Source organism: Staurois parvus, unplaced genomic scaffold (assembly GCF_062004578.1).
Source record: "Staurois parvus isolate SC_StPar_1 unplaced genomic scaffold, SC_StPar_1.0 ptg000155l, whole genome shotgun sequence".
In the NCBI taxonomy this organism is placed as follows: Eukaryota; Metazoa; Chordata; class Amphibia; order Anura; family Ranidae; genus Staurois; species Staurois parvus.
The window spans coordinates 14,353,272-14,484,611 of record NW_028317951.1 but is presented as its reverse complement, the minus strand read 5'-3'; the positions used below and the strand labels follow the sequence as shown (position 1 = coordinate 14,484,611).

At 41.1% G+C, this 131,340-nt stretch overlaps 3 protein-coding genes across 3 annotated transcripts; 2 read left to right on the top strand and 1 right to left on the bottom strand.

Moving 5' to 3' along the window:
- Window positions 1–22,458: 22,458 nt before the first annotated feature.
- Window positions 22,459–64,195, top strand: LRRC31 (leucine rich repeat containing 31). The gene is made up of 10 exons (XM_089675476.1): window positions 22,459–22,733; window positions 25,358–25,600; window positions 27,750–27,878; window positions 35,351–35,518; window positions 42,303–42,470; window positions 45,389–45,556; window positions 56,589–56,756; window positions 59,340–59,507; window positions 61,081–61,248; window positions 63,522–64,195. The coding sequence occupies exons 1-10, from the start codon at window positions 22,721–22,723 to the stop codon at window positions 63,836–63,838; spliced, it is 1,710 nt and encodes a 569-aa protein (XP_089531602.1). The 5' UTR covers window positions 22,459–22,720; the 3' UTR covers window positions 63,839–64,195.
- LRRIQ4 (leucine rich repeats and IQ motif containing 4) lies at window positions 64,057–90,440 on the bottom strand. The gene is made up of 6 exons (XM_089675475.1): window positions 90,361–90,440; window positions 82,306–83,431; window positions 78,754–78,927; window positions 75,365–75,503; window positions 72,803–72,999; window positions 64,057–64,592 (listed from the first exon to the last, which is right to left on the bottom strand). The coding sequence occupies exons 2-6, from the start codon at window positions 83,398–83,400 to the stop codon at window positions 64,443–64,445; spliced, it is 1,755 nt and encodes a 584-aa protein (XP_089531601.1). The 5' UTR covers window positions 83,401–83,431; window positions 90,361–90,440; the 3' UTR covers window positions 64,057–64,442.
- A 59-nt stretch (window positions 90,441–90,499) lies between these two features.
- On the top strand, window positions 90,500–119,379 carry LRRC34 (leucine rich repeat containing 34). Its single transcript, XM_089675474.1, has 11 exons — window positions 90,500–90,552; window positions 98,913–99,018; window positions 99,825–99,943; window positions 101,983–102,047; window positions 102,125–102,208; window positions 105,244–105,372; window positions 109,488–109,583; window positions 109,687–109,841; window positions 112,187–112,342; window positions 113,486–113,612; window positions 119,095–119,379. The coding sequence occupies exons 2-11, from the start codon at window positions 98,915–98,917 to the stop codon at window positions 119,284–119,286; spliced, it is 1,227 nt and encodes a 408-aa protein (XP_089531600.1). The 5' UTR covers window positions 90,500–90,552; window positions 98,913–98,914; the 3' UTR covers window positions 119,287–119,379.
- The last annotated feature ends 11,961 nt before the right edge of the window (window positions 119,380–131,340 follow it).

Sequence of the window (131,340 nt, the reverse complement as noted above, 5' to 3'; positions counted from 1 at the left end):
GCTACAATGTTTAGCTACAATGTTTAGTCTGTGTAACTGGAAATAAATTTGGTATGAAATATTTAGCAAACAAGTAAATATGTAGGTGGATTATGCACCAATATATTTTACATTGCTTGGTATAGACTGAAAGCATTCCCTGCATGACAGGTTGGTTTCGCAACATTTTATTTTGTTATCATTATCACATCGGTATATCAGTAAATGGGACCTGAAAACATCACACTATCTACATTCTAGTCCATGTAGGCCTAAAAAATCAACTGCATACATAGATTTATACTGCCATCTGCTGGATTTCTGTTGGAATGAGGATCTACATGACCTGTCCATTCCCAGGCAGCATGTTCCTTCCAGTGCAGTGTAGTAAAACATATTTAATTCCAATAATTATTATCACTACCCCTGCTCTAGTATGTAACCAGGAATAAGACATTGGACGTTTTTAACACAGGTGATTTGTTTTGTCTCTGAGGTTCCCCTTGAAGGGAATCTGTCCTGACCCAAATATAACTGTGTGAAAAACCTGTGATGGAGGAGGGTATTTTTCTGATTCCAGTTCTTGATTGCAGAAGCTCCATTCTATCAGCTTCACTGTGAGTAACATGAATGCCTCAGGAAATTCAGAGTAGAATATAGTCAGAATGCTTATCTACTTTGTAATATAGATGGTGAGTTGGAAGAAAATAATGTCCCTAAAGTTTCAGGCTTAAAAGGGGAATATAAAACTGTGACAACATTTATAACACATAACCTCGCCATAATTCTTATGAAGTCTCAACAAAGAGAGAACTCATCTGCATTCACAGAAATGCTTGATTGGATGATTGCACTCATCTGTAGGGGTCTGATGGGTTACCTTACTAAGAGCTAACCATAAATGACCATTGTAATAATCACAATCTCCACTCTTGAAATGCTGTAACAGTACAGCCGTAAAGTATATGTGAACACTCACCTTGTAAAACAGCCCATTCAGTTTACAATAGAAATGCAATGCAAAATGCTTTTGTACATACACTGCTCAAAAAAATTAAAGGAACACTTTGAAAACACAGCAGATCTCAATGGGGAAAATATCATGCTGGATATCTATACTGATAGGGACTGGATAATGTGTTAGGAATGTAAGGATGCCCCATCGTTTGATGGAAATGAAAATTATTAACCTACAGAGAACTGAATTCAAAGACACCCTGGAAATCAAAGTGGAAAAATGATGCACCAGGCTAGTCCATTTTGCTGAAATGTTATTGCAGCAACTCAAAATGGTATTCAGTAGTTTGTATGGCCCCCACATGCTTGTATGCATGCCTGACAACATCGGGACATGCTCCTAATGAGACAACGGATGGTGTCCTGGGGTATTACCTCCCAGATCTGGACCAGGGCATCACTGAGCTCATGGACAGTCTGAGGTGCAACCTGGCAGCATCAGATGGACTGAAACATGATATCCCAGAGGTGTTCTATTGGATTTAGGTCAGACGAGCATGGGGGTCATTCAATGTTATCAATTCCTTCATCCTCCAGGAACTGCCTGCATACTCTCACCACATGAGGCCAGACATTATCGTGCACCAGGAGGAACCGAGGACCCACTGCACCAGTGTAGGTTCTGACAATGGGTCCAAGGATTTCATCCCAATACTTAATGGCAATCAGGGTGCCATTGTCTAGCCTGTAGAGGTCTGTGGGTCCCTCCATGGATATGCCTTCCCAGACCATCACTGACCCACCAACAAAACGTTCATGCTGAATGATGTTACATGCAGCATAATGTTCTCCACAGCTTCTCCAGACCCTTTCATGTCTATCACATGTGCTCAGGGTGAACCTGCTCTCATCTGTGAAAAGCACAGGGCACCAGTGGTGGACCTGCCAATTCTGGTGTTCAATGGCAAATGCCAATCGAGCTCTATAGTGCCAGGCAGTGAGCACAGGACCCACTAGAGGATGTTGGGACCTCAGACCACCCTCATGAAGTCTGTTTCTGATTGTTTGGTCAAAGACATTCACACCAGTGGCCTGCTGGAGGTCAATTTGTAGGGCTCTGGCAGTACTCATCCTGTTTCTCCTTGCACAAAGGAGCAGATACCGGTGCTGCTGATGGGATAAGGACCTTCTATGGTCCTGTCCAGCTCTCCTAGGGTAACTTCCTGACTTCTGGAATCTCCTCCATGCTCTTGAGACTGTGCTGGGAGACACAACAAACCTTCTGGCAATGGCACATGTTGATGTGCTATCATGGAGGAGTTGATCTGCCTGTGCACCTCTATAGGGTCCAGGTATCACCTCATGCTACTAGTAGTGACACTAACCCTAGCCAAATGCAAAACTAGTGAGAAACAGTCAGAAAAGATGAGTAGGGAAAAAATGTCAGTGGCCTCTACCTGTAAAACCATTCCTGTTTTTGGGAGTTGTTTCATTGTTGTCCATCTAGTGCACCTGTTGTCAATTTCATTAACATAAAAGCAGCTGAAACTGATTAGCAACCCCCTCTGCTATTTAACTGAGATCAATATCCCAGGAGTTTAATTGACTTGATGCTATACTCTGAATAAAAAGTGTTAATTTGATTTTTTTGAGCAGTGTATATTAAAAAATTATAAATACCTTTTTTTATGTTTTTATAAGTGATCACATGACTTCAGCTCAGTTCTCAGCTGCATAAGAGGTGAGGGTGGAGACTAAAAGGGGATGTGTCAGCAGTAGGCAAAGAAGAGCTGTATAGGGGAGAAGGGACCAGCACAGTTATTGGTCACTGCAGGACAAGCAGTCTGTGCTGCCAGCACAGCCAGAAAACTGGCCATGCTGGGAAGGATGGGCTGCTATGCCTACTATGGTCAGTTTGAAATAGGAAAGCAGAGGGACTGGCAGGAACATTAGGGATTACACACAAGTGAAAAAATACAAAGAGAACTGGATACTATTTAATACATGTACATGGTACAACACACTCATATCAGGAATACGAAATTTTGAGGGTAACAAACACTTTAAATATCAGGGATTACTTGCTAGAATCTGATTTAAAGTGGAATTAAACTTCACTTTTTTTTTTAAATGGGCCCCCAGGCAGTTTATGCTATAACGTGCTAGTATGTATGTCAGACTTACCTGTCAAACAAAGCCCTCTGGTGCTGCACTGTGCAGCTGGTCCTGGTTTGGCTGCTTGAATGGGCAGGCTACAACAGTGTCACTCCCGCACATGCGCATGGATGTCAGCATGGCACAGAGTGGTGCAATAAATGTACTCCGAGCTGCACATGCGTGTCTCAGTATACATTACCACTGACAGGCAGGGGGAAGCATTTTTTCTAATGGGAGTTTAGTTTCTCTTTAATTACTATTCTTAAACAGGCCAGAAACCACAAAAAACCAGTAAGAGAGCCACATGCAGGCCAAAGAACCTGTAGCATGACATGCATGTACTAATTTTACAATAAGATAATATACCTTATTTCTTATACAATACGATAAAATACCTTTATATCAGATGTTCCCCCCTGTGTGCTCTAAGAGGCCCTGTGTAGTAACAATTTTGGAAAATCAGGAAACTCCGGACACAGGCTTGAGAAAAACAAGTGATTTATTAAAACAGTGCTGAGTGACCCAGCCAGGCTCATGCCTGCAAAGCTGAGTAACTTGTATCTACGTCTTACAAGCGTATATACCAATGATTACGTCACAATGCATACATTCCTTCTTTCACTTTCTATACACTCAAAAGGCTTTCTAAATTCTGCAAAATATAACCTTGAAAAATATTACCTTGAACAGCAGCTGTAGATAAGGGTACTAGCTACAAGCTGGTACATATTATTTTCAGGAAATAAGGGGGGGGGAGAGTGAAAACTTTGCTTTGTAAATAGAGGCTGTTAGAAGTGTTAGAGTTTAACCTCCCTGGCGGTATTCCCGAGTTTAACTCGGGGTAGAGTTTCAGTGCCAAAAGCGGTAACCTCAAGCTACACTCGGGCTTACCATGTGGCGTTGCTCAGGGATTCCCTGCAGTGCTTACCTTGCCCTTCGCTCCCGCGATGTCCCTCCTGCAGCGTCCCCGGCCATCTCCTCCGGCCGATGCCGGCATCCGGCTTCCATGTTCTGGTCCCTGTGATATCGGGACGTACGGGGGCCGGAACCAGCGGCAAATGTAAAAATTTTAAAAACTGTCTTTTTTTTGTAAACGAATATTACATAGCAAAACATTGCTGTTTCAAAGCATTTCACATACATTCTGTCCCTACTGCTTTGTCCTGTGCCCTCCCTGCATTTTGACTGTTCTTTCTGCCTGGAAACTTAGAAAAGTCCATGGCGTCCAAAAAGCATCCTTTTAGGTCAAAAGCGGTTTTAGACCAGCTAGAGAACAGCGATAGTAAATCAGAACCACTTGTAGAATTGAGTGATAATGATTTGTGGGGAAATTCGTCATTAGACACTGAAAACGATTCTGCGACTTTGCTCAGCGACGTGCGAACTTGGCGCTCTATTTCAAATTTCTGTGTTTTTGGTTTGATTATATTATTGAATTAAATTTATTATATTATTATTTTTTATGATTATTTATTAAATTATAATTTCTGATTTCGTGCTTCAAGTTTTATCATATCCAGAATGTTTACTAGACTCTTGTTCGGACAGATTTCAGTGAGGTATTCCTAAAAATTACAGGCCTACAATAAAAAAAATACATATTTCCATGCAAAATAATGGTACCACTTTCAGCACCAAAAATCTGAAATAATCATACCGCCAGGGAGGTTAAAGGGGAACTCTGCCATATCTGGGTGCTACCACACCTGGACATAGGTGTGCTTGGTATGAAATTAATAAAAAACCCTTTTGCATCAAGATGGAGGCCTGCCATACCCCCTACCTTGCCTCTACAGTGTAAAATTCATGGTTCTGTATAAGTCAGTATGGTGGGTGCACTGCATTGAGAGGTGGGGGGCAGAGGAGATGTCTGAACCAGAGCTCCATAATCAAATCTAGAACTCCTTTGTGTTACCTCAGATGTGATTTAAGGTACTTTGGATAAATTACTCTAGCCATGTTTCTGTGCTTTCTATTATTTAGCTTTTGTGCTTAGACAAATGACTACAGTGCTCTACATTCCCCACTCTGACCTATTGGGTGGTGGGTGCATTGGCATTCTATGATATGTCACACCATCTGCTCAGCATTAGTTTGGGAACACCTGAGTCTTTTCAGATCCCGCTTTGTAAACCCCGTGTTGTTTAGTATTTGGCAGGGATGAGAACATTAATCTCTTCTTTCAGAGACTTAGCCTCAGCGAACCTTTGTAGCCAGAAGCCAAAGATCTCACTCACAGTTCAAATCTGTTATTATTCCTTAACAGAAAGTGACAGGCAACAGACACAGCCAACATGTCTTCTTACATCACCTGCCACTTCTGTGTAAATTGATATTTGTTACAACAGTAAGAAATAACTGAAACATTGTTAAGAATGCGAAACCACAGTAGATTATATACAGAGCTGCATAGTGCTTTTTTTCAAGTTAATTATGTTTCTGCTGTTTATGTACCAATATTAATTTGTTAGTATACCAAGGACCCTGCATTCACTATATCTGGTCAATTATTATAGTAAATGTAAACTGCTAAATACCTTTTCTCATCAGCAGTATATAGCAGTCTTGTGATTTCAGCTGAGCACTGGTTAAAGCTTGTAGGAGGAGTTTTATTTCTGCTGTAGGAAGATGCAAAACCCCGACCTCTGTCTGGACAGTGCTGATTGGCCCTGTGCTGATCACATGCACTCTCCTAAGAAAAAAAACAACTCTCTAGCAATACACACTAAACTGAGCATGTGCAGAAGGGATACGGGTTCAGTCTGTCTGATCAGCATTTGAACAAGAGGAGGGGCAGAGAAGTCAGGATCAAACAGCCTTTTTACACAATGCAGAGGTTTAACCCCTTAGGTTCCACAGTGAGTATAACAAGCATACTTTACAGCAGATACAGATTTTACTGTTGTGAGTTTACTGTTTAAAGTGTTACTAAACCCACAGCAGTAAAATCAGTCTGTATATGCAGTAAATCATGCTTGTTATACTCACTGTGGAACCTAAGGGTCTCTGCATTGTGTAAAAAGGCTGTTTGAGCCTGTGTTCTCTGCTCCTCTTCTTGTTCAAATGTTCACATCTTATCTCCTGATAAGACAGACTGAACCCGTAGCCATTCTGCACATGCTCAGTTTAATGTGTATTGCTAGAGAGGTTTTTTTTTTTCTTGGGAGAGTGCATGTGATCAGCACAGGGCCAATCAGCACTGTCCAGACAGAGGTCAGGGGTTTTGCATCCTCCCAGAGCAGACAGAAAACTCCTCCTACAAGCTTTAACTAGCTCTGCTGAACGCTGATAGAAGTCACAAGACTGCTCTAGCTGATAATGAGAAAAGGTATTTAACAGTTTAAATATACTAAACTAATTGCATTTCCATGTTCTGTGTACTGTGGGAGACTAGATATAGTGAATACAGGGTCCAGGGTTTAGTAACACTTTAAGAAAATATATATAATACATTTGAGCTGTTTGACCTATGAAAAATGTATAAATCTGTTCAGCCAGTTTTGTCATTCATACACTGCTGGCTCACCACATAGGCAGATAGATGACATTCATATTTTTAGCGCATTTCTCATAATTTAAGATCTGTGTGACATGACTTACAATTCAAGAGTTCTTGTGCAAGATTACCCATTCTTTTCACCTTGCAACCATCAGTAGAATGCAAACGAAGATCGGGGAGAATGGACTGAAACCCAAAATGCAGGTCAATTCTGTCTCTCTAATAAACTTTTTACCACCAGGTACCCCATCTAGAGCTTTTATGTGCTCCCTTACCCTCCTGTCATATCTTGTGCTGGTGTTGCAAGACTAAACAGGCTTCAATTAGACCCATATTCCCCTGTTGGGGCCTGCTCTGTCTCTTTGCCCCTGTGTATCGTGCATTCCATTTATAGTTGCCAGGGAAAATGAACAAGTAGTTTTGCACAAGAATACTTGAGCTGTATAACATGTCACACAGATATTCAATTATATTAAAATATATGATACAATTTATAATGTGGTATATTCTTTGATAATTCATATATTTTATGTATCAATACTGGTACAACCTCTTTACTCTGCTTCTATAATTTCCTGAAAAAGCGGTCCTTGTATAATGAAACACATTAAAATAAGAAAAATATAGCAACAAATTTTCCATTGTGCCTAAAAGAGATAATATTTGATCTAAAACTTAATAATATGCTTGATTTGAGTTATGACATACACTGTATATAAAATACATCTATGCAATATACAATGACAGGTAATGAGCATAGGCAACATGATTTGAGGGTAATAACAAAAACGTTTTCATTAAAAATGACTTTGTTTCATTAAAAAATACAGTACTTTTATTGATGTTCTAATGAAAACAATAAAGAAATGAAATAGTGATAAAAAAAGGTTTTGATATTGACTTATTTTTGTAATGTCTATGTCCTTTAACATAGGTTGAATATGAATATTCTTTTACTGACTCGTGTAAAAAATGACATAAAAGGATCACTGCTTTAGTGGGACCCTTCCATTTGACAATTTACTTAAAAGAAGCAAGCGTTCACAAAAGACTTTCTGAGTTATCACTCACTGTAAGCAAGAGAGCCCAGCAGCCCCCTTTTATCACTGTAGAAATACATCAGGGATAGTAAAGCTGGCCATAGACGATGCGATCTTCTTTCCTGCAACCATGGGTTGCATTAAAGAAAATTGCTCAATACCCCTATCAACACAGTGTTGATAGGGAAATCCCTCCCATGGAGATGTTCTGTTTTCCTTGAAGGTCTCTACTGAACCGGCCTGGATTCGAACGAAATGTGGCCGGCTTAAAAGTTGTCTGTGCAGCAGTACATACCTGATTTTACCACCATGGGAGTTTCATTGAACTCTTTAGTGGGGGAAGACAAAGTCAAGACATCTGGCTTGCTTGTGTCACAGTTCATAGTAAAGGGAATATTTATTGTTGGTTCTGTAAGTATTTACCACTGTTTCAGGCCAACAAGCCTAACCCAGTTGTGTTGTATGTAGTTTGGGATAAATGGCTGTACCTGTACTATAAAACAGAGTTTCTACATGTACAGCTACCAAAGGACAGGGGATGACTGGAAATATTTGGCCTGGGAGGAAACACAACCAACTAACTAGTTTTTTAATAGTGAGAATAGATTTGTGTAAGCTAAAGAATGTGTGTCATGGTGCCACGTTGGTTTCAAATGTTTCATGGTGCCACGTTGGTCACAAGTGTCTCATGATGCCACGTTGGTCACAAATGTCTCATGGTGCCACGTTGGTCACAAGTGTCTCACATTGTGTGGCATGGGGGAAAGATGAGTATGCCTAAAGCACAAAGTTTATTGTGACACACAATTAAAAAAAAAATTCTCAAGTTTTCAGCATCAGCTTCCTTTGTGTCTCTCAGCATTAATTCACTTCAGTCATCAATGACGTTAGTGCTGAAAGACCTTTCTCAGCCAGATGCTGTGATCGTGGGTTTGTTATAATGCCTGATATACTAATGAGTTTTAGAGAATGTTAACACAATAAAGTGTGAAGATTTGCTTCAATTCAGCAATAATGTAAAAAGAAAACCTGTTTGTTTATTTTATCTGCAAATGATTGAATAGTTAACGATAAACTCCAGGTATGATTGTTATTACATACTTACATTGGTCCAGATCGTTGTGTATACTTTGTGTGTACACTTGCATTAGTAAGCATTTTCGATTTAAACAGTCACAGCTCCATATTTCTGATAAGTTCACTTTAAAATAATTTGGAATAATATTTGTGGTCACACACACACACAGTTTTGGTTCAAATTTCAGTAAAGTCAGGGCCATAGGAACAGGGGTTTGAGCAATTGCAGGATGTACTCTACTGACCATAAGCAATATTAAAAGTGTTTGCAAAGTAATATTTTTCTTTTAAAATAACAAACATGTTATACCAGGAGTGGACTGACAACTCATGGGGCCCCCGGGCAATAGGGGATCATGGGGCCCCTGTGTCCTTGCCCAAACTCAAAAAAGCCTATGAAAAAGGTACCAGGGGCATCTCATGCGGCCCCCTACTGACCCCGGGCCCTCAGGCAGTGCCCGAGTTTCCAAATGGTCAGTCCGCCCCTGTGTTATATTTACCTACTCTGTGCAATGCTATTGCACAGAACAGCCCCAAACCTCCTCTTCTGGGGTCTCCTGCAGGTACTCCTGGCTGCTATTCTTCTCGGAATTCCACCATAGGAAGTCTTCCTATTGTGGAACACCTGCAGGCTCAATTCCGAGTTGCGCTGCCTGCATCTATAGACATGGATAGCGAGGCTGTCTGCTGCCCCTCATCACAGGATTTTACTGCTGTTGGCTCCTGCTCCTCTCAGAAAAGCCTGTGAAAGTGGGGAGAAGAGGGGAGAGAGCTGCTGCTCCCAGGTACAGCTCTGGATCAAATGAGGACTCAGGTAAGTATAAGGGGTGGGGGGGCATTACATATACTGAAACATACTTACCTTGATGCAGGGAATGCATTAAGGTAAGAAATGTTTAGGCTTTACAACCACTTTAAAGTTAAAGCATATCTAAAACCCCAAACAAAAATTAAAAATATTGCAGTTTATCAGTCATTGAAGTACTACTAAAGCCTTAGACATTTTCTAACAATCAGCTCCAAACAGGAGCAAATGCATGTTAATGTACAAAAGTGCAGGTTGACTTACAATCAGCTGCATTTACCAGCATAACCTCTGGCTTGTACTGTGCTGCTTCCCTGAACTTCTGGTCAGGGATTGCACAATGGTATCAGAACAGATCATTTCCTGATCACTTCCTTGTGAATTCATGTCACATGATTTGAAGCATTAAGCACTACTGCCCCTTCATACCCCGTGTTAGTCTTCTCACTTCACCAACATGCAGAGGCAGTGTCCAAGGACAGCTTGTTTGTCTCCCAGGAGCACACCCATAAGGGTGGCTCTAGAAGACCTCACAATAGGAATGGAGCCACCCAAGAAGAGGAAACTTGCTGCAGCGAATTTATGACCAGCTCAAAAAAAAACAAAAAGCTTTTAAAGAATAAAAAAACAGCAGACAAGCTAATTACCTAGGTAAGCTGCTATAATTGTTATGTTTAATAACATTTTAAATAAGATGGCAGCATGTTTTCAGGATTTCTACCTTTTCTTTTCCTGGTGATCCTGCCAGTAACACTCTTCCTGGCCTAGACTGACAATACTCACTGCATTATCACCCTAGGCGTTTCTCCTAATTTGGACTACAAACTCTTCTTCCTATCTTAACTCTCAAGTATAAAGGAGGTGGGGTTGCTGGAACTCAGATTAACAGGTATTGTTCTGTACTTACAGAAAATGTACTTTAGGTTAACAGTAAAGAAAATGAATGCAGCCACTACATTTAAGGACAAGTAAGATATTCTTGGGTTTAGAAATCCTTTAAACAGAGTGTGTGGGAGCAGGGGTGGACTGACAACTCATGGGGCCCCCGGGCAATAGGGGATCATGGGGCCCCTGTGTCCTTGCCTAAATTCAAAAAAGCCTATGAAAAAGGTAGCAGGGGCATCTCATGGGGCCCCCTACTGACCCCGGGCCCTCGGGCAGTGCCCGAGTTTCCAAATGGTCAGTCCGCCCCTGTGTGGGAGTGAACTGCTGTGACAAAAAGATCCCCAACAGAACATCTGCTGACAGCATGAATAGCAAAAACATGTATCACCAACTTGGAAAACCATATTGAAAAATAAACAGCATATTATAACATGCAGTAATATATATGATAGATTATAAGGCTATAAGTACAGTATGTATTAACCATGTAATAAATCATCTGAAAGAAAGAAGTAAAACAAATATTTGTATTTATCAGTCTATAGGTTTTCTAACAAAAGACTATTACATTAATATCAACACTTTGAACACTTTGAATGTTAGCAGTGATATACAGTGGATCCATACACAATATAATTAATTAATAATTCAGTAAACTAAGTAAATAGTATGACTAACCTTTAGTTCTGGACACTTTAAATTTCCATTGTCAAGAAGAAAGCAAATAATACCAAGGCAGAATAATCCTACATGAAGGCAAATGTGTTATTAAATGTTTCCTTGATAGACTGTAATTCTGAATTAATGTTTTTAATTACTTACATTATCATGGGACTCTTTCCACGAGAGTGAGAAACAAGTTATTGCTGTTCCTCTGCGATTGCTCTTTCAGACTGTTGAGTCCACTCTTTGGATCAAACGTACATGAGCAGATTAAAAGGTTTGTCATATTGGGATTAACAGTCAGAAACCAGCTTCCAGATTGCAGTACTTTTCTTTTGAAAGAAATTGACTTCCAGCAGAAGTTTTCTGCCAAGATATAAAGACGACTAATATCAGCCGATCATTATCAAATATTATAATGTTTATTAATGTAAATAGAAGAAAGTAACTTGTGCAAAATCAGCAGTCAATACCTGTTGTAGCCGCATGAAAATCACATTGCTCAGTCCCAGATGGTCAAGTAAAAGATTGCTTACATCCACATTAACTAGTTAGAATATATATTAATAACCCAGTTTATATAAAAATTTGCACACAGGGGCAGACTGACAACTCATGGGGCCCCCAGGCAATAGGAGATCATGGGGCTCCCTGTGTCCCCACCCACACTCAAGGCACACCCACACAATGTCCATTTACATATTGCAGCTCAGCTGCATAGAAGAGACATTTAAATATCTACTGCAGCAAAGCCTACATGAATGTTGAGAATGGCAAAAGAGAGAGAGAGAGAGAGAGAGAGAGAGAGAGAGAAAGGGAAGGTGAGATAGAGGGAGGAGGGTTAGAGAGATGGGGGGAGGGAGAGGAGGGGGTGAGAAAGAGAAAGGGGAGATGACAGAGGGAGCGCAGTGAGAGCAAGAGGAGGAGAAAGAGAGAGAGTCAAGGGTTGAGAGAGAGGGGATGAGAGAGAGAGGAAGGGGAGTGAGAGAGGAGGAGCTGAGAGAGAGAGGAGGTTAGGGGGGTGAGATAGAGGGAGGGCAGTTAGAGAGATGTGGAAAACTGAAAAAGTCGTCACTCAGGATAATCCAACCGCAAACTTCTTTATTAAATAACAGCATGTTTAAAGCTATAAATTACAGCCATGACTAAGGACTGATTGTCTGAAATGCGTTGGATATTTTTAGCTTTGTACATGCGGTTAATAAAGACCTCTATGGTTGGATATTATCCTTGGTGCTGATGTTGCCTACTTTCCACATTTGGGGGGCATCGGCTGCTTCCAGGTCTGAGCACCGGGTGGAGTAGTAATTGAGGGAGGTTTTCAGCATCCTTACACCTGTTTTTCCCAGTTAGAGATATGGGGGGGTGAGAGAGAGAAAGGGCAGATGACAGAGGAAGGGCAGTGAGAACAAAAGGGGGGAAGGGGGGAGAGAGAGAGAGCCAGGGGTTGAGAGGGAGGGGGTGAGAGAGAGAAAAGGGGTGAGAGAGAAGGGGGTGTGAGAGAGTGGAGGGTGTGAGGGAAGGGGGCAAAAGAGAGGGGGTATGAGAGAAAAAGAGAGAGGGGGGGTTGAGAGAGAGGAGGTGAGAGAGAGGGGATAAGAGAGAGAGAGTGGGGGGGGGGTAAAAGAGAGAGGGGAGATGAGAGGTGTAGTGAGATAGAGGGAGGGCGGTTAGAGAGAGAGGGAAGAGAAAGAGTGGGGGAGAGGAGGGGGTGAGAGAAAAATGAGAGATGACAGAGGGAGGGTAGTGAGAGAGAGGGAGGGAGGTGAGAGGGAGGAGGTGAGAGAGAGAAAAGGTGTGAGAGAGGGGGTGAGAGATTGAGGGATGAGAGAGAGGGAGGGGGCGAGAGAGAGGGGGGTGAGAGAGAGGAAGGGGGTGAGAAAGAGGAAGAGAGTGACAGAGATGGGAAAGAGATAGTGGGGGATGTGGGAGAGAAAAGAGGTGAGAAAAAGAGAGGGGGGGGTGAGAGAAAGAGAGTGAGGTGAGAGACAGAGAGGGGTGAAAGGGAGGTAAGTGAGAGAGGGGGGATGAGTGAGAGTGAGAGAGGGAGGGGGGTGAGAAAGAAGGAGGGAAGTGAGTGAGGGTGAGAGAGAGGGAAGGGACTAAGAGGGTGAGTGAGAGAGAGGTGGGCTCCCTTATCCCCCCATACTACAACTGGAGACCCCACCATCCCCCAAAATACACCAGGTGAACATCTCCTCCCCACCTCAAATTTTATACTGTAGTCTGTAAATTGCTATTAGCAGGGTTCCCTGATCATCAGCCTTGGCAAAGGAGTCAGTGTCAGTCATTGTACCAATAATATTATGGATTCCTCTCACCTTCCCGCTCCCCACCGGCTACATCACCAGCAGCGTGTAACAAGGCACTACCACAGCCCAGGACCCCGACTTGCTCTGCCACTACATGAAAAGAAAGGTGAGCTACTTCTGGGATCTGAGGTTGCTGCTGTGTTCTACTCCACTGTCACCAGCAGTCCCCTGCTCATTGGGTATTATTATTATACAGGATTTATATAGCGCCAACGGTTTGCTCAGCACTTTACAATATAAGTTATATGTTGAGTACACGTTTCTCCCGCCTCCACATCCATTTCCATCCTGCCAGTTCCCGCTCAAAGTCACATTGTTGTCTGAATAATGTGTCCATTATTGAGGCAGATGAAAATATGCTGTCCCTGTATCACATCTGTGGAGCCTCTCATGGGGCCCACTACTGACCCCGAGACCTCATGCAATGTCCAAATAGTCAGTCCGCCCTTATTTGCCCATAATGGTTGCCCAGTGGCTCAAAGTCCACCAAGTCCATACAATAAGGCAGGCCACACATGGGTCAAATTCTGAACAATTCTTTTTTTAGAAAATCAGAAGTTTTGTGTGTTTTGTAATTCGATGGTGCCACCATTGATTTCAAAATTCGCCAAACCAAGCCTTTAATATCACCTCATGTTACTACAGAAAATAATTTTCGTGGCTGGGATTATTCTTTTCTTTCCAGGTCACTGCTCATGCTCATTTCTTTTCGATTATATTTCTCGCACGATTCTCTCACTGATTAGAAATTAGTTATCTTTTTTTTCATTTCCAACATGCCCAATTACTCAAGTTCAATGACTGCATGAAAATTGGTCCATGATGCGGCCCACTTATGGTGCAAAATTTTAATGAAAATTCTTAGTTATGATTTTTGAAGAAAAATGATTTCAGAATTTGACCCATGTATGGCCGGCTTAACACTGTGGAGATGATTTGCTACAACTGCAGAGTGCAAAATCTGGTGCAGCTGCTCATAGTAGCCAATCAGCTTCTAACTTCAGCTTTTTCAATTAAGCTTTGACAAAAAAACCTGGAAGCTGCACCGGATTTTGCACTCTCAAGTTTTAGTAATTCAACCCCAATATATTAATGCACCACTCCAGCTATCCAAAAGTGTGACAGCCAAAATGACATTCTATAAAAATGGAATGTGCCTCCCTCCCAATCCGATCAATGAGAATCTACAATGTATAGATGTCAGGGTATATATACATGTGTGTGTATACATATATAAAGAGAGAGGAGAGAGTCGTTGTAGTATCCTTTATATGGCAGTGACAGACTGGAGGTCTAGCATGGTACATGGTAGCATATGTCTGCAGCAATGTTAACTATAATGGCTCATTGCAATCAAAAACTCTGTTGCTATGATAAAACAAAAATTGTTTTTGGCTGTCAATATTGATTAAAGTGTATCTAAAGTCAAAACCTTTTTTTTACTGTTGGACAGAGGTGGTTAAAACCCCTGTTTAGTTTTTGTTTGTGTAATAGTTACGGAGATTCACTTTATTTGTTCTGTTTGTTCTGAGGACCATTGCCTTTGAGATTGAAAATATGGGAAAATTCGTTTAGGACACATGTTCCAGTAACAGAGGGAATTTATTCACTTTGTAGAGATTTTCTCCTTTCCTGACAGCTCTTATCTTTTCCATGCTATATCCAAAATTAAAAATTAAAAAAAAGGCTTTACATATACTTTAAGGGTAACATATATATATATATATATATATATATATATATATATATATATACAGTTGTGGCCAAAATTATTCAACCCCCACTGAAATTGAGTGTTTTGGCCAGTTTGACATTGCTTTTGATCATTCAGTCATCTTGCTTACATTTACATTAAAGAGGCACTTGTAGGTCAGACAAATATAACATAACAGTTATAATGAAATAACCACAAATGTCTTTTCTGTGCTCACAGCATTATCAGTTTTATTCAACCCCCAAGTGACATTCAATCTTAGTACTTAGTACAGCATCCTTTTACAGTTATAACAGCTTTTAAACGTGAAGCATAGCTTGACACAAGTGTCTTGCAGCGATCTACGGGTATCTTCGCCCATTCTTCATGGGCAAAGGCCTCCAGTTCAGTCACATTCTTAGGCTTGCGCACTGCAACTGCTTTCTTTAAGTCCCACCAGAGGTTCTCAATCGGATTTAAGTCTGGTGACTGCGATGGCCACTCCAAAATGTTCCAGCCTTTCCTCTGCAACCATGCTCTAGTGGACTTGGAGGTATGCTTGGGATCATTGTCCTGTTGAAAGGTCCAACGTCTCCCAAGCCTCAGGTGTGTGACGGACTGCATCACGTTTCCATCCAATATCTCCTGGTACTGAAGAGAATTCATGGTACCTTGCACACGCTGAAGCTTCCCTGTACCTGCAGAAGCAAAACAGCCCCAAAGCATGATTGACCCTCCACCATGCTTCACAGTAGGCAAGGTGTTCTTTTCATCATAGGCCTTGTTCTTCCTCCTCCAAACATAGCGTTGATCCATGGGCCCAAACAGTTCTAATTTTGTTTCATCAGTCCACAGAACACTATCCCACAACTTTTGTGGTTTGTCCACATGGCTTTTGGCATACTGCAGTCGACTCTTCTTATTCTTTGGAGACAGCAAGGGGGTACGCCTGGGAGTTCTGGCACGGAGGCCTTCATTACGCAGTGTGCGTCTTATTGTCTGGGCTGAAACTTCTGTACCCACATCTGACAAATCTTTTCTCAGTTCCTCAGCAGTCACACGGGGACTTCTCTCCACTCTACGCTTCAGGTAGCGCACAGCAGTCGAAGTCAGCATCTTCTTTCTGCCACGACCAGGTAGCGTTTCAACAGTGCCCTTTGCCTTGAATTTGCGAATGATGCTTCCTAAGGTGTCTCTTGGTATGTTTAACATCTTTGCAATCTTCTTATAGCCATTGCCCTTCCTGTGAAGAGAAATCACCTCTTCTCTTGTCTTCCTGGACCATTCTCTTGCCTTCACCATGTTTGTAACCACACCAGTAAATGTCTAGAAGGAGCTGAGTATCACAGTCATTTTAAAGCTGCCTAATTGGTGCTTATTATGCTTGATTGCTGCTCGGTGACATCCACAGGTGTTTTCAATACCTGATGGAAAGCACCTGTATGAACCTCTGTTCTTCAGAGTGGTAGTCTTTAAGGGGTTGAATAATTGTGGCAATGAAGAAACCACATAAGAACCATTTACTACTGTATTACATAAACAATTGATGTCATTTTAGTTGCATTTGGGTAGTTACAACGTCCTTGTAGGATTTGATTCTGAATACAATTCCAAATGTACACTATAGTCCCTAAACCCCTTTACAGCATTGGGGGTTGAATAATTTTGGCCACAACTGTATATATGAGATATTATTAATGTAACAATAAACTGCTGTAAAAAAAACCGCTTTGGAACACATTACTTTTTATTTGGTAAAGGGCAATTTTTAGGTGTGTGATTATACAATTAATAGCACAGTAAGTAAAAGGCAGTAGCACAATGCTCCAGGCGGTAGTGATTGTTTTCTTCCACAAAACTGCACACAGTCACTTAGCAATTGGTCACATAGACAACAATAGCAGAAAATTGTTCATGATGGCTCAGTACTTCTATTATGGTTTTTTTTTTTTTTTAGTTGCTTAATCAAAAATCCCATGTACAGCTCTAGCTTGATGCTGGTGAAAACTGCTACAAAGTCAGGGATTACTGTAAATTGTTATTTCACAATATTTTGTCACTGATGCATACATTTTGAATAAGGTATTACTGAAATTTGATCTGGTGCATCTCTGTCTGCATAGCAGATTTTGGTTGGTATTTAGGATTCTCCTGCCAATTCCTTCCAGTTAAACCATTTTGCTGAACTAATCGTTCTAATGGTTTTAATACCTCACAAAGCATGTCATATTAAAGAGTCACAGTGAGGCAAAGTACCAAAATCCAAGTTAATCTTTGAATAGTAAATACAAGACAAGCTAATTATTTAACTTTGCTTTTAATAGGATTGTTTAACCAACTTGGAGCTGTGTAGTGTTGAAGGACCTGTGTCTATGGACATATGCTGAGCAGGTACATTTATATTGTACAGGCAGAATGGATGAAATGGAAAATAACAACCTAAAACAACAAACTACACCCATACAGATGTAGTAAATGTGTATTAATACTTGTGCTCAGGGGCGGACTGACCATTTGGAAACTCAGGCACTGCCTGGGGTCAGTAGGGGGCACCATGAGATGCCTCTGGTACCTTTTTCATAGGCTTTTTTGAGTTTGGGCAAGGACACAGGGCCCCATGATCCCCTATTGCCCAGGGGCCCAATGAGTTGTCAGTCCGCCCTTGCTTGTGTGTTCACCTGCAATTATTGTATGTATTATTAACATGCTTTGATATGCTGTATATTGGTATACATCAGTGTTTCTCAATTCCAGTCCTCATGGACCCCCAACAGGTCATGTTTTCAGGATTTCCATTATTTTGCACAGGTGATTTGATCAGTTTCACTGCCTTAGTAATTACCACAGCTGTTTCATCTGAGGGAAATCCTGAAAACATGACCTGTCGGGGGTCCATGAGGACTGGAGTTGAGAAACACTGGTATACATTAACACACCTATTTTGCTCTTGAAACATTCAGGACCCATTCAGACTTAAAGTGCTACAAAACCCCGGACCCTGCTTTCACTATATCTGGTCTCTCACAGTACACACAACATGGAAAAGCAATTATTTTAGTAAATGCAAACTGCTAAATACCTTTTCTCATCAGAAGTTAGAGCAGTCTTGTGACTTATTTCAGTGTCCAGCAGAGCACTGGTTAAAGCTTGTAGGAGGAGTTTTCATTCACCCCTGATTGTCCTATGAGGCTGCAGGACCCCTGACCCTCTCTCTGGACAGTGCTGATTGACCCTGTGCTGATCACATGCACAAAGAAACAGCAAATCAATACACCAAACCAGGGGCTGACTGACCATTTGGAAACTTGGGCACTGCCGGAGGGCCCTGGGTCAGTAGGGGGCCCCATGAGATGCCCCTGGTACCTTTTTCATAGGCTTTTTTTGAGTTTGGGCAAGGACACAGGGGCCCCATAATCCCCTATTGCCTGGGGGCCCCATGAGTTGTCAGTCTGCCCCTGCACCAAACTGAACATGTGCAGCTTGCAGATGGATTGGGGACTGTGGGAGAAGGGGAGACAAGATCAAACATCCTTTTTACAAAAGGCAGAGGATTAACCTGTTCCCCAGAGAGTATAACAAGCATGCTTTACTGCATATACAGACTGATTTTACTGTTGTGGGTTAAGTAACACTTTAACCACTTGCCCTCCTGAGGATTTACCCCCTCCCTTCCTGACCAGGCCATTTTTTGTGTTACGGCGCTGCATTACTTTAACTGACAATTGCACGGTCATGCAACTTTGCACCCAAATTAAATTTATGTCCTTTTTTCCCACTAATTGAGCTTTCTTTTGGTGGTATCTGATCGCCTGTGCGTTTTTTTATTTTTTGTGCTATAAAACAAAAAAAAAGACTGACAATTTTGAGAAAAAAAACCCAATATATTTGACTTTTATTTATTAAACATGTCCAGTAACAGAATTTTAAAAATCAAATTTCATTATAAATTTTGGCCAAAATGTATTCTGCTACATGTCTTTGCTAAAAAAAAAATACCCAATATGTGTAAATTAATGGGTTTATTTGAAAGTTCTAGTGTTTACAAATGGCGATATAGATACTGGAATTTTTTTTTTGTTTACTAATCATGGTGGCGATCAGCAACTTATAGCGGGACTGCGGTGGGCATTCTGACACTGGAGGGAACTGACTTGGTGTCACTGACATCCTCAGTGACACCAATACAGTGATCAGTGCTAAAAAAAAGCACTGACACTGTACTAATGGCACGGGGCACGAAGCGGTTACCATGATGGGCGATTAAAGGGTTAACTGTGTGCTGGGAGTGTTTTACTGGGGGGTGGTGTATTGGTGCTTTACTGTAAGCACCCTGGTCTGGATGGCTGTGCACAGGCATCCAAAGCAGTGTGCCCGAGCCGACAGGGAGGAGGACTGTTAGTAAACAAAGTAGCCCTCCTCCCTGTTGGAGATCCTTGGAAATCACCAGGCGCCGGCAGGTAATCACTGGCTGGGACCCGATAACTGCCAGCCGTTGCGGCGAACGGCGGTGTGGGTAGGGCGCGCCCCCTACCCGCACCTCCCTACCCACACGTATATATACGTGATTTTGCACACCAATCCCGCCATGTAGCAGTATATCTGCTATAGGGCAGCAGGGATGTGGTTAAAATGTATGTTACCCCAACATTTCATATTCCTGATATGCTAATGAAAAGCAAGTAATCACTGAAATTTAAAGTGTTACCCCAAAATATCATATGCTTGATATGTGCCTGTTGTACTATGTACGTGTGTTAAAAAGTATCCTGTTCTCTTTGTATTGTTTCCTTGCACACCCCGAAGGAACAGTTAAGTTCCTAGTGTCCTCTATTGCATTTCTGCTAGTTTTGGCGTATCCCAAGGCCCACCCTCACCCCATCCATGCTGAAACAGCATTGATTCTTCTAGATACACTTGCACATATATTTTGAAGGAACTCAGCAGGTAGGTTGTTTAACCACTTGCCTACTGGGCACTTATACCCCCTTCCTGTCCAGGCCAATTTTCAGCTTTCAGCGCTGTTGCACTTTGAATGACAATTGTGCGGTCATGCAACACTGTACCCATATTAAATGTTTATCATTTTTTTCACACAAATAGAGCTTTCTTTTGGTGGTATTTAATCACCACTGAGTTTTTTTTTTGCTAAATAAAACAAAACACAGATTGTAAGCTCCAAGGAGCAGGGCCCTCCTTTCCCTCTTGTTTTGAACTGTATTGTTGCTGTATTGTCTCCCTTTTTATTGTAAAGCGCTGAGCAAACTGTTGGCGCTATATAAATCCTGTATTTTATATATATCTATATATATATATATATATATGTGTGTGTGTGTGTGATTTTGCACTTATGCCACACGAGGTTGTGCGTGCGCCTCCGGAGGATCCCTTCTGCTGTGAAATGTCACAGCACAAACCAGTCTACAAGCCTGGGTCAGCAGTTGCTCACCAGCACCTGCAGATCATTGATCAGGGAGGAAGAACAAAGCTATATCTATGTTCACATAGATACAGTGACAGGGGGGAGTCATGAATTTTGGGTTTCTGCAGAGCAGAGAACAAGATCCATCACTTCCCATAGTAAAAGCACCATCTAGTGTACACCAAGCACATAGCTAGGCACACACTTAACCCTTTGATCACCCTAGATGTTAACCCCTTCCCAACTAGTGTCATTAGTACAGTGATTAGTGTATATTTTTAGCATTGTATTAGTGTCACTGGTTCCCACAAAGTGTCATTTAGTGTCAGTTAGTGTAAAAATGTCCGCCGCAATATCACAGTCCCGCTATAAGTTGCTGATCGACGCCATTACTAGTATAAATAAATAAAATTCCAGTATATGTATCATAGTTTGTAGACGCTATAACTTTTGCACAGACTAATCAATATACAATTACTGGAATTTATTTTACCAAACATATGTAGCAGAATACATTTTGGCCTAATTTTATAAAGAAATTAGATTTTTAAATTTTTTTTTATTGGATGTGTTTTATAGCAGAAAATAAAAAATATTGTTTTTTTCAAAATTTTTTATTATTTTTTTGTTTATAGTGCAAAAAGTAAAGGTGATCAAATACCACCAAAAAAGCTCTATTTGTGTAGGAAAAAAGGACATAAATTTAATTTGGGTACAGCGTTGAAAGACTGCAATTGTCATTTAAAGTAATGCAGCGCCGTATTGCAAAAAATGGCTAGGTCAGGAAAAGGGCTAAATCTTTTGGAGGGCAAGTGGTTAAAGTAAAAGTTAGCATCTGCCTATCTAGAAATATTTTCCCTAAGTGGACTATCTGACTAGTTCGTATGGTTAAAGCCAATTTGCTCTGATATCATCATTTGTCAGCCGCACAACAAAAATTTCCAATAAACTAACTGCTTCCTTATACCTTGTCCTGTAGAACAGGTATGTAAACTGGCATTCTAAGTCCTCATGAACACTGGATGTTTTTGCAGCAGGGGCAGACTGACCATTTGGGAACTTGGGCACCCGAGGGCCCAGGGTCAGTAGGGGGCCCCATGAGATGCCCCTGGTACCTTTTCATAGGCTTTTTTGGGTGTGGTTTGTGTGTGGGCGAGGGCACAGGGGCCCCATGATCCCTTGTTGCCCGGGGGCCCCTTGTGTTGTCAGTCCACCCCTTTTGCAGCTGCTGTTTTTGGCTTTTGACATTTTTTTCTACAGCCAGTAAACTCCCCAGCATGTTATCCTATGTGTCCATGCACACATAGACTGTAATCAATGTATTTTGGCTGGAACAAAAACCCCAGGACTAGTGGGTTTCTAGAGGAGTTTTTTAGCTGTAAAAATGCTCTAACGCTGAAAAATGCTGAAAAACGTGGCAAAATGCGTTAAAACTCTGCAAACCGGTATTTTTGGATTTTATTTTACCAAAAAAAACCTGCTAAAAAACACAAACGCGGGAAAGCGCCGCTAAACGCAGCAAAACACTAATTCCTCCTAGATTGTAAGCTCTAACGAGCAGGGTCCTCTGTTTCCTCTTGTACCAAATTGTATTGTAACTGTAATGTCTACCTGCATTTTGTAAAGCGCAGCGAAAACTGTTGGCACAATATAAATCCTGTATAATAATAATAATAATGCAAACACGCTAAAAAACTCAAATGTTTAACGTGACTTTACACAGCTAACGTTACCAGCGTTATCAAAACGTCCCGTGTGCATGAGGACGTAAGCTCACAGGGTAATACTTTTTTTATTTCTCAATACATAACCTGAGCTATTCTGTGACTAAACCTATCAAATCTTTTGCAAGAATTTTTCCTGGCAACCCAGAACTAAAGGAGGTTCCCAATCAAAGTCCACCTGCTGCACATTTCCTGGGTAGTTGTGTATTGTGCAGATACGCTGCTTCCTCTGTCATTGTAGGCATGACTGTTCAGAGCAGAGGAGCTGGTTTGGCTACATTATCTGCCCATTTCACAGCAGTACTGCACTGAGAGCAGGAATGCAACATGTTCTATGCAAGAGCATTCATTTTATGAGTACAAACTCTTATTTTTCACTTACAAACATGAAAACTCTGCAGGAAACAGCAGAAACCCACTTATAACAGTAGCCCAAACAGCTCTGAAAAGAATTCAACTGCCACTCCAACGTCTTGGACTACGGAACTTTCAAAAAGAGTAGAGGGAAACATGGACATGAAAGGTATGTTAACATATGCACTGTCTGTTCAGATTACTGGGGTATTGTGTCTTTAATCTTGATAATACTGAGAATGGATTTAGGGAGTGGCAGTGACATTTAGTTTCTGATTTCAGCTGAGGCTTGTGCAATAGGCTCTAGAGCTTTTAAAAAGGTTCAAAATGGGTCTTGTTACAAAAAAAAAAGGATTATGTCCCTCTGTTTTATCTTCAGGTTTTATTGTATACTTTTGCTCAATAATCGCATAATTTTATTAATAAAAGTGAAGTAGGGGATGGGGATGTAGGTCGCTCAGTGAAAGTGTTACTAAACCCACGACAGTAAAATCAGTCTGTATATGCAGTAAAGCATGCTTGTTATAATCACTGTGGAACCTAAGGGGTTAATACTTTGCATTGTGTAAAAATGCTGTTTGATCCTGACTTCTCAGATCCTCCCCTTCTTATCTCCTGATAAGACATATTGTGTGGAGACACTCTGCACATGCTCAGTTTAGTGTGTATTGCTAGAGAGGTTGTTTTTTTTCTTGGGAGAGTGCATGTGATCAGCACAGGGCCAATCAGCACTGTCCAGACAGAGGTCAGGGGTTCTGCATCCTCCTAGAGCAGAAAGAACTCCTCCTACAAGCTTTAACCAGTGCTCTGCTGGACACTGATAGAAATAATAAGACTTTTCTAACTGCTGATGAATAAAGTTATTTAGCAGTTTATATTTACTAAAATAATTGCATTTCCATGTTGTGTGTACCGTGGGAAACCAGATATAGTATATGCAGGGTCCAGGGTTTAGTAACACTTTAACTATTAAAGTGATACTAAACTTTAAACCTTTTTTTTACCTTAATGCATTGCTTGCATTAAGGTAAACGTTTACAGTTATTCTGTGCTTCTCCTTCCCTGTGTTAAGGGGAAGAGGGGGGGAAATAGGTCCAGTGCTGTGCACAGCTGCTTCTCTTCTTCTCTCTTCCTCTTCACACAGGGACTTGAACAGCAGCAGCAGCCATTGGCTCTTGCTGCTGTCAATCAAATACAGTGAAGAGGAAGTGGGGTCGGGGCTAGGTTCCGCTGTGTGTGTCTATAGAGTGCAGCTCCATGGACACAAAGGTCAGGAGCAAGCATGCATGGCTTGCTATGGGGATACACAAAGAAGAGGAGGAGCCAGGATTGCCGGTGGGGGTCCTGAGAAGAGGAGGATGGGGGCCACTCTGTGCAATACCACTGCACACAGCAGGTGAGTATAACATGATTATTTTAATTTAAAAAAATATCAGACTTTAGCAATACTTTAAAGCTGGGTACATATGGTCCGAATATCAGCAGGTTCAGCAGGAACCGGCTGACATTTGGACCATGTGTACAGATGTCCTTCCGACAGAAGCTGGTCTAAGGACCAGCTTTTGTCAAAAAGACATGCCAGAAAACCAGCATCCAATGGCTGTGAGTGCTGATTAGTGTAATCTGGCAGGGAGTCCCCTGTCAGAACACAAAGGCAGAGATCGCTGCACAAACATCGCTTGTGTTAGTACAGCGATCACTCTGTTTTTTTGACAGGTAAAAGACAGTCTGCTGGATTGAACAAAAAAAAAAACTGAATGTGTGTACCAGGCATAAGGCTACATTTACATGGTTGTTAACAATTAAAGCAAAGTTCCACCAAAAAAAAAAATGTTAAAATTCAGCAGTTACAAAAACTGTAGCTGCTGACTTTTAAAATACAGACACTTACCTGTCCCTCAGTCCAGTGGTGTCTTCACAATCGCTGGTTTCACTGGCCATCTTCCCCCCGGCGCCGGCATCTTCAGTGTGGGCACTCGACTGTGACAGCTTGCAGCTTCACAGCCTGGTGCCCACTGTGCATGTGCGAGAAGCGCTGCCTTTTATGAATGGCCCCATAGTCTTCTGGGACCTGTCACGTGTCCCAGAAGACTGGGGGGGGGGGGGGACAGCTTCCAATTGCCTAGTCGATCACAGAGGAAGTAGGAGTGGGTACCTGTCAAATTCTGGTACCCGCTCCCCAAAGGTGCCAATCCTTAATGGGGAGCGGGGGACAGAGGCTTAAAGCAGAATTTCCCCTTTTGGGTGGAGCTCCGCTTTAAGTGTGTTTGTGGAATGGGAAGCACTTTCTTGCACATGATTTTCAACATTACATACACTATTGGTGCTCACAGTACATGCTATTTGTAATCAAGCAAGATCCCAGTTAGTATTTTGCTTAGATGGCCATAAGAGTCCAGTTATGCTCATTAACTACACTGAGTAACATAGTGTATATGTTATATACACGGCTAGAAAATAAAACAAAATTCAGAGTTTAAAGAGATGTCCCAAAGCTGTCTCTATGTTATCAGTGAGATTCCTGCCTTTAGGACGTCTCTAAATATCATGACCACAACATATTCCATGAGTGCACAAACAAAGCTACTGGCACTTCACCTGCCCCAGAAACTGGAGATTAATGGAGTTTACTTCCTCAATAAATAAGTACAGTACTCTAAATTATGGGGGCTATTTTGTTATCACTGCTTTGAGGCCTCTGCTGTTCTTTATCATTGCTGTATGGATAGGAAAACCATAAGGTAATGCTATTAATAAATGTAAAGTATCCATGCTTTTCTTTACAATAACTAGGGTCAGAGAAGAAGAAGGAGGAAGGAGGACCTAAAAAGTCTCCATTCGATCTGATCTTTAGCCAAATACAAAGGAAAAAGTCAGACAAAGGAAAAAGCAGTATATTCCAAGTGAAGAGTTTATTCAGAGCATTTGATAAGAATGCAGCAAAGACAGATAACGAGAAGAATGAAAAGGGACCTCACCACAAATCAACATCTGAAGATCAAAAGTCAGACAAAGTGGTCGATGGCCCCAAAGAAGGTGAGAATCCGCCAGAAATCTGTATTTAAATGGTACTGCGCAATGGAATGTGTGATGGAATAGAATATAAGGGTGTGGAGCTGTTCCCAAATTTAGGTAATGCTGACACCTCTTCGAAGTAGTGTGAACCTACAATGCACTATGAAATGAATTCCGATCCCTAGATTGTGAAATTCATATCATTCTACAGGACACCTTCCCCCTTTCTCTAAAATGGTCAGATTGAGGTGTGAGTGGAATGAAAAGAAGGTAACCCGAGGGAGTCCTACAGGGCACTCTAACGTGATGAGTGGACCAGGTGTGTGAGTGGAAACCAAAAAAATAACAAACTAAACCAAAATCCCCCAACTAAGTGGAAGAGCACTTTTGTCCTCCTAAGGATGGCGCACCCAGATGCAATATTAGGTGCACCCTCCCCAAGCGGGATACCATATATAAATGCACACTGTGAAATAAGTAAAAAGTAAATGTGTGTGTGGTGCTATAAAACACCTAGTTATTGTCTAGTTATGCACAGTTTATGGAGGTGTTCAGTGCCAGCCAGGGGCGGACTGACAACTCATGGGGCCCCTGGGCAATAGGGGATCATGGGGCCCCTGTGTCCTTGCCCAAACTCAAAAAAGCCTATGCCAAAGTTACCGGGGGCATCTCATGGGGCCCCCTACTGACCCCGGGCCAAAGCTGCAAATGGCCCAGTTCTACCCCCCCTTCCCCCCCCCCCCCCCCCCATTTTTTCTTTTCCTTGTTAGGGAGATTGACCCTCTCTATCTGTCCTGTTTTAACGTTATAGTGGACAGTGAAAGTAAAAGAAAATCACAAATTTTGGGCTGATGCACCAGTAATAGAGGGGATAACTTCCAACAGAGACACTCTCTCTGGTGACCCTCTTGACACCCTAGGATACCTTCACTTTGGAGGGATTTCCTCTCACTTCCTGTTTTGACTATGGAACAGGAGGTGAAGTTACATCTCCCTAATAGGTCACAGAAAAAAACCTTGAAATGAAGAAAAAAAGTTTTTGTGTTTTGGTTCTATTTTTAGTGAATGTTGCTCACACTTTTTTTTTTTTTTTTTTTTAAATTTTAGATAGAGAAGGGAATGATTATGACCCTTATCAGTTTTTTGTTGCTGTCAGAGAGATCTCTCTTCACTTGTTTTAAAAAAATAGAACAGGAAGTAAGAGAAGTTCTCTCCAAAGTGATGGGATATCCCCTCTTAGACAGTAGTGACCAGAATAGGTGTCTCATTGGACGATTTCTCATCACATCCTGTTCCTGTGACAGCCCAAACATGTTGGATTTCCCATACCGTTCTGTACTGAAGACAATGGTTACCAGGATCAACTGTGAGGATGGCTCTTTCCAAAATGGCTACAGGTAGTAACAGCAACTCAGCTGAAGTTCTAACCCTTCTCTACTCTGTTCAAAATGAAAAGAAGTTTTGATTTACATTGTATGAGTTTGATTATATGATGGTTGACATGAAATGGTTATCGCTGTGCTAACGCTATTACTTTGGAGTGATGCGTGGGTTATCACAACATATGTTAAATGTGTTAGTACAATGCAGTGCCATTCATTCTAATTAGCACCTCCATGTACCTTGCTGATAAATACACTAATGTGCAGTGTGGTGTGCTACCTGAAATACTGCAGGAATGATTTCTGGTCCATTGTGCTGTGATGGACTTCCCTAACACAATGCACATTAACACACAACACAATGGGGTTGATTTACTGAAGAAAAATAATCTGTGAAATACAAGTGTACTGTTTCTCTAGATCCGAGGGGAATCTGAAATGAAGGGAGGCTGTGCTGATTTCTATCATCCAATCATGTGCAAGCAAAAATGCTTTTTTTTTTTTTTTTTTTTTATTATTTCCTTTCATTTGATTTGGGTATTCTTTGCAAAGTGAAGCTTTACCTTATTTACTAAGCCAACTTACTGGAGCAACTGCACTTTGTAGCGCACAGTATATTTGACTTTAGTAAATCAACCCCAATGTGTGTTAATAAGCATCCCTTTAACACAATACAGCAGACCAGGCTGGTGTGAATGGTCCCTAATGGAATACTTGGCCATTTCATTTTATATCACAAATATATTTACATAATTACAAACTTTTTTTTTTTTTCTTTTATTTCACAGAAGAAGATTCAGACACCACTGGATGGTGGAAAGTGACACATTTTATGGAAAAGTTTGGGAAGAAAGCAGATATTCACTATATAAACCTTAATAACTGTGATTTGACAGCTGTTGACATAAAAGAGCTTGGTAAGCAGAAAACTGTGCAATTCTAAAGTTATACAAGCACAAGAGTATATGCTTTCATGAAAGTAAGGCAACCCAAAGATTATTTATTTATTTTTTTTAAATTTAGCCAGAGGGTTGAATATTCGATGTAGATTTGGGAATTCCTCCCACTGCGCTATTCGACCGTGGGGAGACTTCCCCCACAATGATCTGTGCTGCTGGCAATAGCTGGTGACACTGATCAATCAGGAAAAACTCATCAGGGTGGTCGTACGGTAGATTGCCTGTATAACCAGGGTGCCTATACTTGGATTCAGGGGCGGACTGACAACTCATGGGGCCCCCGGGCAGTAGGGGATCATGGGGCCCCTGTGTCCTTGCCCAAACTCAAAAAGCCTATGAAAAAGGTACCAGGGGCATCTCATGGGGCCCCCTACTGACCCTGGGCCCTTGGGCAGTGCCCGAGTTTCCAAATGGTCAATCCGCCACTGCTTGGATTGCAACTCCCCCGTTCAGCAGGGACCATCCAAAGTTCAAACAATGTATGAACAGCTTTAAAGGGTCTTGCCGCTGAAGTCCACAAAAATGTATTCTTTAACCACTTCCTGACCACCATATAGCAGATATATACAGGGCAGCACAGGTGCGCAAAATCACGTGTGTATGTGTGTGTATATGTATGTGATTTTGCATTTCCGGGTAGGGGGCTCCCATTCTACCCACGCTGCCATTCGTGGCTGACCGGGTCCCGGCCGGTGATTACTCGCCAGCACCTGGTGATTGATGAGCATCTCTGGGGAGGAGAACTGTATGTAAACAATACAGTAATCCAACCTGTCAGCTCATGCACACTGCTTTTTGGAAGGCTTTGCACAGCACAACACGAAAGCACATAATAAAACAGCACACCGTTAAGCCTTTGATTGCCCCACATGTTAATCTCTCATGTTAACCTCTTCCTGTCCAGTGCCATTAGTAGTGTCAGTGCTCTTCTTCTTTTTTTTTTTTTTTTTTTTTTTTTTTATAACGCAAAGAAAAAATGCACAGGTGATCAAATACCACTGAAAGAGAGCTAAATTTGTGGGGAAAAAAAAGGGACGCATTTAAAACCAGATCTAATGTCTATGGGTCTTCTAGCTAATACTAAGGCCTGGTTCACACCAATACATTGTGTTTTTTTTTTTGTCCGCTTTGCAGTGAGTTTTTGCACGCACGTTTTTGCCGTATTTTTACCACATTTTACTTTTTTTTTTTTTTTTTACTGCTTTAGCTCCGCCCCATAGCAGAAATACTGCTACAGCGTGGCAGCTCTGTGCAAAAACACGTGTGTATATATATACTTGATTTTGCATTTTCTGATAGGGGGCGAGGTATTTGAGACTGTCAATCACCAGGTCCCGGCCGGTGATTACTCACCAGCGCCTGGTGATTGTTGGGAATGCAACAGCATGTACTATAATGTACTATATACAGTATTCTGTGGTAATAGCACTTGACCAGTAGATGTGTGTGTGTGTGTGTGTGTGTGTATATATATATATATATTCTATATATATATGTGTGTGGTGTGTGTGTGTGTGTGTGTGTGTGTGTGTGTGTGTGTGTGTGTGTGTGTGTATAGATATGTGTGTGGTAGATATATATATGTGTGTGTGTGTGTGTGTGTGTGTATATATACCGCCATTTGTAAACTCTATAACTTTCACATAAACCAATTAATTTACACATATTGGGATTTTTTTTTTGTAGCAAAGACATGAAGCGGAATACATATTTGGCCTAAATTTATGACTAAATGTTGATTTTTTTTTTTTTTTTTTTCTTTTTTTTTCTGGACATGTTTAATGGCAAAAAGTCAAAAACATATTTTTTTTTCTCAATTTTCGGTCCTTAATTTTTTTTATTACAGCACAAAACATAAAAAATGCGCAGGTGATCAGTAAAGCTCAATTCGTGGGAAAAACAGGACATGCATTTGATTTGCAGCGTTGCATGACTGCGCAATTGTCAATTTAAAGTAACACAGCGCCATAATGCAAAAAATGGCCTGGTCAGGAAGGGGGGTAAATCCACAGGAGGGCAAGTGGTTAAAGTGGAACTTTTTATCCTGTGGGAAGTGGAAATTTTTATCCTGCTCTGGGCAGTGGGGGCATATTACAATTTATGACCTGCTGCAATAGCTTTCTGTGTCACTGCTGTGGAGACTTTGGGGTTAATTTACTAAAGACAAATAAACTGTGCACTTCACAAGTGCAATGGAAATCTGCATGGGAATTTGCCCTAAAGGTTAGCAAATGTTGGGAAGCGCTGCCGACTTCCATCATCCAATCATATGCAAACAAAACTGCAGTTTTTCTTCCTTGCATGTGATTGGATATTCTTTGCAATGTAAAGTTTCACCTAACTTACTAAGCTCTGGAGCAAACTCCCTTGCAGAGTGCACAATCTGTTTGCCTTTAGTAAATCAACTCCTAGTGAGGGAACTTTAAATTTTACTGTTGTCACCAGTATAGAACCAGCATAAATTCCTGCTGGGTTTCTGTCAGAAGAAGGGAGAGAAGTCCGTACAAAGCAAACAAGAACCCCCCCCCCCCCCCCAGATATAATCCTTCCACATTTTGACCAAAGCTAGTAAAACAAGTTTCTGAAGTTCCACTTTAAGTAGAACTGACCTAACCAAAGTCATTGGTGTGATTGGTAAAGTAATATTAAACCCTCCAGTTTTTTTTTTTAGTTTAACACATTGAGCACAAAAAAATAAACATTCACCAGTAAACTATTTGATAATAGTCTTACTTATATTGTAAAGCGCTGAGCAAACTGTTGGCGCTATATAAATCCTGTATAATAATACTCCAGCACTTGCAGTTTAATTGCTCTCTTAGTGTTGCTTTCCCTGAATTTCCTGCCTTCATAGGAAAGAGTTGATGCAATTCCCAGTCAGTCTGTTAGTCTGGAGAAGGAAGGGGGAGGACCAGGGGAGTGTTTGCCATCTTAGCCTATGGGGCTGCGTGTTTCTATTGATGCGCACAGCGATGGAAGACACAACTCTTGTCCCTGCATCATACCTAGGCTAAGGAAGATCGATTGGACACACACCATGCCATGTCTCTCTCCCCTGCCTTACACACCCTCGCACATGCAGCTCAGATGGACATAGATCGGGGTGCTGGTGCCAGGGGTGGACTGGGCTCTCTGGGCACTGCCCAAAAGCCCGGGGTCAGAAGCCACCCTGAAACATTAAACCTGGGGCTGTGAGCATGGTGCCAGGGTAAACCGGAAAATAGGAAAGGATTAAAGGATAAAGATGCTGCATACGAAGTAAATCAGCTGCTAAAAGTGCAAAAAGGCATGTTTAAAGCACCCGCAAATACAAAATATATATGTACATGTCTCCTATGACATCTTTAATGATAAAATGTTTCCAGGGATGATACCAAGGAGCTGCCTGAGAATATCTGACTGTAAAACTGGACAGTTATATCACAAAGGATTGGCAATAACCGTTCAATATGTGCAATGCATACAAACAGAATAGGCAGGAAACCGTTTCTGAAGCATCCGAGTAAATTATAATATATGGCGGTGTACTGTGGAAGGATATTATGCATTCTTTTAAATCATGCATAAAAAGGTCAATGAATAGTTCTTCTAAACAAAAAGCTAAGATTTCCCCAATGCTGTATTCGTTCCTTTCCTTTTTTTCCAAATTATTTAAACAACTTCTCCTGTTTATTATCTCTTGAGGTCCAGAAGAAAATGAGCTACTATCATTTGCATATCAAAGAATTTCTCTAAAGATCCAACAACACTGCTTGCTTTTCTTTAGATGTCAATTTTCCAGAAATATCTGAACTACATTGCTAGATTATCACTGCATACTTGAAGTGGTTGCCAATCTCTGACAAGAAAAATGAACAAAGCCTATAATTTCTGACAGGTTGTGCTAACTCCAAGGGTTCGAGGGGGTTGGGGGAGGAAACTACAGGATACAGTTTGACAGCATCAGCTTTGCATGTTCCCCTTTGAGTTTTTGTAGATGGAGTGTGTCTATTCCTTTCACTCAGGTCCCAGATTACACTCAGGTCTCCTCTCTAAACTGTGTCATCAAATACCCACCTCCTGAGTTTGGAAGCTTAGAAAAATGGTTTGAAATGTGTGCTTTAGAAGGCTGTGGAGAAGATATTGCAACAGGTACAACTTTTATAGGAGGATTTTTCATCTGTCACCTGAGGCTTGTCACTTCACTGAGTATTTATAAGAGTTTACAACCACTTTAACCACTTTGCCTCTCACACCAGTTCACCCCCTATGGACCAGAACAACTTTTACATTTATGCTATAGGCTTGTTTATTTGGTGATAAATTCTTCATTACTTATGAAAAACAATACATCTACTGTTTAAGGACAAACAAAACTTTCTTTTCAGGAATATTGTCTTGATACAGTTTGGTTTTTTTTTGCAAACCTTAAACAATTTTTTGAGCAGTGTTAGTTTATAAAATGAATAGTGTTACTACACCTTTTTATTATTTAAAATAACACTAAAATTATGATTCTGGTACAAATTAATGCAAAGTTTATTACAAATAAAGTAAAGTGCGTTTTTGTTTTTTGTTTTTTTCCAAATTTGCACTTTAACCGCCTCCCACCCACCATAAGGTAATGACAGAAGGGCGGTGGTTCTGTCATTCTGGGAGGACGTCATGTGACGTCCTCCCACTCTAACTGTGCATGTGCGCCCTTGCTGAGACGCGGTGGATCACAGATTACTGGAAAGAGATCTGTCATGTGATCACCTTTTTATTATTTAAAATAACACTAAAATTATGATTCTGGTACAAATTAATGCAAAGTTAATTACAAATAAAGTAAAGTGCGTTTTTGTTTTTTGTTTTTTTGTTTTTTTCCAAATTTGCACTTTAACCGCCTCCCACCCACCATAAGGTAATGATGACAGAAGGGCGGTGGTTCTGTCATTCTGGGAGGACGTCATGTGACGTCCTCCCACTCTAACTGTGCATGTGCGCCCTTGCTGAGACGCGGTGGATCACAGATTACTGGAAAGAGATCTGTCATGTGATCAGCTGTAACCAATCACAGATGATCACATGTAAATAGGAAATTCTGGTTATCGGCACTCCTCTTCTCCCGCTGTCAGCTCAGCATTTCTCGGAGGGGACATCTACACTGATGATCAGTGCCCTGATGATCAGTGTAGCCACATCAGTGTTACCTGCCAGTGCCCATCAATGCCACATACCAGTGCACATCAATGCCACATATCAGTGCCTACCAGTGGACATCAATGCCACATATCCGTGCCCAAAATTACTTCTTTACAAAATTTTATAACAAACTGAGGAACTTTTTTTTCAAAAATTTAACTTTTTTTTTTTTTTTTTTTTACTTTGTTTAGCAAAAAATAAAAACCACAGTGGTGATTAAATACCACCAAAAGAAAGCTCTATCTGTCTCAAAAAAATGATAAAAATGTCATATGGGTACAGTGTTGCATGACTGCGCAGTTTGTTATTCAAAGTGCGAGAGAGCTGTAATCTGAAATTTGGCCTGGGCAGGAAGGGGGTAAAAGTGCCCAGTAGGCAAGTGGTTAAACATGAAATGTGTAAATAAATGTTAAAGGTGTAAAAATATTAACAAAACCACAAAAAAAGTTTAAGCATTATTAGTTAAAATAGAAACTAACAAAATAAGCGGGAAAATAATAATTGAATGGAAAAGGAGAATGCGTTAATTAGTGCTGATTAGAGTAAACAATGGGTTATTAAGGGCTTAAACAGAGGAATATTTAATTAAAAAAAGCAAAACAAAACGTTTTCTTACTTGCCAGATTGCTTTAAAGTGTAACTAAACCCAGGACCCTGCATTCATGCTATCTGGTCTCCCACAGTGCACACAACATGGAAATGCAATTATTTTAGTAAATTATAAACTGCTAAATACCTTTTCTCATCAGCAGTATTAGCAATCTTGTGACTTCTATCTGTGTTCAGCCCAGCACTGGCTAAAGCTTGTAGGAGGAGTCCTTTTTCTGCTCCAGGAGGATGGAAATCCCCTGACCTTTGCTGATTGGCCCTGTGCTGATCACATGCACTCTCCCAAGAAAGAAAAAAAAAAAACCTCTCTAGCAGTATACACCAAACTGAGCATGTGCATGCCTATGGTTCAGTCTGGAGATAAGTAATAGTCACTTGATAAAGGGAAGGAATGGAGAAGAAAGGATCAAACCGCCTTTTTACACAATGCAAAGTATTAACCCCTTAGGTTCCTCAGTGAGTATAACAAGCATACTTTACTGCATACACAGACTGATTTTACTGTTGTGGGTTTAGTAACTCTTTAACTGACTTAATCTGCAGATCAAAGTTCATCCCTTTTGATTTGTAGATGAATAAACAGAAAGATGCAAAATGAAACCATGAATGTTTCTGTATTCACAGGTGAACAATGTTGATAAACATTGCCAGACTGCTTTTTTTTTTTTTTTTTTTTTTTTTTTTTTTTTTTTTTCTTGACAGCTCCAGCTGTTGGAACTTTCTTACACTTTCTGTGTACTCGGCAGTGTTGCTTTGGTTTAATCAGAGCTGAATTGCTGAGTACTGGGACAAGGGAGGTCCTGGCAGCAGAGCAGAAGGACTGGATGTGTTATACAATGTGTGTACAATGATGACATTTATTTGGATGAGTGTAGCATGCCTAGTGTGTGCAACTGGTAAAAGGATAAGTTCACTTTTTAGAAATAAATAGTAAATGCACATATTTTTTCAGGTGAAAAATTTGCATTTATTATTATTTTTTTTTTTTTTAGTCTCAGCCTGCAAAGCATTGCAACTGCAATCAGCAGATCTTGGGTGCCATGCAAGACTTCTGCAGACTTGTCAGTGTATCTGTCCACTTGTACCTTGTACGGGCAAGCAGATGCACACAAACCGGAAGAGACCATGAACTACCAGAGTGCCCAACAGCGCCATGATTGTTAATTGAGAACTACAAGCCAACAGCTGCAAAGGCTGTCGATACTTGTCGTTTCCCATTTGCAGAACTCTGAATAATTGAAGCAGCCATGCGGGCAAAGCCCTGCATGGACGCGTGTGTTTTTTTTTTTTTTTTTTTTTTTTAATAGAAGATCCCCCACTTGCTGTCACTAGAGACAGTGGAGTGGGTAGCGGCTGCAGCAGTAGGAACATGTTACATGTTCTACCCTAAGAACGAGTGAAACCTGTAACATGTTCCCAAAGGTGAACTTATCCTTTAGTGGAAAGTACTGGGAATGAAGCAAGAATTTCTAATCCGCTGATGATAATATTCAGTCTTCTGTACTAGATATCTTTCTAGTTCTGTATGAACACAATCATAAACTTTGGCTTTAATTTAACTTACCGTATGGATTACTTCGGAGAGATCATTGTTGTTTGATTATTCAAAGTAATCTAAGCCATACGTCACTAATATGTTTGGTGTTCTTCTCCAGGTTCACTGATGCCATTTCTCCTTGACATTGAAGAAATTGATCTTTCTTGGAATGATTTGATTGGTGGGTCTTTAAAATTGATGACTCCACACTTTAATCATGTAAGCAGACTAAGGATTCTTAACTTAAGCAACTGTGGTCTCACCAGAGACGATACAGCTGTTTTAGGTAAGTTGTGTTTTAAGCGACGATTTGCATTTTAGTATTTATTACCCAAAGTTGTATATAATAAGGATATTGCAATGTCAAAAAATATAAACCAGACTATATGTATGATGAAAAAATACTTTCTGCAGCATGGACTGCATAACCACTCCTGAGCTCCTTGAGAGATGATTTCTACTTATGGAAATTTTGTAGTGATAGCAACTGTTGCTTGATTATAGTTTCCTATAACCATGTCTTTGATTGTGTTCCCTGTATGTCATTCTGGAATAATGAAGAGAAAAGACAATCTATTTTCCAAGTGGGTAGAAAAGTATTATCTCCTCCACTGGATATGTGGCTATAGCAGTTTGCTTTTGGGTATAATACCGCTTCAATTGGTCTAGGCAAAAATTAAAGTATGCATTTCTTCTTCTTCTTCTCCTCCTTCTCCTTCTCCTCCTTCTCCTTCTCCTCCTTCCTCTTCCTCCTTCCTCTTCCTCCTTCCTCTTCCTCCTTCCTCTTCCTCCTTCTTCTTCTTCCTCCTTTTTTTTTTTTTTTTTTTTTTTTTTTTTTTTTTAGGAAAAAAATATATAAAAATTATTCTCCTTTGGAAGGTGACTGGCAAAACTGGCATTGGTTGTGGTAAACTATGAACGAGACAAGGATCTACAAGTCCTAGAAAGGTTCTAACCTGACTATGGCCATCTTTTGTTTCAATTTTGTCCTTCTTAGAAGATCCCTGCCTAATGCTGTAGTTCAAATTAGCAGTTTTCTTTCAAATCTATTTTATTTATTTTGATTGTCTGTATACATGGCCTTACCAAGAGAATCTAAAACTGCCAAGGGCTTCTTTAGATAGGAATCCAAGTCAAAATAAGCAATAAGAGCATCATCTAGACATTCTTGAGGCTTAAAAATGTGGTCCATCATTCTTTAGAATGAGGCGGGGGCCTTTTGGTCACATCTCGTGGTAGATGCGTCTGTACAGTGAGTCCACAGAAGACAGGAACTATAGTTAAGGGCCTGGTAGCCCACCTTTATTAAAGGAAAAACAAAAACAACAGTCAAACACGTGGATTGCCCACACAGGCGTTCTTTTCCAGCAAATACAAAATAATGGAAAATGCTTAGCAACTTGAGTCTTAACCACACTCCGCTTTAATTGCAGCGCCTTGTGGCTCGGGCCCACTCCTGGCCTCAAAATATGGTTCTCCAGTCCCCTGTGTGTGCTCGCTCCATTGGAGACTTCTGGACTTCCTTCACCCTCCCCGGACCCGTTAGCCACCCCAGGTTTCTCGTCCTCCCAGTCCTTATCTTGGTTTCCTAGGCCTGCGTAGCTGTCTCGACCTTCCCAGTCTTTTGGGCAAAAAGTCCCCCTCATAAGGATTGCAGTCTCTGATAGAAACCGTTCTCAAAACTGCAACAACTCCAACTGCCCTGAACTATGCTCAGATCTACCTTCTTCTCCCTTCTCCCTTTTTCCTTGATCCTACACATTTGTGCACTCACATGGGCTGCAAGAGTCCAGCAAAGCTTGGATACTGGATTGAAGATTCTGCCCCACCCAAGACACTTTGGATCCTTCAAGCCACCTGGCCCTGATCGAGAACTACCAAATCTAGAGAAATATAGAACACTGCTCCATTTACAATTAACCTGCCAGAGCTCAAACTGCAGCTTTGAGAATCCAGTGTTTATATGTCAATTTAAATTGGCAGGGTCTCACACTGCCACAGTCAAAAACTAGGACCATGTACTAGTACATCCCATCTAGTGTCACAGAAGCCAGTGCTAGATTACAAAAAAGGCCGAGTAGGCATCAGCTTATGGGCCCCATGTCGTTTAAGGGCTGCGCAACAGCGGATCAAAATAATATTTATTTAATCTTGAAAATTACAATAAAGCTTTCTTAAATTGTTTACAGAAGATAGAAAAAATGAATCAACTCAAAGAAACAAATTTACATTAAAGACTCTATAGAGAGAATACTGTATTAATGTAATATACCCAATAACAACTTACAGTACATAAACCATAGACATCAGGTTCACATTACAGTTTCTCTTTCAGCTGTAAGTTTATAAAAAAAAAAAAAAAAAAAATGTTGGCGCAACCTGCGTATGTGTAATGTACAGTAGTGATGGTCATCACCATCTAGCGGCCGATGTGTACACTACTTCAATGTTATCCCCCTAAAGTGCACACGAGAATCCTCTAGAAACCTGCAAGGGGGTGACCCCCAAGGTTTCAACTGCCTAGGGGCCTCCACAGAGTTTAATCTGGGATAAGCTGTCTTTGCCTTGTCTGTTAAGAGAACCTGCCAATGCCCTTAAGTAAGATTATCAACTCATCGACTGTAGGGTAGTCATGAAGTCTGGATTTTGCATATATTTTTCTGAAGTCATTGTGGAACCTCGGGCTGCTATATGGCTTAGAGATGAGCTCCAGGAGACCACTAGCTAATAGATTCCTCTTTGACACCCCTTCTTCTCAAATGGCTTTTCTCTGAGCTTCAGGTATTTGTTAAGGTGCTACTTTGACATGTGGTTCAGTCACAATGTCATTGCAAATAATTGGTAATTTTGAAAACACTTCTCGATTTGAAAGAATTCTTACCTCTTGCATCTGTATAGCAGACAGGGTGTCTGATACCCTTAATTCAGGTATACCTTTCAGTAGTGATACTTGAGGTATTGACTTGGCCTTCACATTCTCCATATCCCAATCTAATTGAGCATCTGTGGGATGTGCTGGAAAATCAAATCTGATCCGTGGAGGCCCCACGTCAGAACATACAGGACTTAAAGTAACTTCTACTGAATGCTTGGTGCCAGATACCACAGCATACCTTCAGAGGTCTAGTAGCATCCATGCCTCAACAAGTCAGAGGTGTTTTGACAGCAAATGGGTTTGGTTTTGGTGGCAAAATTGGGACCTACTTAGCATTAATTGGGTGGTCATAAAGTTATGGCTGATTGCTGTATTTGGTATATTCTCTCTAAGCTCATCTCTCTGGTTTCATAGGGGACCTGCTGTTTTGCCAGAAATTAACTCTCTAAAGTAGGCATCAAACTAAGTATTAGCATAACCTTAAGAATTCTATTGAGCCATTCTATCAACCCAATGATTTAAGGGGTGGTACACTGAGGTGTGTGAAGAGTAGTTTTCAATATCCAACACAGCTCTTTGGTTACATTTTGACATGAAACGGATTCCTCTTAATTTTTAGGAATACCGGTATGGGAAAATGAGGAACAGCAGTTTCAGTATAACCTTCAGTTGTGTTTATAAGAAGGATTGCTTCTAAATGCCTAGTGACATAGTCAAGAAATACCAATATGTGCTGGCTCCCCCTGGTGGATTTAGGCAGTGGCCCAACCAGATCTTTAGCAACACTCTCAAAAGAGGGACTTCAATTATAAGCAAAGGTGCCAGTTGAAAATGTAATTGGGGTTGCGTGGAAAGATTTGCAATATTCCTTGAAGTTGTTAACCCATAAATATATATCCCCACTGATGTGACTAGCCTCAGGTGATACACAGGGATTAAACAAATCCTTCTAGCTAAGTTTTTTTTTTTTTTTTTTTTTATCTTCAGCCCTCTCTTTTCTACAGCCGTTCAAAGTCCAGAATTTGTACAGCTCATCTGAGCTTTCAGAAAGCAGAGGGCGAAGATGCACTTTGCAGAGCTCAGTGAGAAGAGCTCTGAGAGATGATTGGAGGGAAGGGACACACCCCTCTTCACACAGCACAAAGGAACAGAGCTGAGGCTGTCAATCACAGGCTATCTACTAGAGCTCCCTCCTCTGTCACCTTTTTTAGCTTTTGGTGTCAGGAAAACTTGTCAGAAGTGACTCGTACAGATAGCAAAAGAACAGAGCAGACAGAAATGACACTTAATGCTCTAGATAGAGACAAGCACACAGTATAGAGTGATATGCTTTGTTCATGTTTCATGCCAGAGGTTCACAACCACTTTAATTGGTTTGTAAATATCTGGCCAGAAAAAAACAATGATCAATACATTTTATTTTGCCCTTAAATGAACATCCAACACATGAGAATGTACCTGATCCAACATAATCCTTGTGTGAGACTAAGGAACCACCATCTGCTCCACTTCTTGCTCCCATTCCCATCCCATCTGGTGAAGATGCTAGGCTAACTTCTGGCTCTTGGGGCACCACATTTATCATCTTTTTATGATCCGTCAGTGGTGTGGCCCCAAAATGTTCACTGGCTGTGGTATATCTGTTATTTATGGCTGTTTCTTCTAAATCCCAACCATAACCACTAGTGGGATGTTGCCAGTTACCTCTGACGTAGGATTGCCAACATTCTTCTCATGTTCATGCTAAATTCTGACATTCATTTCAGATTTCAGTCAAAACTGGAGGAAAATCGCAGCCTATAATAAAACTAGTTTTACACCAGTTCCTTTCCTTTGAAAGAATTGGTAAAATTTTCTTATAGTTAATTGGAACAAATTCATAATCATTTTCAACTGTAATGACAAGGAAAATGGAAAGAGAAGAAAATCAAATTTTAAAAGTGAAACACTGGTATAACAATCAAACTACATTTTTCAGGGATTTCATATGAAATTTGTTGAGTCTATAAGAATATTAATGAATACCTGATGAATGTTTTTTTGTGTTTTTTTTTTTTTGTTTTTTTTTAAATTTATGTAAGACCTACTGATGTATGGTCCGCTTTATACTAGGCAGCAGGTTCCTAACCACACCCATGCTTTACAGTTCCATTAGGTGACCCCTTTGAGTCTTTAGTCTGTATACCATGTACAGGAGTTAGACAAAAAAAAGAAAGAAAAATGGAAACACTACATGATTTGCAGGTATGACCGTGACATGTTTCGGGTTTAAAAACGGAAGTGATGTAATATTATTTTGCTTCTGCTGTGTGATGTGACACCTAGCCAACAGATGGGAAGCCTCCCTTTCATCATTCACTGCATGCACTGCTAGTTTTACAGAGAGCTTCAAAGATGGCAAATTGTTGGTGTCCGCCTAGCTGGCGCCTCTGTGACTGAGGTTGTCAATTTATTTGTCGTGTCGTGGGATACTGTATCAAAGGTTATGTCGGCTACAGTGCCGGGACAAGACCAGTCAGTGGCCAGGGCAAAGATGCCAAAATGCATCCTGTTCTCTATGTATTGCTTCCATTTATGTGAAATCCCTGGTGTTCCTGCTAGCCCCCCTGATCTCCTATTAAAAACTAACCACACTAGGCATGAAAGCACAGTGGTCAGGTTGCTAGCTGTGCTGGGAACTCAGCCTGCTCTCCCCAATGATCAGACTTGTCCTGACACACCTCCACCCCAACCCCCCCTGCACAGCCATTCACTTGGAAGACCAATGTGCTGCTGTTTCTTCTCCCCCACCTCTTTATGCTGCAGAGAACAGAGGGTATGTGATTACTTATAAAAAAAATTATAAATACATTTTCTTCCCTCCTTTTTTTATATCTATGCACAAATGTTTTACAGTTAATTTCTATTTTAAACTGTATGGGTTGTTTTACAAGGTGAGAGTTTACATGTATTTTTAATTTGGTTAGTTCCGGACTCATAAGGTGTTTCTTAATGGGTTCCCTAAACCAAAAAATGTTTGTACCTTTTTTTAGTGTTCTGTTAGAAGTCAGTCTTTTCACGCAGCAGCAGTCTTCCACATCAGAGAGGACCTATTCCTGACACTACTCCTGAATTTACGGGTATTTAAAACAGGATCTAATGTTTATGGGCGCTTCTACATAATACTAAGGCCTGGTTCACAGCAATACATTGTGCTTTTTGTCTGCTTTTACCGGAGTTTAGGGGCAGCTAAATGTTCCTCTCCTGAATGTGATTCTTCTGCGTTCAGGAGAGGAACAATGCATGTAAATGTGCCTATACACTGTCCGCATTTAGCGCTTGGGGGTTTATTCATGTCAATTGACATTTATTCATTTGATTGGCCACAGTATTTTCAAAGTTCTAATCGTGGCTAAATGTGGGTAAACGCAGGACCGCATTTACATGTTTTTGCCATGTTTAGCATTTTTCTGCTGCCAGGAGAACTAAATGTCTAGGGGAGGTCATGTGTACGAGGCCTAAAACTCTCTAGTTTCATCAAGATTGTATTTAAGAAAAAAAAAAAAAAGTAGTAACTTGATGATGATGCATGGTTTTTAATGACCGTACTTTGTTGTATGGTAACCGTTCTCCAAAAGTACATACATGACAATTCAACCTGCAGATAGATACTTAGATACTTTATTGCCTTACTCTCCATGTACATATATTTATTTTCAAGGTGTGCGAGAGTCATAATATTCATTGCTGGAGAAACTTCTCTCCAACCAACTCCCTGAAAATAAATATAGGACTGGATTATACTGAAATGTGCTTTCCTAGGCCATTTACATTGGCTGAATATGGATATCCAGGAGGACAGCCAGTGTCAAGCACAAATCATTTGACATTGTGTAATGATTATTATACAGTATTTATATAGCGCCAAAAGGTTGCTCAGTGCTGTACATTATAGTGGGGATTTATGATTAGTGTAATGAAAGTTTACTTTTATATAAAGATGAACATACCAAAATGTTCAATCTCCGGTCTGACCCAGACTGATTCACATGTACACAGAAAATTGTACATTTGGGCTATTCGGCAAATTTGTCCAATCTGTTTTTTTCTCTTTTAACCATTTACCGTATATTTATGTATTTTATTACAGGTACTTATATAGCACTGTCCATTTCAATGTATGATAATGTAACATATATTTTCTTATTTTATTTAGGTGAAGCACTCCAGTACATACCTAAATTGCAAATTCTTGATTTGTCATGGAACAATAACTTAGGCGGGACCCTGTCCAGACTATCACAGAATTTAGTAGATAATGGAGAATTAAAGAGTTTGAGTTTAACAGAGTGTAGCCTTACAGCAGAAGATATTCAATCATTAGGTAAGAAAAGTAATTTCTATGTTGACATGGACAGTAGAGTGCAGTGGCGGACTGACCATTTGGAAACTTGGGCACTGCCTGAGGGCCCGCGGTCAGTAGGGGGCCCCATGAGATGCCCCTGGTACTTTTTTCATAGGCTTTCTTGACTTTGGGCAATGACACAGGGGCCCCATGATCCCCTATTGCCCGGGGGCCCCATGAGTTGTCAGTCTGCCCCTGGTAGAGTGTGCGACTGGTTTCATTATGAATCAAGATACAGATGAAATTTGCATGTTTTTGAGATTCAGATATATTCGAATCTCCAAATCACGATAGTAACACATTTTAACTAATTAGAAATCGTAACAAAAACGATTAATTAATTTGTTTCATAGTTTTGGATGACATGATGCAATAGTTTGAGCTTTTTGCTAATGTTTAAAGCATCCAAAATAAAATAACAAAACGAATGATCCTAATTGATTCAGATACATTTGTTTTTTATTCTAGCTAGTGTAGCATGAATATTCTAATAAGATTCTTTATGTATTGGGGTTGAACTTGAGACCATTTGTTTAATTTGTATGTGCATGGCACAACAAACAAATTCAGTTAGGAATGAAGAAATTAATTCAACTTAATATAACGAATATGTACCAATTTAAGTACATTAAAATGAATATAGCCAATCTTCCAAAATAACAAAAGAATAACAGAACGTCCGAAAATACGAATCGATTCAGAACAACGAATATATACTCTCCTGAAGTAAGGAATCATTCTAAAAATGTATTGTTCTAACAGAACGATTATGACAAAACAAGGTATGAAACTGAAATGAAACTAATTTTTCCATTGTGCCCATCTTTAATGTACAGTGAATTACTGTTGCTGAAACCGTAAAAGGTAACCTATAATGCTTCTGTTTCGTTATTATGGCCAGGAATGTTTATTTTTTTGTCAGGAAAATATGAAATATTGAATATTAACGAAATCACACATTTTTCCGTGGTGCACATCTGTATTGTACAGTATATCACTGTTGCAGAAACCGTGAAAGGTAACCTATAATGGTTTTGTTACTTTATTATGGTCAGGAATGTTTTTTATTTTTAATGTATTTGTCAGGAAAATATGAAATCTTGAATATTATTATTTCTTATTTTCTCTGAAGCCAGCCGATGGAGCTCTAGTGTCCATTTTGCATGGTTTCAAAAGAAGGTTTAGTGGTCTGTTTTTAAAAAAAAAAAAAAAAAAGTTTACAAAGCTCTGTAGCGCAAGCTAATGTTTAAACAGAGACCTGGAACGCATCCCTTGTCATTTTTAAGTTTAATCAAAACAAAACCTGCCACAAGGGAGACTGCTTCTACTGGAATAATAAGGAAAAATAGTAATACTCTGTCCTGCATTAAAGAGAGGTTCATATATTTAAAAAAAAAAAAAGAAGAAAAAAAATAAATAAATATATATATATATATATATATATATATATATATATATCTCCCTTTAAGGTAGTGTACATCTTTATACACTGTAGTCATAAACGCACAGACATGTCCCAGAGGAGATAATGAAAACTGTCATCAGTAATGAAAAACCACTGCTGCCATAGTAAATCACATAAGTGACTCCAGGAATACTGACAAGAGCCATGCGCTGTGGAGTTTATAATCATATAAAAACACCTTTTATGGAGGTGTGCCTTTTAATAGAAGAACGGAACATAACAGGGTAAAATACAGTAAATGCACAAGCCTGTGGCTTTAAAGACGCCAGGTATCCTGAAGGATGGCCTGTCCGCTCAGAGCGGACGGGCCGTCCTTCAGGATACCTGGCGTCTTTAAAGCCACAGGCTTGTGCATTTACCATATTTTACCTTGTTATGCTCCATTCTTCTACTAAAGGCACACCTCCATAAAAGGTGTTTTTATATGATTATAAACGCCACAGCACGTGGCCCTTGTCAGTACATCTTTATACATATTTAACATCCATGAAGAAGGAGAAAGTTCTAGGATGTATCCCTACTAATCTCAGTCCGCACAAATTTTATCTTTTATATTTTAACTAAATCACACTGCAATGCTCATAGATGTCTGGGGGTCAGTTACTTTATCTCCCTGGCATTAACCCTGAGTGTTACTAGGGCTTCTACTTCAATGAAAAAATTGTTATCCTCAAGTATTGCTCAGGATAACTGTTTGGGTTTTTTTTTTACCATTCAATTCTTGGCCCAAGTAATGCTTGGGATAATGCCAGGGAGGTGACACAACTGACCCCCAGAGCTTTATGGACATCATAGAGTTAAAACCAGGAGTCCAGTGACATTCAGGATGGTCAAGCACAGGAAAATCATCTGTTTATCAATCCCCCCTTTATTTGGTGCATTTGCATTGGGCTGGAACACTAGCACTGGATTGTTAATAGCTGGGAAAATTATTGTCAGGTCCAATAAACAGGAGTTCCAAGTGTTAAGGCCACAGTAGATTCAAGGTGTGACATAGTGACTTTGGTATGAAGTGAAACCCATCCATACAATGAAGCTTACACCCAGGGGTGCACTGACCATTTAGAAACTCCGGCACTGCCCAAGGGACCAGGGTCAGTGGGGGGCCCCATGAGATGCCCCTGGTACCTTTTTCATAGGCTTTTTTGAGTTTGGGCAAGGTCACAGGGGCCCAATGATTCCTTATTGCCTGGAGGCCCCATGAGTTGTCAGTCCACCCCTGCTTACACATTAGCTTTTCACACAATGATGATACAGGCCCCTGTGAAGTCACACGCAACGTGATAAAAAAACTGCTTTTTTTTATGAATTTTGTTCCCAAAAACTCAAATCAAAGCACTGAAAAAATGCAGCTGTCGGTATGTCAGAGAAAAACGTTTTGTGATTAGCTACAAAAGAAAACATGTAATGCATTGTACTTTTCTATTTTCAGCCCCTGTTGTTGGAAAAATGTCAAGGCTAGAAATTTTGGACCTTTCAGAGAACAAAGAAGTTGGAAGTAAAATAAAAAATCTTACTGAAGAACTCAAACACTGCCCTTGCTTGAGTGTGTTAAAACTGCGCTCTACTGGTTTGCATCGGGACAGTGTACAGTATCTGAGTGAGTTATTAATTCTTAGACTACATTACTGTGTCTCTTGGGGTTCTGTTAAAAACCCAACTCCACCTTTTTGTTATTCAAGTGTATGTAAAGCCGTATCAATAAGCTTCTGTTGTTTGCTACTATTTGTTCTATTGAATGTACCCTCAAAAGCACTTTGCACATAAGTGCAAAATAAAAAATACCCACTGATCCTGCAATACACTATATTGCCAAAAGTATTGGGACGCCTGCCTTCACACGCACATAAACTTTAATGGCATCCCAGTCTTAGTCCGTAGGGTTCAATATTGAGTTGGCCCACCCTTTGCAGCTATAACAGCTTCAACTCTTCTGGGAAGGCTGTCCACAAGGTTTAGGAGTGTGTCTATGGGAATGTTTGACCATTCTTCCAGAAACGCATTTGTGAGGTCAGGCACTGATGTCAGATGAGAAGGCCTGGCTCGCAGTCTCTACTCTAATTCATCTCAAAGGTGTTCTATCGGGTTGAAGTCAAGACTCTGTGCAGGCCAGTCAAGTTCCTCCATCCCAAACTCGCTCATCCATATCTTTATGGACCTTGATTTGTGCACTTTTGCGCAGTCCTGTTGGAACAGGAAGGGGCCATCCCCAAACTGTTCCCACAAAGTTGGGAGCATGAAATTGTCAAAAATGTCTTGGTATGCTGATGCCTTAAGAGTTCCCTTCACTGGAACTAAGGGGCCAATGCAGTCCGACAAGTACCGTTCTCCTGGCAACCGCCAAACCCAGACACGCCCATCGCACTGCCAGACAGAGAAGCGTGATTGGTCACTCCAGAGAACACATTTCCACTGCTCCTAGAGTCCAGTGGCAGCGTGCTTTACACCACTACATCCAATGCTTTGCACATGCACTTGGTGATATAAGGCTTGGATGCAGCTGCTTGGACATGGAAACCCATTCCATGAAGCTCTCTACGCACTGTTGTTGTGATAATCTGAAGACCACACAAAGTTTGGAGGTTTTTAGCTATTGACTCTGCAGACAGTTGTCGACTTCTGCGCACTGTGCGCTTCAGCATGGGCTGACCCTGCTGTGTTATTTTACATTACCTACCACTTCATGGCTGAGTTGCTGTTGCTCCCAGTTGCTTCCACTTTGTTATAATACCACTAACAGTTGACCGTGGAATATTTAGTAGCAAGGAAATTTCACGGACGTTCTTATTGCACAGGTGGCAACCTATCACGTTACCACGTTTGAATTCACTGAGCTCCTGAGAGCGACCCATTCATTCACAAATGTTTGTAGAAGCAGTCTGCATGCCTAGGTGCTTGAATTTATACATCTGTGGCCATGGAGGTGATTGGAACACCTGAATCCAATGATTTGGAGGGATGGCCCAATACTTTTGGCAATATAGTGTATATGATTTTGGATCCATTTTTTGAAGGACCGTGATTTGGATGACAGGGGAAATAACATGGTTTCCCATTGAGGGCATTCACATATATGCAGACCAGCTTCAGTGCATTTTTAAAAATGGTACCGTGTGAGTTTGGACCTGTGTGATCTATTTTTGAGGTAGAGTTAAATGGAACCGCATATGAAACACTACTATGTTCACATGTAATCTGATTCCCGTGCTTATTAAACAGGTTTATAATGAGAGAAATGGGGTGCATAGACCAAGTGTGTACAATCATCACCCGATCATCATGTGTGTCATCATTGTACACCAGACAATCGGGCTTCCTTCAAGGCTCTTGCTCACTAGATAGGAGAGACTCCATTGCCCCCCCCCTTCCCCATCAGAGCCCCCCAATCCTCTGCCCCCCCCCCATAAACGCTCAGCCTGTATACAGGTCAGCTCTGATGGATGCTGACCGTTCTGGGAGCCCTGTTCCACGGTCTAGGAAGCAGTAATGTGTGACTTTGTATATAGGTCATGGAGCGATGGTGTTTGTGACCCTTGAACTGTGGGAGCCAGTGGGGTCGGAGGCAGGACATAAAAAGCTCTTCTGCAGCTGTCTGTCACCTTTCACATGCCGGCTGAAGCACACAGCGCCTCCTAATGCTCCGTCCAATCACTAATGATTTATCTCTTCTCCTCCCTGCTCTGACAGCCAGCTGCTGTATACTCCTCCAAGACAAGTGTGTGACATTGGGGGAAGAGGGAGAGACATAGGGCTCCCGTCTACCAGGATACACAAGGACCCCTGTGTAAAGTTGCATTGGCATCCATCCTGCAACACTGTAAATTGCACTGAATCGACTCAAAGCTGATGACTGAATCAGACTCAAAAATTTCTGAAATTCACTGCTTATGTGTGAACCTAGGGTTAATTATGTGAACAATCATTAAGAATTGGTGAAAAAACACTATATGCATAAAAATTAAGTAATGAGATTTTTCCGTGCATAGAACATACTTGCTGTATTAGTGCTTGCTGAGGGCTGGACAGTAGTAGCAAGTACAGGTATTGGTAGGATAGTGCAAGACCTAGGGCACCCCTGGACACTCTGTGAAAAATGATGTGACCTGTTATGTGCACAATGGTGAATAGTGGTTGTCGCCACACAGCACTTATTGTATACATGCATACATACCAGGGGCGGACTGACTATTCGAGCGCTCGGGCACTGCCCGAGGGCCCAGGGTCAGTAGGGGGCCCCATGAAATGCCCCAGGTACCCTTTTTTTATAGGCTTTTTTTTTTTTTGAGCGTGGGCAAGGACATAGGGGCTCCATGATCCCCTTATTGCCCGGGGGCCCCATGAGTTGTCAGTCCACCCCTGATACATATATACAGTGCATACATATGCTTGTAATCACAAAATATGCTTTAAATACTGTCACATGCGAGAGAGTCTCTCAGATACATATAAACCTCAGCACCATATTTTTTAAAGTGCATGTCCAGCCAAAACTTTTCTATGTCTTTTTAGAATGAGAGAAGTAAAGCCCTGCTTAGGTTTTTAGTGTCATCTGGGGCTCCATTAGAGAAATTTCTCCTCAAGTGTTTTACCAGACAGACAGTGAGGGGAACTCTTCCACAGAAACATAGATAGGCATTAAAATATTGCATTTTAGTAGAGTAAAGTTAAAACCCTTGTTAGATTTTAATTTTTGTGCAGATTTTTTATCACTTCCTGGCTGGTGGAACTGTTGTCTACAGGACAGGAAGTAAGGGGGAATTTCCCTAACTTACCAGCAAAAACCTAATTCCTCTTCCACTATCTAAACTAGGAAAAAGGTTATAGCTTGACATACACTTTAACCTGTTGCCTACCTGCCGCAGTGTATATACTGCGGCAGGGCGGCACCGCTGTGCTAGAGCACGTAATAAAACGGCATTTAGCAAAACCGGTACCTGCGCCACCAATCGCGGCAGTGGGTGTCCATCACCGGATCCTGGCGGGTCATTACCCGCTGGCTCCTGGCGATTAGTGGCACTCACTAACAGAGAGCACGGCTGTAGTGTTTACACTTCACCTCTGCTCCCTGTCAGCTCCTAACACACTGTCAGGGAGAGCAGAGATTAGCATTCCCCTGAAGTACACACCCCCCGCCCACTAGTAAAACACTCCCCTCACACAGTTAACCCTTTCATTGAATAAAAAGTTAACCCTTCCTCCCCAGTGCCATTAGTACAGTGTGTCAGTGTTTTTTTTTTTTTCACTGATCACTGTATCGGTGTCACTTTTGTAAACACTATAACTTTCACGTAAACCAATTAATTTACACGTATTAGGATTTTCTTTTAGCAAAGATACGTCACAGAATACATTTTGGCCGACATTTATGACAAAATTAGATTTTTACATTTTTTTACTGGACATGTTTTATAGCAAAAAGTCCAAAATATTGTTTTGTTTTTTTTCTCAAAATTGTCAGTTTTTTTTTTTTTATAGCGCAAAAAATTAACGCACAGGCGATCAAATACCACTGAAAGAAAGCTCAATTTGTGGGGAAAAAAAGGACGTAAATTTAATTTGGGTGCAGTGTTGCATGACCGCGCAATTATTAAAGTAACGCAGCGACGTAACACAAACCACTTCTGTAACCGCTTCCTGACCGCCCTATAGCAGAAATACTGCTACAGGGCGGCACAGGTGCGCAAAATCACACATATATATATATACATACATATGATTTGCGCTCACGTGGTTTTCACGCCCCTCCCAGATGGCGGCAGATTGCCCGTCAGTACACCAGTCATCACATTTAATCCCTTGATTGCCATTAGTATAGCATCCTCAAAAATGCAGCGTTAACGGAATCAGCCCCGGCCCCTGCCAGCACCTGTGTTTTAGCCCCTACGCTTACCCCCCCCTTCTCCCCCAGCAAGTGCATTGTCAGTAGGTCCCTGTCACTTGACATATTACACACAAAACTGCAGTGTTCGCAGAATCAGGCCTGATCACTGTTAGCACTTGCCGGTAAATTTTGATGACTCTCATATGCAGCCTCTTAGATTGTAAGCTCCCAGGATCAGGCCCTTCTAACCCTCTTGTAGTGAACTGCATTGTTCTGTATTGTCTCCCGTTATATTGTAGCACTGAGCAAACCGTTGGCGCTATATAAATCCTGTATAATAATAATACCAGCACTGCAGTATGACTTGGCGAGTCCTATAAGTGTAGTACAAGCTGGTGCGGTGGCGAGCGCAAGTATTGTCCCGCAGCCACTAAGAGTTTGCACACAGGCCCGTAGAGCCCCTAGTATCCTTCCGGATGTACTTGCAAATCCTGATTGGCAGTCCACAAATTTTGCAGCACTTGTACTTCCCCGTTCACTGCCCAACCCGGAATTCAGGTGGAAATAGAAAATTTAAATACTTCCCTTGATTTTTGGAGCTGTTTTTCACGGAATATCTGTATGCGTTGATTGTGGATCAAAGCAATTTATATGCACAACAATTTATCGCCGCCATCCCAAATTCAAACCTTGCCAGACCACTCGCATGGAAACCCATTACGGTTTCCAAATTTACTTTTTTGGGGGGCCTATCCCTCAACATGGGCATTACTAAAATAAATGAATTCCAGTTGTATTGGTCCGCAGACCCAATTCATCATATGCCGTGTTCTCTGCTGCCATGGCCAGGCATAGATATGATAGTATAATGTGTTTTATGCATTTCAACGACAATAAACTCTGTCATCCTCGGGGTGACCCTGAATTTGACCGGCTCTACAAAATTCAGCCCCTTGCAAATCACCTTAATCAAAAATTTGCAGATGTCTGTACTCCCCAGCAAAAAATCTCTCATTAATTTTTCTGGCATTCAATTTCTCCCCTGCAAGCGTGCCAGATATGGGGTCAAGATGTAGAAGACCTGTGAGAGGACAACAGGCTATACTTATATGTTTCGGTTTTACGAGGGAAAAGATAGTCACATGGAGCCCCCTGGATGCCCAGACTACATGGGGAACAGTGGCAAGATAGTTTGGGACTTGGTGTCATCCTTTCTCCATATGGGGTACCACTTATACGTGAACAATTTTTATTCAAGCGTGTCACTATTTAGATATTTGTACAATCTTGGAGCTGGCACTTGTGGCAAAATGTGACCTAATGTGTATCCACCATTAGAAGTGGGTGGATGCAGGGCGGTATATTCTATTGGTGGGCATACCACACACTTTTCTTTTCTTTTTATTGGTATAGATTTCTTCTCTTTCTTTCATTCAGTCCACAGGCTGCATAAAAAAAACCCCAAAAGGACGTAGCGTATATATCCAACAAGGACCAGCGACGTACTGGTACATCACTGGACTTTGAGTGGTTATACCAGGATAATGCCTACAGCTGCAGGCATCATACTGGTATCATTTTTTTCAGCTGGCGATCAGCTTTCATGTAAAAGCAATCCTAGTGGCTAATTAACTGCAGGATTGCTTTTACAAGCAGCTGGAGACAATACCCCCCCCGCTGCCTTCCATGGCTTTCTCGGGCAGTCCCGAGCCATAGGGTGAAACTGAGAATGCAGCCGGTGTTTCTGCCAGCTGACCATAGAGCTGATTGGAGACCGGAATGGTGCCAATCATCTCTATAGCCTAAGAATTTGGAAGCTACGAGCATTTCATCACTTCAGTTTCGCAGGATATAAACAGCACCATCAGAAAAGTCTTTGGTCTTCAGGTGGTTAGAAGATTGAGTGATGTGTGGCATAAACTTCTAATACTGAGCATAAAACACCCCCACCCCCCAAAATGACCCCTTTTTGGAAAGAAGACACCCCAAACTATTTGCTGAGAGGCCTGTTGAATCAATAGAAGAATTTATTTTTTTACCATAAGTTTTTGGAAAATCACAGACACATTTTTTTTTTTTTACACAAAATTGTCACTTAAATGATTTACTGCTCACACATGCCATAGGTATATGTGGAATTACTCCCCAAAATACATTCTGCTAATTCTCCCGAGTACAGGGATACCACATGTGAGAGACTATTTGGCATTCTAGCCACGTACAGGACCCCAAAATCCAATAAGCACCTTCAGGCTTTTAAAGGGCTTTATTTCCTCATTACACTTCCTGACTAACTATCAGTTTTGGAGGCCCTGAAATGCCAGGATAGCACCTAACCCCCCAAATGACCCCTTTTTGGAATGTAGACACCCCAAGGAATTTGATAAGAAGCATGGTAAGTATTTTGCAGATCTCATTTGTTGCCACAAGTTTTTGGAAAATGAAAAAAAAAAAACAAACATTTTTTCTTTTTTTTTTTTTTTTTTTTATATATTTCAAAACCTTGTGAGAAAAAATGAGATCTGCAAAATACTCACCATGTCTTTTTAAATTCCTTGGGGTGTCTACTTTCCAGAAAGGGGTCATTTTGGGGGGTTTGGTGCTATCCTGGTATTTCAGGGCCTCCGAAACTGTGATAGGTATTGAGGAAGTGAAATGAGGAAGTTACGCACCTTCAGGCTTTCAAAGTGGTCATTGGATTTCAGGCTCCTGTATGTGGCTAGGCTCCCAAAAAGTCTCACACGTGTGGTATCCTCATACTCGGTAGAAGTAGCAGAATGTATTTTGGGGTGTAATTCCACATATACCCATGGCTTGTGTGTGAAATAATTTAAATGACAACTTTGTGTAAAAAAAAAAAAGTTTGTAATTTTCCGGAAACTTGTGGAAAAAAATGAATCTTCCATGGACACAATATGCCTTTACAGTACAGTATTGTTGAGATACATGGAGAATGTTTTTAAAGTGTCATTTTTTTTTACATTTTGTTTTCCCTTGCCAGTTGGAAACACTGAGCCTCAATCCCTAAGAGAAATTGTGCTCTCAGGATCGGGATCAAAAGGGAAATGTCTCTATCATTTATGGGCTACTACTCAGTACACCTACTAAACTGTTGCACATGGCAGAATGGGACAAGGACCTCTAGTATGATACCTCTGTGGAACAATAGTTTACTGGGGCTTCTATACAGCAATCTCTCCAAATCCACATTACTTGGCAATTTCTATTGCAACCATTCTTTGATCCTCATAATCCTCATAACCGATTCCTGGCAATCAGCAGGTGTTTTATGCTTTTGGCAGCCAAAATCAATATTGACAGATCTTGGAAGAAACCCACAGTGTCCCTGTCCTAGTTTAAGTAAAACATTTCATGCATTATTGTACATGACAGATTGGCAGTATTGTGAATGATGTCAAGAAGTGATTTGAGAATGTCTGGGATCCCTGGGCCCAATATGTGAATGTTCCACTTTTCCATTTGAGACAGGTCTAGTTATACTGTACATTGAGTGGAGCTTTCCAGTCCTTTTAAGGTGTCTCTCTTCTTTCTCTCTTTTTTTTTTTTTTTTTTTTTTTTTTTTCTTTTAAATTCCTGTTTTGCTTTCCTTTTCTATATTTCTCCACTTTCTTCGCACCTTTTGGTTTATTATCTCTGTGACAGATTATTTTATTGCAAAAAACTGGTTATTGAGAATATTCTGTATCATGCCCCTGTGCCTGTTATACCTACATGGTGGCTTTCTATTTATTATGGTTTTTGGATGATTACAAATTCCTAGTATCTAAAATATTGTCATGCTGACTTGTTGAGCTGCAATAGTACATTTCTCACAGGGTGTTGCAAATCTTCTTTTGTTTTTTTTTTTGTAAAAATCTCCATTTGAACATAAACACAGAAATGAAACAAAAAATCCTTTAATAAAAAAAACACACAAAAAATGTTCTACAATGTACATCCACTGTCAATAATATCACTTAGAAATGTAGAAGCATGTAAACAATAATATTCCATGTCCACCAACTCGCCAGAAAAAAAAAATGCAGTCCACCTACTCATCTGGTCCCGTCACTTCACTCCTGCCGAATGACAGGTCAAAGGGGTGGTGACCAAATATGGTTAATGACATCACTGGGGTGCCCAAAACCCCGAGTTTGGCTTAAAAAATTGTGCACTGAAGCGTTTATGCCATAACCCCAATTCTCAAAGTTAACACACCAGAATAAAGATAATTATTTTTTTAAAAGGGACAGTTTGAGCCAAATGAGATTGGAAATTGCAGACTTATGGCTAAAAATAGAGCACCTTAGGCTTGGGTAAAGCTTTGTGAGCCTCATTTTCTTATACCTTATTTTGAGAGCCTTATGCCAGATGTTTTTTTCATTCCTAAAATTCCTAAGATATTGAACTTTCTCCCATACTGGAAAGGTGAAGCAGTCTATGAAATTTTGTGAACAAATGGACTGTATTTTCGAAGCAAAGTGTCAATGTGATGCATGGCTTCTGAACTTAAAGAGAAATCGTTAAGTAAAAAAAGTAACTACTTTCATTTAGCAGTGCCATACTATGCATGTGAACGGTTTTTTTATCAACGTCTTGGTACACCTCTATTATAAGAGTGTTGCAATATAATGGATTAAAAACCAAAATAGTTGTAAAAAAAGCAGACGTCAAAATGGGACAAGGGCTTACTGACTGTATAAATACCTAGAAAAAATATAGGCTGTAAAAACAAACGTTTCACAAAGTATTGTGCATAGGTTCTTTATTTGTATACAGTTTATATGCTGTATACAATTTATATGTATACATCATACAGTGGTTGGGAGGTTTTGTTATAATATGTAAAAATTTTAAGTAAACTTCAAAGCTTTGCCAAGTTAGATATAGTGGATAGTGTTTTTTGTAGATTTTAAAAGCAGAGTATGGTACAGTTCATAGAGACCCCAACTAGGAATGATGCTCTGCTGGACCTGGTAATCTCAAACCATGCAGAGCTTATTACGAATGTCCATATAAAAACATCTGGGTAGCAGTGACCATAACATGATTTCATTTGTTAGCTGTAAACAGCAAGCACATACAGAAAAAATAAAAACGCTCAATTTTAAGAAAGCTAATTTTCCAAGGCTGAGAGCTACTCTCCAAGACTTAGACTGGGAGGGAATATTGGCATCAATGAACACAACACAGAAATGGGAGTTCTTCAAAATGACTGTATGAGAACACACTGCAAAATATATTCCCATGGGCAACAAGTTTAAAAGCTAAAAATCAAACCTATGTGGCTTACGGACAAAGTTTAAAAAAGCTATAGATAATAAGAGCTTTTATCAAATACAAAAATGAAGGAATGCTATCATCATTTAAACATTACAAAGTATATAACAGAATATGCAAAAAGGAAATAAAGGCTGCAAAAATGGAAAACGAACGACAGATTGCAGATTGTGGTGGATAATGATTCATAGTCTGAATAGTCTAGGGTTGTCAGTGGTGTACCCCAAGGTTCAGTGTTGGGACCCTTTCTTTTAAATATATTTCTAAACGATATAGGGTCTAGGATTAAAAATATCATTTCAGTCTTTGCAGATGACACCAAGCTGTGCAGTAGAATAACGTCCTTACAGGATGTCTTCAACTTACAAGCTGACCTCAATGCACTGTTTAATTGGGCAACTATGTGGCAAAAGAGGTTTAATGTTGATAAATGTAAGGTTATGCACTTGGGGGCTAAGAATATGCATGCATCATACATACTAGGCCGGGGGGGGTATAACTGGGGGAATCAATGGTGAAGAAGGATCTGGGCGTTCTGGTAGATCACAAGCTTTAATGATGGCATGCAATGCCAAGCTGTGGTTTCTAAAGCGAGCAAAAGCCTCTCTTGTATTAAAAGACTCTAGAGAGAGAGATATCATTGTACCCCTGTATAAATCATTAGTAAAACCTCATCTGGAATATGCAGTTCAGTTTTGGACACCAATTCACAAAAAGAACATTGGGGAACTGGAGAAAGTACAGAGAAGGGCAACCAAACTGATAAGAGGCATGGAGGAGCTCAGCAATGTGGAAAGATTAGAAGAACTGAATTTATTCTCTTGAGAAGAGGAGATTAAGGGGAGATATGATCAACATGTATAAATACATCAGTGGTTCATATAGTGAACTCGATGTAGAGCTATTCACCCTGAGGTCATCAGAGAGGACAAGGGGGCACTCTTTACGTCTGGAGGAAAAGAAATGTAATCTACAAACACGGAAAGGTTTCTACACAGCAAGAGATGTGGAATAGACTCCATCAATAATTGGTTGTGACCAGCTCAGTGGATTGCTTTAAAAAAGGCCTGTATTCTTTCTTGGATACACAGAATATAACTGGAAACTAACATTTATAGGTAAAGTTGATCCAGGGAATATTCGATTACTTCTCGGGGGATCAAGAAGGAATTTCTTTCCCCTGTAGGAGCAAATTGGATGATGTTTTGCTGGTGTTTTTTTTTTTTTTTTGCCTTCCTCTGGATCAACTGTGGGTGTAGGATTATAACTTTTTTTTTTTTTTTTTTTTTTTTATGGTTGAACTGGATAGATTTTTGTCTTTTTTCAGCCAGAGTAACTATGTAATATGTATCTGGAATTGTCTATCATAGGACATGTGTTTTTTGAGAGGGGGGCAGTCATGCCATACAGATCAAATATTCTGCAAGCTCTGGAGAAGTTAGTAGAATAGTAAACTATATGACTGCTATATTTAGGAAAATCTGACATACAGTATTCATCATAATGATGTTATTTGTTTCTAATTTTGCAGGTTCTGCATTCCAGTATTGGCCATATTTAAGGAAGTTGGACCTTTCTTGCAATAAGGCAGCTGGAGGAGGATTCAGAGATTCAGCAGCTCGTCTAACCTCTTTCAAACAGTTGGAGCTACTTGATATTCACCAGTGCTGTCTTTCTGGTGATGATGTTGCTGCACTAAGTAATATTTTATTTTTTATTTTACAAATGTTTTTATTGATTTACACATTTTGCATCAGAGATATACAAAACGTGAACAAAATAACACAACATGAGAAAAAGGAAAAAAGAAATGTCCAAGGCAGATACATAATAACATTTCCATCAAAATGAGAAAATGGTACATAAAGTAGCGTCACCAGCTATAAAGATTACAGACAAGCCCAAAGGCTGACAATGGTATAAAGCAGAGGGTGGGCCAGTAAACATAGGCATTTGACGAAGGTGGTGGCCTAGATTAAGTGGAAAAAGAGGGAAATTGGCTACAGTCAAAGGAAAGGAGAGGAGGGGAAGAATAGAAAGCCTCCACCTGAAAGACCTTCAAGGGCAGTAAAGAAAGGGAAGGGGTAAAAGGGGATTTGCCTAAGAAAAGGGTGGGGATAAGGACAGGTTCCCACACTGTTCAGGCCATAACTCCGCAAAGAGGCTGCCCAATCGAATGAAGATTAAAGAATGTTCAAAGTTGAAATGATCATTGTAGGATATCGATGGGTCCCACATTTTTTTAAAAATTGCATTGGGAATGGGTCAGTATAGAAGTGAGCTTCTCTTGGACCATGGTTCCCATGAGTCACTATCTGACTTCAGCAAAGTTGAGAAACTTTGGTACAAGGCCTTTGCAAGAGTCTGCTGGGCTGCCAGAAACACAAACTCCACCAGCTTCCTTTTTATGCCTTAGTCAGAGATAGGATTGGCTTGTGCAGCAGAACCTCCCAGGGATCGCATACCAGGGAGACTTTTAAAACTGATCTGATCATGGAATAGATCCAAGTCCAGAATCGCAGAGCCTTTGGGCCACCAAAGCCGATGACCACCAAATACGGAAGAGGGTGCCTAGTTTCCTGCACCCATAAAAACACGAAGCTCTGGCTCTCAGTCTCCGCTCTAATTCATCCCAAAGGTGTTCTGTCGGGTTGAGGTCAAGACTCTGTGCAGGCCTGTCAAGTTCCTCCACCCCAAACTCGCTCATCCATGTCTTTATGGACCTTGCTTTGTGCACTTATGCGCAGTCATGTTGGAACAGGAAGGGGCCATCCTCAAACTGTTCCCACAAAGTCTGGAGCATGAAATTGTCCAAAATGCCTTGTTATGCTGACCCCTTAAGAGTTCCTTGCAGTGGAATTAAGGGACCAAGCCCAACCCCTAAAAAAACAACCCCACACCATAACCCCCCCCCCCACCAAACCTTACATTTGGCACAATGCAGTCAGGCAAGTACTATTCTCATGGCAACCGCTAAATTCAGACACGTCCATCAGATTGCCAGACAGAGAAGCGTGATTTGTCACTCCTGAGAACACATCTCCACTGCTCTAAAGTCTAGTGCATGCTTTACAGCACTGCATCTAACACTTTGCATTGCAATTGGTGATGTAAGGCTTTGATGCAGCTGCTCGGCCATGGAAACCCATTCCATGAAGTTCTCTATGCACTGTTGTGCTAATCTTAAGGCCACGTGAAGTTTGGAGGTCTTTGGCTCTTGACTCTGCAGACAGTTGGTGACTTCTGCGTACTGTGTGCTTCAGCATGCGCTGACCCTGCTCTGTCATTTCATGTGACCTACCACTTTGTGGCTGAGTTGCTGCTGTTCACAGTTGCTTTTACTTTGTTATAATACCACTAACAGTTGACCGTGGAATATTTAGTAGCAAGGAAATTTCATGGATGGACTTATTGCACAGGTGGTAACCTCTCACGGTACCACGCTTGAATTCACTTAACTCCTGAGAGCGACCCATTCATTCACAAATATTTGTAGAAGCAGTCTGCATGCCTAGGTGCTTGATTTCATACATATATGGCCACGGAGGTGATTGGAACACCTGAATCCAATGATTTGGAGGGGCGTTCCAATACTTTTGGCAATATAGTGTATACAGTATATGCCTTTACAATCACTTTAATGTATTTTTATGCAAGCAGTCCAAAGCTGGCTAAACCATATATATTTTTTTCCAAAAAAATCTAACCTATTCCTTCATTCACACTACACAGCTTGAATGGTTGCATCTCCCACTGCATTTAAATGCATGCACCCACTATTTGGCTGACCATTTTTCACCTGGTTACTTTGATTTATCAGTTGAGGGATGTTAGGTGGCAGGGGACAGACAGGGACCCACTATTTTGAATTTTGGCCAGTTTTAAAATTTGACTTGGTACCAGCCTCTCATTTGTGCTTCACTGCGCATGTGCTTGCAAAGAGCATGCTGATAGAAGGATGAAAGTGAGTGACAGAGATCATCAGTGTGCTGCTTCTCATTTCACTGTCTAGTCACAGGATGGAGGATAGATGAGCTCTGCATGTATTTTTAAATGCAGCAGATAATAATCCAGTCCCCTGCCCTGTCAGGTGACTGTACAGTGTGAAAGGGCTGTGTGAATCCCAGAACTAGATGGACAGAAATACAGACTTTGCCAGGTAGAGTAGTTCTCATGTACTGTATATATTTCTGTGTATTCAACTTATTTTCCTTTAAACACAGATCTTAATGAAAGTGTGGGCTGCCAATTTTAAAGTTGAAAATGTGTTTTTGTGTTTCAGCCCAGGTCATACCTCTGCTGTCCAATCTTCAAGTGCTGGACATGTCTTCAAATAAAACTGTAGGACTTTCTCCTGAGCACCTCTTCAGCCGATTGCGTTTTCTGCCAAAGCTCAAGTCTGTTAATGTCAGCAATTGCATGTTAAAGAGAGAATCCTTTGCAGGACTGGGTATGGTTTTGTACCTCATTACATCATTTGTCTTGCAGGGTAGAGTAAAAACATGCCTTATAGAAATTGTACTATGTTATTTTTTTTTTTTTCACTTTTGTTTTAAAGCGAATGTAAGGTATAATCCAATCAAAGAAACAGAACATTTACATTTCTTTAAAACTTTAGTCCTGGAACTGATTGGTGGTTGTTCATCCTGAGACTGTCATTGGCTGGCATTGTGAATGTGTAATTTCAAATGTTTCTGATCTGAAAATGATACATATGCACATATTGGACTACAAACATGTGGCATGTATCATGTATATGCATACCGTTTCTGGTTATGCATGCTGCTGAACATTCAGAAACAAATTGTGTACACTCCTGATCAGACTCGGGTACAGGAAGTATTGGGTTACCTCTGCAGGGCATAGAGATGGACCTAAAAAGGAATTAAAGTCTGATGCGAACTATGCTTACAAATGTTCCCTCCCCCTTCTTCCACATATCCTACTTACACTGTGTAAAGTGTATCTGTATATTTAAATTTTTTTCAGTCTGGTCGCGTGATCCTGCAGTTCTGGCTCCCCTGTATCCTGGGAATTCCAGGAGCCGTGATATCACCCATAGGCTCCCATGTGCAAGTTGTTGTTGGCTCTTCCTCCTTTCCCTCCCCTCATGTTACTAGACCAGAGCAGAGTTAAAAAAAAAAAAAAAAAAAGAGTATAATATAAGTATACAAATCCCTTTTAACCCATAGGCAGGATAGGTAGGAAAAGTGGGAAGGAGCACTTTTAAGAAGAGTTAGTGTTAGGCTTTAACCACTTGCCTACTGGGCTATAGTCGAAAGATGGCTACAGCATGGTTGTCTAGTGCTGGGAGGTCTTCTTTAGACGCCCCCCCTGCTCACCCCTGGAGTGTGCATCGGGCACGCTCTGTGATTGCTGTCCTTTTGTACACAGCTGATCACAGATCGAAATAAAGGGCCAATCACAGAAGCCCTTTACCATATGATCAGCTGTGTCCAATCACAGCTGATCACATGTAAACAAATGGCAGTTATCAGCTTTTCCTCAATGCTGTCACTGTGTGAGGAAAGGAAAGCCAATACCTGGCAATCTTGTAACGGCACACATTTACACTGATAATCAGGGTACTGCTCACCAATGCTCTGATTATCAGGGCAGCCCATCAGTGCAGCATATCAATGAGCATCCATGCTGCCTGAAATGTTATTTTATCATGTTAAAAATGCTTTCATAAGCTATAATAGGTGTATTGGCAAAGGATTCTTGCTATTGCACAGTGAGCCCACTAATCACTAGAGAGGCACATTGCAGGGATACCCTGCTGTGCTCCGTCATATTGCAATGTGAAGATGAAGGCTGGGCACACATTTTCAGCCTGCAGGCTGTACAAAAAAATAATTATTGGAGCATTTAAAAAAAAATGTAGAATGTTATACAAAGGAAATGTTACTTCTGTGCTTGCTAAAAGCAATATGGATTGATTTGGCTTTAGAGAGGTGACAACATTGTTTTTGGTGGACTTTGTGTAATTTTCTCTTCTCTTAAATTTTAATGACCTCCAGCTGAAGCTGCACGTTATCTAACAGACCTGCAAATGCTGGACCTATCCTGGAATAAGTGTGTTGGAGGAAATCTGAAACTACTTACAGAAACTTTGAGCAATGCTAATTTTCTCCAAAGCCTGCTACTGAGCAGCTGCAATCTGATTACACAGGACCTGGCAGCTTTAGGTAAATATACCTGCTTCTGATATAAAACTATTCTGAAACCCAATTTCAACTATTTAAGCCCTGTACACACATTCGGCAATATCCATGTGTACACCCGCCTTTCTGAAAGAAGCCGAACGAATGGCCGGCTTCTGTCGAACAGTCATGCTGGAAAACCAGCATCTGATTGGCATCCGATCAGTGCTGGCAGCCGATAGCTGCCAGCGCCGACTGGTTTGTTCTGGGGGGGCACTCTCTCTGTCAGAACATAATGGATTAGCGGGGAGATCGCTGTACTAAGCTCTTTCATTTTATGGGGTTTTTTCAGCCGCTTAGTTGAGCAAAAAAAAACCTGATGGTGTGTAACAAGCATATGACTCTTTAACAGGGGGATTTACTTATTTCAATGTTATCCTGAAATTATTGTTGGGATCCTGTCAGTCTGTACTGACTTTGTGATGTCATCTGACAGCGGGCTTTAGGAGTGCAGAATGAAAAACGCTCATGTGATCCAAAAGAGATTTGGCCATACTTCTCCTTTAAACTCTGCATAAAAGTACAAAAAGAACCTATGAATGGCACAAAGGCAGATTGGGGCACTATTGTAATAAAGTAATTAACTGGACAAAATAAAATGTATATAAAAAATGGGGTTTTTATGCTATGTGAGCTACATAGCTGACATACAGTCATTTGAAAAATTAAGTACACCTTAGGGAAATTGTTGACTTTATCAACATATTTGAATAAAGGACACATAAAATTGACATGGTGTATTGATTTTCATGATCTAAATTAGCAAAAATTAGCAAAAATGCAGATTTGTCACATGAAAAAAGTGCGTGCACCCCTACAATTATTACTACTTCTAGCTGGCATTGATTAGAACTTCCTTAGGGAGTGTGTAGATGAGAACTGCCTTTTTCAATCTATGATTTAACAAAAATACCAAGAGATGGAATGATGTACTGTATTAAAAGTAAGTACGTTCTTGGCATCAAAAGTTAGTTTTGCCCTGTAACAGAAATTACTTCTTGTAGGCATCTAGTATAACTGTCCACTAGTCTCCGCAATTTAAAGTGGTAGTAAACTGTCTGTGGGGAAAAAACACAACAATTCCCCCCCCCATGGGTTTAGGTCATAATGTACATTAAGACAGACTTACCTGTACACAGAGCCTTCCAGCTCCACATTGTCACGGCTCCCCGGCACTTTCATCTTCACCTGGTCCTCCTTCTAGGTTTGAATGGCCGGAGCCGCGATGACGTCAATCCCGTTCATGCGCATTGGAGCCCTTGGCTGCGGCACGGGGCTCTGAAGGTCTGGCGTGCTATGCCTTCCCTTCAGAGCGCATGCAACGGTGACATCACTGGCTTCATGCTGTGTGAATATCTCCCAAACAGTGCATGTTTAGATGATGTTCATTGTACCTACAGGTAAGCATTATTATAAGCTTTCCTGTAAATACAACTTTTAAAGTTTAAAGTGGAAGTAAAGTCTACTTTGTAACCATTATTCATGTAAAAATTCTTCAGTTTCAAAATGGTGGATTTCCTTGCATGAATTGCCCATTTCAAACCCCCCCCACACACACACATACACCACAAAAACACGCACACACAAAATGTAAATGAGATTCAAATTACGGCTTTGATCAGGGCAGCCCATAACCCCTATTTCTTTCTTTCAAGACTTCCTTGGTAAATCTGCTAGTGTGTTTCAGATTATCATGTTGAAAGACTCATTTCTGATTATATGATACGGGTGACTCAATGATACTGAACTGCCCAGACCCTGAAGCAGCAAAGAAAACTATAACATTTCCACCACCATGTGTCACAGTTGTTGTGGGGTAGTTTTTCTAAAATATTTTCTTCAGTTTGTAGCAAACCTATCTACTTTTTAATGTGACCAAACAGCTCCATCTTTGATTGATTGGTCTTTAGCAAATTGTTCAAGAAAATCTGCTCTTTGCCATTATATTCAATGGCAAACAGGAATCTTGCTCCAACAGCTCTGGAAAGCAAAGACTTTTTTTTTTTTTTTACACACCTATTTTACAGGTGGAATTGGTACAATGTCTTTCCTGATTATAGATGATGCACTTATACATACCTACTTAGTTTGCCATATGACATATCTCCATTTAATTTAGATTGTGAAAATGAATACCCCATGTCAACTTTTTTACACACCTGAATGTAAACACCGCTACTAAAACTTTAACTCAACTGTACTATTATCTCCGTAAAATGTTCTTCAATATTGATAGCAGTGATTTTTATGTCTTGCAGCATCAGCAGCACAAGCCAGTCATCTGGACAGCTTACAGCAGCTGGACGTGGCCTACAATGACACTGTACCTGATGAAGCCTGGTCCTTATTATTTGAGAGTGTCCCTGCTCTGAAGAACATAGCTGAACTAGATATTAGCTTAAGGCCAGCTTCTGCCCGTGACTGTGGTCCATGGTTCATTCACTTAATATCCAATATACCTAAGCTGCCCCTGCTGAAAGAACTGGGAATGCAGCGTTGGACTCTATCAACAGCAGAACAGCAGCAACTCAACCGACTCTGCAAGGAAAATAACATCAGTATTCACTATGACTGATTTAAAGGCTTTCTCCATGTTTTTCCTCTGGGATGGAAGGGCGATGGACAAACACTGTGTGCACGCCACCTGCTTGTATTCTTACTATAGCTAGTTCACATTTACACATTAATATGGAGACACTAATGCTGTACATTGTTTTACTGACACGTAGTAGATTATGTGAGGCTAAAAAATTAATTGCACTTTTGTAATTGGATAAATAACACAGATTTGCATTCGTGTTTATGTTGAATTTATTCAAAGCACAATCTGTACTGTTTGATGGACTGTTGGATCCAATACATTTTTGTTATTTACACCCTGTGCAGATTTTTTTCATGGTGAACACAAAAAGAAATAAATATAGCAACCTGAGAGTGTGGCATTGCATGTGAATTGTATGTTGGTGGTAAAGTAAGCTTGTGTTAGCACAGTGTGGAATGTCTTGTATAACAAAGACCTTTAATGTCACAGGAGAAACTGGTTTGATCACTTCCATCCATTGTATCTGGGAATCATGCAGTCTGTACCTTGCAAAGTTTATGCTCACTAAGGTTCTGCTGTCAGTATGTTTCCATAACAACAGGACAGCCTCTCAGTTCTGTGAGATAGCCATGCACTGTTACTTCTTTTTTCCTTTCACAACACCTTTCTTGCCTTTTCCCTTTGCTTTCTTATCCTTCTTTGATCTGTTTTTTTTCCCGATCTGAGGAAGGTAGGAATAGGACCCAAGACCTTTCCGTACCATTATCCCACGCCACAATGCTTGAATCTGCAATGAAGATATAAGAAAATAGGATTGATATGCAGATTCTTTAAGTCACTACCATACGTTTAGCAGTCTGCACCCCATGCAAGTTGAAGGATCCAGTGCTAGCTTCAGACACTGATCAGATGGAGGAGCACTGTACCTTCACTAGGTGGGAACCATTACTAAAGAAAAAACAAACAATGTTTAATAAAACATTTGTATAAGGCACAATATTCTTTTTTGATATAAAAATATATATTTTTTGGGGAGGCTGTACCACCTATCACCTCCTCATAGTATCGACTCTGAAGGGCCCACTAGCCAGTGCAACTACTACACCTGGCAACTACTACACCTGGCAAATCATTGCTTTTCTCTTCTCTTTATACTGGTATAATACGGATACAATGACATTACATAAGCATTGTACTTTACTACATTAGTGCTGGAAATCACTCCTCCATCCAATTATTACATGATGACACCTCAAAGAAACCTTAAGTAGAATTCAAGAGAACCTTTTTTGGATACAGTAAGGTAGGGATATAACCCCTGTCAGTTTTGTTTTCGCTGTCTGTGTCACATTGGGAAGATTTCCTTTCCCAGAACCTCAACAGGAATTGAGAGGAAAGTACTCCACTATACGGGAATCCTTATGTGTCACCAGAACCTAGTGTCCTATTTGGACTACTTCAATTCCTAAAATGCACAGGGGCCAGATGTAGTGGGCTGCACTCACCATGGGGTTTTCACTGTGTTGTGTCTTGGACAGGAGAGAACAGAGGTAACTGTAATGAAAGTGATTGTAAATGCAATTTGCAAAAAAATAACAGGTTATTTTATAGGTTTACACTTACCTGCTCTGTGCAGTAGAAGTGCACAGAGCTGCTTATCTCAGGTCCCCCACTGGCAATTCTGGCACCTCTTCTCTGGTGAGTGACCCCCCTCCCATAGGAAGCCATTTCCTATGTGGACACTCATGTGGGCTCACTCAAGATTCCTGCTTTCTGATTCTATATACACAGACAGTGGGAATCCACCCAGCTCCTGCATCACTCTCTTTGATTGACAGCAGTGGGAGGTAATGGTAAGGTTGAATAAAGACACCAGTCCATCCAGAATGGGTGTGTGTATGTGTTCATGTTAAAACTCATATTCTTGATTGCTGTGTTCTCTATGAAGCCCATCCAAGAGTTCTTTGGAACTATCAGTGCTGATACCACTTATTGTGGAATGAGTTCCACATCCTTACTTCTCTGACAGTGAAAAAAACCCTTACGTAGTTTAAGGTTAAACCGCTTCTTCTCCAATTTCAATGATTGGCCCTGTGTCTTCTTACCCTCCCTGAGACAGAATAGTTTATTCTCTATGCAAGAATCACCATTAAGATATTTGTATATCACCATCATTTCCCCTCTCAAGCATCTCTTCTCCAGGGAGAATACATTTAATGTTTGTAGCCCACAATATACAGCGCCTACATAAATATAAAGAGCAAAAAAAATAAAATAAAAAATAAAATTATTTATATATATATATATATATATATATATATATATATATATATATATATATATATATATATATATATATATATACACACACATACACACTTGTGGCTTAAATATATAAAGTACTTTATGTATATATCCTTCAAATTAATACATTGTATATAAAGTGCAACAGTTCTTTCACGAAAAAGTACAATGATATATAAATTCTCTGTGTAAATATGGTGCTTCATGCAACTCCACCACTTCCAATTCTGCTCCTTGTGCTCCACTCCACCTCCGTGTGCCACCACCACTACTGAGAACTCACCAGACAACCATTACCTTCTCAATTAAGAGCTGGCCTATATGCACTTATTTGTAAATACAGTATAGGGTCCCCCACTCCAGTATGTCACTCCACCATGCTCCTCACTTGTGACTTCGCCAGAGGTATCATGTATTAAAAGGGAAAAGGAGACTCCAGTAGTGTAAAATGCTCTTTATTAAAACTCACATAGAAAACATAAAATTGATTATTCGCTCAAAATGTATATGTAAGAGCTGTATATTGTGGGCTACATTTGGTTTACACATAATTGTGTGTATTACAGCAGCTATTTTGTATAGGGGGAGCCAATCGAGCACAGGTGTTTTTGTTTGTGTGTAATGTTTGTAGTCGTTCCTCGTAATTGAGGTCCTTCAATCTTCTTATTAACTTTGTTGCCCTTCTTTGGACTCTCTCCAGTTCCAGCACAACCTTTCTGATGACTGGTGATCAGAACTGCATGGCATACTCTAGATGTGGCTGAGCCCCAGTTTTATAAAGTGGCAGGATTATAATTTTATCTCTTGAGTAAATTCCCTTTTTAATGTATGCTAATATTCTGCTAGCTTTGCTTGCTGCAGCTTGACATTGTATGCCATTGCTGAGTCTGTCATCTACTAGGACCCCCAGATCTTTTTCTTTCCTGGACTCCCCCAGAAGTTCTAGCCCTAGCGAATATCTTGTATTCATATTTTTAGCCCCCAAGTGCAATACTTTACATTTTTCAACATTAAACCTAATTTGCCATGTATCTGCCCACTCCTTCATTTTATTGAGGATTTCTTGCAGAGTTTCTGTATCCTGTTGTGAGGTTATTACCCTACTTAGCTTTGTATCATCTGCAAACACTGAGATTGAGCTAGTTATGCCAGGCTTTATAGCATTTATGAATAAATTAAACAAAATTGGTCCCAGTATAGAGCCTTGGGCTACCTCACTTACCACTCCAGACCAGTCTGAGTATATGCTATTTAATACTACCCTTTGGAAGCGCCCCTGTAATCCATTTCCAATCCATGTGCAAACCCTATGGTCCATGCCTACAGACCTCGGTTTGTAAATTGTTTATGGGGGACTGTATTGAATGCTTTTGCATAATCCAGATATACCAAATCCACCGGTCTTCCTTTATCTAGGTGGCAACACACTTCCTCCTAGAATGTTAATAGATTGGATTGGCAAGAACAACACTTCGTAAAGCCATGCTGATTACTACTAATGATACTGTTTTCCGCAGCAAATTTGTGGCTATGGACCCTTATCATCCCCTCCAATAGTTTACATACTATCAATGTTAGACTGACTGGCTTGTAGATTCCAGGAATTTATCTCTGCCCTTTTTAAAATACTGGAACCACTTTTGGCCCTTCACAATCATCTGGTACCATTCCTGTCAGTATACTGCCCATAAAAATTAGGAATAATGGCCTGGCTATAACTTGGCTATTTCTTTGAGGACTCTCTGTTGTAAGTCATCTGGTCCTGGTGACGTATTTGTGTTATGCTTTTCAAGTCTTTTTCGGACACTGGCTTTTGTTAGCCACAAGGGTATATTCTGTGATGCATTACTAATGATGCAATCTTGACTACAATACCCCTCCATTTCTTTTGAAAACAGAGGAGCATTGTGCATTTAGTACAGTTGCCTTCTCCTTATCATTTGTAACCAACTTCCCTTCATAATGTTTTATGAGGCCAATATGTTTTGACCTCGCTTTTTTTTTTTTTTGGTAATATATGTAAAAACATTTTTGGGATTTTTTTTTTGGTTTACACCTTTGTGTCTCGTGGTCTATTTTAGCCACTCTGTGTACTTACATTTCCTATTGTATTCCTTGTGTTTAAATGCCGACAATGACCCCTCTGCCTTATATTTTCTAAAGGCCATTTTTTTCTCTTTAATATTTCTTTTTACATTACAGTTTAGTCACCCAGGTTTAACCTTCTCTCTTTTATATTTATTTCCCATTGGAATACACTGGATGATACTTTTATTTAATATGTTCCTAAAGTACTCCCATTTTTCCTCAGTGTTCAATGTTTCTAGGATTTGATCCCATTTAATATCTTGAAGTATTGTTCTCAGTTTAGAAAAGTTGGCATTTTTAAATTTACTGTTCTTGTACTACCTATGACTCAGGGCTTAATTTCAAGTCCTGAGCTACTAGCCAAGCCTTAAGAGTTACTCGCCACCAACAAACACACACAAACGGAGACACCTGTACGTACACACACACACACACACACACACACACACACACACACACGTGTACATACATACACGCACAGAGACACATGTACACACACACACACAGATACAGACACATCTATACACACACAGGCACGTAGAGACACACAGACACATGTACGTACATACACACAGACACATGTACATGCACACAGGCACTTGTACACATACATGTACATACACGCAGACACATGTACAGATACACACATGTACATACATGCAGACACATGTACATGCATACACAGACACACACACATCTACACGTACAAACACACACCACCCCCCACCCATAAAAAGTTGCCGTACTTTGTTGTTCACACACAGAGCTGGGTACTGCACTCTAGGGGGAGGCAGAGAGCACAGCACACACTCCTTCCTTTGCTTTCACTGTGCTCCGCTATTGAGCAGTCTGACGGCTCCCAGTGCCAATGACAGATCCGGTCTGAGCTCCAAGCCTGCTCAGCATGATGGCCCTGGGGGACACACTTGCCCCCACCATAATTTTCACTCGCCATTGGCGAGCAGGTGAGTGGAAATTTCAAGCCCTGACCTATGTGCCTTCTTATCCCATGATTTATGCTGAATGTTATTATCCTGTGACCACTGGTTCCCAAGCTGTCCCCTATTTCAACATCTGCGACCTGATATTTATTATCTGTAATTAATAGATCTAGTAATGCACTTTTTCTAGTTGGGGCATCCACCAATTGGCACATGAAGTTGTTCTGTAAGACATTTAAGAAATGACCAGCCTTAAATGAGTGAGTTGTTCCTTCTGCCCAGTCAATGTCTGGATAGTTAAAGCCCCCCCCCATTATCATAAAATTGCCCTGCCTCGCTGACATTTCTAACTGTGATAGTAGATCCAGCTCCTCCTCATCCTTCAGATTAAGGGGCCTGTAGCATACCCCCACTATTCTTTTCCCACTAGTTTCTTCTCTTTTGAAGATCCAACCACAGGGACTCCACCTCCTCCCTTTTCCTGTTTGCAATGTCCTACCTCACGTTCACTAGCAAATCATTCTTGATATACAGGCACAACCCTGTCCCTCCGATACAAGGAATAACCCTGAATAGTTGTCAGCCAGTCATGTGAGCTGTCCAACCCAGTTTCTGATATTCCCATGAAGTTGAAATCCTCATCTTGTATCAGTAGGGCCAAGTTCTTCCATTTTGCCTGCTAGGCTCCTAGTATTTGCATACATCCCTCTGTTTTGTACGGGCACATGTTTTTCCCTTCTTATTTTTTTCTGTGGCTGTATTTTCGTTTTGCCAACCCACTTACCCAGGGTTTAGATATTATGGTTATGGCACCATCTGACTTTTGCTCACTGCTGGCCATCACTTCATCTGATCCCTCCCCTCTCCCCCGCCAACTAGTTTAAAAGCCCCTCCAACTTTTTGGCCATCCTCTCCCTCAACAGAGCAGCACTCTCCCCATTTAGGTGCAGTCCGTCCCTACTATAAAGCCAGTAACTGACTGAGAAGTAAGCCCAGTTCTCTGGGAACCCGAAACCCTCTTTCCTGCACCAATTCCCTAGCCACTTGTTAAGTTCTTAGCTTTTGCTGCCCTGGTGTGGCTTGAGGCACAGGTAATATCTTTGAGAATACCACCTTGTACGTCCTTCTCTTTAATATAGCCCCTCAAATCTTTTTCTAGGGCACTCAACCTTCCTCTAACTTGTTTATTGGTACCAATATGTACCATGATAGCTGGGTCCTCCCCAGCCCCACCCAACAATCTGTCCATCTGATCCGCGATATGCGGAACCTGAGCTCCCGGTAAACAACATACTGTTCGGCGATCATGGTCTTTTTGACAGATTGCCCTATCTGTCCTAATAATTGAGTCCTCTACTACCAGTATTTGTATAGCCCTGCTTGTATCCTTTCCCACCTCCCTACCAGAGCAGTCATTCTCCTGTCAGCTAGGGTAGGAGGCTTGCCCCAGCTGTGCAACCCCTGAGCTGATATCCCTATCATACAACTTGGTATATTTATTAGGATGTACTAACTCAGGACTAGCTACTCTAAGGCTCTTCCCTATACCTCTCCTTCTAACTGTTACCCAGCTACCTACCTCTGGCTCTTGTACCTCCATATCCCCACCCCCTCTCTATGCTAGCTCCCACCAGCACCTGCTGAGTAATTTCCAAGCTTCTCTCCAGGTTGTTGATGCATCGCAGTGTTGCCACCTGATTCTCTAGTCTAGATCCAAGATCTGGGCTTCCAGAGAAACAATTAGCTCAGATCTCAGTATTTGCCCTCTAATGGTTCTTCAAGGAACACATACATGGAACAAGACATGCACTCAGTCTCATCACCAATCCTGTCATATATTTTTTTTTTTTTAAATCCTATATTTAGTTTACTGTTAAACCTCATTAATTAACCCTAATCTGAGCAGTACCATTTAGTACACCAATTTGCTCCAACTTACGTACTTACAGTACTTCAAGTTACTCCAAACTACTATCAGTACATGATGGGAGAGATGGGCACAGCACTGGATCGAATGAGGGCTCAGGTAAGTATAAGGGGGGAAGATACTGCTACCTAAACATGTTTTACCTTAATGCAAGGAATGCTTTGTTAAAAAATGTTTACACCTTCTAACCACTTTAGCTCATTGCACATTGCACGCATAAGGCCTCATTCACAAGGCTGAAAAAAAAAATGTATTTACAACTAGTTTTTATTTAAAGTGTTACTAAAGTCTATTTTTTAAAAATTAAAATAAACATTTTTTACTCCTCTGCCCTGTGCAATCTTCACACAGAGGAGGGGGAGGACATAGAAATACAAAACGTTTTTTTTACCTTAATGCAAGGAATGCATTAAGGTAAAAAACTTTTTTAGCTTTAGAACCATTTTTAGGATCTGAATGCAGTTACATTGTTTTCAATAGAGACTTTCACCCAGGTGTGTAAAAATGCACTGCATTCAGATCTAAAACACAAAATCCAAAAATCTGCATCTGCAAACATACTGATATACGTGCATACCAATGAAAAAAGGAACATGACAATTTGTACGCAATAAAAAACTGATTTTTATACGCATTATTATGCAGGAACTTTGTTCCTTGCTTTAATGATCAGTAACCTTTTTTATTGCTCTGCCATGTGAATGAGTTCTTACTCATTCACTCATTAAAATTCTATTTTAAATTGTTTCCTATAGAAGCTATATACAGTATAACCTTTTTTTTAACCAGTACTAATTTATCTCTGGACACAGGCACAAATTGCTTTTTGACAACCATCTTTATAATGTGACTGCTAGTCTGCTGTTTTGCAACTGTTCATATCCATTTGACAGGAAGCTGCAACAAAACTGCAATAAAGAGTCAAACACATAATTCAAACCACCATAAATGTCCGCATGTTCCAGAGTCAGCATGTAAGTGTATCATGTAACACTTGCCTATGGGAATTTCCTTATTTTACATTGTGGTTGAATATACTGTAGGTCTGAATTTAAGAGAAATGGCCACTAAAGGCCACTTTTTACTGGACTGCCTTCATGGTCACAAATCTTGTTCAATGCATCGTTCTGGGCACATCATATAAAATAAAGGTAGTCTTATAAAGCCTTATAATTTCATTCTTGTAAGCCTGCCTAAAAACTTAGGATAGGATAAGAAATAAGTGCCACATAACTGGTCTCCTGAACATTTGCTGCCCCTGTGTGAGCACACATTTACATTTAATTCAAACAAAAATTGAAAGAACATCTAATCTTCAATGTGCTGACTGATAACAGGAAATTCTTGTGCGAATTAATTAAACTGCTGTATGTCCTTAAAGCAACAAGTATGAAAAATATGGGATTGTCATTACTGCCCTCAACACTTGAGGCACTTGGCTGTTATGCTGATCAAAAGTATTTAATACTTTCTGAGACATTGGCCTGAAACAAGTATGCAGATCACAAACGTCTTTATCTGTATACCTATTCCAGTTCAGTGACTCAAAGTCTTGAAGTGGTAGGTCAAAATGACAAATAGGTAAGTAGCATTTTTAGAAGGAGAGGTCAGCAATGGCATCTTTCACACATCTCTCAGGACAGGGTTCTTTTAAGTAGGGCAAACTTTCTTCTGTTCATGAGTATAGTATCATTATCAGTATTGTATAAACAGCAAAATGTCATGTGAAGTTGTTACCTTTGTTGCCATCTGCATTTTGCGCCTCTTTTCTTTAAGGTATTCCCACACGGCAGCTTTTCCCTGGTTGCATACCTCCACTGGTGGGTCAGTCATAGGATTCCCATCCAGTAAAAGCAGGTCAAGTGTGTGTACCATGTCTAGATTGTCTGGTAGAGTAGACAGCGAGTTGTTGTAAAGAACCAATTTTTGCAACCCTGAAAAGGAAAGAAAAAAAAACACTTTCAGAAAATGACTGATCAGTGATCTTATTATTTTATCACTGCAACACAGAATTGCTGAATACACCTAAAAGAGATTTGCAGTGCAATCATTAAGCACAAAGGGGACATAAAGGTGCCCATAGCAGCCTATTATATTTTACGTAAAGCTGGCCATACACTAACAAAACTTCATTAAAAATTTTAAGATTCAAGAATGTTAATTTAATTTTCTAATGGTTAAAGTGTTACTAAACCCACAACAGTAAAATCAGTCTGTATATGCAGTAAAGCATGCTTATTATACTCACTGTGGAACCTAAGGGGTTTGTCCTCTGCATTGTTTAAAAAGGTTGTTTGATCCTGTCTTCTCTAATCATCCCCTTCTCCTACTGTCCCCAATCCATCTGCTGGTAGAACATAGTCTTGGGGGCAAGCTGCACATGCTCAGTATTGCTAAGTGTATTGCTAGAGAGTTTTTTTTCTTGGAAGAGTGCATGTGATTAGCACAGGGCCAATCAGTGCTGTCCAGACAGAGGGTCAGGGGTTATGCAGCTTCATAGGACAATCAGGGGAGAATGAAAACCAGTGTTCTACTGGACACTGATAGAAGTCACAAGACTGCTATATACTGCTGGTGAGAAATTGTATGTAGCAGTTTATATTTACTAAAATAATTGCATTTCCAAAGTCCGGGTACTGTGGGAGATCAGATATAGTGAATGCAGGGTCCTGGGTTTAGTTACACTTTAACGGGGTCAAATCTACATTTAACTGTGGAAAACTGGAAGTAGTAGGATGGCAAATAATTCACTAACAAATATATTTCTAACAGTGTATGTGGTTTTTAGTCAGGAAAGTCCATTAACTCCAAAATCAAATAATTCAAAAGCAAAAAATGTTTTAAGTACTTTCAAATGGCATTTGTCAAATCATTGAATGTTCTAAGAATTTTTATATGAATGTTCGTACAAAAAACTCATTACAGATCAACTAGTTTATGGTCAGCTTTATTGTAGCCATTATATTACAAAAAAGGCAATGCTAAAACCAACAATATAAGCAATTCTTAATACATCAGATGATCCAAATAATGATAACAACAATGATAAAGTGGAGAAATAAATATCTTAGTTCTTCCAAAAAATCCAATACAAAGTCTTTTTTAATAGTGCTACACAGACACCTTGCCTTACCACATACAGAACAAAACTCACTATAAACTAATACTGAATTGATGGTAAATGTCAAAAGTTTCCGTAGTCACAATTAAACATTTTTACTATTGATATCTTGCATTTAGGCAACCATGTTGGTGGTGCTGTGGTACAGCTGAAGGAGAGACACAAGCCACAAAAACAAAACTCTACCAGGAGAACATTTAGGCTTGCAAAAATCTGCTTATCCATTTCAGTTTTTCTGGGCAGTGCAACAAACTCAGCACTAAACAGAATTTGCAAAACGTTTTGGAAAAATTTGTATCCGTCATCTGCGAACAAAACAGAACAAGTACTACGGAGTGGGTGTGCAAGGTAAATGCTTTTGTGAAAAAAGATTTGCAAGCCCTCATGCACACTGGATGTTTTGATAACACTGGCAATGTTAGCAGTGTAAAGTCATGTTAAAAACATGAGTTTTTCAGCTTCTTTTAGTTTTTTTGCATTAGCATTTAGTGGAGTTTTTCCACGTATAGCGGCGTTTTCCAGCATTTGCGGGTTTTAGCATTTTTTTCATCAAAAACAGTCCAATAACGCCGGTTTGTTTTTCAGCATTAGAAACCCACTAGTACTGGGGTTTTTTTCCAGCCAAAAAATGTTGATTATAGCCTATGTGTACATGAACACATAGGATAACATGCTGGGGTTTTACTGGCTGTAAAAAAAACGTCAAAAGCCAAAAACAGCAGCTGTAAAAACATAAAGTGTGCATGAGGACTTACATCCAATATCAAAGTTTGGTTGTATAAATGTCCACATGGAAAATGCATGTCATTTTGCTGAATAACTGAGTTATTTATTATAGGTACTTACATAGCGCTGTCAATTTACGCAGCTCTTTACATATATATTGTACATTCACATCACTCCCTAACCCTCAAGGGGTGTACAATCTAAGGTCCCTAACCCACATTCATACACATACTAGGGCCATCTTAGACAGGATCCAGTTAACCTACCAGCATGTCTTTGGTGTGTGGGAGGAAACTGGAGTACCCGGAAGAAACCCACGCAACCACAGGGAGAACATGCAAACTCCAGGCAGGTAGTGCCGTGGCTGGGATTCGACCCAACAACCCTAGTACTGCCAGGGGAAAGTGCTAATCATCCGTGCATTTAGATCCATTTCATTATGGTATACCTACCATGGATTTTGCAGACTGAATCTGGTAGATGATTTAGATGGTTACTGTGACAATCCAGAACTTTGAGGTTCTGCAGCTGGTTCAGTGTGGATGGAAGACATTCCAAACTGTTGTTTTCAATGTACAACTCTCTGAGATTCTACATTCAACAATAAGAGCAACTGGTAATTTTCACAATCAGCAATATAGTTGACGCTATATCAGAAATTTTGAGATAAAGGGTGCAAATCACTGCTTACTACTATTAGGAAATCAAGTTGATCTGCTAAAAAGGACAATACAAAAATGTACAAAAATATGCTGAGAGCAGTATAAGGATTGCAATTGCTAATCTGCTTCTGAAAATTGTCTGGCTGTCATGCCAATCCATTTGGTTTCAATGCCCCAGAGCAAGTATGACACAATAGGAAAAAAAATCTTCCTGACTCCCCCTAGGGTAAGGATGACCAACTCACTGTCTTAGCCTTTAGTAATGGTAATCATGGATAATAGCAGCTGTAAGAAAACCATTACATACTCTTCCACAACTTACCTACACTTAGTGTAAAGAACCCCTTCCTAAACCATAGGTAAAATCTTCTTTCAGAAGCCATACATTATGCCATTTTCTTTCCTTCCACCACGGGTGGAAGGAAAGAAAATTGCTTGAATCTACCATCAACACAGTCAGTGTTGATGGGGGAATCCCTCCTGAAGTACTATTGTGTCCTGCTGGCAGGGAATTCAGGCAGCCTTCTCTGTGGGCAAAAACACAATGATTAGTATTGCTGACTATAGCAGCGGCACTAATCGTTCATGAAAAACCCGACAGGCTGGTTGGTCTCTTTTTGTGAGTATATGTGTTTTTCTCTTAGCCACTTTTCCGTCACAGTACTTATTGAATATACGTTGCTGAGCATATGCACACTGGTGAGCCCTTTGGAGCTATCAGCATCACATTGCTCCTGTAACCGCTGTGTCCACGAGACATAACAGATTGTGGTGTCCTGTACCTGGCCACTTTGAGTGGCAGCCAGGGGAACATGTGATTGCTATGTGATCACATGATCACAATATCAACAAAGCTATTATGAATGAATTTAATTCATAACAGCTGTGCTTCCTATAGTGATGCTGAGATTGGCTCACAGCTTTCACGTGGTACCTAGGCCAATCACAGCACCCTGTACCATATGACAGCTGTGGGCCACTCACGGCATCACTAGACTAAGCACAGCTTTTATGAATGAAATTCATTCATGACAGTTCAAAGGATTGCTGTTACAGTGGTCATCGCTTTAACAGCAATCATAGTATAAAAACAAATTGTTAAAAAAAAAAATAAAAATTTTAACATTTGAATACAAAATAATTAAACTTTTTTTTTTTTATATACTGTCATCTTTTAGTGTCCCTGATCACCGCCTAACCAATCATATGACTACGCTGTACTGTATTGGTGACAGTATGAAAAAAACTGAAAAAACGATTTTTTATTTAATTTCCTCATTTTCCAAAAAATCATGACAAGAAATTACAACTTCAAAAAACTCGCCATGACTCTTAATAAATACCTCAGACTGTCCACTTTCAAAACAGGGGTAATTTTCTGGGCATTTGTACTGTCCTGGAATTTTAAGGTCCTCAAGAAATTAGATAGACCATCAGTACATCAGGATTGAATAATTTTCAAATAGTGTATATATACCATAGTTTGTAGACAGTATAACTTTCACATTAACCAATTAATATACAATTATTATCAAACAACCATGCAGCGCTAATAAGTACAATAATGCATGCAAATGATCATACGGTGCATGTAATAACTGGTAAAGTGAACACCACTTAATACTAAAATAGATCTTGGAAATTATCTAAAAAGTCCAGGAATAATGATAATGATGGTGAATAAAAGTCTCCAACAAGAGTGTTCTTGCGGTGCATAATATATAGAATTTCAGGACAAAAAGGTGACACAATAAGTGACTTCTGTGACCAAATTCCTCCCGCAGAAATGAGTGTAGATTGCACTAACCAGAAAGCGCAATGATAATGCGCATTTAACCAACTCCTGGTCATCCGGCTACTGAAAACTGGAACTGGATCACAGAGTGGTCATCTGGCCTGCATCAGCTGGGCAAACATCACAACCTCAGGGACACCAGATATCAGAGGGCGTGTAGTCGTCTCGCCACCGGGGGGGGAGTCTAACCAATCATGATGTGGCCACCAGATCATCCCAATAAGCCTTGAAGAAGGGGGGGGGGGCTCGGAAGTAGCGAGCCAAGACAACAGAAGGTTCTGATAGTGTAGTACTTTATTATCCACAACAGAAAAATAGACAAATAGCTGAAAAATCCTACTCACATGTGCAGTGAGCAGCTGGTAGGAGGGAATTCCAAAATGGCCGCCGGCCGTCCACAGGGGCCATGCGGTGTGACGTCACAGGGTATAAGGCAGGGTATAATATAATATAATATAATTATACTCTTTTTTATTTTTATTTTATTGGATATGTTTATAACAGAAAGTAGAAAAGAGTGTATGTTTTTTTTCTTCCCAGAATTTTGGGTCTTTTTTGTTTAAATAACAAAAAATAAAAAACCCAGTGGTGATCAAATATCACCAAAAGAAAACTCTTTTCATAAATTTAATTCAGTTAAAGTAGCATAGTGCTGAATAGCAAAGTATGGCCTGTTCATGAAGGGGGATAAACTCCTTTGGAAGTCAAGTAGTTAGTCATGCCATGCATTAGTAGAATTTCAATCGAAATATGAGTGTGTTTTTCACATTCAAATTGCACATATTGTAATAAGTATGTTGTACAGACAGTCCCCGAATTATGAACATCCGAGTTACGAACAACTGGTACTTACCAACGAAGGGAGAAACAAGAAGTGAGAGGAAATCTACCCCTAAGAAGGGAAATTCACTCCTGTAGGAGTTATCATGGGAAAAAGGTGTCTCCACTGAAGGTTTATCACCAATCCTTGTTTCCACGACAACCCAAAATTTTCAAAATCCAATTGTTACAGGGACAGAAAGGGAGGTGAAATCTTCTGAACAGAAGCACAGACAGCAAAATAAACATTACAGGGGTGTTAAGCCTTCCCTATGCTATCCAAAAAAACATTAAAAAAATGTTTTTGGGCTTAAGCTACACTTAAAAAAAATTTACCTGTTTCAATTTACATTCAACTTAAGAACAAACCTACAGATCATATCATGTTCGTGACCCAGGGATTGCCTATAAGCACAAAATAAACCTGTTTAATACATCTGGGATTCCAATCGAATAGCAAGTCTGGATTACATTTTTAGGGCTTTCAAATTAAGTTGACTCAATGATGGCAAGACTGAATGCCAGCTTTAATGAAATAGAAAAAATCCCACAAACAAGACCTCACCGTGAGCATCCATATGTTGTCTGGTAAGTTCGTAAGTGAAGTGCCATGATCCTGTCCAATGTACAGTTTTTCCAAAGATTCCAGGGAGAAGATCTCCTCTGGGAAAGCAGGAAACCTGTTTCCGGTTATTCCCAAGTGCTTCAGGTTTTGTAGTGATTTTATTTGTGGTGAAATCTAGATTAAGAAAATTTGTTTTTACTAAGTTTAAAAACTTCAATACACAGGCAGCTTCAAGCTTTGGAAAGGTCTGTTTTATAAAGCCCAACGCAAGTCAAAACTTTCTCTTAAGGTGATATTACAATTGGAAATCAGAGACACAAGGGGCATTGGGAAAGGAGTACCAGTATAACAATGAAAACCTCACAGAAGTTCTAGTCTAGTTCTAGAAGTTCAAAGAAGATTTCTTTATTTCCACAAACAAGGTGGATAGAGGAATTCCCTTCTTCATCAGGACATTGTATTCTGACAGGGGAAGGCCACACACTGATCGAAATATGCCTGGTTCCTACTGCTCCATACTCACCAAAATATGTCTGGTTCCTACTGCTCCATTCTCACCAAAATATGCCTGGTTCCTACTGCTCCATACTCACCAAAATATGCCTGGTTCCTACTGCTCCATTCTCATCAAAATATGCCTGGTCTCTATTGCTCCATACTCACCAAAATATGCCTGGTTCCTACTGCTCCATACTCACCAAAATATGCCTGGTTCCTACTGCTCCATACTCACCAAAATATGCCTGGTTCCTACTGCTCCATACTCACCAAAATATGCCTGGTTCCTACTGCTCCATACTCACCAAAATATGCCTGGTTCCTACTGCTTCATACTCACCAAAATATGCCTGGTTCCTACTGCTCCATTCTCACCAAAATATGCCTGGTCTCTACTGCTCCATTCTCACCAAAATATGCCTGGTTCCTACTGCTCCATACTCATCAAAATATGCCTGGTCCCTACTGCTCCATTCTCACCAAAATATGCCTGGTTCCTACTGCTCCATACTCACCAAAATATGCCTGGTTCCTACTGCTTCATTCTCATCAAAATATGCCTGGTTCCTACTGCTCCATACTCACCAAAATATGCCTGGTACCTACTGCTCCATTCTTATCAAAATATGCCTGGTTCCTACTGCTCCATACCCACCAAAATATGCCTGGTTTCTACTGCTCACTACTCACCAAAATATGCCTGGTTCCTACTGCTCCATGCTCACCAAAATATGCCTGGTTCCTACTGCTCCATACCCACCAAAATATGCCTGGTTTCTACTGCTCACTACTCACCAAAATATGCCTGGTTTCTACTGCTCACTACTCACCAAAATATGCCTGGTTTCTACTGCTTAATCCTCACCAAAATATGCCTGGTTCCTACTGCTCCCTCCTCACCAAAATATGCCTGGTTTCTACTGCTCCATCCTCACCAAAATATGCCTGGTTTCTACTGCTCCATCCTCACAAAAATTTGCCTGGTTCCTACTGCTCCATCCTCACCAAAATATGCCTTGTCACTACTGCTCCATCCTCACCAAAATATGCCTTGTCACTACTGATCTGGCCAAAATTTTGATCAGTGTATGGCCAGCATAAGATTTCCCTGCTCTAATTAAAAAAAATGTTTTCACTGTCCACATTGGAGAATTTTCTCATTCCTTTGCTCTAGAGGGGATGCAGATGGCAATTAAAACCCACTGTATGCAAAAGTTTTAGCTGAGGTTGGGCTATAATCTCATATCTATTTAAAATGGTGGCAAATAGATTAAAAGCAGATAAAGGTAAAACAGTTTATGTGGATGCATTTTCTCCTTTAAGCTTTTAGTATTTTATAGTGGTAACAAATTACCCAGTGCTTTAAGGAGTTCATATTGTAGATCAATTAAGTACAGTATTACAAAAGCAAAACATTTTGTGTTCTTGCATCAAGGGCCATAATTTTTTTAGGACCCCAACTGGTAATTTTCTAAATGTTTTCCTCAACAAAACACACTCAAATAAAAACAGTTTTTAACAATATTCATTTATATAGTCAATACCCAGGAACACACCATACCTAATCCAACAAGCAAATATTAACAAAGGGGAACAGAAAGGGGGACGAAGTTAACAACTTCAACTCCAGGGTCTTAAGTCTTGTATTTAGAAGATACAGGAGAAACTAAAGGATAAGTTCACATTTTAACAAAAAAATGTGCATTTACTATTGGTTGTTTTGGGAGCCTGTAAAGCATTGCACCAGCGATCAGCAGATCGCTAATGCCATGCAGGTCTCCTGCAGACCTGTCAGTGTATCAGTTGGCTCATACCTCGTACGGCAAGAAGATACTCACTGACAGGAAGAATCATTGAGCTACCATGGTGCTCAACAGCACCATGGTAGTTCATTGAGAACTACAAGCCAACAGCTGCAAAGGCTGTCAGAACTTTTAGTTTTCCCATTCACAGAATACTGTGAATGAGTGATGTGGTCGGGCGGGTTTTTTTTTTAGATTTTGACAGCTAGCGGGGAAAAGATACTCCATTAGCTGTCAAAACAGGTGGTTGGGCGGGAGCAGGGGCTGGTCCTTTTGTAACATGTTACATGAATATGGGTGTAACATGTAACTTGTTACAAAAGGCAAACTAATCCTTTAAAAAAACTTATCGAAATTCTTGGGGCTTCTCCCATCTTGTAATGAGCATTCATAAGGTATCACATTGTTGATTGTGATTCAATTTATTAAAAGAAAACATAAGAAAGTGGAGGACCTACATTCCCTTCGTCAGGGTTGAGCATTGGTGTGAAGGCATGCTGTATGTGTGAGAAGAAATGCAACAATGGCTGGAATATACAGTAAATCAGGTATGCTGGATAATAAAAATCAAATGGATGACTTGTAGAGAAATAATCCTGAGTGTCCATCTGGCAGACATTTGACACAAAAAGGCACTCATTTCATAATCCAGTACACCCAATTTGTGTTCCTGTTAGTTTTGCACTTTATCTCACATACATAGAACTATTTACACCGTTGCTCAGGGGTTGCAGAGCCTTGACACATGTTGGCTTGTTTTCTTTTAATAAACTGATTAACAAGCAACAATGTTACACCTTTTAAATCCTCATTATAGAAAGAGAGTAGCCCCTTGAATTTCAAAGGTTGCATCTGTGTTCTCCTTTTTATCTGCGTGTAACAACATATAACATCATAAAATTCCTTGTGAGATCATTATGTTATTTTTTTTATTAGCTTCTAACCAATTGAATGCAAATTCACAAGTTATGTTAAATTACCCATAAATATAGCAGTTCAGTAGACTGAACAAAGGTCATTGTATTTAAAGCCACTAGGGCAATATTGCAATGTTGAGACTGTGCTTTATGTTTACCAGGGCTGTATGGTCTTTTTACATAAACTTCATTGCCTAATGAATTAAAATAGAACACAACACCATAAAATGGCACTTAGCTATATCAGGGAAATGTCATTTATCTCTCAGCTATGATTTTGTAAAATTATATTATACTATTTTATTGTATTATGGAATAAGATTCTATCATCTTACCGAGCTCATTAAGTTGTCATCTAGTGAAAGCACTTGAAGTTGCTTGAGAGCACAGATTACAGTAGGGAATTCAGTAAAAAAGTTTTGACTAAGGTCTAGTATCTTGAGAAATTCCAGCATCGTAAAATTAGCATTTAACATTGACAATCCTGTATTTTTCAGATAGAGGACACAGACAGAATGTAACTTGGTTATTGTAGATGGTAAGATTTTCAAGCCATTATTTGACAGTCCAAGTTCGTTTAGGTCTCCTAATTCTTTAAGTGAATGAGGAAGCTTTTGAAGGTGATTGCCAGAAGCATCCAGAACTGCCAACTTTGTGCAGCAATGGAGAGCCTTTGGAATGAAGGACAAATTATTTGCACTGATAAACAGCTTAATAAGATTAGATAAAGAGCTAATTTCTTCAGGTATAGATGTCAGTCTATTTTCCTCAAGGTCAATAATTTCTAGGTGTTGGAGTAGACAGATTTGTTTCGGAAACAAATCAAATTTATTATTCCGTAAATATATTTCTTTAAGTTGTGTTAAATTAACTACCTCTGATGGAAGAGATTTAAGTCTGTTGTTGGAGAGCCCCAGTAGGTGCAAATGATGGAGTCTTTTGCAGATCAGAACTGGAAATTCATTGAGGTTTATATTATACAGTCTTAACTCGCGAAGCTGATGCAGTCTACTTATGATTTCCAGAGATCTCCAGCCAAGTGGGTTATCACTAAGGTCTAAGCTTTCTAGCTTTTTTAGCTCTCCCAGCTCATCACAAATCTGAGTAATGTAATTGTTATTCAAGTAAAGGACTTTTATATTATGAAAATTGTAGATTTCCTTAGGGATCATTTCAATTTGGTTCTTTTCCAAGTGCAGTTCTTCAAGATCTTCCAGATCAAGAACCTGACCAGGTATCTTCTTATGCTTCTGCTGAGATGAATCCAGGAACAGGACTCGATGTTTTAAATGTATGGCTAGCTCAGACTCAGGTTTTTCTTGTACTGTCTCCCAAGTCTGCTCATTGGTGTCCAACAAAACTGATGTGATGGCATTTGAAAAGCGAACGTTGAACATCTTGCCTGAAGAGCTTTCACTTAGTTCAGGCATTTCTGCAGCTGTAGTCTACATATGTTTTAACCTACAAATACAAACAGAAACCCCAATTAGATTTCATTTGTTATGGCTTTAACCACTTGCCCTCCTGAGGATTTACCCCACTTCATGACCAGGCCAGAACGGCGTTACGGCGCTGCGTTACTTTGACAATTGTGTGGTCAAGCAACGCTGCACCCAAATAAAATTTACGCACTTTTTTTCCCACGAATTGAGCTTTCCTTCGGTGGTATTTGATCTCCTGTGCGGGTTTTTTTTTTTTGCGCTACAAGCAAAAAAAGACCGACAATTTTGAAAAAAACAACCAATATTTTGGACTTTTTTGCTATCAAACATGTCCAGTAAGAAAAATTAAAAAAATCTAATTTTGTCATAAATTTAGGCCAAAATGTATTTTGTGACATGTCTTTGCTAAAAAAAAATCCCAATACGCGTAAATTAATTGGTTTACATGAAAGTTATAGCATTTACAAATGGCGGTATAGATAATGCAATTTTTTTTCCCACTAGTAATGGCAGCGATTAGCATCTTTTAGCTGGACTGCGGGACTGCGGCGGACATTCTGACACTGGGGGGGGGGACTAACTTGGTGTCACTGATACCAATACAGTAATCAGTGATACAAAAAAGCACTGACACTGTACTAATGGCACTGGGCAGGAAGGGGTTAATGTGAAGGGCGCTCAGACGGTTAACTGTGTGCTGGGAGCGTTTTACTAGGGGGCAGGGGGTGTGTTTTCTTCACTGTAAGCACACTGATTGGGATGGCTGTACTGTGCACAGCCATCCTGAGCAGTGTGCTCAAGCTGACAGGGAGAAAGATTGTTTGTAAACAACACAATCTTCCTCCCCGTCGGAGATGCTCGGTAATCACCGGGTCCCAGCCGGTAATTACCCACCGGTGCCGGTGGGTAATTACCGGTGCCGGTGTGTAATTACCGGCTGGGACCCGTTGATTGACATCCACGGCCACGAATGGCGGCACACATGCACCCCCTACCTGGAAATACAAAATGACGTATATATACACATGATTCTGCACACAGGTGCAGCCCTGTAGCAGTATATCGGCTATAGGGCGGTCCTTAAGTGGTTAACATTGATCATATTTATACAATTGCAAAGCACAATTTGGGGAGGTTAGAGCAAAACTACAGCCATGGAAGTTGCCATCTTAGTCTCTGTTTGATCTGTAGTTGTCATAATGCTACACATGTGATCGGTTATGACACCAGCCATCAGATGCCTTGACAGTTTGGTTGAAAGCACAAGTATATGTGTCAGGTATCATTCACGGCATGCCCTATATGTAACTGCTTTGAAAAACAGTTCTTCAAGATCTTCCAGATCAACAACCTGACCAGGTATTTCCTTTTGCTTCTGCTGGACTGTTTTGAGAAACAGTTAGGCTCCCTTTCATATGAGTGGACCGATGGACTCCATTTTTCAGGTGCAGTCCATCCATAGATGTCTATGGACCGGGGAGTGTCAGTGGACAATAGTCCGCTCACACCCGCCGGCATCCAATCCAATCTGATCCTGTACACCAAAAGCAGATGGATGGGGATCCGTTCCACATCTGTCCTGCGGATCGAATTGGATGACAATTGGCTGGAAGTGGACAGGCAATCCATTTCCATCTAAGCATCCTATTGAAATCAGCAGGCAGTGTCTGTGTCCGCTCTGCAGCAGCAGAGCGGACAGAGACCTGTCATGCGCCTGCTCAGCAGGGATCGGCAAAGAGATCCCACACTGAGCAGGTGGATCACACTGACAGATCCACCCATGTGAAAGAGGCCTTACAGTAAATTGGTGGGTTTAGTTCCATGGTAGGGTTCTAGTGAAAAAAATCATAATAAAGTTGTTTTTTTGACCAATGGATCAGTATATTCATCACTGTGTATGTGTATGTACCCTCCCCAAAAATCATGATGTTCTCATGACAATACCCAGCTTTAAAAATTTTTTTTTAAATTTAATTGTAACTCTTTTTTTAAACTGTGATAGAAGAAAAACATTGCAGCTTTCACTACTTAACCTGTATAAGTAAAATTAAATATGGGATTGGGTTACTTGTACTGGACAACAAGTTTACTTTCCTTGTCTTTAAATCCATAAAGCAGTCTTGTCTTGGAGCTCATTGACTTCAACCATGTCTCACCATAGCTGCTTCTTTTCAAACAAACCAGGGAAGAAATGGGGATGTAACTTCTGTCCCCAACTAGCCTGAAGCAAAGGGCATCAAAAATACATGAGAACAAAACACAATGTTTTTTTCCCCAGTACTTTTTTATGGCTGTGAAAGGCCTTATGTGGATGGAAAATATATTGAAAAGAGAAATAATATGTACTTTGACCGTGATCCTCCTATGGATCACAAGAGTACACTTTGGTCTACACTCCTGTGACCCATTTTCAGCCAACAGCGGGCTAAAGCTTTAAAGTTGGGATCCTCCCAGTCGCCTGGACCAGTAGCTGGTTCAGCCTCTCAGCGAGTCTTTGAGATCCTTAGCCAGCCACAGCCTAGTGCTTCAGAGGGACAGAGCAGAGAGCTGAAAGTCACTGCTTGTTTCCTGCTCACTGAAGACCAGGAAGTAAGCAATCAGCAGTCTTTGATCACTCAGTTCTTGGTCTAAGAGTTGGCGGGAGACAGATGTAGCGTCGGATTAATGCTGCATCCACCTAGGTGAGTATGATTGTTTGCTTTTTTACATTCCTGAACTTCTCTTTTAAAGTTCACCTTTTAACAAAAAATAATAAATGCACATTTTTTTGCAGGTAAACAAAATGTGCATTTATTATTTTTTGTTCCTGGAGCCTCTAAAGCATTGCACCGGTGGTCAGCAGGTTGCTGGTGCCATACAGGTTTCCTCTGACCTGCCAATATATCTGCTTGCTCGTACATTCCGTAAGGGCAAGCAGATACTTACTGACAGGAAGAATCAATGAACTACCATGGTGCATCACAGTGCCATGGTAGTTCATTGAGAACTACAAGCCGACACCCACAAAGGCTGTCAGAACTTGTAATGTTCTCATTCACTACAAGATCCCACGCTAGCTGTTGCAACGGGGATCAGGGGGGTACAGGAGCCAGTCCGATCGTAACATGTTACACCTTGAATATGGGTGTAACATGTAACATGTGGGGATGGGCTTTATGAACTGATGGGCTGACAGTGCATTGTTATTGGTGGTGGCGGGCATCGTGATTGACATTGGATCTACTTCGGGGACATTTTTTTAATTTTTGTTTTTAATAAAGGACTTGTCAAAGACTGTCTCCTGTCATTTTTCCACTACACTTTTTTTGGTGAATGGGTAGCAGTACCCCATACTCATTCACATGGGGGGACGGGATCTGGGGCCCCCCTTGTTAAAGGGGGCTTCCAGATTCCGATATTCCCCCTGCCCACAGACCTCCACAACCACCGGCCTTGGTTGTGGGGAAGAGGCCCTTGTCCCCATCAAGGTGTAGACAAGGTGCTTTGGAGGGGGAAGCCCCCCTGCTCCAAAGCACTCCCCTCATCTTGAGAGCATGTGGCCTGGTATGGTTCAGGAGGGGGGGCACTCGCAGGGAACCCCGCTGACAGCTGAAACAATAAAGAATGTATTTAGTGGCTGTGCAGTATCTTACTCAGTTGTGGTAAGATAACGCTTAGTACTTTGCCCCCTCTGTTCGAAGTTTGTGGTGAAACTTTCGTTATATTATGACCGCGAACCAAGCAGAGGGGTGTTTGGCCCATCACTAGTAACATGTTATGAAAGGTGAACCTTCCCTTTAAGTTCTACACACCTGTAGCCAACTTCCCAGGACTTGTGATATTTAGAACATCTTGTCATATGACCACACATGCAGGATGAAATAATTGCTTGTTTATCTGCAGGGCCTTCTTATTGCACGGGCAGGATTACTGCAACCAGCAGGCCATAGCCATCTCATGAGTTGTAGTTTGGAGACCACTGCACTAAAATCCAATATCATTTTCAGCATAATGAAATTTCAAAAGTAACTTTCAATCTGTTTTTGCAGATGTCATTAAAATAATACCCGTCAGTTCTTGTTCAGGCACTTCCTGTTATTGAGTGACAATGCTCTGTCTCTCTTGGAATTGCTCTCCTGTGTTGTCATCCTGACAGATACAGTTATGGTGGAGGCTAAATTTGGATGTGCCACTTCCCAATGCTTGCACAGCTAAAGCTGGAAAAAGAGAATTTACATAGGAAGTAGATAAAAGAGACTGGAAATGATTAGCAGCAGGGAGTTCTATCGAAAGCAGGGGAATACCCACTTAGTTGTTATCAAAACATGTTTTCCCATTGGAATTTTTCCCCTCACTCTGAAACATGGACTACATGGAGTCCGTTCCTCCTCATGGACTCTAAAGACTGTAAAGGCTCTTTGCTGCTACACAGGTATGACTACCCTAAGGACACTAGAGCAATTTTGTACAGGATTTTGTGTGAGAAGCTGCTTTACAAGAAATGTTCCTATATGTTTGCCTTTTTTCAGTCAAGACTGTTTGTGTTCTTTTAAACGCATGGTCTGAAGTCTCTAAGTGGTGCTTTGAATGGCATATCTAAAGAACAGGGCTAACAAGGGGACTGTAGGTTAGAGTAGATAAAGTGCATTTTAGTCCAGCATGTAGTTTGCTGTCTAATGTAAGTTGTTGCCATTGCTAGGGAACAACTGTACATGCGTCATTGTTAAGGTAAACCAACAAGCCAGGGAATGGGTGACTGGCTTAGGGTGACAGTTACTTTGGTAGTGAAGAGGGTTAAGTGCTTGGCACCTTCACTGCATCCAGTTCCCCACATTTTGGGACTGGGCCAATGGCACAGTGTACCCAGGGACCTAGCCTGGAGGTCACAAGAGAGTTATGTATGTAGAGGGGGCTCCTGAAAGAGAGAGAAGGCATGTAGGGAGGGATATTCATTCCCTTTTCCATTGGTAACTGTGGACATGTCACTGGGATTTAGGTAGCAGGTATTGCTGGGTTGGTGGACACTGGTATGGGCTCTGCGGTGCTGGTTCCTAAATGCTGTGCACCTGGTAGTTGGTGGTCTGTAATTGTAGAAGTGTCTTAGTGTTAATATTATAGTTAATTAGCCTTGGGTTGCTAGAGGATTAATTCATTTTGGACTTCTAAGTCTGGAGTTATGCCTTAATGATGATTTTTGCATGGCCGCAAACTCCTGCCTAAAGCCTAGGCAATTAGTGAGTATTGTTTTAGTGTCCCCCACTAGGGCACCTAAACCCTGCGCACACCCAGGAATAAAGGGGAAATCTTCTAATGTAGATACTACCCTAGTGACAACCAGGGAATCATATACTTTAGAGGGATTTCCTCTCGCATCCTGTTTTGAATATGGTACAGGAAGGGAATACAATCTTCCCAATCCCCAAAGGGATACAGAATGGAAAAACAAATCTGCTAGGGACTGTAACCCTCCCTTACTGTCAGGGGGCTAATCAAAGAAAAACTGGCAATGTCTCCAATACCCACCATGGCAGCAAGGTGCATGCTCCTGTGCACATTGGCACACGCAGGTGCGCAAATCAGCTGGTGCAGATGCACAGTGGTACGTGCTGGGTGCAATAGATTCTGGTGCCCATTTGCCTCTAAATTACAGCAGCTCTACCCACTAGTTGCTGGATGATTGTCATCCCCCTGTGTTCCTGTATTGCTACTATTGGACTTCCTGTTGCCGATCCGAATTGCCTGTGACGTGTCTTGTCTCTTCTCCTGGCTCTGACTCCAGACTTGTTCTACTAACTCTACTGCTGCCTAATTATCTGTGTATGACCCTGGCTTATCTACCTGACCTTCACTTCTGCCTGATCACCTGTGTTTGACCTCGGCCTGTTCCTGATCTTGCTTCTGGCTCCTGCTCCTGATTTACCTTTTGTACATGACCACTGGCCTGGCTCCTGACCCTGCTTCCTGCCTACCTGCTGCCAAGAACTGCCTGACACTTCTGGGGAACATCTGCTCTGCAGTCACTCCTCCTGGTCCTTACATCTTCAGGTGATCATCATCTCAGCTCTTCAGGCTCCTACAACTGGCAACTCACGTTTCTTTGGGCCAAGCATCTCCTGTCCCTACCTCCAGGGGTGTTCCACACTCAGCCACAAGAAGAGCCCTCTCAGCACTCCAGCCTCCGACCAGGTAAATGACACTCTAGCCACAAAGAAAAAAAAAACTTTTGATTTTAGTTCTACTTTAAATAAAATGAAAGAATGTCCTGCTTGAACCTCTACTTACCAAGTAAAAGAATAAATTTAAACATTAAAATTACACTTTAAAATATTCTATTTCAAGTATGTATTTTCAAATCTAAAATGCCCCTTTTATTGCTCCCAGTCTCCTCCACATCTCCAAATTCCTTTTTTTTGCTGCTGTGATCCAACAACCTATTAGAGGATGGCTATGTTCATTCTCTATGATCCCACTGTATGTAGGAACATAGCCAACCTCTCTTGCTCACTCCTGAGATGGACTATGGGATTTTTAATATGCACAGAGCAGTAGACATGATGGCAAATATTGTGCACTGCACTGTTTATTCCAAACAAACAGAATAGGGGGGGAAAGAAGAGATTGGGGAGCTCATGGAGGATGTTAGAAGGAGGCAGTAAGAAACAGCTTAATAAAAAATACATAACAGGACCATTAAGTGATGGATGTGTATCGATTATACTTGAAGAAAAAGAAGATTTTTTAGTGTCACATTTAAGGAGAGCTCAAAGTTTGAAAAGCAGTGCATGGAACCTTGATCTTTTAATTATCAGGGGCTTAAGAAAGCATACAGACCATAGGGAAAGTTTTAAAGTAGTCAGTTAGTCAATACAGAGAAATAACTGGAGACACACAAGCCACCCCTGTCCTGTGCCTGGTTCTAGTGACCAGTCTGATAATAAATCATACTTCAATGCCAGTGCCCCTTCTCACCAGTCTGAGTTGCTGTTGCTGCCCCTGTCCACCGACCTTCTGTATCTTCAAGCAGAAACTACAGCAGCCTAGCCAGGAGACATCCAGGGAGGAGGAGTAGCAGGAGGGGGGGGGGGGTGACTATGACAACCAGTGACAACAACATGACCTGACACATAGCACTGAGCACAGACTCGCTGCCTGTAACTACAGGTAACACTTCTATGTATGTGCTGTCTTCTGCCTTATAGGAAACTATTAGCAGCCATTTGTCAGGCACTTCTTTTATCATCTGTTGTGTCAAAATGCAACCTTTCTGCACTATGTGATGTTTGTGACATTCTGCTCCTTTACTTTACAGGATAAGTAAGGATCATAAGACAGGGGTTGCCCATACAGAGTCCAACCTTCTCCCTGTATCAGAGTTGCTTGGACTAGCTAAATCTCAACAGTTAAACCAGATTTCTTATTTCATAAGTTATTGAAATGTCTAAAATTGTAATCCTTTCCTTTATATTTGCTGCTTTGCTTTAAATCATACCATGGTGTATCCACAGGCATTTCCTTTCTTATATTCACCATAAATTATGTGATTTATGATCAATTTATGTTCAATTGTTTTTTATTGAAAATTTCAGACATTACATGGTAACAAGAAACAGTTCAATCAACAAATTAAACATTATACAATGAATATGTAAAATAGGAACCCCACCATTTGGCTGGGAAAATAGTTAGCATTAGTTAACTTAACCTGAGAAGATTATTGGGTGAAAGAACCGCAATCCTTCGTATTGTTAATATAAAGAAGGGGAATAACAGGTAGGGAAAGGAGGTAAAAAAAAAGGGGTTGAGGGAAGGGAGGGAGGTAGGGAGGGGAATACCACCATATCAGTCTAGTGCAGAGAGTTCAGAAAGTTCAAGTTTCGTACATTTAAGTCATCAACATATTACAGAACAGTTCGGGTTTCGTAGCCATCTAGCCCATTGGAATTGGAACTTATGGTATGAAAAGTTATTAAGGGTCGATCTCCTCTCCATATCACATTGGACGTTGAGGTTATGATCAATTTAAATCCAAACGATCGAAAAGGAACGATTTCTCAATACATATGTATACTGTCCTCATTGTCAATCAATCTTCTATATCAGTTGAAAAAATGGACCATGATCAAGATTTGTTTGCTAGGTAGCTGATCAGTCCCTATTATTGATTCTCCACAGATTCCGCACAGATTTTTCCATAGGAAATGATCAACACATTTAATGCATTTATGGACCAACCAATGAACATGTCTTGGTCGAAAATGATTGTGTCTTTTCGCTATTGGTGTGGTGCCCAATTTTGGGCACTCAATTTGTATGCAATGTGAACTGCTTGGCTACTTGGGCATATGAATGATGTGGATGTGTGTGTGTGTTAAGCTGACCATAGGTGAAGGATTTTGTTACAAAAAATTTGTTTTAGGAATGTTAATTAGTTTTTTTCTAATGGTTGGTGGGATGAAAACAAAATTCATTTTTGAGCATAGAGATGAGAAGATTGGAAGGTGCAGAATGGAAATATTTTTACGAACAATAACATTTTAATTGTGAATGTGTTTTTTTGTACATATGTTAGTAAAACACAAATAAAAGAGAAGTATAGGCAAGGTTTTTTTGTGGGTTACAGGAGTGAGCTTACTTCTACTTTCCTGTGACCCATGATCAGCTGCCAATTGACTATAGCCCACTATCAGCTGACATGGTGGAGCTGCTCCAGGCTCTAGAAAGATCCCAATAATTTTATTGGGATCCTTCTAGCTGCTGGATTGGCACTTTGCTCAACCTCTCAGAGCACAGCTGTGCCCATCTCCTTCCCTGCCCAGTGCTCCAGAGAGTGCTGCTGGAGCAGAGCAGTGAGCGGTGACTGGCAGTCACTGCTCTCCACTCGAAAACAGACCAAGAACTGAGAGATCAGCAATCATGTGATTGCTGAATTCTTGGTCTTAGAGCCAGTGTGGGACAGCTGCAGCATCACACCGATGATGCAGCATAGAGGTATATATGTATATATATATATATATATATATATATATATATATACACACACACACACAGTTGTGCTCAAAAGTTTACATACCCTATCAGAAATTGTGAAATTTTGGCACTGATATTGAAAATATGACTGATCTTTTTATGTCCTTTTCCATCTTTATAAAGTTCCATTACCTTGTTACGCAGGACTTTTGACAGCTCTTTTCTGATCCCCATGGCTCAGTATCTAGCCTAGTCAGTGCTTCCACAAAGAACTAACAAACTCATTGACTATACACTGACACTAATTGCAATTTAAAAAGCCACAGATGTGGAACATTAACCTCTAATTGGCATTTTAACTCGTGTGTGTCACCTTGTGTGTCTGTACCAAGGCCAAACATTCCAGGGTCTGTAAACTTTTGATCATGGCCATTTGGTAGATTTCTGTTATCATTATGATTTAAAAAGGAGCCAAACAACTATTTAATAATAAATTGCGTCATATGATCATCATCCTTCAATAAAAGAGCATTTTTTGGCATGATCAGTCATATTTTCAATATCAATGCCAAAGTTTCACAATTTCTGCCAGGGTATGCAAACTTTTGACACACCTGTACATACACTGTTCATAAAAAATTAAAGGAACACTTTGAAAACACATCAGTTCTGATATGGACTGGGTAATGTGTTAGGAACATAAGGATGCCCCATTGTTTGATGGAAATGAAAATTATCAAACAACTGTACATACACTCAATCAATAAACTCCTTTGTTACACCCCTACCACAAAACACTACTTTCTCCCTAGAAAGTATACAATCTAATAAATTATTTTTGTGATACACATCTAAATCACCCAAAATACCTCCAAATATAATATGTTTAAATAAAACCACACATAATTCCAAGTAAATAGAATAAATATATATCTAAAAATATATTAATAAACCCCAAAGTGTCCAAGTCCCAAAAATTATTTCCAAAAATATTTTCTTATAAATCCAGTGAGGCAAAAATGATTCAAAATACTCTGTGGTAACCTCAAAGAAAAAAGAAAAGAAAAAAATTCATAGTGTATTACCCTTAAAATATAAACTTATATACTTCACTCTGTGCACAACACAAAACACATCAAAATTGTGCAAATTAAATTAAATTAATTAAATATAAATCCAAATAAATAATAAATAAAAATTAAATAAAATAAAAAAATATAAAAATAAAAACCAAAAACGTGAAAAATCGTGATCACTCCAACCACAAGGGAATAGTGATACTAGGTACTAGTACCCTTTAAACTCCAGCCAAAAGTGATACCAAGTACCATTACCCTCTTCCAATATTTATGCCTGAAAATATTGGAAGAGGGTAATGGTACTTGGTATCACTTTTGGCTGGAGTTTAAAGGGTACTAGTACCTAGTATCACTATTCACTTGTGGTTGGAGTGATCACGATTTTTCACGTTTTTGGTTTTTATTTTTATATTTTTATATTTTTTTATTTTTTTATTTTATTTAATTTTTATTTATTATTTATTTGGATTGATATTTAATTAATTTAATTTAATTTGCACAATTTTGATGTGTTTTGTGTTGTGCACAGAGTGAAGTATATAAGTTTATATTTTAAGGGTAATACACTATGAATTTTTTTCTTTTCTTTTTTCTTTGAGGTTACCACGGAGTATTTTGAATCGTTTTTGCCTCACTGGATTTATAAGAAAATATTTTTGGAAATAATTTTTGGGACTTGGACACTTTGGGGTTTATTAATATATTTTTAGATATATATATTTATTCTATTTACTTGGAATTATGTGTGGTTTTATTTAAACATATTATATTTGGAGGTATTTTGGGTGATTTAGATGTGTATCACAAAAATAATTTATTAAACTGTACATACACTGTTCATAAAAAATTAAAGGAACACTTTGAAAACACATCAGTTCTGATATGGACTGGGTAATGTGTTAGGAACATAAGGATACCCCATTGTTTGATGGAAATAAAAATTATCAAATACAGAGGACTGAATTCAAAGACACCCCGAAAATCAAAATTAAAGAATTATGCAGCAGGCTAGTCCATTTTTCTGAATTTTAAATGCAGCAACTCAAAACGGTACCTAATGGCAGTCAGGGTGCCATTGTCTAGCCTGTAGAGGTCTGTGCGTCCCTCCATGGATATGCCTCCCCAGACTATCACTGACCCACCACCAAAACAGTCATGCTGAATGGTGTTACAGGCAGCATAATGTTCTCAACGGATTATCCAGACCCTTTCACATCTGTCACATGTGCTCAGGGTGAACCTGCTCTCATCTGTGAAAAGCAGAGGGCGCCAGTGGCGGACCTGCCAATTGTGATGTTCAATGGCAAATGCCAATCAAGCTCTATGGAGCCAGACAGTGAGCACAGGGCCCACTAGTGGACGTCGGGCCCTCAGACAACCCTCATGAAGTCTGTTTCTGATTGTTTGGTCAGAGAAATTCACACCCGTGGCCTGCTGGAGGTCATTTTGTAGGGCTCTGGCAGTGCTCATTCTGTTCCTCCTTGCACAAAGGAGCAGATACCAGTCCTGCTGATGGGTTAAGAACCTTCTACAGCCATGTACAGAGACTGTGCTGGGAGACACAGCAAACCTTCTGGCAATGGCACGCATTGATGTGCCATCCTGGAGGAGTTGGACTGCCTGTGCAACCTCTGTAGGGTCCAGATATCACCTCATGTTACCAGTAGTGACACTGACCCTAGCCAAATGCAAAACTAGTGAAAAACAGTCAGAAAAGATGAGTAGGGATAAAAATGTCAGTGGCCTCCACCTGTAAAACCATTTCTGTTTTTTGGATCGTCTCATTGTTGCCCGTCTAGTGCACCTGTTGTTAATTTCATTAACACCAAAGTAGCTGAAACTTATTAACAACTCCCTCTGCTATTTAACTGACTAGATCAATATCCCAGGAGTTTAATTGACATGATGCTATATTCTGATTAAAAAGTGTTCCTTCAATTTTTTGAGATATATATATATATATATATATATATATATATATATATACACGCACACACTATACTGCCAAAAGTATTGGGACACCTGCCTCTAAACGCACATGAACTTCAATGGCATCCCAGTCTTTGTCCGTAGGGTTCAATATTGAGTTGGCCCACCCTTTTCAGCTATAAAAGTTTCAACTCATCTGGGAGGGCTGTCCACAAAGTTTAGGAGTGTGTCTATGGGAATGTTTGACCATTCTTCCAGAATCGCATTTGTGAGGTCAGGCACTGATGTCGGACGAGAAGAACTGGCTCGCAGTCTCCGCTCTAATTCATCCCAAAGGTGTTCTATCGGGTTGAGGTCAGGACTCCATGCAGGCCAGTCAAGTTCCTCCACCCCAAACTTGCTCATCCATATCTTTATTAACCTTTCTTTGTGTACTGGTGCGCAGTCATGTTGGAACAGGAAGGGGCCATCCCCAAACTGTTCCCACAAAGTTGAGAGCATTAAATTGTCCAGGAGCTCTTCACTGGAACTAAGCGGCTAAGCCCAACCCCTGAAAAACAATCCCACACCATAATCCCCCCTCCACCAAACTCTACACTTGGCACAATGCAGTCAGGCAAGTAGCATTCTCTTGGCAACCACCAAACCCAGACATGTCCATCGGATTGCCAGAGAAGCATGATTCCTCTCTCCAGTTGCTTCCACTTTGTTATAATACCACTAACAGTTGACCGTGGAATATTTAGTAGCAAGGAAATTTCATGGATGGACTTATTGCATAGAAGGCAACCTATCACGGTACCATGCTTGAATTCACTGAGCTCCTGAGAGCGGCCCATTCTTAAGCAAATGTGTGTAGAAGCAGTCTGCATGCTCAGGTGCTTGATTTTATACACCTGTGGCCAAGGAGGTGATTGGAACACCTGAATCCAATGATTTGGAAAAGGTGTCCCTATAGCTTTGGTAATATAGTATATATCAGGGCTTGACAAATTTGCTTTGAATCTAGGAGCCAGCGAAAAAAGGAGGCAGTTTTTTTTAGCGTAGTGTGAGTTGTCAGCATCCGGAACTTCATGTGATGCGATTTGTCACATGACAATCATGGCAAAACTGCACCACGTTTTAGGCATCACTGAAAATAATGGCACTTGAACCTGTGTTTTGTGATCACAGCGATTCTGCTGCAATCCTAAAACACCCAGGTGTGAATGGAACCTCCCTGGTTCACACACATGGTATTCTGGATTCATTTTGAAACTCACAGATTTACATGACAGGCTAGATATTTTGTGTTCCTATTGAGGTGATTCACACAGATGTGATCCACACGCAGTGTGTTTTGAGTGCCATTATGAAAAGGGTCCTGTTCGAGTTTGTGGCGGTGCATTCCAGACTCGCATGTGATAGAGTAGAGTAGCATACAGAGATAAGTGTTCACGTAGGATTGCTATTAACAGGAATTTTGCACTGAAGTCTATGGGTGGCGTTTTCCCATAGAAGTCTATGGGAGGCGGTTTCCCATAGATGTCTATGGGAGGCGTTTAACCATTGGAGTCTATGGCTATGGGAGGCATTTTCCCATTGAAGTCTATGAGAGACATTTTCCCATTGAAGTCTATGGGAGGCATTTTCCCATTAAAGTCTATGGGAGGCTGTTTCCCATTGAAGCCTATGGGAAAATGCCTCCCATGGACTTCTATGGGAAGTTGCCCCTATGGAAGGCAATGTGTGTGAACCCTGGCATCAGGATGCAACAATTTCTAGTCGCCATTGCTACCTGGCACCTGGGATTTGTGGAACCCTGGTGTGTGTGTGTATATATATATATATATATGTATATAACATTTATTTTTTTGCATATATTGTACATTTTGTATATATTGTACATTTATTTTTTGCGAGAAGTTTGGGTTTTTTTTGCAAACCCCTAACTTCTCTTTTAATATGCCTGGGATTCCATTAAAAAATCAGGCCTGGATGACATTTTTAAGTGGAAATAATGTCTGCAATACTTCTGTCAGAAGCCTATGGGATCCATTGCCAGTAGCAGCGTCATTTCCCTAGCTTTTTCCAGGTGCCAGCCTTCATCCATCTTGATTGACCAACTCATGTGAAGGAGTTCAGTCATCCCACCACACAGGCACTGTGCTGGAATGTAAACTGAGCTGCACATGTGCAGATCAGTGTACATTTTAAAAAGGACAGGAAGGTGCATTTATTTTATTGCAGAAGAGATATTACATGTCTCTTTTGAAATAAAGAGCTTATCTGTTTATGCTATTTTCTTTAATTTTTGCCTTAAGAGCTTTCAAATTAGATGATTCAATTATGGCAAAACTGAATGCAGCAATCATATCCAATTGGTTATAGGGGGAAAGGGATGGGGGGGGGAGGGGGCTAGGTAGAAAATAGAGCACTCCAATAAGGTATTGAAACCTGTCTGATCACTTTTTTTCTGACAAGCCTCCGGTGACTCTGTCTGTTGGCGCCCATTACCATTAGAATGTCTTTTGATCTGCCTTGAAACAGATGACATGCTGACATTGACAACCAAGAAAAAATCAATGTGCTCTGTTAACTAAATAATAGGTTACACCTAATTTATGGTGGTATTATCACCAAAATATTTGGAAAAACTAAAGCTGGCCATAGATGGATCAAATCTCAGCTAGTTCAGCAGGGACCGAACAAGATTTGATCCATCGATCCATTTCAGTACAACCAGCCTGTCTGATCTATTTCATGCAATCACTGCCAACAGCTATAATCATTGTGTTCTGCCAGCGGGGAAGGATCACAATAGCACTGCGGGAGGGATTTCCCCATCAACACTGACTGTGCTGATAAAGGAATCTAGCAATTTTCAGGAAAGAAAACAGCATAATCTATGGGCTGCTTTACTGACAGAAAGTCCACTGGTGAAAATGAAAATATAAAATTGTCCAGCACAGACAAGTAGCCATACCATAACATAACATTCCCATTGATAAAATGACAGGTAACATTATTATTAGGCCTTATCAAAATGTATATTTATTGATGTATGTAATATTAAAATTTTTAGTTCCATCATTTGCAGCTGTTTGTAGCTCGTGGAATGCTTTTCAGAGGATTGTAGAGCAGCAACTGCCAGGCATTCAGGTGACACTGTTGGCTCCTGAATGGCCATTTGTTGACATCCAAATGGAGATATGGTATGTAGATACCGTGCTTCAGGCACTGGCCAATCCTTTGGCTTGCAGTTGCGAAGCAGCTACATTCACTTGAATTGGTCCCGTTTGGTGATGGTGCTTCCCACCAAATGCAAAAGGAAGTATACATTTTCTCAATGTCATGAAGCAAAGCATTGTGGCCTTGGCCTGTGTACAGCACTGAGCAGACGCATACTATCGTTAAGGTGGGTGGTCAGGGCATGGCAAAACCAAGCCTGTCTCTACAGCCCTCAGGCTGCCGGTGTCAACGAGTTAGTAGTCCTTTCCTACTTACAGAAGTTAATGCATTAAAAACTATAAATTATTTATTATAGATTACTTTTTTCTTTTTCAGCCATGGCAACGAGCCTGAGCCTGCAATACAGTACAGCATGTACAGAATGTAACCAACCTGTTAACCCTTTTATTGAGGAAATGCTGCTACAACTAGAGCAGTCTGAGTAAGTAATGTATGACTGCATTATGTTAAATGACATTTCTAAGAGAAGTCTGGGTTACTTACAAGGGTTCATTCACAACACATATTACCATGCTATCACTAGACATGCAGAGTGTGGCCTTTCCCACCACGTGCATTTAAGAACTGGCTTTTCTACCTGGTATTAGTTGAATCAGCTTTTACATTTGCATCAAATTCATGGCATGGTGAGATGTTTACCTCCCTGGCTTAGTTCAGACATCTGTTGAGTGCAAAATATGACCATTGCTGACCTGTTATTAAAATTCCAGGATCTAGGGCTTTTATTGCCATCCTTTCTTTACTGCTTGGTGTGTTACTGACTTGGACTTGGTATGTGCATATCTGCTAAGTATGGAGTTACACTCAGAGGTCACACATGGATCACTTTATTTCAGGAGAAAGATTTGAGACTCCAGACAAACAAAGCCAATCAAAACAGAGGACCGCATTCCATAAAAATTAAAAATAAAAGGCTTTACACATTTACAGTCCTGAGAACTTTTTGAAACGTTTCATTTTCTTTTTATGTTTCACTATCAAAATAAACCCGTGATGACTGAAATATAGCAGCTGCCATTTCCAGGTTCTTTTCATTGGTGCAGGCTCCCCTGCCATATGTAGTATGGCTGCACTACCTAGTGAACTGTTGATCCTAACAAGCATGCAGCCAGTATGTGCAGGCCCCAATATGCAATTAAAACATATCAAATAGAATTTTATTCTGTTAATTTATATTAAGGTTTTCTTTTTTCATGCCAGTAATAATTGTCTCATATTTTCTTCTAGACAATATACAACTACTTTAAAATTGTGTGGAAATAATCGTCTGGTGGAAGGAAGGAGAGTTTCAGATGACGATTTTCTAGTTATTTCTTATGTTCTGAGACAGAACAGCTTCATAGAAGGTAGGATGTGTTGGAGGCTGTGTTTTTATGCAAATTACCATGTTTAGTGAAATTCTTTTAATTTAGTAGCTACAATGCTAGGTTAGAATTGGATTACAGAACCCATGCAAAAACATAAGATCAGTAAGAAGTAAACACAAGGGAGTGGTTGCTTTTATCATTGTCACACTTATTACTAATTTCAAGCTCTCTTTCCACTGCCTGCATGTATATTGATTCAAAAAAAACATTCCCTTTGCCAATTCAAAGCACTAGCATGCCCCATCCATTGTAGATACTTAACTGCTCCACCATTGTCTTATATACCAACTAGACCACTATAAAATATATGGTACTTCTGTGTATGGGAGAGTATGTGACCTATTCTCTTTCCTTCCCATAGGCAATGCTCATTGCCTGAACAGCAAATCATCATGGCATGAGTACTGCCACTTGGGGCAGGGTAAGGTCCCTAGCATTATGATACCTCCAATACAGAGCTTCCAAAGGGTTTTCTACTCAGGTCTCTGGCAGGTGAACAGTTTGGTGGGAAAGCACGGAGAAGGTAAGTACTGTTTGCAAATAAGGTGGACTGTCAAGAGAATTTAGAATAGGCAAAGCGACAGCTTCACTTTAATTATTTTTCCAAATAACTTCCCCAGGCGGGTGCTGTCAAGTTTACAGAATTTCTGGGTGTCAAGCTCCATGGTCACCCTCTCTACTTTGCCTTTAATGGGATATGAAACCTCCACCTGCAATATCAAAGGATAAGTTCACCGAATACTGGTATAACATGTAACATGCTACAAAAGGTGAACTTTATCCCTTAGATTGCTGCATTATCACTCAGATGTGTTGACACTTGATGAGCACTTTAATTTTTAAAGCAGAGTTCCACTCAAAATCTGACGTTCCGCTTATTTGCCTCCTCCCCCCTTCCACTGCCATATTTGGCACCTTTTGGGGGGAGGGGGGAGAGGGTACCTCGTTTTGACAAGTACCCGCTCCCATTTTTGGCTCAGTTTGCCGCAGCGAAGTGAGCCTGAAGTTCGGCCCAAACCTCCCTCCAGCAGTCTCCTGGGAACCTTCACAAGTTAGGAGGCGCAGCGTGACTCACATGTGCAGTGGGCAACAGGCTGGCAAGCCGCAAGCTGTCACAGCCTGGTGCCTACAGTTGAGATGCTGATGCCGTGGAGGAAAGAAGGGGAGAAGGAACGGTGTGGGTGAGAACATCGCTGGACTCTGGGACAGGTAAGTGTGTGTTTAGTAGTAGTCAGCAGCTACAGTTTTTGTAGCTGCTGACTTTTAACAAACACAAAAACGTCTGGAACGTTAAATGGTCAGATATTAGTTTAGCAAATGTAAACAAGTTAGAGGGTCCTGCTCAACATGGGGCAATTCACTCAAAGGGAGCAGATAAAATCAGAAGTAACATTTTGAGCTAAAGAACCCATTGTTGGTGAAATCTGACAATAATACAATGTGGAATGCTTTCAGAGGCTAGGCGTGTGTGAATGATGTTACAATGCATACTAAACTCCATACCCTTTTAAGTCCTCATGCATTCTGGACATTTTACAGCTGCTGTTTTTGGCTTTTAGTGTTTCTTTCTACAGCCAGTAAACCCCCCAGCATGTTATCCTATGTGTCCATGCACACATAGACTGTAATCAATGTTTTTTGGCTGGAAAAACAACCCAGGACTAGTGGGTTTCTAGAGGAGTTTTTTAGCTGTAAAAATGCTCTAATGCTGTAAAACATGGTAAATCGCGGCAAACTCATGTTTTTGGACTTTTTTGACCACAAATTTTTATTTTCTGGTAAAAAACAGCGAAAAATTAAAACACGAAAAAACGCGGCAAAACTCTGCTACACACTAATGCAAAAACGCTAAAAAATGCTGAAAAACGTTTTTAATGTGACTTTACACAACTAACGTTACCTGCGTTATTAAAAAGCCCAGTGTGCATGGAGCCTTTATGCTGTAGTGTGCAGGCTCATGTAGGACATATGCACATTTCACAAGAATATTATAAAAATCATTTGATCGCATTTTTCAGGTCTTGACTTGAGGTTCAACAATTTGACTGACAAAGGCGCAGTACATATTGCAAACTTTCTTCAGGTATGTATTGAAATAAAATAAAGATATTATCTGGGATAAAACAATATTATATGCCTTTCAACTTAATATGCTTTTAGGAAGGATGTTCCTTACTTTGTTTAAATCTTATGGGAAACGACATTGAAACAGATGGAGCAGAACTAATTGCAAAGGCTTTGCATGTAAGTAACAAATGGTATATTCTGTTTTATAGTAGTAGGTTGTTATATACGTGGTTGAAATACTTATTAGAAATGAGAGAAAATAAAAAAATAAAAGTTTTGCAACTTTTTTTTAACTTTGTTGCAGCTAATCTCCTTCTGAAAATTCCAGGGGCATGACTTCTGTGCTAATCTTCTGTTTCACTACTTTATGAACTCCCCCATTAAGCCATAGGATCTCCTCCTGTTCTGCTCATTATAAATTGAACAGCTGATTCGCATGATTTTATCTAAGACCTAATTCACACTGGCATTGAAAGCCGGCATTTGAGGGACGTTTTTAATGCTCCTTTAACGCCTATGCAAATAATACTATGGGTAGCACACAGTGCTGTTCACATTATTAAAACATGAAGTACTAGCATCACGTCGCTTCATAATTGAAGCCTCATGTCGAGTCAGGAGGAGCTTGAAGCCTTTCAACGTCTCCCATTCAAGTCTATGGTGACGCTCCACAAACGCGCTAGCAGGTGTTTGTGGGGCATTTGCGGCATGGTTGTGGGGCATTAATAACATTACAGTTTGTTATAGGCATTTGTGGTGTGGTTTTAATGCTTGTAAAACGCTTCAAAACTGCACATCAGGCATTTGGGGAGCATTTTTAACACTTGGAAAAAGCCAGTCTAATGCCCATACTAAAGCTCATTAACACCTGTATAGCACTTATACTAAAGCTATGGGAGCATTTGGTAAGAGTTAGAAATTTAGGCAAGTGTGAACAAGCCCTAAGAGGTGATATCTTTTTAATTCCTTTAAATCAGAACAATTTTATATACAGGTATACTGCAAATGTAGAATACGTAATCTAAACCTTTTAATAAAAATGATAGATTTAGATGATAGTTCACACTAGTGCAATTTCAGATGTGACTTGAGTCACACAGAATCACATGACAATAGGCATCACATTGTTCTCAGTGGTGCCTGTTCACATCAATGTAGCTCAGCACGGCATGATTTTGGAAAAGGTTCCCCTACAATGGGGGTTGGCAACCTGTCTATCACGGTCTAGCTGTCGATCACGGCCAGGTGACAGGTAGACCGTGGACATGTGCCTTCGCCGCCAACCCCGCCTTTTAGGTGCTGGTCCTTCTCCCCCCTTTTCCCCAGCCTCCTCCGCTGCTGTCATCCTCAGTGCACAGTGGAGAGCGGAAGGCAGCACAGCTCAGGACGGAGGACAGGAGGAGGAGCTGGCCAAATGAACTTTTCATATTAACAAGCTGGCAATTGGTTGCTAGGACTGCTCTAGCAATCAATCACCTGTGGGTTAATATGAAAAGTTCATTTGGCCATATTAGTTCATATTAACCCACAGGTGATTGATTGCTAGGGCAGTCCTAGCAACCAATTGCCAGCTTGTTAATATGAAAAGTTCATTTGGCCAGCTTCTCCTCCTGCCCTCCGTCCTGAGCTGTGCTGCCTTCCGCTCTCCGCTGTGCACTGAGGATGACAGCAGCGGAGGAGGCTGGGGAAGGGGGAAGACACCATCAGTCCAGAACTGTGCTGCCCTCCACACTCTTCTGTACAATCAGGATACTGATTGGGACACTGCTATGGTAGGGAAGGAGGGGAGGCAGGGGACATTGCTGGGGGTGGAGGGGGCCAGAGGTTGCTGCTATGGGGTAAAGGGGGGGGGCAGAGGACACCACCACTGAGGGAAGAGGTGATGTGCAGAGGACACTGCTATGGGCAGGGCCACCCCCATAGCAGTGTCCTCTACCGCCCTTCATATCACCCCCCACAGTAGTGTCCTTTGCTCCCCTTCACATCACCCCACCCCCCAGTAGTTTCCTCTGCCCCCCTTTTCCCCATAGCAATGACCTCTAGCCCCCACTTCCCCCCCCCCCACCAGCAGTGTACTTCACCCCCCCCCCCCCACACCCTTCTCTCCCTTGGACAGGTAATGTAAAAATCTGAATACCCAGAAAGTGGCTTGAGATTGGTCTTCTTCTGCCCCCACCCCCCAACACTGGTGTCCTAACGCAGCTGCCTAAGCAGTCTTATGCTGGCGCCCTGCTTACGGCTGCTTAGGTAGACACCTTGGGGCACCAGGGTAGAGGGGGGTAAAAGAAATCCCAATATTCAGCCACTTGCTGGGAATTCAGATTTTTTAAATTCCTTTCTTCTGTTGATCCCCTTTATGGTTCTCCTGGAGCGGCAGAAAGCTGGCATCTCCTCCTTGCCCTGCCACCAGCGTACAGCTGCTACAGGAGGAAAATCCAGGGGATATGTTTTAGGGTAATGCCCCACTTGTTCCTCCTTTTTTCTGCTGCCTGTCCCCTCCCCCAAGTGCTTCCCTTTTAACAGGGCCAATAAAAAAATTGTGAAAAAAAATAAAAAATAAAATTGTAAAAATAAAAACTACTGACACCATCCACTGTCCTACTGACACCAACTTCTGCCCTACTGACACTGTCCACTGTCCTACTGACTGACAACGTCCACTGCTCTACTGACACCAACCTCTGCCCTACTGACACTGTCCACTACCCTGATGACTGACACTGTCCACTGCTCTATTGACAGACATCATCCACTGCCCTACTGACTGCCCTGTCCATTTTTAAGGTAGGCAGTTTGTATTTTTACAGTGACATTTGTTTTGTGATATTTTTCCACACTTCCCTTACTATTTAGTTACTAATTAGTAAGGCCTTGCTAGTTAGTTTTTTTTTCTTTAAATGGCACTGAACCCCAGTGATCTTTCACCTTTTTCATGTTGTTCTGGTAGATCTCCACCTCTCAAAGGTTGCCTACCCCTGCTCTACTACTTTGGTGTGATTCCAGCATGACTTTGGCCCCATAGAATATGCAAACCACTTCAAAGTAGCATCAAAACACTATCCAACTTGTACTAGATAATCGTAAATTCAGATCAAAATTGGATCAAAGCAGATTACTTTTTACAAATTTCCTTCTCTATCCATAAGGATCTACTAGCTCAAACAAGCCCGTCTAATGCTTTTCTTCTTATTTTTGACAACTTTGTCTTATAGAGGAACGATACTCTAAGGAGCCTAACGATGACAGGCAACAAAATAGGAAACAAAGGAGCTATGTTCTTTGCTGCAATGTTACAAATCAACTCAACACTTGAAGATCTGGACCTTGGAGACTGTGACTTGGTAAGTTAAAAAATTGCAAAGTGTCCTTTCTTTTCTGTTTAGTTAAGCCCAGATCTAGCAAATACTTTTGAATATAGGGATGGGTTAAAATATGTGATGTGTGTGTTTCTGAATATGCCCATCCTGTCACATGTCACTATTCCAGGACAGTAGGCATAAATCAGCTGCCAGGGAGAGTGCTACGAAATAGACATAAGAGCTCACCTGCTGACTTTTGACCAGAAGTCAACATTTGCATATGGTTAAAGTGGAACTAACCCCATCAATTTAATGGCTTAAAAAAACAGTTACATTCCCACCATGCTGAGAATGCTAACTTTTACATTTGTTTGTGACTTATCCAAACTGTCAAACCATCAAAGTGCTGGTGTCATAATGTGCAACACCATGACAGTTGCAGATCACACAGACTAAAATAGCAGCTTCCATGGCTGAAAGGGATAGGAGGGTTTAGTTCAACTTTAGGGCTCCATGCACTTTGGGCGTTTTAATAACACTGGTAATGTTAGCTGTGTAAAGTCACGTTAAAAACGTGAGTTTTTCAGGGGTTTTTTTAGAATTTTTTTGCATTAGAGTTTTGTTGTATTTTTTTGCGTTTGTATTTTTTAGCCCCTGGTCACATGAAGCCCGACTTTCAAATTGTGCGACTTACAGTGAAGTTGCACAATTTCAAAGTCACGTGAAGCGCCGATTTCAGGCGCAATTTGCAAGACATCTGAAACAGGTCACAATTCACTAAGCGGTATCTTACCGTATCCGAGTATGCAGTAATATTCACTAAAAAAACTCTACTAAAACACCGCATGGGTTATTTTATCAAGTCATGCAGTATATTAGTAGTGAAAACCATGCATTATTGTGTCAGCTGTCAGCGGGGATCCCCACTGACAGCTGAATGCAAAAGAAAAAATGCTGGCAATTAAAAAATAATTTAAAAAACGGCGTGGGGTCCCCCCTCACGCCAACATTTTTCACAAAAATGGCATGGGGTCCCCCCAAAATACATACCAGACCCTTAACCAAGCATACAGCCCAGTAGGTCAGGAAAGAGGAGGGGACAAGCGAGCACCCTCCCCCCTCCTGAACCATGCCAGGCCACATGCCCTCAATATGGAGGGGGGGGTGCTTTGGAGCAGGGGGCTCCCCTCCCCAAAGCACCTTGTCCCCATGCCTCTTCCCCACAACCTTGGACTGTGGTTGTGGGGGTCCGCGGGCTGGGGAATTATCGGAAGGGGGACTCAGATCCTGGCCTCCCATACTCATTCACATGGGGGGCGGGATCTGGGGGCCCCCTTGTTAAAGGGGTCTTCCAGATTCCGATAAGCCACCCACCAGCAGACCCCCACAACTACAGCCCAGGGTTGTGGGGAAGACGCCCTTGTCCCCATCAACATGTGGATAAGGTGCTTTGGGGGGAAGACCCCCAAAGCACCCCCCCCATGTTGAGGGCATGTAGCCTGGTATGGTTCAGTAGGGAGGGGGCGCTCGCTCATCCCCCCCCCTTTCCTGACCTGCGAGGCTGCATGCTCGGATAAGGGTCTGGTATGGATTTTGAGGGGGGACCCCCACGCCATTTTTTTTTTAAATTTTGGCGTGGGGGTTCCCCTCAAAATCCATACCAGACCCGAAGGGCTTGGTACGGCAATTCTTTCTCTTCATTCAGCTGTCAGTGGGGAACCCCACTGACAGCTGAAACATTAACACATGGTTTTCACTACTAAAATACCGCATGACTTGACAAAATAACTCATGCGGTATTTTAGTAGCGCTTTTTAGTGAATTAAAACTTTTTTTTTTAAAAAATGCTATGCGGTATCCTACTGCATACTCGGATGTGGTAAGATACCGCTTAGTGAACTGTGTCCCTTTACAGATATCTATGCAAATCACACCAAAAGTAGTGCATGTACTACTTTAGAAATCGGTGTGGCTTTGACCAAGTCGGTACCGATATGACAGCTCCAATTGCAAAAAATAGGGTGCGACTTGGCATACAGTTTGTAAGTTGCATGGCTTTCAAATCGCATATCAAATTGCACCCAATGTGACCGTTTTATTTTTTGACCCCAAAATTTTTTTTATTTTTCCGCTAAAAAAAAGTCCAAAAACACCGGTTTGCAGCGATTTACCATGTTTTGCCCCGTTTTTCATCGTTAGAGCATTTTTACAGCTAAAAAACTAATCTAGAAACCCACTAGTTCTGTTTTTTTTCCAGCCAAAAATGCCCCTGCCAAAAAATGTTGATTACAGCCTATGTGTGCATGAACACATAGGATTTCATGCTGGGGGGTTTACTGGCTGTAGAAAAAAATTTCAAAAGCCAAAAACAGCAGCTGTGAAAACATCCAGTTTGCATGAGGACTAAGGCTGGCCATACATTATACAATTTTCTTGAGGACTTTGCTTTAGATTTACCAAAAACCATATATGAGGTCAAACCTTTACAACATTTTCAGCTGTATCCAAGTAGGCAGGCCCTTGCACTACATATTGAAAACGTGTAAATAAGTGAGCACCTTCTATATAGTAGCAGCTGTACACCAAAGGCACCATATAAAACCTTCCAATACACAATAATACACAAAAAGGTGCAGCGCTAGAGTACGAATAAATGAACATATATATACATGTATAAAATCATGCAAAAACCATAAAGTGATGCTGTGCACTCATATATATGCCACTGTACGGTGGCTAATATAATGTGAGGAAAAAACTGCTGTGTCCACAGATAAGTCCAACGTGAAGATGTGAACAAGATCTCAATCGATCCATAGACTTCCAAACAACATAGACTGTGCACGTGGTGAGACAGTGAGGATACAGATTACGCACTCACCAGATGCGCAACCTTTATGCGCCTTTATATATTATAGAGACTTCCAATATGTCATCAGAGGTCTGGTCAGGTCTGGTCAGGTCCCCTTCGTTATCCCATACTCTGCATACAGCCTTCTCATTAGGTGATGACCACTCTGTAGATGCACCTGGCTCCCAGAGGAGCTTAAAGGCAGATTCTAGTCCATTTGATTCATCAAAAGCCAAATTCAAAATCTGGCCTAGATGGTGGTCGAAGCCATTTATTTGCTGGCGGTATCTTGTGTAATCAGACAAGAATCCAGGTTAGTAGACTCCTGTTATAATCTCTACTCCGGTTTTTTAACTCCACTTTGTCAAAGGTCCGGCAAACAAAATACAGGCAACACTATTGCACTACATAGTTGAAGGTAAATCTAAAGGAAATTGGGCAGAAATTGGACAGAAAAGTGTATAGTGTATGGCCAGCCTAAGGCTAGGTTCACATATGTGTGGGTGGTGCAGCTGCGGATCCGCATGAAAATCCATGCAGCCGTACCACCCGCACAGAGGAATGCGGACCCGCGGGCAGTTGCCATTAGTTCTAATGGCACGCCGCCTGCACTGGAAAACGCAACCGTACTGGAAACCGAGGTTCCCGTGTGGGCTGCATTTTCAGAAGTGCAGGGACTTCCCTACGCTTCACGGGGCACGGGAGTCTATTCAAATGAATGGGCTCTCGTGCCCGCGTAGAACACAGCCCGCACGGCAGTATATATGCGAACCAGGGGTTACTGTGTTGTTTGGGTTGTTTTGGATAAATGAATGCACCTGAAACAGCTCATTGAGACGATTATATAGGTGCCACTTTGTTTAACTGCTTGGGGAATGATTGCTTGAATATAATGTTTCACTTATGGCATAACATGGAATGCAATGATATACAGTATATCTATTAATTTTCCCTTTGATAATGTTATAGCTGTAAACAAACATTGCTTCTATATTGTTCACTTGCAGGAAAAGTCTAGTTAAACATGTTAATATATGATGAAGAATGCAGATTAGCTAGCACTACACCTTATAAGTGAAAACAAGGGACAATTATAATATGGTGTGTACATCAGTGGAATGACAGTCTGCCTGTGGGCCTGATTGTTTAGGGACCATCAGATCCTTCCTTGTATGTTCAGCTTTAGGAGTCATTCAGATCATAACACGCAGCAATGCTGATATTTACAAGCTATTTTAGATTTATTTTAGTATATCTTTGTTGTATGTGTTATGTTTTTTGTATAAATTTGCTGTATGTCTTACAGGGAATTCAAAGTTTAATAGCCTTGGCCACTGTTCTACTTAGAAACAACTCAATCAAGTCTATTAATCTAAACCGTCCTTTGTTCTATGTGCTACAGGTATGTGATTTTATACAACACATTTTAAATTCTGCTCAGAAAACTGTTACATCATGCAGTCTTATGCACACTAACATATCCATTACCTTTATTTGGCTTTAAGGAAGACACAACCATTCACATATCGCTGATGCTAAAAACAAACAACACTCTTCAAGAGCTCCATTTGTCTAAACATGAAATGACAGATTTTGGACTTGAGCGACTCTGTGAAGCCTTGCACAAAAACACTGCGCTGAAATATCTTGATCTCAGCTGGTATGGGTTTTGTATATAATTGGAAATCTGTCATCTCAATGTAATTATTTTTTAACTGTGTTGAGTAGGCCTCACCTTGTGAACTGGATAGAGTTAGAAAGGGATATAAAAACCAAAGAAAGATTTTAGGTTTTTGTATAACTGAAAAAAGAAAAAGTGGGAGTGGGGGGGTTCAATTTAAAAACTAACAGGATGGACTTACTGTTACTATACAGTGCTGCTTATTCTTATTAACCGCTTTCCCACCACTCTATAGCAGATATACTGTTACAGGGTGGTAGGGGTGCACAAAATCGCGCAAGCACTACCTGCGCCGCCATGCGCGGCTTTCAATCACCAGGTCCCAGACAGTGATTATCCGCTGGCACCCAGTGATTACCGAGCATCCTCCCTGTCAGCTCTGGCACACTGCTTTGGATGACACTCTTTGCGCACAGTTAACCCTTTGATCGCCCCTCCTGTTAACCCCTTCCTGCCCAGTGCCATTTGTAGTGTCAGTGCTTTTTTTTTTTTTTTTAGCACTGATCACTGTATTGGAGTCACTGGGGATGTCACTGACACCAAGCCAGTTCCTTCCAGTGTCAGACTGTCTGCTGCAGTCCCGCTATAAATCACTGGTTGCCACAATTACTAGTAAAAAAAAAAAAAGTTCCATTATCTATACCGCCATTTGTAAACACTATAACTTTCATGTAAACCAAATAATTTACATGTATTGGGATTTTTTAGCAAAGACATGTAGAAGAATAAATTTTGGCCTAAATTTATGACGAAATCTGATTTTTAAAATTTTTTTACTAGATATGTTTAATAGCAAAAAGTCAAAAATTTTGGTTTCTTTCCTCAAATTTGTTGGCCTTTTTTTATAGCACAAAAAAAATTAAAAATGCACAGGTGATCAAATACCACTGAAAGAAAGCTCAATTCGTGGGGAAAAAAAGGACATAAATTTTATTTGGGTGCAGCGTTGCATGACCGCGCAATTGTCAGTTAAAGTAACACAGCGCCGTAACGCAAAAAAATGGCCTGGTCAGGAAGGGGGTGGGGTGGGGGGAAATTCCTCAGGTGGGCAAGTAGTTAAAATGAATGTATAAAATCAAAACAAGGGGAGGAGAGGCTGGTTACGTGACCTATCAAACTAGTGACCAGCTCTCCTCCAATCATGAAATTTTTTCTGCGGTCATAAGCGGAGGGAGTATTCCATAGGACACTGCTGTCTCCACACCTGTGCCTGCATTTTATGAATGGGCTATGAAATGCAAACCACTGTATCAACTATAAAAGGATAGTGGGCAGCAATATCAGCTTTGCACTAAAATTTAGCTCTTCAAGCTGGCCATACATAGAGATTTAAAACAAACATATTTTTACATCCATACTATAATCTCCCGCTGTGGCTTACTTATTTTGATAGCTGACCCCACCAGCTGTCAAAATACGCAAAAAGTACCTTCATCTCATTGGATACTGGTGCTGTTGAGCCAATAATTTTAGGCCTGGCTCCTTTGATTTTTCAGTCTAGAGATATTGGGCAGGTCGACAGTGTTGCCAGCTTAAGTGTGGAGATGGAGACCTACAGTTCTGGAGTAAGTGAACAGGAAGCAGTTCAGATCCTGCTGGTGGATCTGCAAATAATTCACCATGTAAAACAGATCAAAGCTGCTGAATTTGATGGATCACTGGCATTTTAATCAATCCCCTTATCTCTAACAGTGAAAGTACACTGGTACTCAACACTACAATGCTTGCACTATACACAAACATCCTTTTTCTCCAACTACTGAGCATTAGGTTACAATATAACATACAGCCTCAGTATGTATGGTATTTTGGTCTGGCCATAGATGGGTCTGGATTGTAGCTACAAAAAAAAAAAAAACTTTTGATGTTTATTCCAACATCCATACACTTTGATTAGAATGGCGGAATCCTCCCCGCTCTGTCTTTGCATTCTGATAGTGGGGAGACTTCCCTTCTGTCAGTGTACACTGATCAGCACTGCTGGCTATAGCTAGTGGTGCTGATCAAGTGGGGAAAATTCAACAAGCTGGTTGTATAGAACTCAATCAGTAGATCGAGCTCTGTACAACCAGTCTGCCTACAAATGGATCAAAATTTGACAAGAATTTGGAGAACCAATCAAATTTTGATGCATGTATGACCAGTCTAAGCCATACTGTATGCCGATACACTGCATATACATATACCACCCTCTAAAGTTCACAGAATTCCTAATATATAGCTCATGTGTGATTTATGGCAATGCTAAATGACAATGCACTTCACTGTATGCAAACTGCAGGCTTCTTTTAATTGATAAATATGTTTATGATTTATTCCTCTAGTAATAAAATCAGCCGCGATGGAGTTAAGTGTTTAGCCGAATTGCTAAAGACAAATACCACATTGGAAATCTTAGACTTGACATCAAACAGGATGGAGGATGAGGGTGCCATCCACCTCGCTGAAACCATTCATACATACAACAGCGGTCTCAAGGCGTAAGTATAGCAATGCGAACATTCAGGGTTGTATTTACCATAATGGTACTTTAGGCAAAGAGCATTCTTTCCTGTGCAGTATCCGTAGCATCTCACGAACACATCAGCAGTTATTCTTCTCTGAATGGACTGGTAAAGATACTGACAACTACAGTTAGTCTTACTACAATTACTAAGTTGCTGTTTGCCATTGTAAAATATTGGCTAGTTTAAACAAACAAAAAAAAAGAACCACTCTTTATTTGGTGTGTTTACTATGCATCCTGCAGGTTTCTTTGCGCATCTTTTCTGAGCGTCTTGTTTGGCAATCACATGCTTATAACTCATTGGGACTACATGTCCCATCATTCTTTTCCTATCGCACAAGTGCGCCCCTGTGTTGTTTAACAAAATCACACTGCCTGCACCGACACAGGTAGCCAGAACTACCCACACAAGATTACGCAATTCCCTTCCTTCAAGGGAAGTGATTGATAAAGGCTCCAGAGGTACTGACCCAAAAGATGCTCTTCTGTCACTTCTCCTGGAGGAAGAGCGGAGAGTGTATCTTTGCTTGTATGTCCTTTTTGGATGCCTGAGCCTGACAGTGCAGCCATTGTGATCCCTGCAAGGGAAAGGAGAAATCATGTAACAGGAAAGTGGGGAGGATAAAACAACTCTATATAAAAAAGCAACATCCATAGTAAGTCATCACTTAAGCATTGGAACAAAATAAATAAATAAATATACTTTTTTGGCCATACTTCTTCTCTAGGTCCCAGAAGTGCACACCTCACCTACAATGATTTCACAGAGTCAGTCCAGGCTCTGCAGGGATCCCAACAAAAATGTCGGGATCTGCCCAGATGCCTGGATGAGCAGCTGGCTCAGCCTCTTAGCAAGCCACTAGGAGCCTGAGCCAGCCGCTCCCACCCTCTCCACAGCCCAGTGCTCCAGGAGGGGCAGAGCAGAGAGTCGGCGGCTGACAGTCACTGCTCTGTGTTCAGAGCACATAGGGGAGTATGGTTATTTATTTTTTTCAAATCCTGCTCTTCTCTTTTAATATCACTTTAATGCAATAAGACTATAAATGATACTATTTAAAATGCTTCATTCTTTTTCATATTACCATGGCTATATTGTTTCTTTTATTGTTCTTTTTAGATTGGCAGTTGTGAGCAACAATATTACTGGGCAAGGCCTAAAGATTCTGGCGGCTGCAATCCAAGCAAACACAAGTTTAGAATACATTTACATATGGGGAAATGTGCTGGATGAATCTGCCTGTGTGGTATGTGCTTTGTTATTTATGGTACATATATAAACATACATAAAATAAATATCAAGTATGCCTAGAAACAAGTTCCATTTCACCTTGCAGCAGTAGCAATTTGGAGCAATTTTGACCCTGAAGGAATTGGGTGCGCTATGACTTTACAAGTTAAATGTAAAAAAAATATATAACAGGAAGAGAGAGGAGAGCTCTCCAGAGTTAAGGACATTTTCTCTTAGCTGTCACCAGAAGAGGTGTCCCCGTTGGAAGCTTTCCCTTCTATTCCTGTTTCAATGACAACGTAAAATTTTGGATTTTCCAACACTTTTACTCCAGGTGACAATGGTCATCAGGACAAATAGGGATAACTGGGTCAATTCACTAAAGTCAAATAGAATGTTCACTTTGCATGGGAATTATCCCCAGAGCTTAAAGTGATTCTAAAGGCTTATTTTTTTTAAAATAACAAACATGTCTATATTTACCTGTTGTGTGAAGTGATTTTGCACAGCCTGGATCCTCCTCTTCTTGAATCCCCCTATAGTGCTCCTGGCCCCTCCCTCCTGTCGAGTGCCCCCACAGCAAGCAGCTTGCTATGGGGGCACCCACTGCTCCATGCATCCATTCACACATGAGGCTGCGGCTCAGACCCACCCCCTCTCTTTTCTCATTGGCTCCCTGGCTGTGATTGACAGCAGTGAGAGCCAATCACTCCCGCTTCTGTCTCAGCCAATAAAGAGAAGGAGTCCTGGGATAGCCAAGACTCCATTGCACATCGCTGCATCGAGAGGGGGCATAGGTGAGTATTAGGGAGGGCTGTGGGAGTTGCTGCACAGAGATTTTTTTTACCTTCATGCATAGACTGCATGAAGGTAAAAAACCTTGAGCCACTTTAGTAAATGAGGTGGTTCTCTGCTGACCTCCATCATCCTATCATGTGCAAGCAAAATTGCATTTTTTTTCTTTCCTCGCACATAATTAGGTATTCTTTGCAAAGTGAAATTCCAACACATTCCCTAAACTCCGGGGAAATTCTGATGCAAAGTGCAACTTCCCTTACAAAGTAGTCTTTTTGCCTGTAGTAAACCTAATTGAATTGCCCAAACAGGAATGCAGATTTTAGTTAAATGCTCACAGGGCTTCTAAACTATTTATATTGTTCCTAAATAAAAACATTTGGCTTTAGATATTGTTGTATACAAATGCATACTGATCTATCATGCTTATTTAACTGCTTCCGTGCCACCATATAGCATAAATACTGCTACAGGATGGCATGGGTGCACAAAATCATATATATACTCGGTGGTCGCCAAGTATTACTGATGGGGGAGAGAACTGTGTATAAACACAGACCTCTTCCCTGTCAACTCCTGCACACTGCTTTATATGGCTCTGCATTGCCGTGTGCCTACAGTGAAACACACACACAGCACACATAGTAGAACAGCACACAGTTAACCCTTTGATCACCTCACACATTAACCCCTTCCTGCCCAGTGCCCTTAGTACTGTGTCAGTGCTTTTTATTATCACTGAATTGGTGTCACTGGGGATGTCAGCAACACCAATTCAGTTCCCCCCGTGTCAGAATGCCTGCCGCAGTCCCGCTATAAGCCGCTGATCACCACCATTACTAGTAAAAAAGAAAAAAATCCAGTATCTATACCGCCATTTGTAGATGCTATAACTTTCAAGTAAACCAATTAATTTACACATATTTTTTTTTTTTAGCAAATACATGTAGCAGAATATATTTTGGTCTAAATTTTTGATGAAATTTGATTTTTTACAGGACATGTTTAATAGGAAAAAGTCAAAAATATTGTTTTTTTCTCAAATTTGTCGGTCGTTTATGGTTTATAAAGCAAAAAATAAAAACGCACAAGTCATCAAATACCACCAAAAGAAAGCTCTATTTGTGTGAAAAAAAAGGACGTTAATTTAATTTGGGTGCAGCGTTGCATGACCGCGCAATTTTCAGTTAAAGTAACGCAGAGCTACATGGCAAAAATGGCCTAGTCAGGAAGGGGGGTAAGTCCTCTGGAGGGCAAGTGGTTAAAATATTTTTCACACATACATACACATATATTTATACACACTGTACATATTTTTTTCTATTCTCTTTCTTATTCTTTCTAAAGCCATTTTAACTTTGATTAATTAATTTAAAGCTGAACTACAGGAAACCTAACAATGCTCTTTTTCATGGGGGCTGCACTGACACTGCAAGGTTTAACTGGCCACTTATTTCTAGGGGACTTGGTAAAGCAATTTTGCTTATCTGATCCTCTGCTCCTGCTGGCTCCTTTGTGCTGCAAGACCGCTCCTGAGATCCTCTTCGCCCATATACTCTAGTGTCTAAGGTCCGCTGATGTCATCAAGACCAATGGTGGTGATTATAGCCCAGCACTGGATGTAAGGATGCTGAGGAACAGTCTACTGCCAGCACAGTCCAGTCCTCTCCTGTCTACCAGGGGAGGGGACAATCTGGTAAGTTAATGCTTGCAGTGAGGGTGCAGCCCTGCTACAAGAGAGAGTTTTTAGGTTTCCTGCAGATGGGTTTCAAATGTCAATTGGTGACTTGACTAAAATAACCGTTTCGTTCATATTCCAAAAACTTCTAGTTTGACAGCATGTACACAAGTGTAGAACTGGGATCGACTGCTGACTTCTGATCTAATATACTGGTAAATGAGTGCACTACAGAACTTGCACACTGTTGTACCAATACCATTTTAGGAGTTCCTTTTGTATTGTATAACAGTGTCAAAAACAAAATCACAAAAGTCCAGTGATGTTTTTATATTTTATTAATCATCATCCAAAAAAACATAAACAGTGTCGCAATCCACTGATAATGCAATCATGAGTGAAAAAATACTGAATAAAGTGAAATGAAATAAAGTGAAATAAAATTAAGTTGAAAAGTCCAAAAATTAAATGTGATATTGCATGCAATCACACTTGTGCCACATAAGAGTCCTTAATCAATCTGTGACTTTGACATTTCTTCTAATGATGTGATAAAATATTTTCTGTGCAATCCACCAATCATAAATAATGTGTACACCTTCACCGGCTGTGCTCTCACCTGGTGTATATGACCAAACCGTTGAGTGAGGTCATATAGAGCTTGTTTCCCTTTAATTGGACTTGGGAGGAGGATGGATGGAATTATTCCTCTTCTCAGTAGGGGTCTCCTTACTTCCTTAGAGTTTTTCCTCCATAGGTATAAGTGCCATAAAGAATATAGTGCCTTATCTTCTTTTTAAAACATTTAATAAATAAAGTAGTGCACTCACATGAAATACATGTTAAAATCGCTTTAAAATGTTGAAATTTGAATCCACAGTGTGTTTTTAAAACTGCAGTATACTTGCTGCGTGTGTTTCCTTAAACGCTGTGATGTCAGAGCCCCTCCCCTACACGTTACGGAACCAGGTGAAGTGGCTTCATTAGGTGGAAATGATTGGACGACACAACGCTCATTGATTTATATAGGGAGCATCATCATCACACTTCATTAATCATCAACATATTCTGCACCCCAGTGCAACATGAATTTTTCAGTAAGATACTACAGCCAAAGATGACCATACTTGCAAAACCTTTCAGTTTTTAAAGGGCAAATGAGCGACACAAAAGTTGGAAGGAAGCAGAAAAGCTGCTCAGGAATTATGTAATAAATGTGCTGTATTGACGTTGGGAAGGGTAGAGGTTGGTAGGCCTCCTAAGGTTGGCATTACACCTGAGCCTGTAACTGTTCCTACAGGCAGGAGCATTGACTGGATGAATGTAGCTGATCTAAGAGATCACATTTAAGGAAAAGAAATAAAACAGCACCAACTTTCTCCATCACTTGACACCCATCTACCTCTATGTATCCCACTTCCTCTTCTCTAATGCTCCTATATGTATCCCACTTCCTCTTCTCTAATGCTCCTCCATGTATCCCACTTCCTCTTCTCTAATGCTCCTCTATGTATCCCACTTCCTCTTCTCTAATGCTCCTCTATGTATCCCACTTCCTCTTCTCTAATGCTCCTCTATGTATCCCACTTCCTCTTCTCTAATGCTCCAATATCAACTCAGTGCAATACATCTATCACAGACAAGTGTGTTGTACAGGAGAGTGAACTCACTGTGGTTGAGCTAACTCACTGGGGCTGATTTAATAAAGGTAAATAGGCTGTTTACAAGGGAATTTTCTCTTAGCTTAGAGAACGAGGTGAAGCTCTGCTGACGTTCATCATCCAATCATGTTTTCTTTTTTTTCTTGCATGTGATTGGGCATTCTTTGCAAAGTGAATTTTCATCATATTCACTAAGCTAAGGGACGATGCCTTTTCAAAGTAAGCAGCCTATATGCCTTTAGTAATCAATCCCACTAAGATCACAACCTAATTATTACGTAGCCTCCCTGGCAGTATTCCCGAGTGTAGCTCGGGGTAAAGTTTCAGTACCACAAGTGGTAACCCCGAGCTACACTCGGGCTTACCATGCGGTGCTGCTCCGGGATCTGTTCTTCTCTTACCTTGTCCTGCGCTCCCGCGATGTCCCTCCTGCAGTGTCCCCTGTAATGTCCTCCGGCGGATGCCAGCATTTGTCTTCTGGGTTCCGTCCCCTTCGGCGTCGGGACGTACGGGGACGGAACGGCGGGAAATTTGAAAATGACAAAAAGTGACATTCACTAAAATAACATAGTAATACATTACTGTATCCAACCATTTCACATACATTTTGTCCCTAGTGCTTTGTCCTGTGCCCTGCCTACATTTTTACTGTTCTTTCTGCCTGGAAACTGAGAAACGTCCATGGCGTCCAAAAAGTGTCCCTTTAGGTCAAAATCGGTTTTAAACCAGCTAGAGAACAGCGATAGTAAATTAGAACTACTTGCAGAATTGAGTGATGATTCGTGGGGAAATTCGTCATCAGACACTGAAAACGATTTTGCGACTTTGCTCAGTGATGTGCGAACTTGGCGCTATATTTCAAATTTCAGTGTTTTTGGTTTGATTATATTATTGAATTAAATTTATTATTATATTATTATTTTCTATGATTTATTAAATTATAATTTATGATTTCGCATTTCAAATTTTAGCATACCCAGAATGTTTACTAGACTCTTGTTTGGACAGATTTCAGTGAGTTATTCCTAAAAATTACAGGCATACAATAAAAAAAATACATATTTCCATGCAAAAAAATTTAACGCTTTGAGCACAGAAATATGGACATAATCAGACTGCTAGGGAGGTTAACATGATGGCAGCAAACCATATCTTACACATGAGGGGGAAATGGAAACAGCTATAGCCCTCATACATCTTACTGTCTGATTTAAGCCCATGGAGCAGGCAACTCTTATACAGCTACAAGTAGTGATTTTGTGCAAAGTATAGTGCAAAACAAAATGTGGTCTAAATGTCACTTATTCTATTTAATTAGTTTATGGTAAATAAAAAACTGACTTTTTTTTCTTCTACCATTTGAGGCATTTTCAAATCTACTTTCCACTGGACGCCTGAGCAACTCCTCCACTGATGTAAAGCCATATGTAGTAGACGGGCGTGTCTATCTTGCTGAACTTTTTCATGGACTCAAAAAGCATTATTACTGGACCCCAAGTTATGGTATTGCAGATGATCCTGTGTGCAATTCTGCTCTTGCATTAAGAAATTATTAGACGTTGTAACATCTGTCACACATTTGTACATTTATACATATTTATTAACATTTATTTTGATTTAGAATATTTTAATAAAACAATCTAAAATTACAGAGTTTCTACTTTACATTCAACATACGTAATACATACAACAGTCTTTAGATTTGATGGTTTAATTGGTTTTCTACTTTTTCTTCTTCTTTCCCTTTATTTTTGCCTTGTGAGTGCTAGGATAACAATGTCCTCTCACTATTATGTGTCTACAGAGGAGCACTGTTATCACCCTAGCATTAGATGTTTGTTAGTGCTACAGTACACCTCTTCCTTTTTTCTTATTCATAACTCAGGGAAGGTGTCCTGTAGTCCTTAACCCACTTCCTGATAACATTGTTTAAGATAACAGTGCAGAATGCAAAGGACAGCACAGGATTTCTGGCAATTTATTAAACAAAAATAACAAAGAGATTCCAATAGTATATTTAAAGTTGGTATACAAAATATTTTAAAGGCAGAGGCAGCATGAAAAGTGAGTATTTACTGTCTTCTTTTATAGGCATGGCTTGCTTGAAATATGCTGGTATGGTAGCAGAGTTGCTTCAACAGACCAAAAGGGGGCAAATATGAGGTTTGTTAGTGTTTATATATACTTTAACCATTTGACGCCCTGCCAATAGCCATATGGCGTCCGGAAAAATGCACTAGCTTTCCGGGAGGCCGCCATTTGGCGTCCTCCCGCACATGCGCAGTTCGCGTACTTGCAGAGCCGCACAGCGGCGCGATCTGTCACCGGCCGTGTACCTCGGACACGGCCGATGACAGATCTGAGTATCGGCCCCGTTGCCGGTACCATGTGACCTGCTGTGACCAATCACAGCAGGTCACATGACAGTTGTATACAATGGATGGCTTCATTCATGCCATCTATTGTATACTAGTGTCTAGCTGTGAATGTTCACAGCTAATCACATGCACGTCATGTGATTAGCTGTGGCCAAATCACAGCTAAGCACAAAAAAAAAAAAAAACCCTGAATGAATCGATGTCATTCAGTTAAATGCTTGCAAAGTAATTATTTGCTATAAGCAAATTGTGTAAAAAAAAAAAAAAAAAAAAAAAAAATACTGATCACTTCCCCAACATAGTACAATGTTACTATGGTAACATTGTACTACTTTGGACATAGTGAAATATGAAAAAAAAATCTTAAAAAAAGAAAAAAAATGTAATAAAAATAAAATAAAAAATATATATATTTTTTTCACACTGTCACCAATCAGTGTCCCTGATCACCGCCATGCCAGTTATATGATGACGCTGTACTGCACTGGTGAGAGTATGTAAAAAAAATTGTGAAAATAATTTTTTTTATTTTCCGAAGAATTATGACAAAAAAAATACAACTTCAAAAAACTCGCCATGCCTCTTATGAAGTACGTCAGACTGTCTACTCTGCAAAAAGGGGTAATTTGGGGGATATCTGTACTATTCTGACATTCTTGGACCTCAAGTAATTAGATTGGCTGTCAGTACTTCAGGATTGATCAATATTCAGATCTATACCATAGTTTGTGAACTCTATAACTTTCCTACAAACTAAAAAATACATCCTAATTTGGGTTATTTTCACCAAAGACATGTAGCAGAATACATCTTGGCCTAAATTTATGAAGAACAATTATTTATTTGCAAACTTTTATAACAGAAACAAAGAAAAACTTGTTTTTTTCCCACAATTTTTGGTCTTTTTTTGTTAATTTAGCAAAAAATAAAAACCCTGGCGATGATTAAATACCACCAAAAGGAAGCTCTAGTTGTGTGAAGAAAATGATAAAATTTTAGTTTGGGTACAGTGTTGTATGACCGCGCAATTGTTATTCAAAATGTGAGAGCGCTGAAACCTGAAAAATGGCCTGGGCAGGAAGGTGTAAAATTGCCCGGTATGGAATGGTTAAAGCTGAACTGCAGGCTCAAACAAAAATAGAAATAATAAAGAAGTGGATTATGGCATCGGGCACATGCTTACCCCTTCCACATACAATGCTAGGTTAACCACTTGCCACCCTGAGGGTTTACGCCCCTTAATGACCAGGCCTTTTTTTGGTATTCGGCGCTGTACTATTTCAACTGGTAATTGTGTGGTCATGCAATGCTGTACCCAAAAAAATTTACGTCCTTTTTTTCACACAAATAGAGCTTTCTTTCGGTGGTATTTGATCACCTGTGCGGTTTTTTATTTTTTTGCATTATAAACAAAAAAAAGACTGAAAATTTTGAAAAAAAAAAAAAATATTTTACTTTAGTTTATAAAAAATATATAGTAAACTCAAAGTTAGTCATAAATTTAGGCCAAAATGTATTCTGCTACGTTTTCGTAAAAAAAAAAATCCCAACAAGTGTATATTGATTGTTTTGTGTGAACGTTATAGCGTCTACAAACTATGGTATAGATACTGCAATTTACTTCTTTTTTTGCTATACAGCGCTGCATAGTTTAACTGACAATTGAGCGGTCATGCAATGCTGTACATAAATAAAATTTATGTCCTTTTTTCACACAAATGGAGCTTTCTTTCAGTGGTATTTGATCACCTGCGCTCTTTTTATTTTTTGATTCTGCGAACACTACGGTTTTGTGTGCAATGTATCAAGTGACAGTGACCTACTGACACTGCACTTGCTGGAGGAGAAAGGGGGGGGGGGTAAGCGCAGGGGCTAAACACAGGTGCTGGCAGGTGTCGGGGCTGATCCTGCTAATGCTGCATTTTTGAGGACACTATACTAATGTGAACGCTGGTTTAGTGCTGATCTGATCAAAGATATTGATCAGTTCAGACACTATACTATCAATGGAGGTTTATTGGGTATGTGAGCATGTTCCTGGCAAACAAGGGGTTAAATGTGATTACTGGTGTACTAACGGGCAACCTGATGCTATCGGGGAGGGGAGCTAACGCTAGCTGAAGTTGCCAGCGACACTAATACAGGCGATAAAAGGGGTTAAATGTGTCCTAGAGTGTTCTAACTGTAATTGTGTAGTGCTGTCACTCACAGTTTATGATGATTCTTCTCTCTCTGGGACAGAATGTGCCCAGAGAGAGAAGATTTCATCACTTCCTGTCCTGTGTAACTGTCAACACAGGACAGGATAGGACAGGGATCGATCATCTGACTTGGGCCAGATGTGACTGGCCTAAATCGGATGATTAATCCCTCAGGGATGAAATCGGGGCAGGCACACACTCCCCCCCGGCCCACGAAAGCCACAGGAGTGCGAATCATGCATATATACGTGATTTTGCGCACAGGGGCCGCCCTGCAGCAGTAAATGTACTGTGGGCAGTCCTTATGAGGTAATAGCCATGCATTGTACCTGTTGATGACAAGACTGCCCACTGCCTGGAGCTTTGGGGAGAAGAGGACAGCTCTGGTGCCTTCTGTAACAGGGAATAGAGTAAGTAATACAGCTTCTTTCTCTACCCCCCAGAGTTTAGCTTTAAGACTACCTACATTTGCTTGTGCTGCTTCTTCCAAAAGGTGGATAGGCAAGCCTGAGCTAGTTATGTCATAGATTATGGCTGTTCAAAAGTCGGCCTCCCAGTGCTTGCCAAGAGGTATTTACGAAAATATATATCATATACATATCTGTAAATTCTCACAAATCAGTAACAGATAGTAACTTGGCACATTTTCATTCTGCCAGATAAAAGTGAAAAAAAGGTGAAAAAGTAAAGATGATGAAAAAATAAAGGTGAAATTGGTCAGATTGGTACAGCCATAGGTATGCTTCCATGCGCATTTGGTTGTTCAAAGGTATCATGCCTTTATTCAACTAAACCTTCTCTACTACTTTGCTAAAATTAATTTCAAAGATACACATGGGTCAGTGATGTGTAATTCATTTTATATCAATTTAGGAATATTTAAAACTGTAGTAAACTGTAATCTCCTTTTAAATGAAATTTATTTCATAGTCTATGTGTATAGAAACACTGAATATATTTTTTAGATGGGCACTGCCTTTTGCTGGGCTTCCTAAGCTATGATAGCTCATAACATTGCACAGTGTACCACATTTAAATAAGTGCACTTTCAGGTAAAGTACATGTACCCAGCCTGTCTAGCCCTAGTGATTTAAAGTACCCAACTCTCCCTCATCTCAGATATATAATTACCGTATTTTTCGCTCCATAAGACGCACCTGACCATAAGACTCACCTAGGTTTTAGAGGCGAAAAACAAGAAAAAAAAATATTCTGAACCAATGGACTGCAGACACAGTACAGGAGATGACCAGAGACTGCGGACACAGTACAGGGGATGACCAGGGACTGCGGACACAGTACAGGGGATGACCAGGGACTGCGGACACAGTACAGGGGATGACCAGGGACTGCGGACACAGTACAGGGGATGACCAGGGACTGCGGACACAGTACAGGGGATGACCAGGGACTGCGGACACAGTACAGGGGATGACCAGGGACTGCGGACACAGTACAGGGGATGACCAGGGACTGCGGACACAGTACAGGAGATGACCAGGGACTGCGGACACAGTACAGGGGATGACCAGGGACTGCGGACACAGTACAGGGGATGACCAGGGACTGCGGACACAGTACAGGGGATGACCAGGGACTGCGGACACAGTACAGGGGATGACCAGGGACTGCGGACACAGTACAGGGGATGACCAGGGACTGCGGACACAGTACAGGAGATGACCAGAGACTGCAGACACAGTACAGGAGATGACCAGAGACTGCGGACACAGTACAGGGGATGACCAGAGACTGCAGACAGTACAGGGGATGACCAGAGACTGCGGACACAGTGCAGGAGATGACCAGAGACTGCAGACAGTGCAGGGGATGACCAGAGACTGCAGACAGTGCAGGGGATGACCAGAGACTGCAGACAGTGCAGGGAATGACCAGAGACTGCAGACAGTGCAGGGAATGACCAGAGACTGCAGACAGTGCAGGGAATGACCAGAGACTGCAGACAGTGCAGGGAATGACCAGAGACTGCCGACCTTTGGGGAGGGAGGGGGAGCGGGTACCTGAATTTGACAGGTACCCGCTCCCACTTCCGCGGAGCTGTCCTTCCCGGGCTGGCTTCTGTGACAGCCGGGTGCCCACTGCGCATGCGCGAGAAGCGCTGCGCTTTGTGAATGGCCCGGCGCCTTCTGGGACCTGTCATGTGTCCCAGAAGACAACGGATCATTCACAAAGCGCAGCACATGCGCAGTGGGCACCCGGCTGTCACAGAAGCCAGCGCGGGAAGACTGTGCAGCGCTGGAGCGAGGAACAGGTAAGGCCCTGCAGGAGAGAACAGCTGAGCGGCTGGCCCGGTATTCTGACATGGTGGCGGCAGAAATACCGGACCGGCCGCTTTATATTCGCTCCATAAGACGCACTGACATTTTCCCCCCTTTTTTGGGGGGAAAAAAGTGCATCTTATGGAGCAAAAAATACGGTACATCATTTATGGTACCAGTTGTTATACTGACAATAGTTTTGACCCTGGCTACAGAAAGAAATCACAGCATCTATCTTTCCTACCATTTCTTCACCTAGGTAGAGCAGGGCAGTCATCCACATGGACATCCATGGTAGGAATTGACAGTTGGAGCATTAAGGGAAGATCCAGCATCATAGTGGATAGCAGGGCTGCAGAACAGATCTCCAGGCACTGTGCTAAATGGGTTTCTATGCAGAAGTGAGTCTGATTTTGCACTCTCCAGCTTTAGTAAATAAACCCCAGTGAGTCTAATAATGGACCCCATTTAGCACAGTGCCTGGAGATCTGTTCTGCAGCCCTGCTATCCACTATGATGCTGGATCTTCCCTTAATGCTCCAACTGTCAATTCCTACCATGGTAAATAAACCCCACTGAGTCTACCAGTAACAATTAGTAACACTGCCGCCACAACCCATTGCAGTCTTTCTTCATCTTCACGTGAACGGGGCTTATATTCAGGATTCACCAGGCATAGAATCTCAAAGAAAAGCGGGTACTCCATATAGGTTTGGATCATCTGGTCTATTTTATGTGATCATGTGCACTCTTCAATTTTATCTGCAGTGTCCAAGTGATCTTTCTGTATGTAAGGAACAAGACAGTGAGCAACAAAAATAAAAATGAATAAGAACTATACACTAAAACAAGCAAAAAACATACATAACATTAGTTCCCTTTACTAGTGTACTTGATTCATCTTCATCTACAGTATTGATTCTGCTCTTGACCCAGCCTCAGCATGGATATTGGTGTCTTCCTTTTGGAATTTGGTGGACCCAGCCTTAAGCATGGGTATAGATTTCTTTTGCTTTATATTTCCATACTCACATTCCTGAGATGAGGTATGGGCGAGTGTGGAGCTATGAGCCCTGCTAGCCTCATTTAGGGTAGCTGAGCTGCTGGTCACAGCAATACTCATGACCCTGAAGTCTTTAGGAAATTGTCTTAGATTCTGGTCTATTAGGGTGATAGGCACTACTATCTGTATAGCATTTTTCAGAGTGGCCATCTTCATGTTCAGACATTGCTCCAGGCAGGAGTTTATGGTTGGAGCATAATGGGAAGATCCAGGTTTCTCAGTTGTGACATCTGTCATAGTGGTCAGCAGAGCAGGCTGCTATAAGGACTCTTCTTGGGCTGCAAGAGATAATCAGTGATACTGTGGCGATCGACTCATAGCAGTCTCTATTCATCCTCACTTGAAGAATGTTTGTATGCTCACCTCCAGGCAAAGGATCTCAAAAGAAAGCAGAAGCTTCAGAGAGGTTTGTATCATTCAGTCCATTTAACATGACCATTTGCAGTTTCAAATTTATCTGCGGTGATCAATTAATCTTTATGTGAGGAAAAAAAATGTGAGCAACAAATATAAAAAAGCATAAAACAATACACTAAAACAAACAAGCATAAAATATAACCATAACATGAATTTCTCTTACCAATGTGCCGAAGTCATCTTCCTCAAAAGTAGTGGTTCTGCTCTAAAAACCACCCACTGAAACTTAAAAGTACTGGGATGCCTGCCTTTACACACACATGAACTTTAATGGCATCCCAGTCTTAGTCCGTAGGGTTCAATATTGAGTTGGCCCACCTTTTGCAGCTATAAAACAGTTTCAACTCATCTGGGAAGGCTGTCCACAAGGTTTAGGAGTGTGTCTATGGGAATGTTTGACCATTCTTCCAGAATCGCATTTGTGAGGTCAGGCACTGATGTCGGACGAGAACTGGCTCGCAGTCTCCGCTCTAATTCATCCCAAAGGTCTTCTATCGACTTGAGGTCAGGACTCTAAGCAGGCCAATCAAGTTCCTCCACCCCAAACTCACTCATCCATGGCTTTACGGACCTTGCTTTGTGCACTGGTGCACAGTCATGTTGGAACAGGAAGGGGCCATTCCCAAACTGTTCCCACACAGTTGGTGGCTTGAAATTGTCAAAAATGTCTTGGTATGCTGATGCCTTAAGAGTTCCCTTCACTGGAACTAAGGGGCCAAGCCCAACCCCACACAACAATCTCCCCTCCACCAAACTTTACACTTGGCACAATGCAGTCAGGCAAGTATGGTTCTCCTGGCAACCGCCATACCCAGACACGTCCATCGGATTGCCAGAGAAGCATGATTTGCCATTCCATGAAGCTCTCTACACACTGTTGTGCTAATCTGAAGGCCACACGAAGTTTGGAGATCTTTAGCTATTGACTCTGCAGACAGTTGGCAACTTCTGTGCACTTCAGCATGTGCTTCCCCCACTCTGTCATTTTACGTGGCCTACCACTTCGTGGCTGGGTTGCTGCTGTTCCCAGTTATTTCCACTTTGTTATAATACCACTAACAGTTGACCGTGGAATATTTAGTAGCAAGGAAATTTCACAGATGAACTTATTGCACAGGTTGCAACCTATCATAGTACCACACTTGAATTCACTGAGCTCCTGAGAGTGACCCATTCTGTCACAAATGTTTGTAGAAGCAGTCAGCATGCCTAAGTGCTTGATTTTATACACTTGTGGCCATGGAGGTGATTGGAACACCTGAATCCAATGATTTGGAGGGGTTTCCCATTACTTTCAGCAATATAGTGTAGGTATTGTCATCTGGAAATCGGCTTGTTTTCTAGTCCATTAGGATGATAGCTACTACTATTTGTACACTTTTTTTTCAGAGCAGCCCTCTTCATGTTCAGACATTGCTTCAGGCAGGAGTTGATGGCTGGAGCAAAAGGCCCTGACGCCTTCTGGAAATCGGTTTAGCTTCTAGTCTATTAGGGTGATAGCTTCCCCAGAGGAGCCTTCTTCATGTTCAGACATTGCTTCAGATAGGAGTTGAAGGCTGGAGCAGACAGACCTAAAGCCTTTTGGAAATCAGCATGTCTTCTAAACCATTAGGTTCATAGCCACTACAATTTATGCATTTTTTTCAGAGTGGTCCTCTTCATGTTCAGACATTGCTTCAGATAGGAGTTGAAGGCTGGAACAATTGGCCCTAAAGCCTTTTGGAAATCGCTTGGCTTCTAGTCCATTAGGGCAATAGCTGCTAATATTTGTGCATGTTTTTTTCCAGAGCGGCCCTCTTTTTGTTCAGACATTGCTCCAGGCAGGAGTTGATGGTTGGAGCATAAAGGGAAGATCCAGGTTTCTCAGTTATGATATCTAACACAGTGGTCAGCAGAGCAGGCTGCTATAAGGACTCCATTATTGGGCTGCAAAAGATAATCAGTGATACTGTGGCCATCGGCTCATAGCAGTCTCTATTCATCCTCACTTTAAGAATGTTTATGCTCACCACCAGGCAAAGGATCTCAAAGGAAAGCAGAAGCTTCAGAAGTCTGTATCATTCAGTCCATTTTATATGTCCATTTGTACTCTTTACATTTTTCTGCAGTGTTCAATTAGTCTGTATGTTAGGAAAAAGAATGTGAGCAACAAAGATAAAAAAGCATAAAACAAACAAGCATAAAATATAGGAACATGAATTTCTCCTACCAATGTCCCGAAGTCATCTTCCTCAAAAGTAGTGGTTCTGCTCTGAAAACCACCCACTGACCCAGCCTTAACATAGGTGTTGGCGTCTTTCCTTTGGAAATTTGTAGACCCAGCCTAAGCATGGGTGTTAGTTTCTTCCTTTTGGTTTACTCTACTCCCATCTGTAAATGAGGTATGGGTAAGTGGGGAGCCATTAACCCTGCTAGCCTCATTTAGGGTGAGGGTGGCGCTGCTTAGCCGAGGACTGGGTGTTATTTTCCTAGGAGTGTCCAAATATGGTTATAGGCCACGCAGCAAATGACCCTGAAGTCTTCTGGAAATTGACTTATCTTCTAGTCCATTAGGATGATTGCTACTACTATTTGTACACGTTTTTTTTCAGAGCAGCCCTCCTCATGTTCAGACATTGCTTCAGGCAGGAGTTGATGGCTGGAGCACAATGCCCTGAAGCCTTCTGGAAATCGGTTTAGCTTCTAATCCAGGGGTCCTCAAACTACGGCCTGCGGGCCACATGCGGCCCGCTGAGGACATTTATCCGGCCGCCTGGCAGGGGCGTATCTGCCGTGAGGCAAGCGACCAGGGGCGTATTTGCCGCCCCCCCTTTTCCCACAGAAGGGCACTTCCGTGGGAAAGATAAAGGGGCAGGGCCGCCATGGCTGAGGGAGCAGCTGCACAGGAGAGCGGAGTGGTGGGCAGATCCCCGGAGTGCGCGTGGGGGGCAGGGCCTGCTGTCAGTGTGCCAGTATCCAGGTGAAGACCAGAAGAAGGAAGCAGAAGAGGACGAGGTCAGGGGGCGGAGTCGGCCCGCTCCTTTGCAGCCGCCGCCGGAGATCGATGGGGAGAAGGGACACAGGCACCCGTCCTGGAATGATCCTGACACCATCTGGAGGAGCCGCTGCTGGACAGGTAAGTGCTTGGAGGACTGGTGCTCCCTCGGTCCTGTCTCACTGTCCCCTAATACACTGCTCCCCACCTGTTCTACTTCCCTCCCCCGTCCCACTGCCCCCCATCCATCACACTGCCCCCTGCCCCACTTCCCCCTCCTGTCCCCCACATTGTCCCACTACCACCCATCTGTCCCCACTGCCCCCCATCCCTCTGTGCTCCTCCTGTCCATCTGCCCCTCTGCGCTCCTCCTGTCCATCTGCCCCTCCCCTGTCCCTCTGCGCTCCTCCTGTCCATCTGCCCCTCCCCTGTCTCTCTGTGCTCCTCCTGTCCAGCTGCCCCGATACTGTACCCTACCCCCTGACCCACTGCCCCTCACTTGTCCCACTGCGCTCCTCCTGTCCCTCTGCCCCTCACTTGTCCCAGGGGTGTATTTGCCAGGAGGCAAACAAGGCATTTGCCTAGGGTGGCACTTTTCAGGGGGGTGGCACGGCGATGTAAGTATAATTGGTGTCAGTGGGAGTAATAGTGCCCCATCATTAGTGTCAGTGTGGGAGGAATAGTGCCCCCTCATTGGTGTCACTGACACCAATGAGGGGGCACTTTTTCCTCCCACTGACACCAATGAGGGGGCACTATTCCTCCCACTGACACCAATTATGGGACACTATTCCTCCCTCTGATACCAATGATGGGGCACTTCCTCCCACTGATACCAAAGATGGGGCAGTATTCCTCCCACCGACACCAATGATGGGGTACTATTCCTCCCACCGACACTAATGATGGGGCACTTCCTCCGACCGATACCAATGATGGGGCACTTCCTCCGACTGATACCAATGATGGGGCACTACTCCTCCCCCTGATACCAATGATGGGGCACGATTCCTCCCGCTGACACCAATGATGGGGCACGATTGCACCCGCTGACACCAATGATGGGTCACGATTCCTCCCGCTGACACCAATGATGGGTCACGATTCCTCCCGCTGACACCAATGATGGGGCACGATTCCACCCGCTGACACCAATGATGGGGCACGATTCCTCCCGCTGACACCAATGATGGGGCACGATTCCTCCCGCTGACACCAATGATGGGGAACTTCATCCCACTGATAGCAATGATGGGGCACGATTTCTCCCCGACACCAATGATGGGGCACGATTCCTCCCACTGACACCAATGATGGGGCACTATTCCTCACACACTGACACTAATGATGGGGCACTATGTCCGCAGTCTCTGGTCATCTCTTGTACTATGTCTCCAGTCTCTGGTCATCTCATGTACTATGTCCGAAGTCTCTGGTCATCTCATGTACTATGTCCGAAGTCTCTGGTCATCTCATGTACTATGTCCGAAGTCTCTGGTCATCTCATGTACTATGTCCGCAGTCTCTGGTCATCTCCTGTACTATGTCCGCAGTCTCTGGTCATCTCCTGTACTATGTCCGCAGTCTCTGGTCATCTCCTGTACTATGTCCGCAGTCTCTGGTCATCTCCTGTACTATGTCCGCAGTCTCTGGTCATCTCCTGTACTATGTCCGCATTTGTTCATAGGTTTCTTTTTAAACTATAGCCCGGCCCTCCAACGGTCTGAGGGACAGTAAACTGGCCCCGTTTAAAAAGTTTGAGGACCCCTGTTCTAGTCCATTAGGGTGATAGCTGCTACTATCAGTGCATGTTTTGTTTCCCCAGAGGAGCCTTCTTCATGTTCAGACATTGCTTCAGATAGGAGTTGAAGGCTGGAGCAGACAAACCTAAAGCCTTTTGGAAATCAGCATGTCTTCTAATCCATTAGGTTCATAGCCACTACAATTTGTGCATTTTTTTTCAGAGTGGTCTTCTTCATGTTCAGACATTGCTTCAGATAGGAGTTGAAGGCTGGAACAATTGGCCCTGAAGCCATTTGGAAATCGCTTGGCTTCTAGTCCATTAGAGCAATAGCTACTAATATTTGTGCACGTTTTTTCCAGAGCGGCCCTCTTTTTGTTCAGACATTGCTCCAGGCAGGAGTTGATGGTTGGAGCATAAAAGGGAAGATCCAGGTTTCTCAGTTATGATATCTAACATAGTGGTCAGCACAGCAGGCTGCTATAAGGACTCCATTATTGGGCTGCAAAAGATAATCAGTGATACTGTGGCCATCGGCTCATAGCAGTCTCTATTCA

Bases quoted from the DNA above. Each gene is read 5' to 3' on its own strand.
- LRRC31 (XM_089675476.1), top strand. The intron at 25,601-27,749 runs GTGAGAATCCGC...TTTATTTCACAG, and splicing joins GGTCGATGGCCCCAAAGAAG to AAGAAGATTCAGACACCACT. The intron at 42,471-45,388 runs GTAAGAAAAGTA...TTCTATTTTCAG, and splicing joins AGAAGATATTCAATCATTAG to CCCCTGTTGTTGGAAAAATG.
- LRRIQ4 (XM_089675475.1), bottom strand. From the start codon at position 83,400: ATGCCTGAACTAAGTGAAAGCTCTTCAGGCAAGATGTTCAACGTTCGC. The intron at 75,504-78,753 runs GTGAGGTCTTGT...TGTTGAATGTAG, and splicing joins ACAACATATGGATGCTCACG to AATCTCAGAGAGTTGTACAT. The intron at 64,593-72,802 runs GTAACAACTTCA...TCTTCATTGCAG, and splicing joins AAATGCAGATGGCAACAAAG to ATTCAAGCATTGTGGCGTGG.
- LRRC34 (XM_089675474.1), top strand. From the start codon at position 98,915: ATGGCAACGAGCCTGAGCCTGCAATACAGTACAGCATGTACAGAATGT. The intron at 102,048-102,124 runs GTATGTATTGAA...ATATGCTTTTAG, and splicing joins ATATTGCAAACTTTCTTCAG to GAAGGATGTTCCTTACTTTG. The intron at 109,584-109,686 runs GTATGTGATTTT...TTTGGCTTTAAG, and splicing joins CTTTGTTCTATGTGCTACAG to GAAGACACAACCATTCACAT.